Consider the following 144,179-nt stretch of genomic DNA (forward strand, 5'->3'; position numbering starts at 1 on the left):
CTCCTGAGTGGAGTGCATCAGTGAGAAGGGCTTTTGTCCCAAATCCCAAAGGAACGCAACACCCCTTCATCGCATGCCACATGACCCAGTCAGAAACCTTGGGGGTAGCTCAACAGCACGATACTCTGTCTAGGGGCCAAGGAGGCTTGCTTGCTGGCTTCGAAGGCCATGTGCTCAGGACCTCATGTAAAGCAGTCTTTTTCTGGGGGACATGGTACAAGGGGTGCAGCTTCATCATCAGGTGGAGGATGTGCTGATGCCTATACCCCAGGAGCCCCACAAAGCATCATGTCCCCTCTTTTGAAGGTAGGGACCGCAGTACTGGTATCTTCTCTTGCCCAGAATGCCATGGTACGGCCAAGGAATATGATATTCTGGCTGGGGACTTACTGGGGTTGCTGGATCAACCCTGTTCCCACAGAGAAATGACCACTTCATCAGTGCCTGCCTTGCTACCTCCTGCTCGAGTCCCTGTAGCAGCACATTGACTGTGTAGTGGGATTAAGACTCAGTGGGGTCTAACGGTACTCCCTGCAGGTCTCGGGCAATCGTACCATGGCACAAGGTGGGACTGTGGACATATCACCGTGGGTGGGGCAAAAGCTGTACTGCCTACTCTCGCAAGTAAACAGGTCCTGTGACTCCAGGCTCAGGGGTGTTGAGAAGAAGGCAATGTCAAGGACTGCTACCACATACCAAGGCTTCCCCTCCCTATCCCGAGGTCCTCAATACGGGTCACCATATCCGGGACAGCCGCTGTGAGGGGCGGTGCGCCTGTCTATAGATGATGGTCATGTGCCACGTGCCACCATGCCTCCCGCACAAGCTATTGTAGGGTGTTAACTAACTTGATGGGCAGGATCACACAAGGCTCTCACCAGTACCTTTGCCTGGGCCATTCTGAATGTAAAACGATCCCTACTCGTCTGCTGGGACCTATGCCTCAGCACATTCATGCGCAGAATGTACTCAGGAGAGGCCGCCGCCAGGACATTTATGATTCTGTGTTGTCCTGGTCAGGCAGCCAGCTGCAAGGTAGCCTGCCGAGCAGGGAGAAGTGAGCCCCCTAACTTCTCTATGGTAGCCCTGGGACCCTACCAGCTGTCGGGGTTACCCAGAATGATGATGTGCTCGGCACTGATATCCAACAATGCCATCCTTCACTGCACGTTCCCCTTCCCCCAGTGTACTGCGATAGGTATGCAAGGGTTAAGATTCCCGCTGGGAAAGGGCCACTGTCTGGAGCCGGGGCCCCATCCCTACGTGAGTGGGGTGGGAGGGTGCCACCCAGCACCTGATCTCTACTGCCACTGAAAGTCTGCCAGAGCCTTTTGCAGTCTCTAACGAGGAATATAGGGAATGTGCAAAATCCTGCAGAAGACCAAACCCCCTTGCCTCTCTTTGGGAACCTCTTCTCCCTGCTTCCTTGGGAATCTGGATCTGAGCAATGCCAACAACATTTCCTTATGGGTCAAGAGGGCTGCATGGGTTAAGCGGTAGTCTCCACCCACTGGCTGAGTGGGGACTGAGGATACTATCAGTAAGTTAGTTAATTATCTTTTTATAGGACAAGACAGACACTAAACATTCAGTAAACCCTTCAAGTTACACCCAGTTACAAATAAGACCATAAGCTATAGGAGCAGAAGTAGGCCATTCAGCCCATTGAGTCTGCTCCACCATTCAATCATGGGCTGATCCAATTCTTCCAGTCATCTTCACTCCCCTGCCTTCTCCTCAAACTCTTTGGTGCCCTGGCTAATCAAGTACCTATCTATCTCTGCCTTAAATACACCCAATGACTTGGCCTCCACAGCCACTTGTGGTAACAAATTCCACAGATTTGCCACCCTCTGACTAAATACTTACCTAAAATGTGCATTCAGGCCTTCTCTCACTGCAGCACACTCCCACTGCTCCTGAGGCACTGGTTGTGACCTCCAGCCCATCGACTGAGCCCCCTTAAGCAAAAGAGACCATGTGTTTTCCGTGTGCTAGATTTATTCTCTACTGGCACTGTGGTGATAAATGGTAGCCAGTGGAAGGGCTGAAAAGCTTCTTAAATGGGCCAATCCCGAGCTAGCACAGCTTTCAATGAATGGGTAAGATTGGCACCTACTGCAACAGTATTATACATGTCTTATTACTTAGCATAAATGTATCAGTCCCTACTGTTCCCTGATGTTTCCTTTGGCTTCATAAGACTTTGGTATTTTAATAATTATCTATAAATGTTATATTCTCCATGTGAAATACTTGACCTTGCTAAGCAATCTATATACAAATATACTTAATAATTTTCTTCATTTATCAAATCAGGATTTATTTTAGGGCTTACACACCAATGCCCTTGAATGGAAAAGCTTACAAAAAATGGTTCATTTGGCCTAGTCCAACACAGGTAAAGCCCTCCCCACCACTGAGCACATTTAAATAGGGCACTGTCACAGGAAAGCAGATCCATTATTAAGAATCCCCATCATCTAGGCCAGGCTTTCTTCTTTGCTGCTGCCATAAGAGAGAGGGTACAAGAACCTTAAGATCCACGCCACCAAATTCAAGAACATTTATTACCCCTCAACCGTCAGGTACTTGAACCAGAGGGGATAACTTCACTTGCCCCTTCACTGAACTGTTCCCACAACCTTTGGACTCTCTTTTAGGGACTCTTTTTTTCACATTCTTGACATCTATTGCTTATTTATTATTTTTATTCTTGTATTTGCACAGCTTGTTGTCTTTAGCACAATTGCTGTTTGTCCATCCTGCTGGGTGCGTCTTTCATTAATTCATTTGTGTTTCTTGTATTTACGGTGCATGCTTGCAAGAAAATGAATTTCAGGGGTATACATGATGACATATATGTACTTGGGTCATAAATTTACTTGGAATTTTGAACTACTTAAACAAGATGAGATTCAGTCAGGCCATTCCTATTCTCAGTAATCTATTTTATCTTAAGCAATTCTAATTACAAATTATTGTCCAGCATGTATATGAAATAAATAGCTCTAATTAAAAAAAAAACTGATCTTTCTAGATATAAAGGGAGGGAACAGCCTCATCTACTTAAAAAAACCATAATTAATGTCAGTTTTTGCATTTATTTAAAAAACCATGAACAGAAAAGTTGATGATTGCCATGCCACTCTCTCTCCAGCATCTGCAGTCCCTTGTGTGTCCTTAATAATTACCAAAACAGCAACCAGCAAATTTCCTAAACTACTCACATTTTTTAATTGACAGGCATGTGTCAATTAATGTTTGAAATTTTACTTCTGGAGCTATATGGTAAATAATTATCAGAACAGAAAATAAATCACAGGAAGTAAGTGTTTAGTGGACAAAAAGTCACAAAGTTGACATAAATTCTTCCAACGATTTTTCCCGTGTGGGTATCTTGACTCTGATTTCAGTTATATTCTTCTGTTTTTAAGCTTGTAATTGTTGTTTATTGTGGGGAACTAGTCACATTCAGTGTCTACTTCGATTCTGCCTTAATTCTGTCCATACCATACTTCAGCTACTTTTACATAAATAATTTCTACCTCAACTAAACTTATTCTTTTTGTTCTCATGCTGCGTATGCTCAGACTTTGATCTATTCTCCCATGGGTATACACAGATGTTAACCTTTTTTATCCTCTTCCAGCTGCCACTGCCTTCTGCCAGCCCTACGTCTAAATTCAGCATCATCTCCCTCTCTACCTTCCCTCAACCTCCAGCCAAGATCAGCTTCCCCACCCCCATTCCTAGCTCCAGCTTTCTGGCTCCCATTCACTCTTATCAAACTAAGAATCACAGCACAGTAACAGTAACCATATCCATGTTGGCATTAAATCCTATCTATACTAATCCTATTTACCCTCAGTTTCTCAAACTTCCAGTAATGCCTCCTCCCACCCCTTCACCATTTCCCATTCCCTTGTCCATCTCTCATGTTATCTCCTTGCCCACCCATTGCCTCCCTCTGGTATTTCTTCACCCCTCCTCCCTTTTTCTTTCTTCCATGGCCTTCTGGCTCTTTCACCAATCAACTTCCTAGCACTTTGCTTTATCCCCCCCTCCCAAAGTTTCACCTATTGCTGGCGTTTCTCTCTCCCCTCCCCCCACCTTTCAAATCTACTCCTCAGCTTTTTTTTTCTCCAGTCCTGCCTAAGGGTTTTGGCCTGAAACGTCAACTGTACCCTTTTCCATAGATACTGTCTGGCCTGCTGAGTTCCTCCAGCATTTTGTGTGTGTTGCTCAGTGTTCCAGCATCTGCAGATTTTCTCTTGGTCCTATTTACCAGTACTTGGTCCATAGCATATAAATGCCTTGGCATCGCAAGGCTCAAAATAGTCTCGTACCCAGTGATACATGCCAGCATCGGTCATATACTTTTCAGTGATCTATTAAAAAAAGCCCAAGATTTAATCGACAAAAGAAACTGTTGTAAATGTTAACAAAGATTAATAGACATACTCGAGAAGGAAATGCTACAATAAAGGATGAGACCATTAATGAAAGAAAGCAGTACATTTACTTAAAATGATGTTCACAATCATTCCAATCAAATTTATATTATTGAGGCAATGCACAAAATAAAAATACATAACTAAGGCTCTATATGATATGTAAACTAATGAAGTATTATTCTGAATCTAAAATGCATTCTTCTTTTAGGAAGGAAAATCATTCTTTTTTTTCCAGCAACAACATTAGATAATTGTCTCAAATGCTTCAACGTAAAGATGGTAATGATTATGCTTGTACTAACCATGTAGATATAGTGATCAACTTCTATTTGGTAGAAACTGAATCTGAAATACTTGGAAGTTGGACTGATTGGTGCAAAATATACAGGGTTTGTTTGTGCAGGAGATTCAATTCAGAAGCTGGAAATTCAGAATATGCGTGAAATTGCTGTGAGGGCTATCAAATTAAGTTGGCACAGTGGCAACTCTTAGCAATTAGCTTTCCTAAGCTCAGGCTTTAAATGGTAAATTGGTCCAGTGAAAAGCTTGTCTTGTTCATATAGATCAATTCATTACAACAGAATACTGAGGTAGTACAAGGTAATACAATAAATTATAATGTTTTAACAACAATAACAAATGCCGCAGGTACAGTCTGTGAGGAGACCCTAGTAGGTAATGCATTTTTCCAAGCATCTTCCTAGCTTCTGGGGTTTGCCTGAACCTGCCAAACGTGCTGAAGCAAGTCAAGCTTCACCAATAATATAACCATATAACAATTGCAGCATGGAAACAGGCCATCTCGGCCCTTCTAGTCTGTGCCAAACGCTTACTCTCATCTAGTCCCACTGGCCCGCACTCAGCCCATAACCCTCCATTCCTTTCCTGTCCATATACCTATCCAATTTTACTTTAAATGACAATACTGAACCTGCCTCTACCACTTCTACTGGAAGCTCGTTCCACACAGCTACCACTCTCTGAGTAAAGAAATTCCCCCTCGTGTTACCCTTAAACTTTTGCCCCCTCTCAACTCATGTCCTCTTGTTTGAATCTCCCCTACTCTCAATGGAAAAAGCCTATCCACGTCAACTCTATCTATCCCCCTCATAATTTTAAATACCTCTATCAAGTCCCCCCTCAACCTTCTACGCTCCAATGAATAAAGACCTAACTTGTTCAACCTTTCCCTGTAACTTAGGTGCTGAAACCCAGGTAACATTCTAGTAAATCTTCTCTGTACTCTTTCTATTTTGTTGACATCTTTCCTATAATTTGGTGACCAGAACTGTACACAATACTCTAAATTTAGCCTTACCAATGCCTTGTACAATTTTAACATTGCATCCCAACTCCTATACTCAATGCTCTGATTTATAAAGGCCAGCATACCAAAAGCTTTCTTCACCACCCTATCCACATGAGATTCCACCTTCAGGGAACTATGCACCATTATTCCTAGATCATTCTGTTCTACTGCATTCTTCAATTATCTACCATTTACCATGTATGTCCTATTTGGATTATTCCTACTAAAATGTAGCACCTTACACTTACCAGCATTAAACTCCATCTGCCATCGTTCAGCCCACTCTTCTAACTGGCCTAAATCTCTCTGCAAGCTTTGAAAACCTACTTCATTATCCACAATGCCACCTACCTTAGTATCATCTGCATACTTACAAATCCAATTTACCACCCCATCCAATAGGTTCCAATAGAGGAACCTTGAGATGCAAGTCTAAAGCTCCCTGAAAATTGTAGGTACGGTGGTAGAGAAGGTGTATGGTAAATTCATCTTTACTGGTTGGGGCAGTGATTTTAAAAACTGGGCCATCATTTTGCAGCTGTATAAAACTTTGGTTAGGCCGCAATTTGAATATTTCTGGTTGCCATATTTTCAGGAAGGATATAGAGGCTTTGGAGAGAGTGAAAAAGAGGTTCACCAGCACTTAGCCTGGATTAGACAATTTTAGCTATAGGGAGAGTTTGGTCAAATTCTGATTCAATTTTCTCTGGAGTGTCAGAGGCTGAGCAGTGACCTGATAGGGAATATATAATAATTAGGTGCATAAATGGGGTATTTAGTCCACGTTTATTCCAACATGGAAATGGTAAGATACTAGAGGACACAGATTTGAGGTGAGAAGTGGAAAGTTTAACTGAGATTTGTGAGGCAAAGTTTCTCACACAGCGAATGTTATGCAGCAGAAATGCACTTCCATGAAGGATGTATGATAGCAACAAAAAACAGGCATTAACCAGGCACATGAACAGGCAGAGCATTGAGGGAAATTGATCATATGCAGACAGATGGGTTATTTTAACTTGGTGTCATGGTGAGTACAGACATCATGAATTCTGAATGCAACGCATTCCAAATTTCACTCAAAGGAAGTTTCCTCATTTGCATAACAAATTATCCCAAACTATGCTTAACTTACAAGCTATCCATTAAATATTGATTTAACTTTAGAATCTCTAACCTGTAAACTATTATTAGAATTTACTTTTTTTAAAATTTCATATATCTGAGCTTATCAGCATTCAGGAAAGTTGTTGAATGAATTTTACACTAGTGATAAATATTTATCATTTCCAAAGGCTGGCTTTAGAATCAGACATGATGACACCATCTTTATAATTTATGAAATGTATGGTATTTGTTTTTGTGAATCTTTAATGACAGTAACACCAGAGAGATTCAGAGAATATAATTACATTCTACCTGTAGCCCCTCTTGAGTTTATTTAATAGTTTCCTCAGCACTTCCTGTCAGCTCACAGCGGTTTGAAAATTTTGTTGGGAGTCCCCTACTTTCATACAATACACTGGATTAGAGATTTTTGTCAGTTTTTAGTCCACTTGCTGAGGGTTAACTACATGTTAAACTTTATATTTCAATTTTTTAATGGAGATAACTTGTTTCTTGGTAATCTAATATAGTAATTAGTCTGGGAGAGTGACCTCTTCAAATTATAGAGTTTTTCCATCAAGAAGTCTGGCGCTGGTACATTTAGCTTACACTGAGCGTCAGCTCAGTGCCATCTTTCCAGTCCTGTGTGCAATACAGCTCTAACTGCACTGATATAATTTAATACAGTATGCGGATTGGTATGTTTGTTTTATGTTAGTCATCCTTATTCTTAGATATGGATGCTCCCAAATGGCATTCAGTTTAAGAGATTATTTCTGTTCTTTTTACCTGCATTTTTTGCAGTACCACATTATAACAGGGCAGAAAAATTCAGAATGAAATCCTGCCAAATTTTCCTTTTTTGGAGAGACTGTTCTTCTTTGCCAGATCCTGCTTCCTAACAACTCAAATGAGATCATCAATTTGACATTTAAGAAAAGATTGAATGCAATTAGCTGCAGTTGAGTTGCTCAGAATCTGATGCTTTATGCCATCTGGCCACCCTTACTTACTTTAAGTTAACAATTGAAAGCTTCTTTGAAAAAAAACAAAATCCCAAATTAATTGAATTTTTATTCAGTTTCAATGATTGAAATCTATTTAGATATAGAGTCATAGAGAAGTACTGCACAGAAACAGGCCCTTTCACTCATCTCATCTGTGTCAATAGATTTAAACTGCCTACTCCCATCCTCTTGCACCAGGTCCACTGCCTTCCATACCCTTACCATCCCATGTACCTATCCAAACTTTAATGCTGAAATTGAGTTCACATGCACCACTTGGGCTGGCAGCTCGTTCCACACTCTCACCACCCTCTGAGTGAAGAAGTTTCCCTTCATGTTCCTCTTAAAACTTTTCACCTTTCACACTTAACCCATGACCTCTGGTTGTAGTCCCACTCAATGTCGTTGGAAAAAGCTTGCTAGCATTTACTGTATCTATTCCCCTTATAATTTTGTAGACCTCTATCAAATCGCTTCTCAGTCTTCTACATTCCAACAAATAAAGTCTTGGCCTATTCAATCTTTCCCTAAACTTAAACCTCTACACCCAGCAACATCCTTGTAAATTTTCCCTATACTCTTTCAACCTTATTAACATCCTTCCTGTAGACAGATGACCAACACTGCACACAATACTCCAAATCAGGCCTCACCAATGTCTTATACAACTTCAGCATAACATCCCATCTCCTGTACTCAGTATTTTGATTTATAAAGGCCAATATGACAAAGGCCTTCTTTACAACCCTATCTACCCGTGTTGTTGCTTTCAATTATGGATCCACATTCTCAGATCCCTTTGTTCTACCGCACTCATGAGAAATGTAAAGAAAGTGGCACTACAAATGGATAGATAATGAAAGAAGGCATTTGGCTGGGCTGAGGATTTGAGTTACGTCAAAATGCGGTATTGCAAAACATTGATTAGACCGCACATGGGAGTATTACATACAGTTCTGGTCACTGTAGTACAGGAAAGATGTAGTAGCAATAAAGAATACTGGACAGAACGTTGAAGTAATGAGAGATTGGATGGACTGGGTTTATTCTCTGTAAAAAAAATAATAGGCTGGGGGATAACACTACTGAGGTTATAAAATTATGTGGGGCATATATGGGATAGATGATCAGAGACTTTGTCAGCAGAACTTTGACAGACTTTACGGCAGCAGAACTTAGAGCTCAGGACCCAGGTTTAATGTGGGAAGGATGGGCAGCATGGACAGTATTTTTCTATACTACCAATCTAAGATTTTATTTTAGTTTCCAATACTGTAATAGGCCTGATCAATGTTCACACAATTGGTGGTTTTGTTCATCCCTACACAATGCTCATGGGCTGTCTCATGTAGTGGAGTGGTTCATGAGTAGCAACTAATCCTCAGACAGCAGAATTTCTCTTATGAAAATTAAGGTAAAAATATTAATTAAAATGCAGACAAAAAGTCCCATTGAGATTGGCAGTCCCAACCAAGTGTTATGAATAAAACTGTGGGTCTAGAGACAAGGTGCAATTGGGCTGAGCCCAGCAGCCATTGCATTTGAACTCAAGTGCATCTTATATTTGATACTGAAAATGCAGAAATATAAAATGTGCTGAATAATACAGTGGTTATTGCAAACCTGCTACTAAGAGAGAAACACAATTCAGCTAACAGCCTCTGGGTCCAACGTTCAATTCTCCGTAACTTCCGCCACGTCCAACAGGATCCCACCACCAAGCACATCTTTCCTTTCCCCCTTTTCTGCTTTCCGCAGGGATTGCTCCCTACATGACTCCCTTGTCCATTTGTTTCCCCACCCATCCCTTCCCCCTGATCTCCCTCCCAGTACTTATCCTTGTAAGCAGAACAAGTGCTACATCTGCCCTTACACTTCCTCTCTCACCACCATTCAGGGCCCCAGACAGTCCTTCTAGGTGAGGCGACACTTCACTTGTGAGTCAGCTGGTGTGGTATACTGTGTTCGGTGCTCCTGGTGTGGCTTTTTATATATTGGTGAGACCCGACGCAGACTGGGAGACTGTTTCGCTGAACATGTACGCTCTGTCCGCCAGAGAAAGCAGGATCTCCCAGTGTCCACACATTTTAATTCCACGTCCCACTCCCATTCTGATATGTCTATTCATGGCCTCCTCTACTTTCAAAATGAATCCAAACTCTGGTTGGAGGAACAACACCTTATATACCGGCTGGGTAGCCTCCAACCTAATGGCATGAACATTGATTTCTCTAACTTCCGTTAATGCCCCTCCTCCCCTTCTTATTCCATCCCTTATTTATTTATTATTCACCCCTTTTTTTCTCCTTGCCTGTTCTCCATCTCCCTCTGGTACTCCCCTCCCCCTTTCTTTCTCCCTAGGCCTCCCGTCCCATGATCCTTTCCCTCCTCCAGCTGTGTATCCCTTTTGCCAATCAGCTTTCCAGCTCTTAACTTTATCCCTCCCCCTTCTGTCTTCTCCTATATCATTTTGGATTTCCCCCTCCCCCTTCCAAATCTCTTACTATCTCTTCTTTCAGTTAGTCCTGATGAAGGGTCTCAGCCCGAAATGTTGACAGTACTTCTTCCTATAGATGCTGCCTGGCCTGCTGCATTCCATCAGCATTTTGTGTGTGTTGCTTGAATTTCAAGCATCTGCAGATTTCCTCATGTTTACAATTCAGCCTACGTTTGTTTGCAGATTTATGAAACCATAGTTCACTGAAAAGCTCAAAACACCACTGTGGACCAACTATAAATTTGTTGTATTATAGTTTTCCATTCTAAAGAGTAATGAGAAGGAAATAAAATGCAATTAAAAGTTAAAGGATTTATTTAAGTCAGTGTAGTTATATCAGATTTCCAAATTAAGTATTAAACAAGTAACTTTGAAATAATTGCCATACAATGTGTTTTAATTTGTTATTTCTAAATTGTAGTCATTGGAGTATTTTTGCAATGTCAACATTTAATTTGATAATTTATCACTTGATAATGTATCATTTTTCCATATGCCATATTATATAGTAAAGACTGATATTGCATATATTCCTAAATTCTTGATAATCAATTTCTAACAAAACTGAGTGACATTCAGGAACCACTGGAAATCATAAAAATAGTTAATTTAGAAAAAGGAGTTTCAAAAAGTATCAATAGCTGTTGCTGAAGTGTTCATAAATCATTTTATAAAATAATTCAACGATGCAGGTAATTGATGCACCATCAATAACTCACTCTGAGACGTAAAGGCGAGATATCGGCTTTTATTGACTGGAAGAAGGAACAAGCAGTGGTTGACCACCATACTACATCCTGGAGACTGAGAGGCCGGGCTCAGGCCTCAATCACCTTTATACAGGGGTCTGTGGGAGGAGCCACAGGAGCAGTCAGTAGGGGTGTGTCCAGACAGGTATATGTAGTTCACCAACAGTAATGTTATGCAAAGCTATGGGGAGCAATGGGACATCAACTGTAGATCAGTGAAATCAATCTGCAGTGAGTTATTAGTTTGTGGGTTAAATCTCCACCAGATACTTGAGCAAAATTGTTTGGACTAACAATTCTGTATAACACAATGGGAGTGTTCTGTTGGGGATCCAGTCACCTGTTTTAAAGAGGAGCAGTAGAGTAATTCTTCAGTGCCTTGGGCCAATATTTATCAACTAACAGCAGTTGAATAGATTATTTGATCATTATTCTGTTTGCTAGAGTTTGCTAAACAGAAATTAGGTGCTGCCAGAATATTTTTTTAAACTCACTCTCTTATTGGCTGCATTTTTTCTACTGAACATGCTGAAGCAGTGAAAGGTACTCAGTATCACATTTAGATTCCAATCGTGGTTTATTTTTAGAGCTCCCAGCTGTGAACAAATTGGAGTACTGTTTTTTTTAATTAAAACTTTGTTATTCCAAGTGCGTATCTGTGAGATTATTTTCCTAGACATCTTTGTGGTTTCTTCTGTGGTTAACATTATCATAAGCATGGCAAACGATAAACTGTAAATGAAAACAATAAATGCAGATTGAGCAGGAAGAGAAAGAGAATTATTAATATTTCATGTCAAAGACTGTTTGGCAGAAGATTGTCACCAAGTGCTTCAATAATTTTCTGTTTTTATTTCAGATTTCCAGCATCTGCTGGTTTTCAATTACTGAGGTGACTTGCCACAAATCTTGTGATTACTATAATTTATTGTGTCAAATAATGCTGGATATCATTACTTTCCTAAACAAGTCCATTTTGCTGTCAAATCATCACAGCACAGTATATGATTGTATTACATACTTGAAATGTTGCTTTGTTCTGCTGGTTTAGATTTAACGTTTAATTTTAAAATACAGGTGTTGTGGTACAATTACGTAGAATTTTAGAATTACAATGTGTAGTAAATTCTTATCTCTTGCTATCTGACCATAGGGATATTCTGATGAGTGGGTATCTGGTTTACCACGTGATTATTACATTTCCCCATTCACTTACCAAAGCCCCAGATCCTGCATTCCCTGTCCACTTGCTGGGCCACAGCTAACGCGATTTATTCCACTCATTGATTATAATTCCTTAAATAAACAATTCAAAATACAGTTATTTTGTAATTTACACAAGTGACTAGTTCCTGGAAATAATCTGTTAATTTTCTGAATCAAAGATTGGTTGAAGTGCCTATTGGGAATTTTGGTACAACATACACCTTTAGGGAAAGTGAGAAAATTACCTTGGTAAATCAGAAATAGTTACCCTATCAAAGAGATGATGATGTTACGGTGAACATTTTTGTAAATCAAATCTTTACAAATTGAGCGCATCTTTAGATGATTTCAAATATTTTATACATATTTGCCCTTTCACTTTCAACCTCAATTACAGATGTATCTTCTAACTTTTAACTCAGTCTATAAAAGTCTTGAAAATAATAGATACACTTTGTACTTTATGCTTCACAGGTTTAAATTTTCCAAGGCAGTAAATACTAAGAAATACAAAATGTGGCAGGAAAAATACTCTTGTACGTGGATTGCTCTTATCGTGGAAATCAAAGTCAGCTTGACTCTCAATTCCATGCCACAGTGTCTTTCCAAGTATTTGTAGCAGATCTCAGCAATCTTTCTCAATGGTCACAGAATTCACAAAGAAATCAATTTGTATACAGTGGAACTCTGGAAATCTGCTATATTTAGAAATAGCCCTCAGGTGCAGACTGATGCATAGCAGAAGCAAGTGTAGCAGTTTGGCGGGAAATCAATGCAGAATATCACTCGCAGCATTTCCCAACAGAGGAAGGCAGTGACTGCAGTGGTTATAAGTGATAGAGATGTTTTATTGCATTCATCAATCACTACAGTACATTAGGGCTTATTTACAGCAATTAACTGACCACCTAGCACATCGTGTGAAATGGAATAAACACAAAGCAGTTGGAGGAAGCCCATGTGGTCATAGAAAGCATGTGCAATTTGCACCTAGCATCTTGGATTTGTGAGACAGTAGTGCTAAGCACTCTGCCACACAGCACTTTTCTAAAGGAATCTATTAATTATAATTATTCTAATTATAGTCCAGACAAAGTCTCTGCTTTCTAATCCTTAATACATCAGCGTTCCCCAGTAATTGAATGAGTATCCCAGGTGACACTAGTGCTCTGTATCTAACCGATGAGGAATGATGTATCTCTTTAAGTCAGTAACATCATGAAGGATCTCACACACCCTGCTCATGGACTGTTTGTCCCATTCCCATCAGGGAGGAGGCTGCGTAACATCTGCACCAAGACCACTAGACTCAAAAGCACTTTCCCCAAGCAGCAAGACTAATCAACACCTCCACCACTACTTTATTATTTATTCTGGACATATAATCAATCTTATGTATTTATATTTATTGTGAGCTTTTTATAATTATTATTGGTTTTTTTTGGGCTATATTGGATCTGGAGAAACAATTATTCTGTTTTCCTTACACTTGTGTACAGGAAATTATATTAAACAGTCTTAAACTTCAACCTGCAGCTATCCCTATCTAGCTTAAAGCTTTATTCATTTCCATATTTCTAGTACCTTGCTGCACCTTTAAAGGTTGTTGCCCTTCTCAGGTGCACAGAAGCTATGTTCATTATAGTACTTCTGGAATCTACACAAGTACAGTTTTACCACATATTCTAGTTGGTAAACTAATCTAGAATGGTTTATTTTGTCTTTTTAGCAAACCTCAAACTTTTTTTGGGAATCCTGTTAGGCTTTATTACTGCACACAATTAAAACACAAAAAAAGGGTGTCTAAGCATGTGATTTTTGACGTGTTCCCCGGCCATCACTGACTATAGTGATGGTTTCTGAGTAATGATGTCAATTATTTTCCTCTTTAGCTCCTCAGACTAATTTATCATCATACTTAGATGTTAAGAGCCATGGCAATAACGCCAAACATGCAACAAATCATTACAGAAAATATCTCTAGGCTTCTGAAAATCCAAAGATCTAGCAGTCAACAAATCAAGACCATAGAAATATAGCAACTAGGGCACTGTATTATGCACACGTCAGTTTATTGTTTGACATTAAAAGTACAAATAATTCAACACAACAGTTTTATGAAAAAACATTTACAGCTGTTTCAGAAATAATCTAAATTAGCTATGCTAACATTTAAGTCATTCATAATTAGTGAAATTTTACTGCCTGGTCCTAGAAATATTTTAATAAACAAACACATTGTAGAGAAAAATTTACATGCCTTTCCCACTAATGCTTAGTAAATACAGCAAACTCTCTCAGCAATTCAGCTCATTCACAGCAGTTGTAATATAATATAATCCCTGAATACTGTTTGAGGGTTCTGTTAAAATTTTAGTTTAACATTTTTAAAGTAATGCATTATATGCTTGCACACTTGCTCATTGTAAGTCCATCTTCAATGTAAAAGTATTTCCTCTACATGCAATTAGTGGGTTTAGCATTGAAAAATGCACAAAATAAGCACATTAACCATAACAACGATACTAATAAGACAACTTTATTGAAAAGGTTATTAACAAGCCAAAAGCAATAGCAAATTTAACTATCGACTATATTATGCATAGCGAGTTACTTTTCTAGTATCCAGGGAAGAGCATGACCTTTTCACTCTTACAAGCACAACATAACTAAAATTATCAGTGCACTGGACAAAGGAGCGGACTCCCTCAGCCATTTTGTTCCCTTAGCTCTCTGCATAATGGAAAATAAAAGCAATTTGTCCATCCCTAATATTAAAAGATATTCACAACCAACATGACAATATATTAAACAATATTTTGAATTTCTGCACTAGTAAATATTTAGATACTTTAGTTTCACAGTATCATTTGGAACCATTTTGCCATTGTAACAAAACAACCAAGTTTTTATAACCTAGAAATAAAATTAAATCAATCTTTATTTACATAAGAAATAGACACAAATATAGGAAGCATTTTTCTATTAGATATTGTAACCAACTAGCTAAATTTGGTTTGGCAGTATGCATCAGATCAGCAACAAAATAAATAATTGGTAAAATGACACAAATGCTAATCATATGCTGTTTGCCAAAATGGAATACTGAAGGCTAAAATGGAATCAAAGTCATCAACAAATTCAACACAAACAAGTAACATCAATACGAATAAAACAAGAAATATTTTCATTTGGAGTCAAGATATGTAATCTCATTAGCACCTACCTACTGCTTCAAGGAAGTTTTGGCATTTATTTTAGGAAAAAAAACCCAGCAATTTTATGACATTGCCTCTTACTGATGACTTAAAAAAATGTCTAGCAACGAATCTCCTTGCTTTTGGGTTTTGACTGTGGGGAACTGTGTGCCTGGGGAGATTACTCCCTGCTATTTTGTTACGAAAGATATGAACATCATCTGTTTTTTTCCCATTGTTCAGAAAAACAATCTACAGCCCAAATTTAAACATACATCTTGATCCTAAAAAGTATCAGTACAGTATGAATGTGACAAAATTGTTCTTTTCCCCTGTATTAGTCAGTCAAAATATTCATTTTCAAATCCAGATCCTGTAAAAATTCCTTTTTTTATATAAAAATAGATCTTTTGAAACCCATTTTCAGCAAAGAGACCAACTCTTTGGCAACATTGTTTAAGTTATGTCATCAGGTATCCCCCTTTTCCCTTTCCCATCCAGGTAATATTTTACGTTTACATGATACAAAGAAAAGGGAGTAACAAAACATCTGCAAAAGCGCATCAGCAGATCTGTGTCTTTGAATAATGGGGTGGTGGGGGTGCTGTTTTAGTTAATCAATTTAGATGTATTCTGTTTTGAGATTTACTTTTTGTAAAAATGTCAAATTTTCTTCATATTTTAAAATTGTGGATGGATGACTTAAAAAGGTCTACCTTCAAAGAAGGTAGGAAAGGTAGCAGGCTGTGTAAAAATTCCTGCACATGTTATCTATGTATATTTTGAACAACAACAGCTATGAAAGAACATTCAATGCATCAAAGTTTTCTAGCATTATAAAATCATTTCCTGCTTCATCACAGAATATTTTATGTTAATACTCAGGTGACAATGGCTTATTAAGTCCATTTTCAATATAAGCCTTTTAAAGTTCCATTTGTTCTTGATGTGACACTAAATTGGTACTTCAAGATTTGTGGGTTTTGTTGGTTTTAAATGATACTTGCAGAACTCTATCACCCAAGCGGTATCCATTCAGGCTTGCAATTGCCATGGCTGCCTCATCATAGTTTGTCATGGTGACAAACCCAAATCCCTTGCATTTGTTTGTATTAAAATCACGAATGACCTTGACATTGTTTACTGCCCCAAATGGTCCAAAAAGCTGCCAGAGAACACTTTCATCTGAGTCAGGAGAGAGGTTGTAGACGAAGATACACCAACCTGTTCCAGTATGTCCAGGAATATTCATTCCTACAAGACTTGTCATGCCATCGATAGTGATGGGTGAAAATCTGTCAAAATAAATTGTTGCCTTGAGACAAAATAAGACTATATTTGTTGCATTTGTCACATCAGATATATTTTAACATAAAATTTAATCAAGTTTTAACACTTTATGGTTAAGATTCTTTATATTAAATGCTATGACATTTTTATACAGTATTAACCCAATAATCTGCTCAAATTTTCTTGCATCCATTTAGGCTGTTTATAGTTAGTATTTTAATATATATTTGATGTAATTTTTGAGAAAGTTTGTAAAAATTCAGAAATCATTGTGAATATTAAAGCTTGTCGAGGCTTCAAACTCAGTTTTAATACATACAGGTATTTGGGTTGAAGTTCGTGGATAGTGGTTATGTAAATTATTGAAAATATGACAAAATATAGTCTAAATTTGTGTTATATCAATTTGTTACTTCTGTTCCAATACCCCTCTCCCATAATATGTATATATCTTGCTTAAAAATTAAAGTCTCAGTCTCACCTTAAATTCACTATTCTGTGTTTGAAGCTCTCACAAACCAGAATGCAATTTAGTCTTACTGATGAAATAGAAAAAAAACTGGAAAGCACTAAACTGTAAAAACTCCAAACATGGTGATAGAGGTGCATACAGCCTTCATTATTTAATTGAAAAACGAATGAAAATACTAACATTTCCAATAAGAGGTATCTTTGGAAAAAGATAAATACTTTTTAGAAGATTAATGCATGTTTATGGGATCACTGTTTTTCCCCCATTGAGCTCTAAACAGCAGCAGTGGCCAATTTACTTGCTGATCAGTCTTTTCACAGCTGTTGCACCTGAATCAACTAAATCGAACAACCTGCAAATTAAAGAAGTGTGCAAACAAGAGTTATGGATCTTTTTTAAAGAACCAAATGAATTGAACTCTGAAACAAAAGTTTAACATGCTGGTGGAAAGAAATTAAAATGTTAGTCAAAATAAATTAGCAACATCTGTGCCAATATGGACATCTGGCAGTCTGTGGAGTTCTAATTACCTCTTTACACCATAGGCCATATTAAGCAAATTGTCCAGTCTGAAAAGAGAAGGAGTCCTTGGGTTAATGTTTCACAGATGGCAACTCATTCAATGGAACGCCTGCTAAATGGTCCAGTTTAAGCAAGAAATCTAGAACTACTAAAGCACAACCTATTAACCATTTCTGCCCCAGTCAGTTTTTCAATTCTGTGCAGTTGGACCAATTTCTATTTTATAAATAGCACTAAAGCCTAAATACTAGGTACATTTGAAACTTTACAATACAACACTCATGCTTTCATCTAAACTGGATTGTACTTAAATGATCATTGGTTGATACAAAGTGATCTTGTATAAGTATCAGAATGATTTTAATCACATCTATACTTAGAAGTATTGCTGGCAGGTAGTCCTTGATATAGGAAACTAACTACTTAATCACTATTGCCTGAAATTTTAACCGAGGCTTGTCTGAAGCACCTGCTAGACACAGGTGACAATTTCATAAAAACCTGTAAGCCCTAAACTCACAAAGTAGTGAGAACCTCCAAGATGCATAATTTGCAACAGAATTTCCACAATCCAGTTTTCATTGTGATATTCATGTAAGTAAATCTCCCTTCTTTGTCCCATGTTAGATGATAATATTAGTAGTTCTCTCAGGAAAGATGCAAGTCAACTTCTCACAAAATAAAGTCTGTAGTCTATGCCTTTGCAGACTGTTAAAGGAGTTGTAGCACCTCAATTCACATTCAGTTTTCCAGTAACTGCTCACCTAAATACTTCTAGTCAGATTTTTAACTTTGTCGCTCTGTTAAACACTTCTCCTGCACTCCAGTTTGGAAGATTCTTTTCTCTCTCCACAAATGATGTTTGACCTGATGAGCATTTCTAGCAGGTTCAGTTATTTTAGACTTCCACCATCTGCAGTTATTTGATTTTCTTTTGTATTTAGTTTTAAGCATAGAATTATCTGCAATTGATTCTTCCATTGAAAACTTATTTTGAACTATGACATCTCCTAATTGTTCTTGAGATAGTAATGGTGAACTGGCTTCATGATTGTTGCAGGTACTCCTACATCAGTATTAAGTTCCAGGGTGTAGTAATGAATACTTAGACCTTAGTACTCCTGCATGTCCTTTTATGTGATTCACTTTCTAGCTACGGATTATCAAGCTTTCTGGTACAGTATCTGAAACCAAACCAGATTTTTATGTATATATCACTGATGTCACATCCTATTCCAAGATGCCCATTTCCATAGAGTATTGCGCGGTTCTGTCACTTCATCTTACTTGGAGCTATGCCTTTTCCATATTTGTTACCTGTATTCCAGCATTTTGTGTGCATTGCTTTGGATTTCCAGCATCTGCAGACTTTCTCATGTTTATGACCTGTAACCTTAGACACTTTTGGACCAGATTCCCTCATTCCACTTTTCTAAGTACCTTGCAAGCAAATTTTGCAAGATCCCGCTGAGAAGCAAGTTTTTGCTATGTGAAAAGTATTTTATAAATGCAAGTTATTGTTGAACTGTTGGAACAGTACTTCCAGCACCTAAAAAAACTTCTAAAGAAGGCAGCTTGTAGGAGGCATAATCAGCATTCCTGATATGTAAGGAAAGTCTGTTTTCTAGATTACTTGAAACCAAGCCTTTCAGGACCATGATTTGTAAATACTTCTCAAAGTTAATAGGACAGTTTACATTTTGATATTGGCTTTTTTTTTAACAACTAAAGGGAATATTCCCTTTCCTGGAGGATGCAGTCCATTAAGGAGTCTTAGCAAAGAATGTACAAGGTTTACATTCAGCACTACTTGGTGTCCCTTCTCCAGTATGCTTTTGACAGTATTATTGTTTTTTTTAAAAATAGAAAAACGCAAGCAGAATAGGCCATTTAGCCTTTTCAGTCTGCTCCACCATTCAATATAATCATGAGTACCTCGACACCACATTGATACTCTCGCCCTATACACTTGAAAGTGTTTAGTATTTTAAAATCTACCTACCTCCTTAAGTGTATTCTGCAAAGTATATTCAACAAATTGGCTTCCAATACTTTCTATGGCAGAGAATTACATGATCCCAGTTCAACTTTGGAAGATTACAAAGAATACATCCACAGTTTTAATGCCTACCCCTTTTTTACTCTCAAATGCCCTGGGGATCTATTGGCTTTCTATTCCATTACTTTCTTTATCACATTTTATTTAAAATAAATTTCCTTTAATTCCTTTTAATTAGACTCTCGAATCCCCAGTATTTCTAGGAAGTTCTATCCTTTTGAGAGGATGGAATCAATCTCCCAGTATTATGAATGAGTTCCATTTTTAGAAACATCCTGAAGCCATTGTTGCCTGCAAGTCAGAAAATATTCAAAAATAACTCAACATGGTAACCACATCTCCACAGTATTATAATAAATGGCATAAAATTTGTAAGACTGATAAGAAGGAACAATTACAAAACATGAAGAGAAGAGACTAGGTCTGCTGTTCATAAGAATAAATGCATGAACAGCATATATGCCAAAGTTCTGTATTTAGCATTATGAGAGAGTGTTCAAATGTCCCAGTGTCTGTAAGTCCAGGGATGGTCTGCGTTGATTTAGTTGCTCTGCATTTCTTTGTTTCCCATTATAGATTCACCCATTTTTGGCTGCAAGGCACTTACATTTGTTTTCACTAATCTTTTACTTTTTACATACTTGTAGAAGCTTTTACAGTACAGTGAGTAGGAAAAGTGACAACTCAGTTAATATTCAAATAGTTTGTTTTCACAGACAAGGTTCACATATAGTACATACTGCATATGCAACTCAATGCTTATGTCCTATGGCACTCAACTATTCCAATAGATGAACTTTGCAGCAATGTTACATGACAATTGCCAGGAAAGGTAAGCAAGAAAACTGAGCAAGAAATGTAATATCTGTAATCATACTGTAAGACTACTGGTACTGACTTTCAGATGCCTGGAGGCATACTAGCATCATTCCTCCCATCTTGTTTAAAAATAAACACAGAAAACACTTAGTCAGGTTTCATATTAACTATAATGCTGACAATGGAGACTGGAAGCTTTTGTAAAATCAGAGTAAAGACCGAAATGCTAAATTTATTAATAATAAATTTAATTGCCTACACTATTCCATTTACCATTTTCTCAATAAGCAAATGAAGTTTCTTTTCTTATAAGCAAAATTTCCTAGATTGACTGCTTATCTCCAGTATTAAAAGTTTGATTTTGCTCAAGCCTACTTTTCATGTGAAGCTCGTACTGACTTTATGTGGTTGACTCAGAGTCCATCTGAGAAGCACTGCAGCCTGGCTGCTGTTGGTACAGTCTGATTCAGCTGCCGTCAATAGTCCAAGGCAGGTACTGAAGAGGGTGATCGATGAGCAAAGGCTCGCTGCATTCATTATTCACCAGGACAGCAGATTGTAGAGAATATGTGACAACTTTAAAGTCCAATTCCAATCAGTCCACCCGTTAACCTAAAGAAATACCAGATTCCTCAACAGAATCCATAGCCAGAAAGGCAAATGGTTAAGTTTTCAATAATTTTACAGAGGCTGCATATTTTTGTGTCAGCTTGCATTCTGTGTTCCTGGAGTTGTCCAAACCCCAAAAGAAGATGGCAGGCTGGAAGCCCACTCATCAGTTGTTTTACCTCAGCAGGTATTAAGCCAACTGGTATAAGTGCTTTTTTTCCCCAGGCAATCTTTTTTTCTTGCATGTCTAAGACCATCATCTCTGTCCTGTTCAGTGGAACTGAGAAAAACCTTTATGCAAGGGGAATAAACAGTCAACGTTTTGGGCCGAGACCCTTCATCGGGACCGGAAAGAAAGAGAACAGGAGCTAGAATAAAAAGTTTGGGTGGTGGAGGGGGGGGGGTGAGGAGAGGGGAGGGGAAGGGAAGGAGTACAAGCTGATAGGTGATAGGTGAAAACAGGTGAAGGGAAGACAGCCGAATGGAGGAGGGGGAATGAAGTAAGAATCTGGAAGAGTTAGGTGGAAAAGGTAAAGGGTTAAAGAAAAAAGGGATCTAATAGGAGAGGACAGTGGATCATGGAAGGGAAGGTAGGGAAGGAGGAGCAGAACTATAAGGAGTTGATGGCCAGTTGAGGAAACGAGAATGGTTGAGAGGGTAACGGCAATGGGGATGGAAACAGAGAAATGGTAGAGGCATTTAGCATATGATAGAATTCACCCTACAAGTTTGAGAGGGAGAAACTAAAGTCAGATGTATCAGCATTACTTCAGAGTAGAGGGAATTACAGAGGCATAAGAGGTGAGTTGGCCAAAGTTGATTGGAAGGGAACACCAGGAGGGATGGCAGCAGAAGAGCAATAACTGGAGTGTTTCTGGGATCAATTTGGAAAGTGCAGAATAAATACATCCCAAAAATGAAGAAGTACTATATTCTAAAGGGAGGATGACGCAACTGTGGCTAACAAGGAAAGTCAACGACAGCATAAAAGCAAATGAGAGGGAATATAATATAGCAAAAATTGGTGGGAGGCTGGAGGATGGAGAAGCTTTTAAAAATCAACAGAAGGCAACTAACAAGGACATAAGGAGATAAAAGCTGAAATATGAAGGTAAGCTAGCTAATAATATAAAAGAGAGTACCAAAATTTTTTCCCCATATACAAGAACAAAAGAGAGGTGAGAGTGGATATCAGACAGCTGAAAAATGATGCTGGAGAGGTAGTAATAGGTGACAAAGAAATGGTGGATGAATTTAATAAGTATTCTGCATCAGTCTTCACTGTGGAAGACACCAGCAGTAAGCCAGAAATTCAAGAATGCCAGGGGCAGAAATGAGTGTAGTTGCTATTACAAAGGAAAAAATGCTAGGGAAACTGAATGGTTTGAAGATAGACAAGTCACCTGGACCAGACGGACTACACCTCAGGGTTCTAAAAGAGGTAGCTGAAAAGATTGTGGAGGTATTAGCAATGATCTTTCAAGAATCACGAGATTCTGAAATGTTTCTGGAGGACTGAAAAATAGCAAATCTCACTCCACTCTTAAGAGGGGAGGAAGGCAGAAGAAAGGAGATTAAAGGCCATTTAGCTTATCTCTGGTCGGGAAGATGTTGGAGTCCATTATTAAGGTTGAGGTTTCAGGGTACTTGGAGGCACATGATGAAATAGGCCAAAGTCAGCATAGTTTCCTTAAGCGAAATCTTGCCTTACAAATTTCTTGGAATTATTTGAGGAAATACAAGCAGGATAGACAAAGAGAAGCAGTGGATGTTGTGTACTTGGATTTTCTAAAGGCCTTTGACAAGCTGCCACACATAAGGTTGCTGAACAAGCTAAGAACATATGGGTCACAGGAAATATACTAGAATAGATAGACAAATGGCTGACTGGTAAGAGGCAAAGGGTTGGAATAAAGGGAGCCTTTTCTAGTTGGCTGCCGATGACTAGTGAAGTTTCATAGGTGTCAGTGTTGAGACCACTGCTTTCACATTATAGGCCGATGATTTGGATGACAGAATTGTGGCCGAATTTGTGGATGATATGAAAATAGGAGGAGGGGCAGATAGTGTTGAGGACACAGGGAGTCCACAGAAAGACTGAGACAGATGAGGAGAATGGGTAAAGAGGTAGGTCAAATACAGTGTAGGAAAGTGTATAGTCATGCACTCTGGTAGAAGGAATAAAGACATGAACTATTTTCTAAGTGGGGAGAAAACTGAAAAATCAAAACTGCAAAGGGAATTGCAAGAGGACTAGAGTATAAAAGCAAGGATTTAATGCTGAAGGTTTATAAGACATTGACCAGACCACACTTGAGTGTTTTGAACACATTTGGGCTCCCATATCTATCATGTACTAGCATTGGAGAGGGCCCAAAGGAGGTTCATGAGAATGATTCTGGAATGAAAGGGTTAACACATGAAGCATGTTTGATGGCTCTGGGCCTGCACTCACTGTAGTTTAGAAGAATGGGGGGGGGGGGACAGAAATCTCATGGAAACCTATTGAATATTGAAAGGCTTAGATAGACTGGATGTGGAGAGGATGTTTCCTGTAGTGGGGGAGTCTAGCACAGAGGGCACAGCCTCAGAATCCATTTAAAACATAGACGATGGGGAATTTATTGAGCCACAGGGTAGTGAACCTTGAAATTCATTGCCAGAGATAGCTGTAGAGACCAAGTCATTAAGTATATTTAAAGTGGAGGTTGATAGTCTCTTGATTAGTCAGGGCATCAAAGGTTACAAGGGGAAAGCAAGACATTGGGGTTTAAAGGGATAATAATAGAGTCTGCTTCACCATGAAGGAATGGTGGAGAAGACACAATGGGCCGAATGGCCTAATTCTGGTCCCATGCCTTATGCAATTATGAAAAGTTGGAGAATAGTGCAGAATACCACTAGTGCTGTGAAAGGCCCTGTGCTGAAGCATAGCTTCCTGAAACACTATAACTGGAAACAGAAGTATACTCTCTGCAGGCATTCAGTGATCTGGGAACAGTGGAACATCTGCCTTTTGTGTGGAATGTGATCCAAGAAGTTGCTAATTATGCAAGTATTACAATGTGTGTAAATGCTTTGCAAAACCTTAACAATTCCCTGTTCTGCTTACATAGGACTACAGTAGCAAGTATCGCCATGCTGCCAGCAGCAACACAGCATGCCATAACTAAGCTGTAATGTTTTTGGGGATGTGGGAAGAAACTGGAGCACATGGAGGAAACCCATGTGGTCATGGAAGGATGTACAAACTCCTCAGAGAGAGTGGTGGGAACTGAATTCCGTAGAGAAGTATTATGCTAACTGCTATGCTACTGCGCCGCCCACTATATATTTGATCTTATCTTGGGATTGTATCTTAGGATCTAAAGTAATTGTCTATTGTGGGTGCAAAAAATGATTCATAACACCAAAATAAAGGAGTTAAAAACACCAAACGAGCAAATAGCTATGAATAGACCTTAAAAGTTAGACAGAAATATCTTTGCCACAAGGTCCTGGATTGAAGGATATAATTTTTTTTCCTCTCTGGCTTGTTGGACATTTTATTCAATTTTCTTCTGCCAAGTGGCACCATGATAGATCATTTTCATTGAGTGTCTTCAAATCAATACATAAATATACAGTATGTCGCAGTTAAAATTTAAACTACACTCAGATCTGTTACTTCAGAATATCAATAGAATTCACCTCCTAAAGCAAGGCATTTCTGCAGTATACTCTGTAACCTCATACCTGAAACAAAAATATGTTTCTTTTACCCCAGGAAACACTGTAAGTGTAATAAGGTAAAATAAGTACCAAGCTACAGAAAGAAATAGGTGAGAAAAATCTTGATTTGAAAAGTGTGGAAAGGAATTCAAGATCATGGGGTCTAGACACACAGATTTAGAAGTATGGTGTGGTTTGGTGCGAGAATGTGCGTGGAGGAATTGATGAGTTTTTCTTTTCTCACTGTTCTTTTAAGTTTGTGGAGTCTCAATTTCATCTTGGTTATTTAAAGGAGTTGGTCACATAAAAAAATTGGAAGTAAACAGGCTAAGACTGCCTCCAAATTCAAGCAATGTCTTGTTGAATGTGGAAACTTGTGTGTGATCTTTATGGCTATAGGACAAAGCAGCCAACATCCAATAACAAGTACATGATGTGAGATGTGTGCAGGAATTAAGAGCAAAGTGGAACACAGAGGCGTATTCAGCCATGTTATGATGTTCTGTCCTACTTCACTCCACAAAACAGCTTGGCCTTCCTTGTATATGTGTTGAAATTATTTCTAGCTCTTATTCATATTACTATGTATGCACCTACCTTATTCAATGGCACCATCAGCAGATACCTCATTTAACCTAAGTTCAGATAACTGATTGTTTGGTTTCACCCAGTGGATTCTTTTAAGACTGCAAACATCTATAAAGGCAGTTGAAGTGAGGAGCTCCTCCAGTAATAAGTCAGTGAAGGTGATAACCCAGGCTATTGGAATTACAGGTGGGATACACCTTCAACGGAGACAGGCAGATAGAAGCCTCGCCTTTACCTAGTGCACTCAAAGATCACTCTTCTGCATTGGATACCAATAATGAATGAAAAGAGATTTCGTTTAAAATAAAAAGCATTCTCACCTTCAACCTTCTAATTTACATCTGCAATATCTCAATAGGACCTCACCCATCCTGCAAGATACATGCCTTGAGGAGGCTGAAGAATTTCTTCATGGGAAGTCATTTTAAAAATCCACCATTGAGTGATTTACAGTAGGTCTTCTATAAATTAGCACAGATCCACCAGTGAGGCTGATAAAACATTGGGTGGGGCTGCACATGATGTCTCATACATCATAAGGAAGCAGGAGCTGATGGAACAGACTAGAAGAGGGCTTATAAGCACACTGGGGGGAGAGGGGGTACAAGAACTTCCAAGCTTGGTCCAGCTGGAGGCAGGTACTGGGAGATGTTGATGACAACATATTGATGCCACATCTTGGTAGCTATCAAACAATAGGATACTACTGAAGACACAGCCAAAAAAAATTGTAGGTGATGTGCAGCCACACACAATGGCCTCTGCAAAGAGAATGGTAGAGTTCACTTTGACTATGAAGGGCTTTCTCTGCCAATGACTGGCTGTGGAAAGAACAGGCATGACGATGTCTGCGTGTCGGCTTCAGCACAGAATGAAAGCACTGCTCTGTAGCAATCCTTGAACAATTCACTTCTAGCAGCTAAGGGCTTGTTTACTTTGGTTTAAGAACTAAGTTAGTGCAAATACATGCAACTGCAGCATTGTAGCTCTGGTTGTACAGCCCATTAATCGGAGCAATTGTCCTGTAGCTCTGCAGAAGCCAACAGAGTTGTATTACACCTGAGCACTAGGGAGAAGAAGCAAGGAATTCTAGAAACAGTTCAAATTTCTGTTGCGTGTCTCACAATTCCATTGATCATAATTCCATTAGTTTCAAGATAATTATGGAGGGTGGCTCTAGTCCTTGGGTTGTTACTTTAAATTGGCGAAAGGACATTCTTGATGTTATCAGAAAGAGATCAACTTGACAGATCGTGGATTGGGGCAGGTTGTTTTCAGCTTGATAAGTGGGAGGCCTTCGAAGGTGAAACTATGAGAGTAACAGAGTTATATGTTGCTGTCAGAGTAAAAACCAAGACTAACAGGTTAAGGGAATCCTGGTTTTGAGTGATATTGAGGCCTTGGTAAAGAAGAAGGAGGTGCACATCAGGTATAGGCAGCAAGGAACAGATGAGGTACTTGATGAGTACAAGAAATGCAAGAGAATATCAGGAGGCTGAAAGAAGGCATGAGGTTACCATAGAGGACATGATGAAGGAGAATCCCAAGGACTTCAATAGATTAATTAAGAGCAAAATGATTGCAACTTGGTCTTCCTGACAATCAGCGTGGTTGTCTATGCAAGGAAATTGGGGGGGGGGGGTTGTTGCATATGTATTTACTTGCGAGACGGACAGAGTGTATAGGAGTGAGGCAAAACAGCAGCAAGGTCATGGATTGCATACGGATTACAAAGGAGATGCTTCCAGTCTTGAGGCAAATTAGGGTGGATAAGGGATTGATGTTCCCTCAGCTCTTGTGGGAGGCTACTGCAGAAATTGCAGAGGCCCCAGCAGAGATATTTAATGACTCCTTTGCAATGGATGAAGCACCAGAGGATTGGAGGATAAATAATGTTCTTCCGTTGTTTAAGAAAGGTTCCAAAAATAAGTCAGGAAATTACAGGGAGGTGAGCCTGATATTACTAGTGGGCAAGTTACTGGAAGGTATTCTAAAGGACTGGACATATTGCATAAATATTTGGATAAACAGGGACTGATTAGGAATAGTTAACATGGCTTTGTGCACGGTAGGTCCTGTCTAACCAATCTTACAATTTTTCAAACAGGTTATCAGGAAAACTGAAGTCAAAGCACCGGTTATTGTCTACATAGCAAGGCCCCTGATGAGGTCTCACATGAGAGGTTGGTCAAAGTGGTTCATTCGCCTGACATTCAGTTTGAGGTAGTAAATTGACTAAGATATTAGCCACCTGTGGGTTCAGTTTTTAACATTAAAGAGAAGTTTGGATAGGTACATGGATGGGAGGGTATGGAGGGCTATGGTCCCGTTGCAGGTCAATGGACTAGGCAGAATAATAGCCTGACACAGATTCGATGGGTTGAAGCACCTGCTTCTGTGCTGTATTTCTCTGACTGTACAATACATGAAAACCTGCCCATTTTCTAGCCAGAAGAAGTTTTCTGAATGGTCTTTTAAAACGTGGAAAAAGGAGACCATGGATTGACTCTGAACAGTAGGGGATAGACAAAGAACCTAACAATAGTTATTAACTGCTTTGTGTTGACAGAAGGGGTTGAGGTACAAAGCAGTTTCCATCTCAACAAAAGCTGCTGAAATGTTAATAATGTCACGGCTATCAGTGCAGCTCTGCAGTCCATACAACAATGTGCTGCTCCTCTGACCTTGCTGAATCTTTGTTTTGGCAGAACTACTCCTAATCAAACAACTCGTGTCTTCATGTGAATCTGTGACCATCACAGTGCTGCGACGTGTAGAATCCACCAGCACTCTTTACATCCAAGCTGGTGCCCGTTGAAGCAGAGTTCATGGCTCAAAAAAAACATATTCTGCATTCTAAGGGTTTGCTCAACATCTTTAGTGGGAAGATGGGTTTGCATTCTCATAAGCCAGATTTTCAGCTGTTGTTTTACACTACCCCAGAACTCCACACTACTCCCTCAACCATCAAGTATGGAGTAGATTAGGGGGGAGTCTGAAAATAATGGAATCATGTTAGCTGCCAAGATATTTTGCAGACATTTGGAGTAATGTCCCTACATGGTTGCAAATCTATAGCACATTAATTGAACAAAATCCTAATTAGTAAATGCTGCATTCTGGTATGGAGTGCATTGATTATAATAAAATGCATTCTCTTAGGACTTGATTGCAAAGATCAAGTTTAAGCAGCAGACCAGAGACCCTCTTGATCTGTGAACATCAAGTTCACCTGTGGTTAACTCTACTTACCTGGTCGTGTACTGATAGCTGAGAAATCTTGACCTACAGAATCTTAGAATGACCTTGAGGAGTACAACCTGCATTACTTTGACAGCAACAAGCCTTCAGATGTACCAGCTGGCTGTAGGTTTTACTGAAGGAAGTGTAGAGTTCTGCTTCCACGATGGTCACATACACACAAGATACTGCTGATCTATGTTCAAGAACTAAGCTATAGTGAATTTACTACCTGTGCAAAGTAAAGAAGACAGGGAGATACAACCCTCTTTTCAGCCCTCCCTATCTCAAGGCTTCTGTGATTGCCCACCTTGGTTATCTTCTGGGCCCCATTAGTGCACAAGAAGAAACTACTTTCACATCATACGAAGAAACGTTAACTGCAGTTGGGAAATAGACAAAGCTGCTTTCTACTTTCTCCAAAGCTGCTACACCTCATTTTATCCTATGGACTTTGTTCTTGATGCATATTGTATAGTACTTTTATCAAATACTACTTGCATTTCTATAACACAAGAAACCCATTTTCCTCATCAATCCTGCCTGTTACTTCAGCACAGAATTCTGTAGTTTGTTAGAATTAATTTGTTTTTAACAACTTAAATCCAGCTGCCTCTAAACCCACATTAGTGCACAGGATTTCTAATTCTGTCCCTAATCATTGTTTTTATAAATTTTCTAATCACTGAAGTTTTAAGACTTTTGATGTGGTTTATCCCTACATACTTTTTAAAAACTAAATGCATAATATTTGCAGTTTTCCAACCCTCAGAAAGTAATGCCAAATCTACGAATGGCCGAAGCCTCTGCAGTTTCCTCATTTACTATTCTCAACTGTATCAGGTGATTTATTCCTTTTCAGTAAAGTTAACCATTCTGGTCCTTCTTCATGGGAGAACCACAAAATGTGTGGGATTTCAAAGACAAAGGTGTAGTGACAAGTAGGAATGACGTTCCTGCTACAATTGAATATGATAGTGGAAACCACACAAGGGAATTTGACAAAAGCTTGAAGTCTGGTTAATTGGAGAATTAATATTTTCAACCGTGTCAAAGATCTTTGAAAGATTGAGGATTACAAGAATGGTAATGGTCAAGGCCAAAGAGGATCACCACTTAATAATTTAATTGGAGTTGTTTTAGCATCAAAACAGAATTAGGAACACAATTGATAAGATTCAACCTCAAGAGATGCAGGAGAAACATGCATGGTTCAGGTGATGACAGGAATTATACAGCAAAAGGACATTGGAAATGGGCAGCAGTTTACAAGGTTTGAACTCTATTTATTTGTAGTAAGGGTAATAGCAGTACTTTGAAAAAGGGCTATGTTCTGTTCCACTTGATGGCAATAGCATCAAAATGCTGGGATCACAGCCATAGAAAGTGTAAAATCTATGCCTGCAAGTACCACTATTTGGTGTTCTTATAACTTTAGGAGATAAGCTTGTTTCCCAACAAAAACATGAGGTCTGATTAAATCTAATTATCCTAAAATGTTAATTGTTTATTTTCCCAATGATTTTCTGTTTTTGTTTTAGATGTTTGTATCTGTTTGAAACAACAATCCATACACATACAATACGAATTTACAATTCATCAAGAATTCACTATAAATCTGAATTTCATACCCTTAAGCCTTTTGTAACCTAACCAATCATGCCTTGCAATATTCTTATTAGGAAAAAAACACCTTGGAAGAACTTTGGTCCAGGAAATTTGGAAAATGGGTGTATTTGCATGTCTGAAGATAGGACAATGGTCTTAAGGTTGTTATAGAAGACTCTCCAAAAGAAGTGAAGTTCCCTGAAGCCTTTCAGTCTTTTCCACTTTACTGCTTGCGCCCCCCTCATCCCACCCCTTTAATTTGATGAAGAAGATTTTGATGGTTCACCAGCAACGGTGGTATATATGGTGGTATTTATTTTCCCAGAGAACTGAGGACAAAGGTCACCTCTTCAATACCTGCAATGCATAGATTGCACTCAGTGAAGTCTACAGACAGCTTCGCTTCCTAGGACAGCTAAAGAATCCTGCAATGGTCTTTAGGAGTGATATTACATTCAAGAAATAATAATTACTTGTACACTGAGCTGACAAAAGTTGATCTTATTACTAGTATTAAAATTGATTTTGATACTTAAACAAGTAAACACAAAAAAAAATGTTGAATTTTTAAGGATAATATATACTCCTGATTCAGTAGATTAAATAAGGATAAAATGTCATATAAAAATATAATTAGAAAGAATGTTTGTTGAATCTGAAACCAAATCCTTATTCAGTGATCTTCTTTTGATTTTCAAACTTAAGCTGTATAAAAGGCTTTTGAAATTTTCATTTTACTGTTTCCCAACTTGAGGATGGTGTGCACTATGTACGACTCCTCTTCGCACAGCACGTAATTAATCACCCCTAAATGAAAATTAGTAATTACAAAAACATTTGTTATCTTTCTACACTGGATGCTCTATTGTTGCCAGAAAGTTAAATTTTTTTATCATAAATCATTCAATCTTTTACTTTGTATAAATTTTACTTGAATTTGATGACTACACAATTAAACTATTAACTTGGTTTCTTGATTTTTTTTAAAAACAATATTTTTATCTAAAATGCTAGACCCCCTTAATATTAGTTATATTGAGATAGATATTTTCTTATTACCTGAACCTCTGAGCTTGGTGATGAAGTGGCCCAGGATAACGTCTGCTAGGTGACTGATACAGCTGTGAAAGTAATGCTTGGCTTGTTTTCTGGCTGGGATTATTGGCAAATTTCACAGTTATGGGTTCTGTAGCACTGGAAGGTTTCTGCCCGTTCAATCCTTTGATTGCTTCCTCTGCTTCTATCCTTTTGTCAAAACGAATAAACCCAACTCCTCTGGAAACACCTGCAATATAGTTCAGATGAAAAGATCATTCTAAAGCTGTATTTATATTAATAAGCAAGTATTGCTTAAGATGCACAAAAGCATTAAAAAGAACCACCACTGTTTCATGCTGGGTTCCTCTCCCCAGACATCAGAAACTAGGAGCTACTGTACAATTGCTTGTAATTGATTTTAGGAAGTTAAAAGCCCTAATTGCCAAACTACTCTTATATATGAACAGTACAATTAAAAAGACAAGAAAGGTTGAACACAACTTCTTTATTTATAGAGAAAATACAACAGGATGTGCCAGGAAATGTGGACCCAAAACTACTTATTGATTTACTATAGGCTGCTCTATTAAATATCTCCATCAACACACACAAAATGCTGGAGGAACTCAGCAGGCCAGGCAACATCTATGGAAAAGAGTGCAGTTGACATTTTGGGCCGAAACCCTTTATCAGGACTGGAAAAAAGACGAAGAATCAGAGTAAGAAGTTCGGGGTGGGGAGTAAGGACCGCAAGGTGATAGGTGAAACCGGGGTGGGGGGAGGGGTGAAGTAAGGAGCTGGGAAGTTGATTGGTGAAAAGAGATACAGGGCTAGAGAAGGGGGTATCTGATAGGAGAGGACAGGCTGCCATGGAGGAAAGAAAAGGGGAAGGAGCACCAGAGGGAGGTGATAGGCAGGTAAGCAGATAAGGCAAGAGAGAAATGGGAATGGGGAATGGACATCTACAGGAAGTTCAAGAAATCAATGTTCATGCTATCAGGCTGGAGGCTACTAAAATGGAATATAAGGTATTGTTCCTCGAACCTGAGTGTGGAGATGTCCTCCTTCTTCAAAAATAGGGGCTTTCCTACCTCCACCATCAATGCTGCCCTCAACTGCATCTCCTCCATTTTGCAAAAGTCTGCCCTCACCCCATCCTCCCAACACCCCACCAGGGATAGGGCTCCTCTTGTTCTCACCTACCACCCTCCATATCCAGCATCTAATTCTCCGTAACTTCCCTTGCCTGTTCACTGCACCCCACTGATCTCCCTCCTAGCACTTATCCTTGAAAGCAGAACAAGTGCTACACTTGCCCCTACACCTCCTCCCTCACTACCATTTAGGGCCCCAAACAGTCCTTCCAGGTGAGGCGACACTTCTCTTGTGAGTCTGTTGGGGTCACCTATTGCATCCGGTGCTCCCAGTGTGGCCTCTTGTATATTGGTGAAACCCAACGCAGATTCGGAGACCGCTTTGTCAAGCACCTACACTCCATCCATCAGTAAAAACAGTACCTCCCCCAGTGCCACTCATCTTAATTCCACCTCACATTCTCATTCTGACATGTCAGTCTACAGCCTCCTTTACTGTCATGATGAGGCAACACTTAAGTTGGAGGAGCAAAACCTTATATTCTGTCTGGGTAGCCTCCAACCGGATGGCATGAACACTGATTTCTCGAACTTATGGTAATGTCCCCCCTCACCATTCCTTATCCCCATTTCCCTCTCTCACCTTATCTCCTTACCTGCCTATCACCTCTGTCTGGTGCTCCTCCTCTTTTCTTTCTTCCATGGCTTTCTATCCTCTCCTATCCAAATTCTGCCTTCCTCAGCCCTGTCTCGTTCATCAGACAACTTCCCAGCTCTGTACTCCTCCCCAGCCCCCCGCAAACTTCTTAATCTCACTCATCTTTTTTTCCAGTCCTGATGAAGAGTCTCGGCCTGAAATGTTGATTGTACTCTTTTCCATAGCTACTTCCCGGCCTGCTGAGTTCCTCCAGCATTTTGTGTGTGTTGCTTGGATTTCTAGTATCAGCAGAATTTCTCTTGCATGAGGTATCTTTATCATCTGCTTTTCTTCAGGCACAATTAGCTCAACATCTGAAGGACTCACTGATCTAGGAATTAAAGCAATACACTCGAGGAACTGCACAATATTTGTGGAAGGGCATTGTAGTAACATTCTACCATGCATGTTCCAAGGCCATTGACAGCAATGGAACTGATCTTGGGCAATGCAGAAAAGGCTTTGATCAATGAGTTTCAATCACTGTATATGGTTATGGAGTTTATGGAAGAAGCATGTTGTGAATCGTTTGGGGATTAGGGAGAGGACTGGGCAGGAGAAGTGCTAGAGAAATATGCCCAACTCTCTTGTTTGCCCGTTTCAAAGTAACAGTGACTTCAAAGTGAATATTTCACACCATTTGAAATCACTGAATATACCTTGTAAACTCTGTGCAAATGCACAATCTACAGGCAAGTATGAATAACAGATTGAATTGTTTATGGTGAACATACGGCAGCATACACAAGAGATCACATGCAAAAATTTTGTTTGGATCACGGCATGCAGTCCTGTCTCTCAATTCTTTAAACCCAACCCATAATAATAAAAAAATACATAATGATTATCTTTACTGCCAAATGAAACAATGAATGGTTATTTTTTATAACCTGAGAGCAGTGAAATGTTTTCACAGGAAATGTCTCACTTTGACTAGGCAGCTGTGAGAAAACATGGCGTTGGATGATACATTTTGAAATCCTTGCAGACTTGGTGTATACGTCATCATTTAGATAGTAAATGGTTACAATAAAATCTATCTCACATCTTAATGACTTTAGTATCCACAGCTCTCATGGGTTGAGAAATCTGGGGACTGAAATTTCTCCTCAGCTTAGCTTTAAGTTGTTAAATTTGTATCATTAGACTATGCCCCTAAGTTTTAGAATCCCCACCAGAGGAAACAACCTTACAACATCTATCCTGTTGAAATGTTTGAATAACATATGTTATATGTTTCAGTAACATGACCTCTCATTGTTCTTAACTTCAGAAACTTGGGTACATTTAAAGAATAGCTTTATTTATTTGTCACAAATATACTGAAACATATAGTGAAATGTATGTTTGTGTCAATGACCACAGTCCAAGGATGCGTTGGGGTAGCACACAAGTGTCACCATGCTTCTAGCGTCAATACAGTATGCCCACAACTTAATAACCCTAACCCATATACCTTTGGAATGTGGGAAGAAACTCAACACTGTCATGAAGAGAATGTACAAACTCCTTACAACAGTGGGAATTGAACCCCCTAATCTTTCCTGATCTGGCACCCCACATCCCAGCGATCAGTCTCTTGAGCCTTTGCTACAGTTCCTCCAAGGCAAGTACTCGCTTCTTTAAATAATGAGAATAGCACAATGCCCATTATCCCAGCTATCACAGACTACACTACGGCTGTGAACTTGCCAAAGCCCAGAATGGGTGCAATAAGATTTCACTTTTCTTGTTCTCCATTACCCTCATTTTAAAGGCTGAGATTCTGTCTGTCTTCAGAATTGTTTGCTATACCAGCCAGCTAGTTTTCTGTGTTTCTTATACTAGGATATCCAGATCACTTCAAACATCAATACTTAACCCCCTTACTTAATTCACAGCTTCCCCAGTATTTTGTGCCATCTATAATTTAATGTTCAAGGAGGGGTCAGTTATAAAAATGAGTAAAAAGGGCTATGCTTAATTGTTTTTATATATGTTAAAGGCTTTATTTTTAGCAGTTAGCTTTTCCAGAATTTGCTATGCACAAAATTTATGTGAAATCATTTAAGAACTTAATGGCTACAACAGCTAGAATAAAGAATAGGGTCATATTCATTATATCATTACAATATTTGTGAAAGGAAGCTTATAAGACCATAGACAAAGGAGCAGAATTAGGTCAGCTGGCCAATTGAGTCAGTTTCATTTTCTAATACCAAGATGCAAAATTAAAGAAAAAGTCAGGTGCCTAAGAGATGCAAGTCTTAATTTGTTTTTACTTTAAGCGAGGTATGCACGTATCATGTGGTGGTGTGATGACGTATGCCAATCATGTAATTTGGATATAACCAGTAATAAATTATTTAAACACGAGTGCTTAATCAAACATGTATTTACAATATTATTCAAACACTACTGAAATATTAAATACACAACACTCCTCCCTGCTCAGCTTAAAAACTTCAACTCAATAGAGAATGCATCTCAACTATATAAACAGTATTCAATATAATACAACTACATAATAAAGTTTAAATTGTCCCATTCAGGCCTAAAGTTTTAATGGTTCTGGTGTCTTTCTTACTTTTGTGGGATAATGTCTGCTTGGCAGAGACTTATGGTTGTGAAACAATTTCAGGTTCTGGGGCCTTCTCCATGGTTGTAGGGTTGCCTCTGGGGCAGCAGGAAGTGGTTCTGACAGCTTTGGACATCTTTCTTCTCTTTTACTTAGCATTTCTATCTGGATCTATTTCAATCCTTGCTTCTCTTCTGGTCTCAACTTCTTCCTCTCTCTTTATCTTGCTCTTTTTTCTTCTTTCTAGGATGTGCATCTTGATCTTGGGATGGTGCATTTAGTTCACTGAAGTATTCTCTTTTTAATCCTTCTATTGCTCCCTTTATGATCTGATCTCTCCTCCTGGTTTCCACATCAACATCATCTGATGACTCTTGTTTTTGTATCTCCGTTGACTCCTTTCTTTTTGGCCTTCCACTCATCCAGCTGGGCTTTGGTCTTTGCATCCACGGTACTTTAACAAGCAGCTTTTGTCTCCCACTTGAAATTCATGCAATAGCCTTAATGTACACAGAGTAGATTCCAGTTTATATTCACAAAAGCTGAATGCTTGCAATTTTCCTAAAGCTCCTTGAATTCTCTCCCAGCTTAAAACCAAGCCACTTTTCAGAATTAACTGCTGGATTAACATATCAGAAGCTTTCTCAGATATGTTGCCTACAAAACTTTTGTAGTCGGACCACTGCTTATGTCACTTTCCCGATTACTCCTGGCAGCAGGATCCTTACTTGGTCCAATATGCCTTCGACCCAGAGGCACAGAAGTTGGCGCCACACCTGCCTCCCCTCTGTTGAGCAATGGCTCATGGCGTACAGCATGGAGACAGTTGTGTCATCATCCAGTACCTTTTTAAAATTCGCTTTTGGTTGACTCTGTTATAGAGGACGTGGCATGCAAACTGTGGATGGATCTCCAATCAAGTTGTAGCTAGCTGTCTCAGCCACTCAGGAGCCTACAATGCTGGCCTTCTCCAGACAGACCCAATGTGGATTGCTGAGTGTTGTATTTCATTGGCACAATGCCATTCCCACAGGGGTTATCTTTTCTCCAGTATAATTTCTTAGCTGGATATCTGCTGGCTTCAGTTTAGTATCTTTGAAATGCTATTCAAACTCACTTTATGGAATGACGGAATCAGCTAAACTAGTGTCCAATTCCATTTTAATTAATTTGCCATTCACTTCTAGTGTAAGCCATATTGCTTGTCCATTGTTAATTTCACATTTTGAATCTCAAGGCTACCTAGACCTGTGTCACTCTCATCAACAGCATGCAAGTTAGTGCTTTTCTGAAACTGTAACTTGATTTTTCTTTTTTCCTGTGCAATCCCTTTTTGTCTGCTTGACATACTATTTGTACGTGTCCTACTTTGTTTCATTTTCTGCAAGTTTCACCTTTAAATTTGCACTGATATGTTGTACGTAAGCCCCTGCTACAATGGTAACACAAATTGTTTGGCCAGACTGGTTTCTGTTTAGGTTTTGAAAAATTTGTTCACATTTCCATTCTTGACTGCAATTCAATGTTGTCTGTCTGCTGTTTCCATTGCTCTTTGAAATGTAAGTTGTGTTTCAGCTAGCAGCTATTTTTTTGAATGCTTTCTTGTAAGAGTTAACAAACTAAATGATTTTAGTAATGGGCGTCATTAAGCCCATTACTGACAATGGTTAGACAACTTCTTCAATTCAGCCACGTGTGCAGAAATGGACACCCCTCCCTTTGGATTCCATTTATGAAACCTAATGATTCTGCAATCAACAATGGTTTCAGTTTTAAATGTTCCTGCCTTACTTCCATTTTGACTGGTTTGGTTGGAACAGTTAAACTATGAAGCAAACTACATGCCTTTAAAACCAATACACTCATTAAGATTGGTAATCGTTTCTCATAAGCTATTCTATCTGCTTTAAAATACTGTACATGCCATTCAGTATACAAGTCAGCCATTTCTGCTCTTATAATTTATTATCAGCCAGTGCTTATTGTTCACGAACCTATGAATTCTAATGTTTTCTGTCTTTTTTTTGTCTCAATCATCTCTGTATGTGCTGCACTTCAACAGGTTGGTAGCCACCCCGGGTTCGTTTTAAAAATGCCTTGTCACCACAGTAATGTTTTGTAACTTCAAAACATATAATTAATTTTGAAGAAAAATACAGGAGCCCAAGGGATGAAAGTCTTAAGTTTGTTCTTTACTTAAAGCAAGACAAGTATGTATAACATGGTGGCGTGATGACATATGCCACTCACGTAATTTACATATAAACCAGAATGAATTATTTAAATGAACAAGAATGCTTAATCAAGCAATAAATTTATAATATTATTCAAATACTACTGAAGTATTAAATACACAACAGAGTCTGCTCCATCATTCTGTCATGGCTGATTTCTTATCCTCAACTCCATTCTCCTGCCTTTACTCCATAACCCTTGACATACTAACTAATCAAGAACCTATCAACCTCCACTTTAAATACACCCAATAACTAGACCTCCACAGCTGTGGCAATAAATTCCACAAATTCATTATTTTCTCGCTGAAGAAATCCCCCCAATCCCTGTTCTAAATGGATGTCCCTCTATTCTGAGGCTGTGCCCTTCTGGTCACAGATTCACCCACTCTCGTTAACATCCTCCCCACATCCATTCCATCCAGACATTTCAACATTTGATAGTTTTCAATGAGATCCCTCTCATTCTTCTAAACCTCAGCAAGTACAGGCTCAGAGCCACCAAACGCTCCTCATATGTTAACCCTCTAATTCCTGGAATCATTCTCGTAAACCTCCTCGGTACATACGTGGATAGAACGTTGGTTGATTGGCAGGAAACAGAGAGTGGGAATGAAGGGATCCCATTCTGGTTGGCTGCCGATTACCAGTGGTGTTCCACAGGGATCCGTGTTGGGGCCGCTTCTTTTTACGTTGTATATCAATGATTTGGATTATGGAATAGATGGCTTTGTGGCTAAGTTTGCTGATGATACAAAGATAGGTGGAAGGGCCTGTAGTGCTGAGGAAACAGAGTCTGCAGAGAGACTTGGATAGATTGGGGGAATGGGCAAAGAAGTGGCAAATGAATTACAATGTTGGAAAGTGTACGGTCATGCACTTTGGTAGAAGAAAAAAATGGGCAGAATATTATTTAAATGGGGACAGAATTCAGAGTTCTGAGATACAATGGGACTTGGGAGTCCTCGTGCAGGATACCCTTAAAGTTAACCTCCAGGTTGAGTCGGTGGTGAGGAATAGAGTATAGGAGCAGGGATGTGATGTTGAGGCTCTATAAGGCATTGGGAAGACTTCACTTGGAATACTGTGCAGTTTTGGGCTCCTTATTTAAGAAAGGATGTGCTGACATTGGAGAGGGTTCAGAGAAGATTCACTAGAATGATTCTGGGAATGAGAGGGTTAACATATGAGGAACGTTTGACCACTCTTGGACTGTACTCCTTGGAGTTTAGAAGAATGAGGGGGGGGGACCTCATAGAAACATTTTGAATGTTGAAAGGCATGGACAGAGTGGATGTGACAAAGTTGTTTCCCATGGTGGGGAAGTCTATTATGAGAGGACATGACTTGAGGATTGCAGGGCGCCCATTCAGAACAGATGCAAAATTTTTTTTTTTGCCAGAGGGTGGTGAATCTATGGAATTTGTTGCCACGGGCAGCAGTGGAGGCCAAGTCATTGGGTGTATTTAAGGCGGAGATTGATAGGTATCTGAGTAGCATTAAAGGTTATGGTGAGAAGGCGGGGGAATGGGACCAAAGGGGAGATTGGATCAGCTCATGATGAAATGGCAGAGCAGATTCGATGGGCTGAATGGCCGACTTGGGCTCCTTTGTCTTATGGTCTCCAATGCCATCATATCATTTTTTAAGTTTAGAGGCTCAAAGCTGCTCACAATACCCCAAATATGGTCTGACCAATGCCTCAGCAACATATTCTTTCTCTTATATTCCAGTCCTTTCAAAATAAATGATAATATTGCACTTACCTTCCTTACCACTGACTCAACTTTAGAGAATGCTGCACAAGGATTCCCAAGTCCCTTTGCACCTTTTGTTTTTGAATTTTCTCCATGTTTAGAAAATACTCTATGCCTTTATCCTTCTACCAAAGTGCATGAACATATATTTCCCAACACTATATTCCATCTGCTGCTTTTCTGCCCATTCTCCCAACCTGTCTATCTTCTGCAGACTCCCTGCTTCCTCAGCACTACTTGCCCTTTCACCTGTCTTTATACAGTGTGCAAACATGACCACAAAGGCACCAATTTTGTCATCAAAATCACTGATATATGATTCTGTCATGAAAAGGAGCAATCTCACCACTGACCCCTGTGGAATGCCACTAGTCACTGACAGCCAACCAGAAAAAGCCCCCCTTTACCCAATCACAAACAAGAGAAAATCAGCAGATACTAGAAATCCAAAATACACACACAAAATGCTAGGGGCAGCATCTATGGAAAAGAGTAAACAGTCGATGTTTCAGCCGCGTTCCTTCAGCCTGAGTAAGGTACCTTCTTACTCTGACTTCTCATCTTTTTATTCCAGTCCTGATAAAAGGCCTTGGCTCAAAATATCGACTGTTTACCCTTTATGACAAGGTCTTCTGAAACTCCAAGTAAACACCATTCACTAACTCTCCTTTGTCTACCTTGTCTGTTATTTCCTCAATGAATTCCAACAGGTTTGTCAGGCAAGATTTCCCCTCAAGGAAATCATGTTGACTTTGTCCTATTTTATCATGCACCTCTAAGTATCCCGAAACCTCATCCTTAATAACGGACTCCAATATCTTCCCAACCACTGAAGTCTGGCTAACTGGCCTATAATTTCCTTTCTTCTGCCTCCCTCCACCTTAAAGGAGTGGAGTGACATTTGCAATTTTACAGTCTTCCATAAACATTTTAGTGATTCTTGAAAGATCATTACTAATGCCTCCACAATCTCTTCAGCTACCTATTTCAGAACCCTGGAGTGTAGTCCATCTGATCCAGGTGACTTACCTGCCTTCAGACCTTTCAGTTTCCCAAGCATCTTCTCCTTAGTAATAGCAACATCAGTCACTTCTGCCCTGACACTATCAAATTTCTGGCATACTGCTAGTGTCTTCCATGGGAAAGACTGAAGCAAAATACTTATTATGTTCATCCAGCATTACTTTGTCCTCCGTTCCTACCTCTCCAGCGTCATTTTCCAGCAGTCCAATGTCCACTTTTAATACGTTTAAAAAATATTTGCTATCCTCCTTTAAATTATTGGCTATTCCATCTTTTCTCTTTTTCAACCTTTTTTGGTGCCTTCTGTTGGGTTTTAAAATTTCTCAATCCTCCAGCTTCCCACTAATTTTTTCTATATTATATGCTCTCTCTCTTACCAATGTTACCAAAAAGTTACCAAAGGTTAGCCTGACTTTCGTTGTCAGCCACTGTTGCCTCATCCTGCTTTTAGAATACTTATACAAGAAAATTTGAAGATGCTGGAAATCCAAAGCACACACGCAAAATGCTGGTGGAATCAGCAAGCCAGGCAGCATCAATGGAGAAGAGTAAACAGTTGGCATTTTGGTACAAGACCCTTCATCAGGACTAAAACGTCCACTGTTTACTCTTTTCCATAGATGCTGCCTGGCCTGCTGACTTCCTCCAGCATCTTCTGTGTGTAGCTTTAGAATACTTCTTAATTTTTTGGATGTACAATATCTATCTGTGCCTTTTGAAAACGCCCACAGAAACACCAACCATTGATGACCTGCTGTCATTCCTGCTAGTGTCCCCTTCCAATCAACTTTCCAATCAACCTCTCTCATGCATCTGTAATTCCCTTTACTCCACTGTAATACCGATACATCTGTTTTTATCTTCTCCCTCTCAAAATGCAGGCTGATTCTATCCTGTCTTGATAGGAACCTAAGGGTTCCTTTACCTTAAGCCCCCTAATCAAATATGGTTCACTGCACAACACCCAATCCAGAATTGCCTTTCCTCTAGTGTATTCAACCAAAAGCTGCTCTAAAAAGTTATGTCATATGCATTCTACAAATTACCTTTCTTGGGATTTACCAACTTAATTTCTTCAGTTTACCTACTTATTGAAATCCCACTTTTTTCATGCCTTTTCCATCCCATTTTAATTTGTCTCCCACATCGTGACTACTATTTAGAGGCCTGTATATACCTCCTATCAGTGTCTTCTGAGTTTCTTAATTTTACGTATACTGATTTTACACCTTCCGATCCTATGTCACCACTTTATGATGACTTGATTTCATTTACCATCAACAGAGCCACCCAACCCCCTCTATCTACCTGCCTGTCCTTTCGATACAACGTGTATACTTGGATGCAAAGCTCTCAACTATGATCTTCTTTCACGTACGACTCAGTGACACCCACAACGTCTTATCTGCCGATCTCTAAATGCATTACAAGATAATCTTATTCTATATATTGCGTACATTCTAATCTGAGAGCTTCAGTCATGTATTCATCACCCTTTTAGATTTTGCCCCCATGTTACAGTTTAACTTTTCCCATTGACTGTAATTTTGGTCTATCATCTGCCTCTCCTTCCTGACAGTCTCACTATATCTACTTGTATACCCATTGCTCCATCCTCAGCCCTATCATTCCAGTTCACATCCCCCACCAAAGTTGTTTAAACCCTCCCCAACAGCTCTAACAAACTTGCCCACAAAGATATTGGTCCCCTTTGAGTTCAGGTATAACTCCTCCTTTTTGTACAGGTTATACCTTCTCCAGAGGAGACTTCAATGATCCAGAGATATCTAAAATCCTGTCCCCTGCATCAATTCCTCATTTATCTGCCAAATCATCCTATTTTTTCTCTCACTGATGTGTAGCACAGGCAGCAATCCAGAGATTACTACCCTGGATTGTGAAGAGTAGATGGAACTTGATACCAGAGAAGTCAACAAGTTTTTGGTACACTGAACCAATCAGTGAGTTGATGTCAACCAACTGAAAATAACCTTGTTAGACATGTTAATATGGTTAGAAGTTGGTATTTGTGCTGCTTAATTCCATTTACATTTCCTTACAAAATGAATCAATCCATGCCAGTGTGCAGCAGACCTGCATAAGATTTAGTCAATAAACCATCATTAACAAGCCACACAAAACCCAGATTCTAACAGGAGAGTTTATTCACCAATATTTTTTTTTACTATTCAACAGTATTCTGACATTCTGCACATCATCAATGGCTAGAAACTTAACAGGGTCAGATACTAAGACCACAAGAACAGAAAGACTGGAAATCTTACATCAAGTGACTCACTTCCTGGTTTCCAAAACCCATTCATCAGTTACTGGAGTGTGAAGTATATCTTTTACTTCCTTTAGTTTGCTTTCGTTTATGAATGGACTGCATAGCCTTCAACCTGATGGCATGAACATTAATTTCTCCAATGTCCAGTAACTTCACACTGCTCCCCCTACTTTCCTTTTCCATTCCCCATTCGGGCTGCCCCTTCTCCTCTCCACATCATCTCCCTCTGGTTCTCCATCTCCTTCACTTTCTCCCATGGTCCACTCTCCACTCATACTACATTCCTTCTTCTTCCTGAGCCCTTCTTTATCTTTTTCACTTGTCACATCCCAGCTTCTCACTTCATCTTCCCTCGCCCACTGACCTAACTTCCCCATCACCTTCCAAGTTGTACTCATTCCCCTCCCTCAGCTTCTTATTCTGACCCTTTTCTTTTGAGCCCTGATGAAGGGCCTTGGCTTGAAACATCAACTTTTTATAACTCTTATAAAAGTTTTTTTTAATATAACTTTTCATAGATTCTGCCTGCCCTGCTGAGTTCTTCCAGTAATTTGCATGTGTTACTCTGGATTTCCAGTACCTGCAGAACGTCAAGGTTAGCAAAAGGACTGGGGAGAAGAAATGCTATCAAAACTACCAAAGCTGGCCTTCAACCCTCCACTAATTGCCATTTCATGGGCACAGTGACATCAAATTGAATGTTTCACATCATTTGAAATCACGGAAACATGTCCAGTGACCTCAGTGTGTTTTTCTGAACACTGCTTTCCTAAGAACTGATTGCAATTGCTTTTGGAAAGCTAGTTTTTAAACAATGAAAACTATAAGAAAGTCTTGAACCTAATGCTGCAGGGGTAAATGCCATAAGTGGAATCTCCTAATTTGCAGTTTTTTCTCCTGACTTTGTGTGAGGTCAACAATTCTGGGGTAAAGTTTTAGTAATTAAAGAAGGGGAAGGAAAATGTGTAGTGAGATCAGATCTTAAATACCTATTATTTAGATTACAACAATTAAAATCACTTCCAGTAATTTCAGTCCACCTGTTGTACGTGACTGACTACATTGGACAACAAAGATTTTGCTTTCTGAATACTTCTGGGTGTAACTTATGGATTTTGGGCTGCTGATCATGAAAATCACCATGAAATTTCCCTGTCGTGCACCATCTTTTTGAAGTCGTCTAATTTTGTTATTTCAATTCATAATTCAAGTCAGAGTAACTGATGCAAAAATTAAGGAAGGCATTTTTGTTGGTCTACAAATCAAACAGGCAATTTGAGGAATTTCTAGTGAGACTGGAGAAAAAGGCACGGAAGGTATTAAAGGATGTTGCTGAAAATTTTCCTGGCAACTACAGAACACCAAACTACATGCAGCTGGTTGACAAATTGTCTCAAACATACAAAACCATGAAGTACAACATGCCACTAAAGATTCATTTCCTGCATTCCCATTTAGACTTCTTCCCTGCAAGTCTTGGTGGAGTCAGTGACTAGCATGGCGAAAGGTTTTACCAGGACATTGTGGTCATGGAGAAATGGAATCAGGGCAACTGGAATCCATCAATGCTGGCTGATTATTGTTGGACCCAAGTGAGAAGCCTCAGACACTGAGGACAAACAAAAATCATCACCAAAACATGTTTAACTTAGATGAACTATTGCAAAGTGTCAACAATGATATGCAGTTAAACACATTATATTCAATAAAAGTTAATCTGTTTCTCCAAATTCCTACATGACACAAGTAGTCTGAAATTATATTTGTTTTCAGCTTTAAGCAGTCTATCATAATCTAAAATTAATAGTTATGAAGAAGCAATACTTTTGAAAAAAATACCAAACATTGGAGGAACTCAGCAAGCCAGGCAGCATATGTGGAAAAGAGTAACCTGTCAAAGTTTCAGACTGAGACCCATTAAGATAGTCCTGATGAAGGGTCTCAGCCTGAAACGTCAACTGTTTACTTTTTTCCAAAGATGCCTGGCCTGCCGAGTTCCTCTAGCATTTTATGCGTGTTGCTTGGATTTCCAGCATTTGCAGATTTTCTTATCCTTGTTGTCCAGTGTAATGAATCCTACTGGCCTAAACAAATGTTGAAGTTTGGGATTAAAAAAAGCATAATTTCTACCTGTTCTGTTTGTCAAATACACAGAACACTGAACCATGGACAATGCTCTAGACTTGCAAGCTTTTTTTTTGTTGATAATTAATTGGACCTACAGTAGGGCTTGCATTTCATGAAAACACAAAGAGACTGCAAATGCTAGAATCTACAGCAACCAATAAACTGCTAGCGAAATACAGCATATCAATTAGCATCTGGGGGAGGAAAGAAATTAGAGTCATAGACAAATACAATAAGTCCATGCTAACGAAAAACATGGCTTTTGATCATAATGCAGTTTCAAACTGAACCACTGACAATTCCTTTCTTCCTACAGATGCTGATCAACCTACTATTTTCCTCAATCAGATTGTGTGTTACTAGCATTTTACATATGTCAAAAATGTGTATTTACTTACTGAGTGGTGGGGCAGAATATGTACTGTAAATAAGTCCAGTCATACTTAGAACATACTACATAGACTCAAACTGTAAAAAAAATTATCAATTTAAACTCGCCATTTTTTCATTCTGAATGGAGGATACTGACATCCTGTACAGGTTCCCCACAAGAGTGTGTAGAGTCTTGAGTACCAGGAAGTTGGGGGTGGGTTGGCTTCTGAGATCAGAAAGGGCATTTCTAATATTATGATGATCTCAAAGACCAAGAGTGGTCAGATAAATGCATGTCACTTTGGTGATTAGATACCTCTTCTCCCTCATCCACTTGGAAGCACGTCTCAATAAAAATGGCAAGGAGGAATGACTTAGCTGTAATGTTTAATTTTTTTCTGATGAGATTTGACATACTGAATAGTCAGCTATGCTGATTAACAGGACCTAACCAAATATGACCCTCACTGAAAAAGTAAGAATGAATTCAAAACAACCAGCAAAGCATAACAAATGATACATCATGCCATTTTTGATGGATATACTGAAATTTTATGATAAAAGATTGCAGATGCTGGGGCTGGAGCTAGAAAAAAGCTGCTGGAGGAACTCTGTGGGTCAGGCAGCATGTGTGGACGAAAATAGAATCAGACATAAATCCTGACGTAAACTCTCCACCTGAAACACTGACTGTCTCTTTGCCTTCACTGATACTACCTGAGTCTCTGAGTTCTCCCAGCAACTTGTTTTTTTGCTGCAGTAAAATATAAAAACTTCTGTTGCACTCAAAACACAATTGAAACTTTCACCACTTGAAATGTTTGCATGGTTAAAAAGATCGTGATTCTCATTTGAAAATAAAGTAGGATCATTGGCACTTACCAGTGACTTGGTCAACTAAAATTCTGGAAGTGATGATTCGGCCGTATTGTGAAAACATCTGCTCTAATTCTTTTTGAGTCATGGATTTAGGAAGGCCACTAACATACAGATTAGCATCACGGATTGATGCAGAGCTTGGACGAGCATAGGAAACCTAGAGAAAAGACAAAAGCAATAAATTTCGATCTGCCATAAAAAACTGGATGCACTGATTCAAAAGTAGTTCCATCATATTAATTTGTATCATTTTTGTGGGCTAACATATCTATCCACTTACAAAAATAGTAAATTCATAATGTCAATCTTACTTAGGACTCCATACATATGTTTTATAACTAATATCAAAAATAAAAAAATAAAACTTGCTTTTTGAAAGCAGAAATAGTTTTAAATTATATTTAAAGTGAGCTCTATATAAAAGTAAAAAGGTAAAATTTTTTGTTTAGGTGATATTTTTTAGGCTACAGCAACCCCTTAAACTTCAAATGGAAGGCTTGGCTCAGTACTTAATTTGTCTGAGGTGTAGCAAATCATCATTAAACATTTGATATACATTGGAGAAACCTGCAGCAAAGGCACAAATCAACTTTGGCCTCTGGTACATTTAATGCATATAAAAAAGATATGGTTATCTCTAAACAGGATTTCATCTACTTTCGGTGTACTGTATTTTGCCTTCATATCCATCAGGTGCTAAACCAAAACAAAATTCACAAATTAGGACATGTACCTGCTTTAAAATAAATAATAATTCTGATTTTCTCCACTTAAGAAACATCAAAATCTAATCTGAGCAATTAAAGATACAGCTCACGTAACCCTCAGAAAATGACTTGTGGGATATGCTTTTAAAGCTAACGCTCTATGACAGTCGCAGATGGGAGATGATGGAAAATGAAGAGTAGTGAATCACAGATATCAAGATAGCACTTCCCTTAAGGATGACTGGGTCCCATCCTTTGGCCAATAGCAGATTTGGGGTTATAAATCCTGGTATTTGTAATATTTCAATTTGTGCTTTGGACTGATGATAATCAAATTTTCATACCTTTCCATTGTACCATCATATAAAAAGGGGTCCCGTCTATGCTTTCTTATAAATTTAAATATGATAATCAGGTCTCCCCTTCGCCTCCTATGCTCTAGGGAGAACACCACAAGTTTTTCCAAATCTTCCTTGTAGCTCAAACTCTCTAATCCAGGCAGCATCCTGGTAAATCTCTTCTGCACCTATCCACAGTCTTCACAACCTTCCTATAATGGGGTGAGTAGAACTGCATGCAATACTCCAAGTTTGTTTTGACTGAAGTTTTGCATAACTGCAATGTGATTTCCTTACACTCCTACTCAATATCCCTACCATTGAAGGCAAGCATGCCATAAGCCTCAAACATTAAAACATAGAAAACCTACATCACAATACAGGCCTTTCAGCCCACAAAGCTGTGCCGAACATGTACTTACTTTAGAAATTGCCTCAGGTTACCAATAGCCCTCTATTTTTCTAAGTTCCATGTACCTATCCAGGAGCATCTTAAAAGACCCTATCATATCCATCTCCACCACAGTCACCGGCAGCCCATTCCATGCACTCACCATTCTCTGTGTAAAAAAACTTACCCGACATCCCCTCTGTACCTACTTAGAACTTAAAACTGCGCCCTCTCATGTTAGCCATTTGAGCCCTGGGAAAAAGCCTCTGACTATCCACATGATCAATACCTCTCATTATCTTATACACCTCTATTGGGTCACCTCTCATCCTCCGCAGCTCCAAGGAGAAAAGGCCAAGTTCACTCAACCTATTCTCATAAGGCATGCTCCACAATCCAAGCAACTTCCTTGTAAATCCCTCTGCATCCTTTCTATAGTTTACACATCCTTTCTGTACAGAGGCGACTAAAACTGAACACAGTACTCCAAGTGGGGTCTGACCAGGGTCTTATACAGCTGTAACATTACCTCTAGGTTCTTGAACTCAATCCCTTGGTTGATGAAGGCCAATGCACCGTATGCCTTCTTAACCACACAGTCAACCTGCGCAGCAGCTTTGAGGGTCCTATGGACTCAGACCCCAAGATTCCTTTGAACTTCCACACTGTCTAGAGTCTTACCATTAATACTATACTCTGCCATCATATTTGACCTAACAAATTGAAGCACCTCATACATATCTGGGTTGAACTCCATAAAAAGAACTCCTTCTTTACCATCTTATTCACTTGGGCAATCACTTTCAGTAAATTATGAACTTTCTACCTCAATGTTATAAAGGGGTCCACCTTTAAATGCATACTATTCTCCTTCATTTGATCTCCTGAAAAGCAACACCTCACATTTGCCTAGATTAAATTCCATCTGCCATTTAATGTCCATATCTGTAGGTGACCTATATCCCATGGTTTTCTTTGGTAGTCCTTTACACTGTCCACAACTCCACCAGTTTTGGTGTCATCCACAAACTTGATAACCTACCCATCTACATTTTCATCCAAATCATTGTTATATATCACAAACAGAGGTTCCAGCATGAATCTCTGCAGAAGACCTCCAGGCAGCATAACAACCTTGGCTCCTTGTCTTTCTTGGGTAAGTCAGTTCTGAATGTAAACTCTGAATTCACCTTAAACTCCATGCATCTTTATCATCTGAGGAGTGTTATCAAATGCCATAAAGACTACATAGATAATGTCCACTGCTTTACCCTCAAAACATTTCTTTCTCACTTGCTCATCAAACTTGTTTGTAAAGCATAACCTGTTTGCACAAAGCCAAGCTAACCGTTCCTAAGTAGGCCAGGCTTTTCGAAATATACATGAGTCCTCTCCCCCACTGTCCTCTCCAATTGTTTTCCTAACATTAAGGTGGATTATCCCTATTTGCTATTTTGAACAAAGGCATAACATTTGCTACTTACCAGGCCTCACCTGTTGCTAGTCAAGATCTATGCCAAAGCCCCAGCAATCATCTTACTTCCTTCTTTCAACATTCTGGGAATATAGGCCAACAGAGCATGGGGACCTATCCACCTTAATGCTTTTCAGAAGGCAGCACTACTTCCCCCTTAATCTCAAACTGGCCCAATACATTAACATTCCCGCCAAATCAGTCTCCTTGGTAAATACTGAAATAAAATACTTATTTAATACCTCAGCCACTTGTTCTGACTCCAAGCACAAATTCCCTCCTTTATCCTTGAGTGGAACTACCTGCTCTTTAGTTATTCTCATTTTCTTAATACAAGACCATAAAGTATAGGAGCAGAATTAGGCTATTTGGCCCACTGAGTCTGCTCACCAATTTCGTCATGGCTGGTCCATTTTCTTCTCTGAGCCCTAATCTTCTGCCTTCTCCTCATATCCCTTCATGCCCTGACTAATCAAGAATCTATCAACCTCACCTTAAATACACCCAATGACGTGACCTCCACAGCTGCATATGGCAATGAATTCCAGATTCACCATTCTCTGGCGAAAGAAATTCCTCCTCATCTCCATTCTAAAAGGACCCCCCCCCCCCCCATTCTGAAGCTGTGCCCTCTGGTCTTGGACCCTCCCACCATAGAAAATATCCTCTCCACATCCACTCTATCAAAGGCTTTCATCATTCGATAGGTTTCAATGAGGATACCCCTCATTCTTCTGAATTCTAGTCACTACAGGCCCAGAGTAATCAAACACAATGTATTGTGTAACGATTTGATCTGTATGAATAGCATGCAAATCAGAATTTTTACTGTATCTTGGTGTACGACGAGAAGACATTGGAGCAGAATTAGGCCATTTGGCCCATGGAGCCTGTTCCTCCATTTCATCATGGATTATCCAATTTTTCCCTCAGCCCCAATTTCCTGTCTTCTCCCCTATCCCTTCATGCCTTGGCCAGTCAGGAATCTGTCAATCTCACCTTAAACATACACAACGACTTGACCCCCACAGCGGCACATCTCTGGTGAAAGAAATTCCTCCTCATTTCCCTTCTAAAAGGGCACCCTCTATTCTGAGGCGGTGTCCTCTGATCCCTCACCATAGGAAACACCTTCTTCACATCCACTCTATCGAGGCTTTTCAACATTCGATAAGTTTCAATGAGTTCACTCCTCATTCTTCTGAATTCTGGTGAGCAGAAGCCCAGAGCCATCAAAAGCTTCTTGTATGACAAGCCTTTCAATCCCAGTATCAGTTTCATGAACGTCCTTTGAACCCTCTCCAATGTCAGCACATTCTTTCTTAGATAAGTAGTCAAAGTTGCTCACAACACTCTGTGAGATCTCACCAATGCTTTATAAAGCTTCATCATTATATCCTTGTTTGTCTTGGGATTTACCTTGATCCTGGGATTTTCATGGCCACTTTGGTCTTCCTGGTCGCCTGGTTGAGAACTTACCTGCGAAGACTAAGTCTAATTTTACCTATGTAACTTTACGTATGCTTCCTTTATTTTCTGGCTGAATTTTGAATCTTTGAGGTCATCAAGCATTCTGACTGGCAGCATCATTGTCTGGTATGGGGGGGGGGGTTGCTATTGCACAGGATTAAAGTAAGTTGCAGAGAATTGTAAAATCAGTCAGCTCCATCATTGGTACTAGCCTCCATGGTATGCAAGAAATCTTCAAGGAATGGTGCGGCAGAAAAGCAACTTCCATCATCAAGGACCCCCACCACCCAGGGCATGCCCTCTTCTCATTGTTATCATCAGGAAGGAGGTATAGAAGGTTGAACATACTCAGGGATTCAGAAACTGCTTCTTCCCCTGTCATCCGATTTCTAAATGGACATCAAACCCATGAACATCACCTCACTACTTTAAAATTTGTTTTTGCACTACTTACCTTAACTGTTTAATATACAAATATATACTTATTGTAATACAGTTTTTTCCTATATTTATCATGTATTGCATTGTATTGCTGCTGCAAAGTTAACAAATATCTCAACATATGCCAGTGATATTAAACCCGATTCTGATCAGCTGGTCTTTAATTAATTCCCACTGGAAATTAAAGTTCTCCACTATGACAACCCTGTTATTTCTGCACCTTCCCATAATGTGTCTACAGATCTATTCCTCTATACTATAATCCTATCAGTGTAATTGCACCTAACTTGTTTTAAGATCCACCCTAAATTGCCTCTGTGAATGAGCCCTTTTTGTATCTTCTGAGCACTGCTGTGACATTCTCCACTATCATAGAGCTACCACTCCACCTCCTTTATCCCTCTCTCTATCACATCTAAAACAACAAAACCCAGGAACATTGAGCTACCAGGTCTCTCGAATGGTGCTAAGATCTTATCATAATGAGCAACACACACAAAATGCCAGAGGAACTCAACAAGTCAGGCAGTATCTAAGGAGGGGAATGAATAGTTGATGGTTCTCTCCTCCTTCCCTTTCCTCCATGGTACCTCCCACTGGTTCCCAACCTCCTTCCCTTTCTTCCATGATACTTCCTACTGGTTCTCAACTTCCTTTCCTTTCTTTCATGGTCCACTGACCTCTCCTATTATATTCCTTCTGCTTCAGCCCTTTACCTCTTCCACTTATCCCTTCGCAGCTTACTTCATCACCCGCCTGCTTGAAGGTATTCTTCCACGCCCTCCCCACTTCCACTTTCTGTTCCTTTCATTTCTAGTCTTGATGTCATGTTTCTCCCCTTCATAAATGTTGCCTGAGTTGACGAGTTCCTCCAGCATTTTGTGTGTATGTTGCTCAATTTTTTCAGCATATGGAGAATCTCTTGTGTTCTTTGTAGCATAATGTTCTAATGAATGGTCTTAATTGTTAACTGGTTCTCCCTCTCGTTTCAGATACTGCCTGATCTGCTGAGTAATGGAAATCTCAATCTCCGATCCCTCAATTTGACTATTGACCTGTCATTTCTAAACTCAAATCCCCACTAGACTGGCCATATTCTAGTTCAATTCTATCCGTCCTTCCTTGGGCACTAAACAGGCCTAATTGGGAAAATGGAGGATAGTCGCAGATGGATCTCAAGATGGAGACAACTTCAGGGAGTGTGTTTGGATTTCTAACCATAAGCTGAAGAAAATCACTGAGCAAAGATCAGATAGTGAAAATTTTTTAAGTAGATGCATTTTTTAACTAAGCAGATATTAATTTAAAAAACAGACTGGAGACTGCATTGCTCAAATCAATTGTATCAGGCAATAAAAAAAGCCTGAGGTTAAGAAATCTGAAGAACAGCTGCCTGTGCACACCACTTGCTGTAGGAGTTTCTGACCTTAGATGACAGCATTATGTGGGTGGTATTGAATTCAGTTGCCTGTTATACATTACTTACAACTTTTATTTCTACTGAGGTGTATAATATGAGCTGAATCAATACCAACCATTTCATTTTGCAACCTCAAGTTAAAATCATCCTGTGTGATTTGATATTAGGCAAGGCATGCTTTTCTTTTGCTTAATCAAAAATGTACTTGAAAAATCAATGGTTAGAAAACTTGCTTCTTACCTTTATGGTTTTGGTCTGAAGTCTAAGTCCATTTAAAGTGTTAATTGCTTTTTCTGCATCCTTTGGATCGACATAGTTCACGAAACCATATCCTAAACTTTGTCCTATTTAAGAGGAATTGTAGATGGCCGAGCATTAGTTTCTGAAAAATTAAGTATTAAAACACTGCAATTCATCAAGAACAAATTTTGCTCTCTGAAAGGAGTGAAACATTAAAATAATGTGCTTCCTACCATCATCCTGAACCCTAACTATGAACCTCCTGTTAACTGTGATCAGATCAGGACCAACTTTGTACTGACTGACAAAACTAATGTAAAAGTCAAAGGACCTAAGAATTGCTTTATAGTTATGAATATTATTTCATGGAATCAAAACTCAAATTGTATCAAAATATCCAATACATCAATAGTATTAAGATAAAGTTAAAGACTAAAACTCTTTAAAAGTCAAAACATATAGAAATCCTTAGATCATCAAATAATAATTTGGTTTATTGATAATTTTAGAACAGATACATCATGTTTGTACCATAAGAAACAGGAATAGAAAAGTTAACAGATTGGATTTTAACAGGCTGTTAAAATTTAAATGGGTGATACTAATCCTGAAGTTGCTGGGTTTACTGGCCTACTCAACTTCTTATTTGCACATCCTGAGCAGTATCATTTTGTACATGGACATAAGATTGCTATGGTATGAGTAGGACCACAATGCATATTATTGGTGTGTTTGCTTCTTGCAGTATTAGACAAAGCTCAAATAAAAGCACAGAGGAGCTGGCACAGCTTGAAGTCTGACTGATATTGAACCGGCTTAAGAGCCAGAGGGTAGAAGTGGAACACTGAGGTATGCATCCCACTGACAATACAATGATATCTACAATTCAAAACTCATGGTTTCATTTCATTATAGGTGGCTGAACACCCTGCAAGTAAAATCATTAAATTATATTGCATCAAAGAAGACTCAGTGTCTAATCATGACTGTGATGTTATAACAGAGCTAATGACTTGGACATGCTACCTGGCTCTTTTTCCATCAATCTTCCTGCACAAGTAAATATATAATAGTCTTCTGAAATTAGAATTTAATGCATTACATAAAAAATCTTTTCCTTTGTTCTTTTGGAAGTTCTCTTAAATTAAACTGACCCTGTTATCATATTCAGCTTATTAACATAAAGCTGTATAGTAATATTGTTTCGTCCTGCAATGCACAAAACTGTGCTCTCTATTCACATACTTCTGGCTAAATCAACCCTAAATCAACTTCTAACAAGTTTTTAAGGTTTTCAAAGCCCTGTGGTAATACAAACATTTAGATTTTAACATATATGAAAAAGCTTTTGTATCATGCTTAAAAAACCCAAGTACTGAGAAATCATAAATTAAATATTGAAGAAGCATTTTGGATAGCTGTAAACTGGAACTAATTTCTAATTTGTTATTTAGCATCCTATATATAAAGTGCCATATTTTGAGTGACGTTTGATATAAAAGTTTGCAGCTATATAGGACCCTGGTCAGAACCCACTTGAAGTACCGTGCTCAGTTCTGGTTGCCTCACTACAGGAAGGATGTGGAAACCATAGAAAGGGTGCAGAGGAGATTTACAAGGATGCTGCCTGGACTGGGGAGCATGCCTTATGAGAATAGGTTGAGTGAACTCGGCCTTTTCGCTTTGGAGTGATGGAGGATGAGAGGTGACCTGATAGAGGTATATAAGATGACGAGAAGCATTGATCTTATGGATAGCTAGAGGCTTTTCCCCAGAGCTGAAGTAGCTAGCACAAGAGGGCACTGTTTTTAGGTGTTTGGAAGTAGGTACAGAGGAGGTGTCAGGGGTAATTTTTTTTTAAAATGCAGAGAGTGGTGAGTGCGTGGAATGGGCTGTCAGTGACAGTGGTAGAGGCGGATACAATAGGGTCTTTTAAGAGGGTCCTGGATAGGTATATGGAGCTTAGAAAAATAGAGGGCTATGGGTAACCCTAGGTAATTTCTAAGGTAAGGACATGTTCGGCACAGCTTTGTGGGCCCAAGGGCCTGCACTGTGCTGTAGGTTTTCTATGTTTCTATTCTAAAATACCACTGGATTACTATAGGTACAAGCCATCTATAAGTTTTGCTCCGAATTCAATATTTTATGCACACTAAATTATTAAGATTGTTTCATGTCTTATCAGATGACTGATGAATTATGACACTATGCATGGTAAAGGACTCATGCAAAGAAAATAGCCAAATCCTAGTTGCCATTTATAATTGTAATACTGGATTTATTAATTCAGTACTAACAAAAATTGTTGCAAGATTTTTCAACAAATCAATTTTAGTTATTTATAGTGAAATGTTATGTCAAACATATTATGGTTATAGTGAATAGACAGTAATTGAATAATTATGTAGTATTTAGAATTCCAAAAACAGTTTTGAAATACATTTTCCAAACCTACCAGCTCTTTTTGTATCATCTGTAGTCAGTACCAATGAAATGCATGGAGACAGAAACAGGAAGTAAAACAGAGCAGATTTACTCGTAACAACTGTCTGTAAGTTTTTAAAGAATGAAGGTTCAGACGTTACCTAATATTGAGCTTTTCAACACTATTAATATGTTAGAGAAATTCTTTGTGAATAATTTCCAAAACATGTACAGATATTAAAACCTAATTTTACTTCTGTCTTGTCAGAAGCGAACATGCTGATATAGCATGCAATTAGGAAGACAAATATTATGTTGGCCTTTACTACAAGAGTATGTGAGCAGATGAGATAATTATTCCAGCTTTATAGGGCTATGACTCAAACTATGTATGGGATATTGTGAAGTATTCTAGTCTCCCTACCTAAAGAAGGGCAATCTTGCAATTGATGGTGCAGTGAAGATTCACCTGATAGCTTTCTGGGATGGTAGATGTATCATATGAACACATGTTAAACAGACTGGGTCTCTATTGAGCTTAAAACATTAAATACATGCTTATATTGAAACATTTATTCATCATCTTTGCTTTATACATGCAGTGCATTCTTAAAATAGTGCGGGAGATTTTGAAGCTTTTTTTATGCATAATGTGACATTTTCTCCTTGTATGTTGCAAAGGCAGATTCAAGTTGTCAAAAAAAAAACTCCATGTACAGTGGTAAAATGTAAAAAAAGTCATTAGTGGGGATAATTGGGTAGCTCTTAAATTGTTAACATAGCCATATTAGACTACATGATCTCTGTTTGCTGTATGATTTCACGTCCACTAACGTCCGGTGGTTGCAGTGTGTATTTAAAAGCTACAGGAAGTACTGCAGCTATGTAATGCTATGTAAATTTTCCACTTCAAGGTTCTATCACCAGAATGAAAATTTAACTAATAGTGAACTTATAAATGTACATGCATTTCCATTATGGTGAACATATGTCTAGTGATAGGGCAATATACAAAACCCACGTAGAAAAAAAGGGCATACAATTCAATACCACTAAGAAATAAACAAACCATTAAAATTGGAAACTTTGAGCACAGGTCCATGCTTTAAAGTAAGCATTTTACAAGAGTTATTTCATAGTTTCATATAGCATGGTAAATTTATATGCTGTACGTATTATGTAGCAAAACTGTTCAAGATTAAAACACATTAAATTGGTGCAGGTAAGCGTTTAAAGGAAATAATAGGGTGTAATAACATGCGCTTCTTATTTTCACATTTTACAGAGAAGGATAGGAAAAGAAATAGGAGCAGGAGTAGACCATCCAGCTCGCCAAGCCTACTGTCAATCAATATGATCATGGACTCGGCTCTATCTACCTGCCTTTTCCCTGTAACCTTTAATTCATCTGCTATGCAAAAATATTTCTAGCTGTGTCTTAAATATATATTTGATGAGGTAGCACCTACTGTTTCCCTGGGCAGAGAATCCCCGGGAAGATTTACTTCTCTCTGGGAAAAACAGGTTCTCCTCATTCCGTTCCTAAATCTATTCCCCCGAATCTTGAGGCATTATCCCCAGTTCTAGTATCACAAATGAGTAATGACAATCAATATTTTAAGTTGTTATTAAATAGAATAATCTTACATCTAATGATTTTAGGAGAAACAAAAACTGATAAATATTCAAATCAATTTTATTAACCCTTGAGAATGAAATGATTAAAACAATGAACAAGGATTATCTTCAAAAATTAAATGCTTTGATCAGTATTTAACTCTAGTACTTACCAACAAAATAGACAAAAATGGTGAACTTCTTCTAAGGTTAATGCAACATTTTTATTTTCCATTTAGCTACATTTCAAAAATATGCAATATAGAATCATCAAGCTACATATTATTGTAATGAAAGTATGCTAAAATCATACTGTGCAGTATACAACAAATGCTTTGGGACTTTTGCCATGGCTATAAACTAATAACATCTGACTTTCAAATTCACACATAAAACCCAAACTCATCCACACGATTAAAGAGTATGACATCCCACCATCGCCGGAGCTCTTAAATTCCAAATTTCAACTGAAACTATTGCTAGATATAATGGGCTCACCCGTTCTGAAGGGTACTAGAACCACCTCACCTTACTTGACATTGTTGAGATAGAGTTGGGAGGGAGAAATAGCCCTGCCAGAAGGAGCCCAAAGAAAAAATGCTGAGGAAGCTGGCACAGTGTGGCATCAGGCCTGAATTCATTGTTGTTTTCGTAAGTGGACAGTTGAACAATGGAGCAGAGAAGGTTTATACTTTTAAGGGGCGATTGAATAGCATCTTTCCTTCTGTTTAGGGCATGCTTCCTTGGGCATGCCTGCACTGTTTCCTGATTTTGTATCTGAGGCACGACAGCTGCAGTGATGTTAAACATCTGTCATCCATGTGCAGGTGTGTCACTTGCATCTGCAGTACAATTCACTACCACTTGAGCTAAAGCTGACTGCATTCAATGTCTGACTGTATATTTTAATTGAGTATATAAAGTGCTTGGCAATTGAATTCTAGGTTGATTCACAACAAAATTTTCAGACATAATTCACACTAACGTTTTATGCTAAAGTTTGTGCTATAAGAAAGCAGCAGGATGACTGTGCTGACCTAGATAGCATGTATAAAGTAACACATACAAAATGCTGGAGGAACTCAGCAGGTCAGGTAGCATGTATGGAAATGAATAAGAAGTCAAAGTTTTGAATCCAGAGCAAACCTTTCTCACAATACAGATGGAAATAAAACTGAGTACTGACCTCATCAAGAATAATATTGGTGGTAACTAGGGAAGTTAATAGCATGTTGTATTTTTTTTTAAACACAAGGATTTGAGTGCAAGAGTTGGGACTTGTTCCAATTATATAGGGCTCTGGTGTGACTACACTTGGAACATTGAATCTATTTACTCAAGGAAGAATCTATTTGTGATTGAGGGAGTCCAATGAGGCTTCAACAAATTGATACCTAGGTTAGCAGGTGTTTCATACAAGGAGAGATAAAGCAGATTGGACTTTGATGAAGGAATAGAGTATTAGTGCAGCAAAATGACATCAGGATAAAAGATCAGCCCCAATCTTAACATTTGGTAAAGCAGGCAGAATGGGCTGAATGACCTTCTCCTGCTTCTGTATCTTGTGTCAGTAAACTCTAAAAAGTTTACCTGACTTTTAACATTTTTAGGTGACTTCTATCTTGTCAGTTAATTGTGTTACCTGTCTACACTTCTTGCTGCCTTGGTAAAGCAGTCAACATAATCAAAGACTCATCCCACCCTGAACATCATTGCTTCACCACCTTCCCATCACACAGAAGATACAAAAGCCTGAAAGTATGTAGTACCATGTTCAAGGACAGGTTTTATCCCATTGGTATAAGACTACTGGGCGGACCTTATGTACGATACGATGGACTCCTGACTCACACTCTACCTTGTCCTGGCCTTGCATATTACTGTCTACCTGCTCTGCATTTTCTCTGCAACTGCAGCACTTTATTCTGCATTCTCGCGTTGTTTTTCCGATACTACTTTTGTTCCTTAAGGTTGTCTTAGCCGGTGGTGGGGGGGGGGGGGGAAAGGGGGTGGATAGGCTCCCACTCCCTATTAAATGCTCCCAATCTTCACATGTGGCTGAGCTGTGGAACCGTTTCTACTGACAGAAGAAAGGGCAAAGATGGGTCATTGTCGCCTTAAAACCAGTCACTCCAGGCAGATGGGGCTCACTAGCCATGGTTGGCAGTTTACCTAGAAGAAAAATTCTGATCTCAATCTTCCACTGTCTTGTGGCTATACCATTCATGGGGAAGGACCTGGAGTAAAGTCCGAGGAAAAATCTGGAGCTAGAGTCCCTATGGCAGTCCAACGTTGAGTTCAATGATGACTGGAACTCTTGTGACGTGTTAGTGCCAAACTGTATGTTCTCTGTCGTTCCTTTAGATTTATCAGCTGCATGAAGAGTGGGAGCCTGCTGCATAAGAAACAGACTGTTCTCCATATCGTACCACCCTGGTTTGCGGTATAAAACATAAGACAGCTATAAAGAACATCCATGATCAACCCTGATCAATGGAGTGCCTCCCTGTAACCTACTTTCCTTAAGCTGCTTAGTGAAGTGATCTGTAGAAGTGGCATGCAAAGCAAAGATTTTCACTGTACCTCCAGTACATGCGATAAATATAAACCGATTTACCAGTTTATCCTGTTTCCATGGATAATCTCATCAATCTTCAATATAATTGCTACTCTACCAATTCAGTAATTGATCACATATTGCTCACTTTGCACATTTCTTTATAGCTAAGCGTTCTCTGGTGCATCCATCAATTCTTCACATAACTAATTTTAGAGGCCTGCTTGAGTCCTCTCAGTCTTTAAATTGGATTGGGTTTTGCCTCTTCTTATTATAGAAATATTAAAACAGTTTCATCTTGTTAAGATGAGCACTAAAGACCAAGCACACACTTAGCCCATCATACTCTTGGCAGCCATAAATGGACTTTTTAGGTTAATCCTGCTTCCCAGCTCTTGGTCCATAGCTGCATTGGTTATGGCAACACAGAAGCTCCTCCAGCAGCTTTCTAAGAACACAAGTAAATCTGTTGTCAGAAATCTGATTCACTTTTAAAGTTCAAAGTAATTTTGTTAGCATATACAACCCTGAGCTTTATTTAAATCTTTGCTTGTGAAGTCTTCAGTGCTTCTACACAGATCTTAAAATCTTATACAAAATGGAGAACTCAAATACACTGCACTGAAAACAGACAACACAATCATACAAGGGTTCAGTTTATGTGGTTAGTGGTCAGCAAATGCCTTGAGTTTGGATTATTGTTCTTCATATAGTTGATCTTCAGAAGTGTTTCCAGTGTCATGTGTTGTAAAGATACTGATAAGAGATGCCAATGATCCACTCTTGTTAGTATAAACTAATAGTTGGTTAACAATTCAGGATGATGCATTCGAAGTTTGTAGATGTGGTAAAGATGTGGTGACGAATAACTCTTTGGATCTGAGGAATTCTTAAATATCTTCTGAAATGTAACAATACAGACTTCCCTTCAGATCTTGGGTAAACAATCTGACCCCAAGCAGGTACTGAATACTTTCAGCAGTCAGTCCTTTTTATAATTGTTCCAGTAACAGGCATTTGTTACTGTAGTGCAATAAGAAACACCCATGGGAAATGCATTACAAACACAAGAGGTTCTGCAGATGCTGGAAATCCAGAGTAATACACATAAACTGGTGAAGGAACTCAGCAGATCAGTCAAATTCTTCACTCTAACCCCCTTCTTACCTCTTCTCACCCTGGCTTCGCCTCCTTCTCTTTGTTCCGGGGCCACTCTCCTCTCCTACCAGATTCCTTCTTCTCCAGCCCTTTACCTTTGCTAGCTATCAACTCCCAGCTTTTCACTTCATCCCGCACCCTCCTCACCTACCTGGCTTTATCTATCACCTTCTTTCCCTCCCTCTATCTTCTTATTCTGGCATCATTCTTGTTGTGATGAAGGGTCTCGGCCCAAAATGTCATCTGTTTATTCATTTCCATAGACCGTGCCTGACCTGCTGAGTTCCTCCAGCATTTTGTGTATACTGCTCTGGTAAATATGTTATTAAGGATCGTTTGTGCTAAGAGGCCAATTTCTATTCTACATTCCTATTTGTCGTTGAGTTTAAATGAGGAGTTCGCAACTACTAATTAATAACCATGACACGGAAGCTCTGGCAATGTTGCTTTGGGATGAATGAGTCAGTACACAGGAATGGAAAAATATTAAGATTGTGTATAATCAGAGATCATCTTACATGTTTAATAGTATGGCTGACAGCTGCTCTTGCTCTTCTGAGCCAGTAAGCATCGTATTAGCAAAATGGCCCCTTTCTATGCCTTAATGAAGCTACAATTCAAGAGAACAGGCCCAATAACTATCATAGCTCTATAAATTCCGAGACAGTCCTTTTACTGAAAACATAACACAAATCTCAAATGAAGAGCAGAGTAATATCTTTGATGCTGATTCAATTAACCAATCATTGTTATTTTCTGAGCAGCGCTGGAACTGGAAATATTTCTTAAATCAAGAAACAGTGTCACAGATTGATGTTTCCTTGAGGGAAACATTTCCCTTAGCAGTCGCTCACCTTGTTTGGCAACCTAGGCACAAACTGATGTTATTTTATTTTATACTTTGAAGAAAGGAATATTGAATATCAATTATGAACTTAAATTATTAGAAAATCTGAAGCCAGTTACAGAAGTCTCCTTCTAATCTTCAATGAAATAAGTTAGCACAGACTGGGAGTTAAACTTCGCAAAATTTGTTCTGAGTAACTCAAGTTCAAGCTGGTCTTCACCGAATTAACTTAGAATTGCAAACAATGACCTGAAATAGCAGGAAGCAAATGATATGCCAGAGCTTATTAAGAGTTATTCCGTAAAGAAATTTTCAAAGTTATCTAACCAGTACTTTGCAGTAGCTGCAAAATACTCAGAACTATGGTTCCTGGAAGATTCAACTGTATTTAATGATGTATCAAAGTGCTATGGTGCAAAGGAGAATATTCACCATTCTAAGTCAACACTCCCTTCTTTGGAAGCATTCCTGCCCTTCATCCTTCCCCTTTACAGGGATGGGAAATTCCAAATGTTATAGTGTAATTATTTCCTTTAGACCAGTGGTCCCCAAACACTGGTCCACGACCCAGTGGTTGCGGACCACTGCTTTAGACTATCAAAGAATAAAATCAAAATTTTCTACAGATATAGCTAATAAACCGAGAGAGAAAAAAAAGGCACTTAGACCAGATGTTTAAAAGTTAATTTCTTAAAAACTCTTCCGAAGACACCTACGTAAATATGGGATTTTGCCCTTTTTGGTGAATTAAATAGGCTGCTTTTCATATTAGCGCCCAACTGGTTCTCATGCAGAAATGAGCACTAAATAGAATTATGGTAGTGCAAAAGTTGTCATTTCTACTTGACATCATTGTCCATTCCCTCATAAACAACATCCCGGAAATCATACTGGCTATCAACTGACATGGATCTGATGGATGTTTATTGTAGTAATCACATACTTTAGAGCAGATCTCAACATTCAACTACATAGAGAATATCTACTAGGCCTAAGAGGATGTGAGAGAAGTTCAGTATAAGTGACATTTAGAGGTATTCTCTATTTATCTGTAGATCCAAAGAGATCAAACCTTCACTCAATCTACTCAAAGGACACAACCACATTGGTACCTCCACAAACTATCCTAAAGTTTGCTGTGTGACATTAGCATTTTAATGGACAATGGCTGCATCTCTTGATTTGGATGGAAAAAGCTTGATGGCTGGTTCTTGGTTACATCAAAGGCTCCCATATTAACAATATATATTTTGCCTATCGCGCTCAACCTCTAAAAGTTTTGAAATAGGTGAGTCTGTGTTAGTGTTTAATGGAACAGACAATATTTACTATACTGTGGTATAAGAAAGTTCATATTCAAATACAGAAAGCAGAGCTTTTGAAGAGTCACAAGCTGTGATCTGAATATCACTGATCTGCATTGTATTATTTCATATTCCCTGCTGTAGTAAATTTCATCTGCCATGTGTTCCCATTCTGCAGACCCTATATTTTCCCGCACATAAGAATTTAATCTTGACCTTCCACAAATTACAATTTGTTGTAATCAATATTTTTAATTTTTTTAGTACTGAACATCCATATTTAATTCATTATAATAAGTTGTCATAACAAAGACAGAGAGCACTATCTTCCATAAACCTCTAAGAAAATAAACAATTACAGCTGAACTCGTGCTATAGTTGTTCGGGTTAAGGAAATTCACTCTTAAAGTATTTGCAAATCAGTACTAAAAAACTTGAGATACAGAACAAAATATAATCTCCCACAGTATTTATGTGAAAGAAAGTAATTAAATTGACACAGAACGTACAGTGTTTCTTGACATGATTTATGTTATGGAGAATTGCGATACTGCCCATTTTCTAAGAAAGCAACATGCACCAGCCTCCCACTGTAATGTCTATATTACAGTGGTTCTGTTTTCTGTACTTAAGCTAATCCTTTTACTGACTTTTATGTTTCACAATGCTAATTTTTGATAACCAGCCATTTTTTGTGGAGTGCCTCTGAAAATTGATGTTTTAGATGTCATATACTGCATTCCCTACATCAGACTTCTTTTCGTCATTAAATATTCAAGCAGAATTTGTTTTAAAAATTCAAAATGGTTCTCCTTTACTAACTCAAATACCTTCAGATACCTAATATTTTTTCTCCTAATCATGAACAAAGCAGATGAGCTTAGGGCATGGATCAGTACTTGGAGCTATGATGTTGTGGCCATTACAGAGACTTGATGGTGCAGGGGCAAGAATCGCTATTTCAATTGCCAGGCTTTAAGTGTTTCAGAAAGGACAGAAAGGGAGGCAAAAGAGTTGGGGCATGGCAATGCTGATCAGAGATAGTGTCACGGCTGTAGAAAAGGAGCAAGTCATGGAGGATTGTCTACTGAGTCTCTGTGGGTGGAAGTTAGGAACAGGAAGAGGTCAATAACTCGACTGGGTGTTTTTTACAGACCGCCCAATAATAACAGGGATAATGAGGAGCAAATAAGGAGACAGATTTTGGAGAGGTGTAATAAAAACAGGGTTGTCATGGTGGGAAATTTAAATTTCCCCAATATTGATTGGCATCTCCCTACAGCAAGGGGTTTAGATGGGGTGGAGTTTATTAGGTGTGTTCAGGAAGGTTTCCTGACACAATATATAGATAAGCCTACAAGAGGAGAGACTGTACTTGATCTGGTATTGGGAAATGAACGTGGTCAGGTGTCAGATCTCTCAGTGGGAGAGCATTTTGGAGATAGTGATCACAATTCTATCTCCTTTTACCATAGCATTGGAGAGGGACGGTAACAGACAAGTTAGGAAAGTGTTTAATTGGAGTAAGGGAAATAAGCTATCAGGCAGGAACTTGGAAGCATAAATTGGGAACAGATGTTCTCGGGAAAATGTATGGCAGAAATGTGGCAAATGTTCAGGGAATATTTGCATGGCATTTTGCATAGGTACGTTTCAATGAGACAGGGAAGGGATGGTAGGGTACAGGAACCGTGGTGTACAAAGGCTGTTGAAAATCTAGTCAAGAAGAAAAGCTTATGAAAGGTTCAAAAAACCAGGTAATGATAGACATCTAGAAGATTATAAAGCTAGCAGGAAGGAGCTTAAGAATTAAATTAGGAGAGCCAGAAGGGGCCACGTGAAGGTCTTGGCAGACAGGATTAAAGAAAACCCCAATGCATTCTACAAGTATGTGAAGAGCAGGAGGATAAGGTGTGAGAGAATAGGACCAATCAAGTGTGACAGTGGAGAAGTGTCTATGGAACCAGAGGAGATAGCAGAGGTAATTAATGAACACTTTACTTCAGTATTCGCTAAAGAAAAGGACCTTGGTGATTGTAGCGATGGCACAGCAAAATGAAAAGCTTAAGCATTTAGTCATTATGAAAGAGGATGTGCTGGAGCTTTTGGAAAGCATCAAGTTGTAAAGGTCTCTGGGACCAAATGAGATGTACCCCAGGCTACTGTGAGAGGTGAGAGAGGAGGTCGCTGAGCCTCTGGCAATTATCTTTACATCATCATCAATGGGAGAGCTTCCAGAGTATTGGAGGGTTGCAGATGTTGCTTCCTTATTCAAAAAAGGGAGTAGAGATAGCCCAGGAAATTACAGACCAGTGGGTCTTACTTCAGTGGTTGGTAAGTTGATGGAAAATCCTGAGCGGCAGGATTTATGAACATTTGGAGAGGTATAATATGATTAGGAATAGTCAGCAATGGCTTTGTCAAAGGCAGGTCATGCCTTACAAGCCTGATTGAATTTTTTGAGGATATGACTGAACATGTTGATGAAGGTAGAGCAGTAGATGTAGTGTCTATGGATTTCAGCAAGGCATTTAATAAGGTAGTCCATACAAGGCTTATTGAGAAAGTAAGGTGGCATGGGATCCAAGGGGACATTATGTGGATCCAGAATTGGCTTTCCCACAGAAGGCAAAGAGTGGTTGAGAACAGGTCATATTTTGTATGGAGGTTGGCGACCAGTGGTGTGCCTCAGGGATCTGTTCTGGGACCCCTTCTCTTTGTGATTTTTATAAATGACCTGGATGAGGAAGTGGAAGGATAGGTTAGTAAATTTGCTGATGACACGAAGATTGGGGGTGTTGTGGATATTGTGGAGGGCTGTCAGAGGTTACAGCAGTACATCAACAGGATGCAAAACTGGGTTGAGAAGTGGCAGATGGAGTTCAACCCAGATAAGTGTGAGGTGTTCATTTTGGTAGGTCAAATATGATGGCAGAATATAATATTAATGGTAAGACTCTTGGCAGTGTGGAGGATTAGCGGGATCTTGGGGTTTGAGTTCACAGTACACTCTTAGCTGCAACACAGGTTGACTGTGTGGTTATGAGGGCATACGGTGTATTGGCCTTCATCAACTGTGTGAATGAGTTCAAGGGCCAAGTTGCAGCTGTATAGGACCTTGGTCAGACCCCACTTGGGGAGTACTGTGTTTAGTTCTGGTGGTCTCACTACAGGAAGGATGTGGAAACTATAGAAAGTGTGCAGTGGAGATTTACAAGGATGTTGCGTGGACTGGGGAGCATGCCTTATGAAAATAGGCTTAGTGAACTCAGCCTTTTCTCCCTGGAGTGGTGGAGGATGAGAGGTGACCTGATAGAGGTGTATAAGTTAATGAGAGGCATTGATTGTGTGCATTGTCAGAGGTTTTTTCCCCAAGGCTGAAATGGCTAGCACAAGAAGGCACAGTTTTATGGTGCCTGGAAGTAGGTACAGAGGAGATGTCAGGGGTCAGGGGTAAGTGTTCTTTTTTTAAACACACAGCGAGTGCTGAGTGCATGGAATAGACTGTTGGTGACGGTGGTGGAGGTGGATACAATAGGGTCTTTTAATAGACTCCTGGATACCCTAGGTAATTTCTATAGTAAGTACATGTCCGACACAGCTTTGCGGGCCAAAGGGCCTGTATTGTGCTGTAGGTTTTCTATGTTTCTAATCATCACCAGAGTTAAAATGACTGATCTGTAGTTGTTAGTATTGATTTGGTACTCATTTTTGATAAAGCATGCCTATTTGTCACTTTCCATTCCTATTGACAGCCTCGGGTATCTTTAGAGGAGAGGCTGCCCTCTGGCAATCTCTACCCCCACTCTACCAATACCTTGGGATATAATCAATCTGACCAAGTGACTTACTCATTTTAAACACCACTAATCTTTCTAATAACTCTTAATAATAAATTTTCATCAATCCTATGAATCTACAACCTTAATTTCTGCTGAGTTTTTGACATCATCCTTTATATTAATTGCTGCAGCCTTGTTTTCCACCAGTATACAAAGACTAGTCACTAATCAGACCCGTCTCTTTTCTTACTATTTACAATTCTTTGTAAGATCCAAGTTCCCCTTTTAGTAAACTGCCATTCTCCTCTTTGTATTTTGGCATTGGGAGTCGTCTGTTAGGGAATGCTGTAAACTGGCACTCTACAGGCTGTAGAAGTATGTGCTGAGGGATGCACTGCAGCTTGGTGCAACCAATGCAAATTCTAACAGAGCTCTGTGGGGAAGGGGCACTTAGCAGGGATGTTCTGCTACAGGGAGGGGCTGAGTCTGATGGTGCAGCCCCTTAAACAATAAAACCGTGTATTGCTCCTAGGGCACACATGCATAGCAATGATGCCATGTTCAAAAACAAATGTTAACACTACTGAATGTATTGACCAAATGGCACTGAGAATGCAAAGAGTTCTGCAGTTTTTCTTTTGTATTTTATGATGAATAAAGTTTAGCTTTGAAATAAAAATAATCTTATTCTCATTTGTGCAGCATATTTGCCTTATTGCCTCCGGTCTCGGTGTACTATACTCAGTCTCAATTATTTAGATGATTGCCAGTCTTTGGTTTCAATTCGCCTTGGTCAGAACATCCTTCATCTCATCGATTTTTAGCCCTCTCCTAATTAAGGTGTTTTACTTCATACAAAAATAAAAAGTGCTGCAATTGCACAAGGTAGGCAGCGCCCATGGAGAGATATAGAGTCAACATTTCTGGTTATTGCCTCTTCATCAAAGCACTGTAATGAATACACATCGCCCCTGTTGTTCTCTACACAGGTGCTGTCTGACTTGCAGAGTATTTTCTGCACAACTGTCGAGTATCTATCATTTTTTGCTCGTCATCCTACTTTAGACTTTTTTGTCTTTCTCCATTACCAATCTAAAGATTAGTACACAGAACATAGAACAATACCCTTTGGCCCATAATGCTGTGCTCAACCAAATCGTCCCTAACACATCTACATCTACTACCTACCCAGGCAGCGCATTCCAGGCACCCACCACTCTGAGTAAAAATCTTGCCCTGAACCTTAAATGCCTGCCAGACCCTCAGATAGATTAAGTCCCTTCGACCATTACCTCTGTGGACAAGCCAGTTCTGAACCCAAGCAGACAACTTACCATGGATTTCGTGCATCTTGATCTTCTAGATGAGCCTTGGAGATGTGGAAAAATTTCTTTAGCCAGAGGGTGGGGAATTTGTGGAATTTGTTACCACAGGCAGTTGTGGAAGACAGGTCATTATGTGCATTTAAGGTGGAGATTGATATATCCTTGATTTGCCATGGCATCAAATGTTATGGGGAGAAGGGTTATTGACTTTGGAGAAGGTTCAGAAAAGATTCACAAGAATGATTCCAGGAATGAAAGGGTTGCTGTATGAGGAACGTCTGGCAACTCTTGGGCTGTATTCCCTGGAGTTCAGAAGAATGAGGGGGGATCTCAAAGAAACATTTCAAATGTTAAAAGGCCTGAACAGATTAGATATGGCAAAGTTATTTCCCATGGTAAGGGCTTCTAGGACAAGTGGGCATGACTTCAGGATTGAAGGACGTCCTTTTAGAATGGAGAAATTACTTTAGTCAGAGGATGGTAAATCTGTAGAATTTGTTGCCATGAGTGGCTGTGGAGGCCAAGTCATTGGGTATATTTAAGGCAGAGATAGATAGATTCTTGATTAGCCAGGGCATCAAAGGGTATGGAGTGAAAGCAGGGGAGTGGGGATGATTGGAAGAATTGGATCAGCCCATGATTGAATGGAGGAGCAAACTCGGTGGGCTGAATGGCCTACTTCTGCTCCTATATCTTATGGTCTATAAGGCTGTGGAGTGGGGCTGAGGAGGGAAAAAACAGAATCAGCCATGATTGAATGACAGAGCAGACTCAATAGGTCAAAAGGCCTAATTCTGCTCCTATGTCTTATGGTCTCCCTTGAGGGACCTCGTCAAACACCTTACTAAAATCCAAGTAGACATCATCTATAGCTCTGCCTTTATCAATCACCTTGTAAACTCATCAAAAAACTCTTTATCAAGTTAGTAAACATGACTTGCCCTGCACAGTGCCACATGCTGGTTCTCCCTAATTAGGCCATGGTTTTCTGAATGCTCAAAAATCATGTCTCTAAGAATTCACTCCAATAACTTGCCTACCACTGACATGAGACTCACCTATCTAAAATTTCCAGGATTATCTCTGGATCTCTTCTTGAATAATGGAACATTAGCTCTTCGCTAGTCTGCCGGGACTGTGCTTGTGTCACCAAAATACTGGCCAAGGCCCCGGCAATCTCTCCACTTGTGTCTCTCAACAATCTACAGTACATCTCATCAGGCCCTGGAGACTTATCCACTTTAATGTTGTTTAAGAGACACAATACTATCTCCTTTACTGTGAAATGCCCTAATATATTAATATTCTCGGCCACCCTGATTGCTTTGACAGCTTGCACTAAATAAAGTGACAGTCACTGTTCATGAATGTTTCAGATTAAAATCTATCAAAGTTGATTGAAAGACTATTAAAAGAAAATGTAAAACAAAATTGAATACATTAATCTAATTAAATGCTATACAGTAAAATAAATAACATTTACAACTATACCTTAGTAATTAAGTCTGTATTGCTATCTGTGCTTTCCTTTTCACTCAAGTGTGGAATGACTGCCCTTAAAATGAATGGGCCTTAAGGTGACTTCAGAGAGCACAGTAATCTGGCATGATCAGTTGTTACTGGTTTTAGCTTTGATAACCATTCCTCAATTTAGGATTAGCCAACAAAAAAATGGAACTAACCAGCAATAACCATCCCTCTAAGGCTGTGTTTTTGTTTTGAACAAGGTAATTTGTGACACCAAACGTTGGGCATGACGTCACAGATCAGACAGCCATGTACACGGCAACACTGCAAGCCTGGTTTTTCCAAGTTAATACTTCAGGCAAAGGTCAACGAAGTGTAAAGGAAGAAAGCTGTCGTTTTTGCAAGGTTTTGAGAATTGGTGTGTTTATGAAGGGACCTTTAGGCTTATTGTTAAGTGTCAATGAGAGGACTGTGCAACGCAAACCAATGACAGAGTCTAACTCTGGATCTGGTGCACTTATACAGGTATATATAAATAATGAATGGTCATATTTAGTAATGCTCTTCATCTTTTTCTCCAAATGCAAAATTACTGTCATCCACTCCTCAATGCAGTGAACTCCCATCATTCACCCAACACTAAAATAATTCATTGACCTTTATATGTTCCCGATTGCTCTCACACGTTAACCACCCAATGTGGAAAATAGCCAAAATGACTCCTTGTTCAAAAATGAAGATAGATGGGGTGACTACAGGGCAGTTAATATAGCACTGATTGCTCGAAAGATTTTAGTTAATAATCAAAGAGAAAATAACTTGTCATTCAGGAAAGTTGGGTGTAATCAAAAGTTGACAACAAGGAGGAATACAGGAGAAAGCTAGAGAACAAGCTTGAGCAGGGTAACACACGGGAGGTGTGGAGAGGCATGACGAACATCACTGGTTTCAATTGCCTGGCTGTAGAGCCTTGGAATGCAGCGTGAATGGGCTAATCAGTTAAACCAATTTCTCAATGTTTGAAAACTGCCTTCCTGAGACACCTAATGCTCCCTCAGCACCAACACCTCCGCTCCTCCTTCCTGCAGTTCAATGTGTGGACGAACAACTCAGGCTATCACTGTCTACACCCCTTCCTTCCCCTGCACCTACCATCCACACCTCAACATATGAACTGCTATTGTCCTGATCTTCACCTCCCGGAGATCCCATCTGCCACCAACTCCCCAGACTTTGTGGACTCATCTTCATAATTGAGCAGGTGAGAAGGGCTCGGGGGAAACTCAAACATGGCAAAGCATTGGGACTGGATAGTCTGAACTGCAAGAAGCCAGAAGCAGCATGCTGAGTAGTTGTGTGGAGTTCTCCTGCACACTTTCAATTCAAGTCTCAGCCTGGAAGGGGTCCCGTGTGGGAAATATCACGTGGTCGCAGTATTCAAGAAGGGCCAGCCAAAAGTCTTGAATGACTATCATCCAGTGGCCCTGACCTCACACATCATGAAGACCCTTCAGAGGCTAATCCTGGCTCATCTTTGACCTCTGCAGTTTACCTACCAAGAGCACACTGGAGTCAAAGATGGTATCATCTACCTGCTGACCAGAGCCTACTCACATTTGTATAGGCAGGGAAGCACTGATAGAGTTGTGTTTTTTTAAATTTTTCTGGTGCCTTTAATATGATACAACCCTCTCTGCTGGGGAAAAGTTCTGTTCAATACAGGTTGGCACTTCCAGTGTATCCTGGATAATGGACCACCTGACTAGCATACCACAGTCTGTGTAGCTTCAGAGCTGTGTGCAAGCCAGGGCTATACGCAGCCACTGGGCACCATATTGTCTCTCTTCCTGCTTACTCTGTGTACCTCAGATTTTACCCATACCTCAGATATGGAGTCATTTCATATGGAGAAATTCCCTTGTGACTCAGTAACAGTTGGGTATATAACGGGAGGACAGGAGGATGAATACAGGGCCCTGGTGGAGGACTTTATCGAATGGTACAAACTGAATCACCTGCAGCTCAACAACAGTAAGACAAAGGAAATGTTGATGGACTTTAGGAAGACCAAGCCTGCACTGGTCCCTGTTACTATTGATGGTGAGGACGTGGATGTGGTGAAGACCTACAAGTACCTGGGGGTGAACCTGGATGACAGGCTTGTGTGAAGCACCAACAGAGGCTGTGTACAAGAAGAGGCAGAGTCGCCTCTACTTCCTGAGGAGACTGAGGCCCTTTGCATGCAGGGCTCTCTTTCACACGTTCTACCAGTCTGTTGTTGCCAGTACAATGCTCTATGCAGTGGTGTGCTGGGTAATAGCATCAATACAGGTGATGCCAACAGGCTCAATAAACTGATTAGAAAGGCTGGCTCCATTATAGGGGTCAAACTGGACATACTGGAGGCTGTGGTCGAACAAAGGACACTCTGGAAAATCCTGGCAATCTGGACAATGTTTCTCACCCTCTGCATGCCACCTTGGCTGAACAGAGGAGCACTTTTAGTAACAGACTAAACCAACTGTGCTGTTCCAAAGAGCCCTATATGAGGTCATTCTTACCCTCGGCCATTAGGCTCTATAATGAGTCAACCTATAGCCGGGGAAGTGATGACCCCGTCCTGTTAGACTGTTATTAACCTTTGTTTGCCACACTCTGCTGTTGCGGACCCCCTGTGCAACACTACCATCACTTCTTATCTGGATGGTGTGAATGTGCACCCATTACTGTATAATATTACAGTAATTCCTCCACTACCATCTTATCAATATGAACGTAAATCTTGTACATCTTATTTTTAATATTTTTATTCTTTCTTAGTTCTCTTCTAATATTTGTATATCTGTGCACTTGTAATGCTACTGTGACACTGTAAATTCCTTTGAGATCAATAAAGTATCTATCTATGGTTTTAGACAAGGTAAGTGATTTTTGACAAATTTGCTCAATTCTTTGATGATGTTAACAGTTAACAGAGGGGAGCTTGTGGATTTAGCAAGCTTTTCAAATGTACAGTATATAACTAATAAATAAAATTAGAGGCCAAAGTATTGAAGGATTTGTGGACTGAAAATGACCTTTCACATTAAAAGCAAAGGCTTGGAATAAAATCATGCACTAAAACACCTAGTTTCCTTTGATCTTACTCATTTGCAGTTTCCTTCTATTAAGATAATAATGTCTTTTGATTGCTGAACAGATCTAACCTGTGGTGTAACCCCAGGGTTCATGACTCTGAACTGTTTACTATTCATATAAATGGTCTAGAAAAGGAAACAAAATTTAAGATTTACAACTTCAATGATTTGATAAAAAGGTGGAGGGGCATATAATTCTGAGGACATTATGATTTTGCAATGGAATACAAATAGCTTGACTGGGCAAAAACTTGACAACTGGAATTAATGTAAGGAAAGTGTGAGGTTAAAGAATTTTGGTATGAAGAATCAAAACGTATATTGTTAGTATAATGGAAAGAAACTGCAAATGAATAAAGTTCAAAGGGATTTAGGTGTTCAATGTATGAATCATAAAATGTTAGCAAGCAGCTCTACAAGCAGTACAGAAGGCATATGGCACATTGGTCACTTGTACAAGGGAATTAATATTTCAAAATTGGGAGATTTTGATACAGTTGCACAGGGCATTGGTAAGGCCACACCTGGAAAATTGTGCACAGTTTTGGAACCATAATGTAACAAGGAAAATATTGAAGGCAGTTCAAAGATAGCACTCACATTCACTGTGATGAGATGATTTGAGAGATTAGTCATGGCTGCAATTAACATCAGCCTGACCAAGGACTTGGACCTACAGCTCGGTGTTCAACACCATCATCTCCACATTGCTAATCAACAAGCTTCAAAACCTGGGCCTTGGTACCTCCCTCTGAAATTGGATCCTAGAGTTGCTCATTGGGAGATCACAGTCAGTGTGGGTTATTAATAACATCTCCTCATTGACAATCAACATTGCCACATCTCAAGAATATGTCTAGCCCACTGCTCTAAGCTCCCTACACTCATGACCGTGTGGCTAGACACAACTCAAACACAACCTATAAATTTGCCAATGTCATCACTATTGTTGCCAGAATCTCAGATGGCAACAAGGAGGTATAAAGGAATGAGGTAGATTGGCTGGTTGAGTCATGTCTCAGTAACAACTTCACACTCAATGTCAGCAAGACAAAGGACCTTACTGAGAACTTCAGCAAGAGGAAGAAGTCAGGAAAGCATATAACCAGTACTCAGTGAGAGGTTAATAGTGGAAAGGGTGAGTAGCATCAAGCATTTGTGTGTCAACATCTCAGAGGATCTATCCGGGGCCCAATACATTGCTGCAATCACAAGGAAGGCACACTGGTGGCTTTATCCTGTTAGGAGTTTGAAGTGATTTGGTACAGAAGTGAAATACAGTGAAGAGCATTTTGATTGGCTCCTTCACTGCCTGGTAAGGAGACTATGATGTACAGGATTGAAAGAGGCTGCAGAGACTCCATCATGAGCACAAGCTTCTCCTCTGTTGAAGACATCTTCAAGAGATGGTGCTTCAAGAAGGCAGCCAGCTCCATCATGGACACTAGCCTCCTCACCATAGAGAGATCTTTAAAAAGTGATGCCTCAAGAAAACGGGATCCATCATTGAGGATTTACACCATCCGGTACATGCCATCTTCTTATTACTACCATTGAGGAGGTGGTACAGGAACATGAAGACCCTCACTCAACATTTTAGGAACAACTTTTTATGCTGTGCCATCAGAATTTTGAATGGTCAATGAACTTCACCTCATTATTCCTCTCTTGCATGAGCAATCAATTTATTTTGTAATTTATAGAAAGTCTTGCACTGTACTCTGCTGCAAAACAACACATTTCACAACATCTATCAGTGATGATAAACCTGATTGCAAAAATCACTAGGCTCATTCCTGGGGACAGAGGGTTGTTACATCAAAAAGCTTCAAAGGTTTGGGCCTGTATTACATATTTACTAAAATATAAAATTCTAAAGGGCACTTGACAAAAGCAGATGTTGAGAGGTTTTCACAAGTGAAGAGTCATGAACAAAGAGCACCTGACTTACAAAATAAGGAGGCCATCATTTAAAACTGAGCTGGAAATAAATTTCTTCTCTCATAATGTAAGGAATCTCTGAAATTCTCTGCTCCTAAGGTTGAAGGAGGTCAGATCTTAGAGAAGTATTAAGGATGAGATTTAAAAGATTAAGGAATTGAGCATTACGGGGAACTGGGACAGAACAGTTAAAGAGGCCAGCATCAATTGGCCATGATCAGACCGATGACAGTGTAGGCTTGAGGGGACTTACTCTCGCTCCTATTTTCTTGCTTTCAGACTCATGCTCACAAGATTTCTAAAAAACTATAAACATTCATCTGTAGCAGGCAGATCTCACTTGAGGTATTTTTTGACTCCTTTTCTCCTGCAGTTCACAATCACCGTAACTACAACAAACGAGAAGGGTTGTATCACATCTCAGGAACTCACTACTCTGGAAGAAAGAATGCTAGCATAACTAACAAAGCCAGATGATACCATGGTCAATGAAGATGGTCATAGATTTATGATGAATCCTCCTCGCCACAATCCAGTTCCCCTTTATCTAATAATCACTATCTCTTCTTCTGACTTACATATGGTCAAAGAACCATTTCCACCTTTCTCAACCAACCTTCCCAACTTTGTTCTCAAAATATTTTTACCATAAACCTGCCTTTATTCATTTCTCTTTAGGCACCTTGCTAGTTAATCTAATTTATGCAGTTATAATTTTTAAATAATGGCATTCAATTTTCCATAGGTTAACAGCAGTTTTGCTGCAACAAGCTAGGACAAAGACAACAACGGAGATATCTTAGCAGTAAGATTATGTATGCACAATGAAAAGCAAGGCACTCTGAAAGCCTGAGAGCAATGACAGGGAGCAGGCGGATGCCCAGGTTCAATTTTGCAAATGTCTTTGCAGAGAACTAACACTATCCTGTCCAGCCAGTTCCATTTCAACATAGGCCAATCCAATCATCAACTGCATCTGATGGTCAGTGTCTCAATATCCACCGTAGTACAAGGTAAAGCTACTGAATGTTGGAATGTTGCAATTGAAGTTTAAACTACTACTCATGCTTTGGGTGGTGGGGTGGAGGTATGGCTCTACCAAAGGAGGTATAAGGCTCTCCTTCCTCCATTCAACTGCAAGTCATCTGAGGGCAAGGAATAGCACTTGTTTGGACACCCCACCACCCACCCACAATCAGGATCACACGAAACCATAGGTGCAAATGATGGATAGTCATATGCACAGCGGGTGCATATTGTAAGTACTCATTATGCAATCAGTGACGCCAGGCAGGCAATTTGTGAAGAATATTGCCAAGAATTCATGGTCATGGAAGGACCATGATCGCCCATGTCAAAATGACAGGGCACATAACAAACAAACTACTCATAGTTGAAAGCTGCCTTCCAGTCTTTGGGCTGCAGGAGGTTGTCTGAAAGGTGATCCACTGAAATTCATCCAGCAAAAGGAAAAAGCACAATGTGATTAGTGATGTTGCAAGAGCTGATGGATATGTTTCAATGAATGGAAGTATAAATATGGTTCAGAATGTACCCCGTGTGATATGTTTTAGATCAAAATGATGAGCTGCAGTGAATGGTTAAAACAAATATTGATCTATGGAGAATCTTCATTAGATCTTGACTGCCTGGCCAGAATTGGGTTGTCTCCTTCACCTTCCATCTTCAATTTATCCTCCTCTCTCATTACTGCTCCTCTTATTGCCCAGCAACCAGCAGTAACTCAACTTAAATTAATGCATTAGATGACAAACTGTGACACAGTCCTCAGGACTTCATTATACAGAATCCCCATTTAAATGTTAAGGAGTGCAAGCCTTGCTTCAGGACACACTTGTAGGAGGTGCACCTTTGATCCATGCACTATAGGCATGTTATAATAATAATAATGCTTTTGGAAATCCTTTGCATTTAATCAAAGGTGCCACGTTTTGAAGCCAAAGTTTAATAAACTGATTGTAATAGTGCATTTAGAACCATCGAGGCCATTTTCAAAAGGTGATGCTTCAAGGTAGCAGTATCCATCATGAAGGATCTTCACCATCTAGACATGCCCTCTTCTCATTACTACCATCATTGAGGACACACAGGAGCCTGAAGATGCACACTCAACGTTTAAGGAACAGCTTCTTCCCCTCCACCATCACATTTCAAAATAGTTAATGAACCCATGAAAACTACCTTGCTATTTTTCTCTCTTTTTGTATTATTTATCTTTTAAAATATATTCTTATTGTAATTTATAGCAATTTTAATATATTGCTCTGTACAGTTGTTGCAAAAGAACAAATTTCATAGTAAATGTCAGTGATTATATACCTGAATCTGAACTGATTACAATAAGTTTTGTGCAATTATGCAATTGTGCGATAAGTTATGTGATCAACAATATGCAATGTTACTGCACATCGCTTTTATGATTACTTATTTCTGGTATTGGAATAATGCAGCTGTGATGGTAATCAGTTCATTAGAGTTTAGCCTCATCACAAAGCTGCCACCTGCTTGTTTGGTGAGATAGAGGAAAAAAATGTAGGCACAAAACAGGGTAAAAATGTTATAACTGTTTCCTTCGTACCTTGAATTTACCAGGATATTCAGACCAGTCACAGATTAGTTGCATTCCTTAGAGTGATGTCAATGTTTGTGTGATACAGTACCCTCAAGTGGGTCGAGTGCAATGGATTGCTCCCCAGATCATAAGGAAGTCTGCGATTCCAGCAAGGTCCCACACATGCTGTTTCAAAGTATATATACTATATACAACCTTGAGATTCATCCGTTTACTGGCAGCCACAAAACAAAGAAATCCAACACTGTCAAACGCCCAGTCAGCAGAAAAGAAACAAATTATTCAAACAGTAGAAGTAAGGAAGTAACATTCAGAACTTGTTTCCTCAAATGAGTTCATGACTAAAGCCAGTTGCACCTAATCCAGAACACTGTTAATTGCAGGCCACAGTGTCAATGGAGTGCAGATATGGCTAACCCTCGTGAACACTGGCTCTGACATCGTGACCTTTTCAATCTGCCCGGTGCTTAAATAGGCAAACAGCATAGTGTTCCTCTCGGGCCCAGGCCCTACTGCTTCAATTTGGTCCATACCCAAACTTTCTAATCTGGCCCAGCGTTTCAATCGGTCAAATATTGGCTTGTTCCTCACTCTCGGGCTCAACCCAGGCCCCACTGCCTCGACGTTGCCTCACTTCAGATTTGCTGTTTCAATTCACCTCCAAGTCTGCTTCAGCAGCCAAATATTGGTTTGCTCCCCGCTCCCAGTCCTGGGCCCATACATGCCACAACAACTGCTCTGCACCTTCAAGACCACAAAAATGCCAGGTTTTACAGGTGATTCAAAAGCTCATTTCTGAAAGGGAAGTTTGCTGCCAGCAAGTTGTTGCTGTGCTTCACCGGTGCTATCTTACACCAGAACTCTTGGAAAAGTGCATGGCTCCCCTGCAGTAAAAAGCTTCCACAACTTCCCTAATTTTGGATGTCCACAAATGCAACCTTTGAAGAGCTTATGGTAAGAGAATTCAGGAATATTATAAATTTAACCACTATTGGCAAAGAGGTTCTAGTTTTTCTCAATAGGATCTCACTGAAGTGGGCCAACTTTCTTTATGAATCATTATTTTTAAGACATTGGTTCTCAGTCAGGAACATGGAGGAGAACTTCTTAAATAGGATGTCTTGCCAAGGACTCACATATCCCTATGACTTTTTCTTTAGATTGCCATCTGCAGCATGCCCTCTCCTCATTTTCTTGAGCTCTTCATCTTCGACCCTTTACATTGTTTCAACAAAGCCCAAAATAAAGTTGAAGAGCAACTTGGTAGCCTGCCTCAATGACTATCATCCAATTACACTCACGTCCACTGTGATTAAACAGTTTGAAAGGTTGGTGATGAAACATAACAACTCCTGCCTGAGAAACAAGTTGGATCCGCTCCATTTTGCCTACTGGCACAACAGATCCATGGCAGATACCATTTCATTTGCCCTTCACTCAACTCTGGAACAGCTGGTCAGCAAAGATGCTTACATTAGGATGCTCTTTATCAACTACAGCTTGGCATTCGATAATATCACCCCTTCACAACTAATCAATAGGCTTCAAGATCTCAGCTTCAATACTACCTTGTGCAATTGGATCCTTAATTTCCTCACTTGCAGATTGCAGTCAGTTTGGATTGGCAACATTTCCTCCACAACCTCCATCAGCTCAGACTGTGTGCTTATATCTCTGTTCCACTTGTTTTATACTTATGACTGGGAGGCTAAGCACAGCTAATTATTGATTTCAGGAGGGGGAAACCAGAGGTCCATAAGCCAGTCCTCATCAGGGGATAGGAGGTGGAGAGGATCAGCAACTTTAAATTCCTTGATGCTATCATTTCAGAGGACTTGTCCTGGGTCCAGCGTGCAAGTGCAATTACTAAGAAAGCACTGCAGTGCCTCGACTTCCTTAGATGTTTGCAAAGATTTGGCATGACATCTGAAACGTTGACAAACTTCTATAGATGTGTGGTGTAGAGTATATTGACTGGTTGCATCATAGCCTGGTATGGACACACCAATGCCCTTGAATGGAAAATCCTACAAAAAGTAGTGGATACAGCCTAGTCCACTGTGGGTAAAGCAACCATTGAGCATATCTACATGGAGAGCTGTCACAGCAAAGCAGCATCCATCATCAGGGACTCCACCAACCAGGTCATGTTCTCTTCTTGCTGCAGCCATCAGGAAGAAGGTGCAGAAACCTCCAGGACTCACACCACCAGGTTCACAAACAGTTAGTACCCCTCATCCATCTGGTTCTTGAAACAATGGGATAACTTCATTCAACCTTACTATTATTTTATTTATATTATTTTTCTTTACTATTTGCAGTTTGTTGTCTTTGGTTGCTTGCCCATCCCACTGGGTGTGGTCCTCCATTGATTTTATTATGGCTCTTGGATTTACTGAATAAACTTGCAAGAAAAGGAATCTCAGGATTGCATATAGTAACATACATATATGTACTGTGAGAACAAATTTACTTTGAACATCTCAAGTTCTATTTAGTTATGATACAACCATCAGGAATCTTTAATCTCACATAATCAGTATTCAAAGTTCAAAGTAAATTTAGCTTCCATAATGTGCCAAAATTAACCTGCAAAATTAACTCAGTTTTACTCTCACTACAGATGATCATTTCAGATTTCAAGCAACTGCTATGTTCAGATTCTCCAAGTTTCAATTTTTCCCCTCTCTCCACTGTTCTCATTTAGCTCATTCCACTTACATGTCTTCCAAGCAAATCAGTGCAACACTTCATCACACACTCTGTTTACAGTAATAGTCCTCACACTATTGTGCAAGATCCCCTGTTCTCTCCAACCATCCAAATTCACAAAACTTAAAACTTACTTGCTTATTGTCTTTTCCTAATTTGATGAAACACTAACTCTGTTTCCTGCTCTACAGATGCTGCCTGATGATTTGAAAATTTCCATTTCAGATAATAATGCCAAATGCTACAATGCCACGGAATGAAGAATCTAAAATTCTTACAGAAATTAGTTGAATTGTGGTTCTTTCTCAAAATTAAAATCAAATAATATGTATTGTTTATGAAATTTCTCTTCAAAATATTCAGATTTAAAACTGTAATATTTTAGCAATAGTATATGATGTTAAATATCTGTCAAATGTATTAGAAGGCCACAGCAGTTGATGCATTTGTTTAAACAAAAGGTAGTACATACAATGCAACTTCATTGGCTCAATAACTTATACATTTATCCAGAAAGATTATGGATAACTCTACAGCAATGCTCTGGCTTCTTCCCACAATTCAAAGACATACCAGCTAGTAGGATAATTGGTCATTGTATATTGCTCCATGATTAGGCCAAGGTTAAATTGGGAGTGTTGCTGGGCGGTACAGCTCAAGGACTGAAATGGTCTGTTCTGTGCTGTATCTCTAAACAAAATAAAATCTGCCTGGACTGCTAACACAGAAGTAGCAAGCAAACACTTGCTGCAGGATAATTAGGACATTCCTATTTAGAAGTAAAACATATAAAATCATTTAATTTTCTAGTACACTGAACTAAATTTGACAAATTGAAAAATGTTGCTTGGACCTTTCTCAAGAGAAACGCAGTGGCACTGTATGCTTATGGCCCAAACTAACCTGTTATTTTATCCCGAACAAGTTTGCATGATTCAATTTCACCAATGCTCCCAAACAAACTTCTGAATTCTTCTTGTGTCATATTTTGAGGAAGATAGTTGACTATGAGGTTGGTTTTGCTGTCATCTGTTGGAGCCCCTGTCTGCATCGGTGAAGAGCAGTTCCTACTGTTGCTTGATGGACCATTGGGTGTGTTGGATGTAGGGCCATTTGACACCTGAGGTTCCATGGTGCTAATTATCTAAGATAAGATATGAAGTAAATATCTATGAGCAAAAATATTCAAAACTCAATTCAACTGTTTTAAACATCACAAAGAACAGTAAATATAAAAATAATACTGTTGCATTCTAGCACTGTATTCAATTACATACTTGACTCAGTCTGCTCTGTGACTACTTTTGTTAGGTTCAGACAGGTTCTTAGAATCCTTGATGTAATTTAAATATATAGCGCCTTAAGAAATGTAGAGACTTATCAAAGATAGTTGATATGCATTTGTTAATGGCGAGCTCTGTTTAACATACTTGAGGTTTGAGGAAAATTTGGATGAAATGGAGCAGGAACTTGGTATAGGGATTCTCAGAGGGTTTCAACATGGTGTCTTCAATTTAGGCACGTAATACAAGAAAGGTAGTTGGGAAATAGGAAAAGCATTCAGTACAAGAATGTTTCTTGGACTGGAGGAACTACAGAATTGTTCCTAAGGGTCAATGTTTACTCCAGTTTCGCTCCTTGTATTTAAGGATAACTGAAACCTGGACTTGGGGATTAGCTTTCTAAATTTTTGAAGCCAGTAAGGTTAGAGTCATAGAATCATACAGCAATACAACACTGATATCGGTCCTTCAGCCTAACCTGTCCAAACTGATCATGGTGCCCATTCAGCCGGTCCCAATTTTCAGCATTCAGTCCATTTCCCTCTAAGCCCGACTCCTCCAGGTATCTAACCAAATGTTTCTTAAATGAAACTATTGTACCCATCTCAAATGCTTCCTCTGCGAGCTCATTGTATATATGCACCACACCGAGTGAAGAAGTTATCTCGCAGAACCACTCTCAATCTTTCTCTTCTCACCTTCAATCCAAGCCCTCTAGTTTTGCTCCGACCTACTCTACAAAAAAGACTGCTACCATCCACCGTATGCCTCACATACTTGTAAACATTTCCATAAGGTCTCCTTACAGTCCATCTTATATGGGCACCAAGGTAGAGTAGCGGTTAGTAAAGGAACAACATAAACCATCTTCCAGTCTACAGGAACATCACCAGTGATGAATGATGAAGCAAATATCTTTGCAATGCCCTCCACAATTTCTTCACCAACCTCCCACAAAGTCCAAGGATGCACAGGGCCTGGCAATTTATCCACCTTAATGTGCTGTAAAGCTCCAAATACTTCCTCTCTGGTAATATGAATATACTCCAAAGTTCTCCACTTGTTTCCCTTATCTTTTGAGTGACCATAGTTTCTCTGCAGAAGACACCCAGGAGAAATATTTATTAAAAAATTCCACCCATCTCCTGAGGCACAAGTCATAGGTAGGTAGCCCTTCAGAACTCTAAGGAGCAAAAATTCTCCCCCCAGCCACCCTTTTACTCTTAATACAGCTGGAGAATCTCCTGGAACTTTGCCTGACTATCATATCTTCACTTGGCCCTCCTGATTTCTCTCTTAGGAGAATTCATTGTCCTTTTATAGCTATCAAGGGATTTGCTCAATCCCAACCTTCCTAATCAAATGTATATTTTCTTCTTTTCCTTGACCAGAGCCTCAATATTTTACATCAGTCAAGGTTCCCTAAACCTGATGAAGGGTCTCAGCCCCAAACTTTGACTGATCATTTCCATCCATAGATGCTGCCTGATCTGCTGAGCTCCTCCAGCACATTGTGTATATTGCTCTAGAGTTCCAACATCTGTCAGTACCTCTTGTATCTATTTTCTCTAAACCAGCCTGGCTAAATTTCCTAAATGAGCAATTTTCTTAAATCTTTACTGGTTAGTCAAATGGGCAGAAAGCTGTGAGGTGCAATGTAGCAGGGCCACAAACAGTCCTTCCAGGTGAGGTGACACTTCACCTGTGAGTCTTTGGGGTCATCTCTGTATCCGGTGCTCCAGGTGTGGCCTCCTGTATATTGGTGAGATCCAACGCAAATTGGGAGACCGCTTTGCTGAGTCCACCAGAAAAAGCGGGATCTCCCAGTAGTCACCTATTTTAATTCCAGTTCCCATTCCCATATGAGAGTCCGTGGCCTCCTCAACTATTGTGATGAGACCACACTCCGGTTGGAGGAACAACACCTTATATTCCCTCTTGCTAGCCTCCTGCCTGATGGTATGAACATTGATATCTCAAACTTCCAGTAATGTCTCATGCCTCCCTTCACCATTCCTATTTCCCTCTTTCACCTTATCACATCCCTCTGGTGCTCCTCCCCCTTTTCTTTCGTCCATGGCCTTCTGTCCTCTCCTATAAGATAGCCCTTTCTCCAACCCTGTATCACTTTTACCTATGAACTCTGAACTCTTTACTTCATCCCTCTCCCTTTCCTGTTTCACCAATCACCTTGTGGTTCCTTCTCCCTCACCCCCTCCCATTTTCTCAGTCTGACTCATCTTTTTTTTTCCAGTCCTGATGAAGGGTCTCGGCCCAAAAGGTCGACTGTACTCTTTTTCCATAGATGCTGCCTGGCCTGCTGAGTTCCTCCAGCATTTTGTGTGTGTTGCTTGGATTTCCAGCATCTGCAGATTTTCTCTTGAATGTGATATGTTTAACTACCAAGTTGCACATTTTGCAGAGGAACAGTGAGAATTAAAGAGGAGGTTGTAGTCAGTGGGAAGTCAACGAAGGGTGTAGAAATATTCCATTATGTATGTGAGGAACTTTCTCAGGGTTCTGCCGTTCAGCAGTGGAAATTCTGAAATTCTAGATGCATGTATAAATGGCGTTTCTGTTAATTTTCACTAAATTTCCAGCAGCTTATGTGAATGCAGAATTATTATCTATGTTATTTTCATGCATGAGTGAATGCAAGGAGTTAACATCAAAAGTGACATCATAAATGATGAGTAATAAACCAGCTTGTATAAATAATAAAAGATCCACATAAAATTTCTGTTGGACTAAAGCTGAAGCATTTTACCAAAACTGGGGCATCCCATAAATAAAAATACATTTAGGATTATTAAGACAGTCCAGATTATATTCATTCTGATATTACCAGGGTGGGAAAAATCAAACTACTTAGGTGACTTGAGAAACCAATACTATTGTTGCTTTACAAAGATGGCCAAGAAGCAATGATCAGATTAAAAAAAAAGAGTAAAATTGGCAAATTAGTTTATTATTGTCACATGTATTGAAGTACAGTGAAAAAATGTTTTGCATGCCATCTATACAGATCATTTCATCACATCAGTGCATTAAAATATATAAAAAAATTAATAACAATGCAGAATGAAGTATTACAGTGTAATGTAGGCAGTCAATAAGGTACAAGACCATAAAGAGGTGAATTGTGAGGTCAGGAGCCCCTCTTGATGTACTAGAGGACTGGTCAATTGTGTTACAATGTAAAAGGGTAAAAGAAGTCTGGTCATATGTACTTTCAGGCTTCTGTGCCTTTTGTCTGATGGAGGATTGAATAGAATGACTCGGTGGGTGGGATCTTTGATTATGTTTGCTGCTTTGACTGCAAGTAGTGGAGAGAGAGTATGCAAGACTTTCATAAAATTCTTTCCACTAGTCTTGAAGTTACTCATTAATAAAGAAAGCGCGCCACTCCTTCAGGATCAGGATTTAAATTCCAGCGCTTAAAATGTTAATGTTCTCAGAAAGGATTAGTAAGAATGTAAAATAAATGTCCTTGTGTCAGAACTCATGGAGCACAGCTGTTTCTGGTTAGTGGATTTGATGATGGAACATTCAGTGATGGACTAACAAACAACACAAAAGAGCACAATATATCCTAAGTGTTACAAACCTTAAACATTTTAAAAAATATCATGCATTGGCAGTAATTTTAACATTGAGCATTTGGGTCTGTCATAAATCATAGAAAGGAAACTTTCAGGTTGAATCACGGATGATCAATCTGCTATCTCAATGAACCAAAGTGACCAGTGCTGACGTTTCTTATTGTAGATACCTTGTCAAATATCAATGTAAAATTAAAACAAAAATCTCCACAGGTTAATGCTGTCATAACGAAAGATGAAATTCACCCTGAACAGAATCTCAGAAAGGTTACAGCATTGTTCATGGAGTCTGTGCCAGCTCTAGAAGTGAGAAATTCAGTTTGTTTTCCACCCTCTCTAGAAAACTCTGCAATATTTTTCCACAAAGCACTTATCCAATTCCCCTTTGAGTGCTGCAACTGAACATCCACTCCAGATTCTAAACACTTATTGAAAAAACAAGTTTTCCTTATGTCACTTCTGACTCTTTTGCCAATCATCCTCATTCAGCAATCTCTGGTTCATAACTTTCTTTCAATGGGTATAGTTTCTCTTTATCTGCTGTGTCTAGACTCATCATGATTTTACATATATTCTCAATCCTCCTTCAATCTCCTCCATTCTCAGCCTTTCTACACGATTCACATAACTAATCATACTCAGTCCTACTGTCACATAGTTCACCATTAAGATATTTTTTACACTCTTATTTCCCACATAACTATCGACACTTGGAGAAACAGATAGCATTGTGAATTGATTTATGTATCAATAACTAAACAGGGATTAGGTACTTAGATGTATAGTAAAATGTGATGCATTTAGTCATACAAAATGAAGAGCAATATAAATGTCAAAAATAATGCTACTTTTTTTAAAATGTTAAAACCAGCAAAGATTTCAATCCTCCTTTAATTATTCTTGTTTTTAGATACCTATTTATGCAAGTTCACAATTTAAATTTCCTTGAAACTGATGGTTAGATGCACCAGACATTACACAGCTGTGTTATCAGTAGAATTCATAGCAAGGCTTGTGTTTAATCACAAGCACAGCAAAAAAGAGGCTCTTTTTTAACGTGATAACTGGTGAAGTCGGCATGATTCACTAAACCGGCACTTAGTTTGTGGATCCTCCACTAGCACTGCCGGATTTTATACCAAAAAAATTTAAATTTCTGAATAAAATGCATCTTCCCTGGCATTTTTGCCCTTTTATGCTGACCAGAATCTGTCTTAAAAGAAAATATCAATTCCATGTACTTCATTGATTTTGTTCCTTTGCCCAATTATTTTGAGACAGCATGGAACACTAATGGCCCCTTTAGATATTCTTATAGAATCATGTATGATTCAACATATAGATATCACAAAATAGATTAATTATAAACAACTAGAAATAATGTTAATCATCTGTTTTTACTTATTATCTGTGGCATTTAATGTCATATTTTCTGAGTTTTAGAAATGTCAGCCTAATCAAACTTGCTAAAGATTCAAAGTACATTTATTATCAAAGAAATTAGGGAATGTTATTTCAACACATGGTGACATATTATTATCTAAATTAGAAAATGTCATTACATTATTTTAAAAATACTTCAAAGTGTAAAAAAAGTGCCATTGCAGAATCAAAAGCAATCATTAATTACATCCTGAAAAGTGTGAGAAAAAAGCACCATGACTGATATGTTCAAAAATATGGTATTTAAATATTTTCCTTCCTAACTTTCCAACCACAAGTAATGGAAAGTAGATTTGGAAGGAAGAAAACCATGATGTACATTTATTATGAAGAACGCCGTATTCACTAATACTCTGAATAATTTGTTGTGCAATGTAATTTCCCTTCCACATTGCATTGCTGGTAATACTTCATACTCAAAATCCCACTGGCCTGGGAAACAAAATCATCTTATTTTGGTGAAAAAGGAGAATGTCATGCAATAATTAATGGCATGACAGATCAAAAGGACATCAGTTTGCATTTCCGATTACAGCTTGCATTTTTAAAAAAAGTTGTATTGCTACCACTATCATTTAGATTGGAGCTTTTAAATGTGATTTACTGTTTAAGCAGCACTGGATATGTTAAACTGCTAATATTTAATAGTTTCTGATCAAATCACCATAATGGATACCAAAATATCATAATTTGTATGATTCTTTACTGTACTCTACGAAGCCACTGACTTAAAGAAAGAGATAAATAAGGTCTAAGAAATCCAGTTGAATTAGTAACAAAGATAAAGTTCAGCATTAACTGAAACTGCAGACTTGAGGTAGCTGATAGAAGGCTACAACTGTTTGACTTATGTTTATGTTTGCTGGAGATTAGGTTCTGTACTACTTCTCACATTCATTAGCTAAAATATGATTATTAGATTATCAAGTATAAACTGTAAATATTTGTAATTTTTGGACCAATTATGTCTGAATCACACTTCATTTCTGTCATGCTTTTATGTTTTCATGCAGTAAGCTACACTTTTAAATGCCATTTTAATTTTTTTAGCTGTTACTGATTTGTCGTCATAAATGCTAAAGGATTAAAATAATGAAATAGCTGCAAAATTATGATGTTTGCTTTGTCAAGTAGTGGTTTTCCAAATGTACTTAATGACTTTTATATTTAACTTACATCTAAACCTTTACAATTTAAAATCAATCTTCACGAATGTCTTTTTATGCAATATTCGTAACTTAAACAATTTATTAATATGCTGTAAAATTGCTTTAGTTAAAATGACACTTGAAAAATTTCCAGATTGTAGATTTATTTAGCATCATATTAGAAACATATTATTGAATTGTTTAGTATGAAGTGGATAATTTTCAGATATTCCGATAACATGTTACATCATAGGAAACAATTATATTGAATAGGTATAGAAATAAATATCTTACAATACGTTGTATAAATGTGTTACCCAGAACACATATTTTCATTTAACTTTGTATCTTCAAATAATATTCTGCACAGTGAAAATTTGTTGTGCAATGTACTTCCTAAGACACAGGCCCTATTAATGCTTTTCATGACCTTACATTATTTTGTACTATGATCTTTTCAGGTCATCAAACTAGTTCTTCTTTTAAGCTAACGTCTTAATTCATAAAGGATAAAATTTAACACATCCCATAATTTGAAGATGCCAAGTATTATTCTGCTTAATTTCCATGAGCTCAAATTGGGAACATTTATACTAGAGGTTTAGTCAGGCATCTGTGCTCTCCCCAGTTCTGCAAATGGAGTGAATCATTGTTTTTGATTTCAATTCAGGAATTAATTAATTAATTTTTGCTAAGACACATTTACTGTATTATAATTGGGTTAACTATTGCAATCCTCAACAAATTCAAATTATTGTATTGGTAGACCATGCAGAATATTCTGGTACAAAATTTAAGCAGCCATCATCAGTGTAGTCTCATTGGAGCTCAGTGATTCACTGGTTTAGATTTTATATACCAAATTTAATTTACTCATTTGCTCATATAATTTCTGTTCCTTTGACAAGTAGGTTTCTACAGAAAGAAAACCTAATAAAATGTTATTTACTTTTAAAGCACAGATGTCTAATAATAGCTTGAACTGAGGTAGCCTCCAACTGAAATATAATTAACACCTTTTGAAACAATTAAAGTTGTGGCTCTTGTAGAATGGTGGAGACAATCACAGTGCCTTTCTACTGTTTGCTTCATGGTATTCCCATATGACTGCCACCTGCTCTCAGTTCAGCTTCCTTTAGCTTGTTTCCCTGGCAACCTTTCATAGGCTTTTCCTTCTAGCTATCACTTTCAGTTCAGCTGTTCAATCTAATCTTATTTATATTACACCCATCAAAACAAGTAGCTGATGAAAAAAAGCCTGCAGAACACTATGAATAGTAAAGAAATGAATAATTCTATTTACCCCTTAAAATAGTCACATAGAATATAAGCTTGATATTCACAGATCTCAAAAATATGGTTAAAAAGCCAAATGTCATTCCTCTACAAAGACAAAGGGCCTATGTTTTCAAACATTATAATAAACAAAGACATGTTACTGGTACCAAGGAAAACAGCACATATTATAGAGACCTACCATTTTTAAACCACCCCACTCCATTTTTGATTAGCAAGAAATTTCTGGTCTTCAGTGAATCAAAACCAAAAGGGCGTTACGTAGAAGCAGGCATGCCCTCTCTACAACATTCACATAATCAAGTGACAACAATTCAACATATACTACATAGAACAGCAGAGAAGCCTCCTCCTCTCCGATGAGGTCACGATGGCAAACTCTTTGAAATACAATGTACAGTTGTACGGGTGCTCACATAAATCACATTCTTTAATCATTGTAACCATTTTAGGGTACTTTCGGCCCCTCACTCACAAGCCTGATGTTAAAAAAGATTTTTAGATTTAGTTATTTTCTTACAAATGGATAGTCATTACTGCATAAATAATAAAATACACAATAAAATGAACCATTCTGGTATATTTCCAAGCAGAATAAAATCAAACCAAACCCTAGTACCTACCATAACCATTCTCACTGCAAAGGATTAGGTCTTTTTGAACTTGAAATCTTCAGAAGACTCTTGATATTGCAATTCCTTTGTTAAGATCCAAAAGAAACAGTGGAAGTATTTACACAAAATAAAATCATAAAGCAATAATGAATCTAAGTTGCCGGAGACAACAAACCAGTACAGAGAATTGGCTGGCTGCTTTACCCTTTTACTCCCATTTATGGGACCATCTGTCACTACTGTTCATATCCGATTGGCTAGAAAAATAAAAGGCTGTCATGACATCAGCTCCTATAGAAATTAGCTTTTTACAAGATTGACAATGTTAATGATGCAGTGACCTCTATTCATAACAGAGAAAAGCTTTTGAACTGCAACATGTCCCTGGTAATTAGGCCAGAATTAAGAAACCCAACACACACACACACACACACAAATACCAAATTTTGCTTACTATAAATTTGCAAGTCACATCAATAATCTGCAATCTGCAGAAGTCAAGATGTTATATTTCGACCAAGCTTCTACGCCTGCATCTCATATCTATTGTCAGGCAAACCAAGCTTTTAAAATTCTTCCATCTTATCTATTCTGACAGTTGCTTCTCAAGATGTGCATAATTAATGCAAAATCTTCAGCTTGCAGACTATTTTGTGTGTGTATGTATGTATTATATATAAAAATTACACAGAAACTGACATTTATTTTAGGAATCAGTGCCTTCAATTGATTTCTTCCCCTTAAACAATTATTTTGTATTGTTTATTATCCAAAATGAAAATGCTCCGACATATTATTTTCTCAGGACTATTCCAATAAGGATGCACTGGCATTGTGTTTAACTTGAAACAAATTTTTATTCTATAATTTTTTTCAAGTGCTATTGTTTCAAGTTAAATTGGCTTTTAACCATGTGGATTACAAATGGATCCTTCCAAACACTAGCCATCAACGGTTAACAAAAATCCTCAATAGAACTCACATAAAAATGATGTGAAGCAGTAGCTGCAGATTTTAAGGCATTATTTATAAGAGTAAAATAGAGCAGGCATTTAACTTATCTTAATACGAACAGTTGAATGAACACAACTTATAAACACAAATCCACTTCTGAGAAAAAAAAGTAGCATAGCATATCTTTACGAAATCTAAAAGATACGTTTTCAGCCCATTAATTAAGAAATAAGCTCTGATAAATTTATGACCCTGCTTGAGTTTGGCTTGTAAACCACACTAGAATGCCATATTTCAAGTAGTCAAGCCAATGAAATGTTTCCAGAAGTGAAACCCAAACATGCTTTGGCAACAGTATAAACGATATAAGGCAGTTTCAATTTGTGTCAAACGAAAACTTTGTCTTGGTACCCTACCTTAGACGGTGGAATATAGATTTGCCATTAAAACCTTTTCCCTGAATTTAAAGAACAATCACTTCCACTTATTAAGTTGATGCAGACCACCTCCTATGAAAAATGATCAGGTAATGATAAACTTAGAGGCCTTCATGACAGTTATCTACATTCACCAAGATCACCTACTAGTCTCTGATTAACAAGCAGTTCATCCCTAAGGTTATAAGTACCTTAGGATCAGTAGCTGTCAAGCTCCTGATAGACCACATTCCAACCACTTTAGCTTTCATCAGCATCTGTTCCTCTGCATTTTGACGCAATAAACTCAATCATTCTTCAGGCTTCAAAATAGACCATAAATGAATCTACTGAATAAAGATTTTATGCATCACATTAATGTATGACTTTTTAAATATATTACCCAGACACTATTTTATTTATGTCAAAGTAGCTATGCTCTAAATGTGGAAACATTTATCAAAAAACAAGCATACCATACCTCCTTACTCAATAAAGCAGCATTTAGCGTCCTGCCAATTTCAAACATTTCACTGACAGTTCAGTTTTACACAATCAGAAGATTTCTTTTGAAGCACATTTAACTAAAACATTTACATAAGAGTTTTTCTTGTTTTCAAGAGATTTTACTATGCGATGTTATGGTTATTTCTTCTTTGGTCTTACTCTGCACTAACCTAACAGACAGCAGTACAAATTCTCCCCTTAACTAATTCACATTAAGACGGTGTTAGACGTATTGCTCAGTCAGATTATGTTACTCCAACATGGCTGTTGAGCAAATATTCCTCTCCAGTTACAGTTCTCTGAATTACCACAAGGTGAGCAGTGTGCACAAACCAAAGATTTTTATATTTTGCTACATTTTTTAAAGTATACTTCTTTTCAGTTACATGTATTTAGGTATATATTGCAAAAGCAAAAAAAAACACTATTTAAAATTAAGAATTCATGAACTTATTTGTCACATGCAACACCAACACCTTAACAAAAAAACTTGAAAATCATGAGAAAAATAATTCACTGATGTTATTGATCCCATAATTAAACCCAATTCATTTAGAAATATGTGAAAAAAACAGTAAAATCAGCTAATATCATAAACCACTTTATAAAATTATCTTTCAAACCCATTTCTTTGGTCAGCAGTCTTCACCCACAAACTGTGGACGTTTCTCCTGTCTTCAGAATTCCTATTTCTTTGAACCAGTACATTCTCTAGATCACTTCATTATCAACTGTCATCATGACAATAATTACTTCATCCTTTTCTACAGACCTTACTTAGCCTAACCTTTCTCCCTCTGAACCTACGGCATTCCATGCATTAAAGGACCAAAAGAACATTCTTTATCAAACCTCCTGAGAAGGACAGTGTGGTTATCGTTTGGCAAAAGGAGCCCTAAGGTGAAGATTATCAGCTTTCTGACAACTCTTCTATAATAGGACCCACCACTTAACATTGGACCATTATCTCCCAGTCTCAAGAAATCTGTTTTACAATACTGCACAAGACAATACACCCCTCTCCTTTGTGATTGTTATCTAATTTTTCTCAGTTCTAGAAAACAGCCATTAGCATGAAGCACTAACTCTGTTTCAACAAACACAAAATACTGGAGGAACTCAGCAGGTCAGGCAGCATCTATGGAAAATAGTAAACAGTCGACATTGCAGGCTGAGACCCAAGAAGGGTTGCAGCCTGAAAAGTTGACTGTTCACTCTTTTCCATTGATGCTACCTGGCCTGTTGAGTTCCCCCAGCATTTTCTGTGTGTTGCTCTGGATTTCCAGCATCTGCAGATTTTCTCATGTTTGTCATTAACTCTGTTCCTTCTTCCTGACTTGAGTGTTTCCAGCATTTTGTGCATTTATTCTATTTTTCAGCACCTGCCACTCAATTATAGGTAAAACAGGGAATTTAAGGTACAAATTTAATTTCAATCCTACAGTTTTTTTTACTCCAGTCAAGTCTGGAACTCTCAAAAAGTGGCTAAAGAAAATCTAAATTAAGCTTTAATTTATTCTTAGATCAGAATTCAAAATAATTATATTTTTTGCCAAATTAACTCAAAAGTAGTATTTTTGTGCAGACTGTATCTAGGTCTGCAAGGATCTTATTTCTCTGCTTGTACAATCATGCACAATGTATCATATTTATTAGACAACTTTGTTGAATATTTTTCAAAAACAATTCACAAGGTGAAATGCTGGAGCAATAAAAAACATAAATTAACTGTAATTGACTAATTCTGAGAATAATCTAACAAGGTATATCTTCCTACAATGAGCAAGCTTCTGATAACTTGCCCTTGAGGGTACAGACAAACCTGAGTTATTGCAGTTTGGGAAACAGGAATTCGCCCTTATGGAATTCACAAATTACTTCCAAAAAAATTCTGGTACAGTAATAAAAAATTTACTCACAAGAAATTCATCTGAAAAACAGTAATGAAATAAACATTACATTTATATTTCTTCTACTTGCATTTCTCAATGCAAGTGCAGATAACGTGGATGTCCATTATGGAACACTACCTGCTCCCCTGTAACAGGGATCACCAGTTTATAGTGTTTTTTGTAAGCCTCCTTAAATAGCCCCAAACAGGGAATCCATGCACTCTCATCACCAATAACAATACAATTTGGTTCCAATGCCCCTGTTAAGCAGATAATGGTGAGAGGCAGGCAGGCAGGCAAGCTCACCGTTTTATATTCAATGCACATGAAGATATTCTGAGGTCAACCAGGTAGTTAGAGCAGAACTTAGAAACATTGCAGCAGCTTTGTGATTCTTGAGAAGGCACTGTTGCCCTATTACAATTCAGGTTTCATTAACTTTTCCCAACTTGCATCCAGAATTGCAAAACAGAATTTATTTTCTGACTGCTCCACAGAGGCTGCACATCTCTGGGTTATAAATTCTTGTAATAGGGTGGCAATTTCATATTATAATTTCAACATTTATACTCTGAGGAATAAGTAACAGAACAATTCAGTCATTGGTTAAGGAATATCAATGCAGCATATTTGTACAATTTATTAAATTTATGATTGTTTCTTATACAGACAAGACTGGTCTTTAAATTAGTGTACTATCTATATAAAATTGTTTTGGTGAAAGGCACAAACCAAAGAACAAATACAAGAGATTTGTAAGCCATTAATGAGAGAGAAAATAAAAATTAAAAAATTGCTATTGGAATTAATTATTTCTTAGAATTCAATCACAGCCTTTTATTTTTGCTTGAACTGGAGACTGTAAAGAAATTTAAAAACAACTTAAAATGGTGCTGTCCTAAGGCAAATATATCCAATCAATACTGACTTATTGATGTGCCACCATCTGTGGTACTGCTTAGCAGTGCTTATTACAGTATAATAAACAGTAGTGGCTGTGTCATTTTCAGTCTATTAGCGAATCACTAGAGCTTTCATGTGCAAGAGTATTATGAAACCCCTCAAAAACAGACCTTATACTGGTTTCTTGATGGCTGCACCTGTGTTTCATTTCCTATTTCATGCTCAGCAAAGCAAGCAAACCTATTGGGAAGAAAGTGCCCAATAGTTTTAGCTTTATTGTTCTTTAATCATGAAAACCAATTAACACAAGCTCTTCAGAGTACGTCCTCTGGAAATGCAGACCAAGAGCCCTTACATTCTGAAAGTACAGGGAAGGTATAAAGCTAAAGCAAGTACTGGAGGTCTATAAGTGATCAACTGGTTTTCAGCCAAATGTAAATCCAACTCAAAGCCTCTCAGAAGTGAGGAAGGGTGTCGGTGCACCTGAGAAGTGGACAGTTATATAACTGATTAATTTAAGAGGGTGTCTACAGTCTATTCTTATGCCACTTTTGTCCCAGCATTAAAAGGGGAAAATATGGAACATCAGGTTCCTTGTATAAATATTCAGCTTTAAAAAGGTTCAGCCTCCAAATATCGGTCCTCATTAAAAGCCATGTTGTCCTTTCTTAGAAAAGACATGTTCTTATACAATGAAAACTCTACTGGTTCTCCAACAGACAAGTGATAACACTACTGCTATTATTTATTCTTGCTCATCCATTCCTGCATTCATTGTCTATCCCTAACCAATCTGGCTGTTATGAATCAATGCCATTTATGGTATTTGCAGTAACGACACTCTGAAAAAAATACTGCAAGCTTAGTTTTGTATTCATTACTTTGGATTTTAAAATCAATATTTTGGTCATCTTTTGATTTTACTCAAAAAATCTGCTCCCAATACTCAATGATGACAAAAAAAATCACAATCAGAAATAAATTAAGGATATGCAGTTTGTTTCAAGAACTTGATGGTTGTAGGAAAATAGTTTCTTTTTATATCTAAATGAACTTCATTCATAATAAAAATATTTACAAGAATAAACTGCGATGTCTTTTCATCCACACATTTATAGTCAAGTCTTTGTGTTCTATCACATTCCTTAAAACCAAGAGGGCTGTTGTCACTCATGTGGGCCCCAGGAGTGATACACTACTACAATAAATGAGGGTCTTCCTTATTCACCCTGACTCCTCTGTGCAGTAGAAAAGAACCCAATACTATGGCCTTTCCCCACTAAGCATCAGCACATGCTCCTGCAGCTTGGAATGTGCCAGTCTGTAGCATTTCTCTCCGGGTGTTTTGATGTGCTGGCTCGCCTGGGAAAATAGTTGTTCCTGAACCTGGGCCCGGTGGTGTGGGACTTCAGGCTTCCATGCTTCCTAGCTGATGGCAGCAATTATTCATTGACTGATCCCACTTTTTTTATATTGTTCTAGGAAGCTGTTTCGAACTCATCCTTTGAGCTAGCAATTCAAACTCATTTTTCACGAGTGCCACTAATTCTACAATCTTGTTGTGAATACTAATTGCATTGCGATAAAGTACTTCTGTCTCTGACCTTCTACCATTTTTCTCTGCTTTGTCCATTTATGCTGACACATTGTTATTACTAAATTCTTTGTCCATCCTAAAATAATCTGGTTGGCTTTCCCTAAATCTATCACAGCACTATGATTTTACCATGATATTTTTTTTATTAAGCGTCCACTTATCCAGAACCTACCCCAGCCATGGCCTCTCTTTAATTTAAAGCTCATTCTACAGGTTTAGATATTTGCATTCTGTGACACCTCACACTTACTGTATCTCCATCACCAGTTCTTGATCATATATTTAACTCTCTGAACCCAATATTCCCATTCTATTTTCTGTATAACTTAGATAACAAGAATCAGAAACGTGTTGTAACATCAAAACATTGTTTATATCTATCCTGCAATACACAGCAGTGGAGTCTCCACAGTACTCTTGGGGAGAGAATGGCAAAAAAAAAATCACTACCCTCTGGGTAGATAAATCTCTTTTCACTTCTGAATGGCTAAGCACTTATTTTGAGGCTGTGATCCCCAATTATAGTGACCCCCAGCTAGGGAAGACATCGGCTTTGCATCTACCTGTCAGTTGTTATAAGAATGTTCAATGAGATCATTTTTCTTCTAAACTCAAGAGAGTATAGGCTCTGTGTGCTTAATCCTACCATTGTCAGAATCAATTGGTGAAATTTTGCTGCATTTTTAAATCATGTATATCCTGCTAGATAGGGAGTCTATGGAAGGGATACCATTCTAGTTGACATTGCATTAAGTGAAATTTTGCAAAACAAAAAGCGAGGTGAAATACTTTCAGAAATTCCAGTATGGTGTATTCCTACATGCACCAATGCCACACTATTTGTTAAAGTGAGAAATAATTTTGCACATCAAAGACATGAAAATCTCATAAACTGGATGCTCGCAAACTGATGAAGGGTCTCTCAGTCTAAAATGTCGTCACTTTATTCTTTGTCATAAATGCTGCCTGATCTGCCAAGGTCCTCCAGCATTTTGTGTGTGTTACACTGGACTTCCAGCATCTGCAGAATCTCTTGTGCTTGTAATTATTAAATGCAGATGTCATTTCACCAGTGATCTAAATAATTGAGCATTATGTCCCTACTAGTGCAGAAAAGCTTCAAGATTCTGCTTTCTTATTTGATTCCCAGATCATCACTCTTTCATTTTTAGTTCAATTTTCATCACAAGTTTCTTTACAGACTACGTTCCTTCCCTCCCACTTCATGTTCTTTTTCATTTCTGAGAATACGGCTTTAAGCCTGGCACAAGGCATTGACTGGGTCCCTGATCATACTGCAGTCAGGAACCAATCCCTTTCACTGTTCTCTCTGCTACAGTCTTTAAACTCCTCCCACTTTATGGCCTCATAGAGCTTAGGGCAGTTCGGCACAGGCACAGATCCTTTGGCCTACAACATTTGTGCTAACGATGATGTCAAATTAAACTAATTTCATCTGCCTGCATATCCCTCCATTCCCTGCTTGTTCATATGCCCGCTAAATGCCTCTTAAATGTTGGCATTGTATCTACTTCCACTAGCAGTGTGCTCCTGGCATTTACTTGTCTGAGTAAAAAAAAAGCCTCTCCCTTAAATATCCCCCCCCTCACCTAAAGCCATGTCCAGTAGTATTCAACATTTCCAGCCAAGAGAAAGACTGACTATCTCCCCTTTCTATGCCTTGAGGGGCTGGGGGGGGGGGGGGTGGAGAAGAAGAGGAGAATCAGGTTGCCCCCTCAACCTCCATAGAAAACAACTGAAGTTTGTCCAACCCTTCCTTATAGCTAATCTGTAATCTAGGCAACATTCTGGCGAACCACTTCTGCACCCTTTTCAAAGCCTCCTTATCATTCCTGTAATGTTGCTACCAAAACTAAACACAATACTTCAAAGGAGGCCAAACTAGAGCTTTATACAGCTGCAGTATGACTTCCTGATGTGTATACTCAACATCTTGACTGGTGAAGGCAAGTACGCTGAATGTTTTCTTTACTAACCTATCTACTTACAGTATATTGTCACTTTCAGGGAGTGTTGGACTTACACCCTCTGTACATCAAAGGATCTTGCCATTTACTGTAAAAGTCCTGTCATATACAGTTAATTCTTCAGGCAATCTTTGTTTTCATGCATTCAAGCAGCAGTTACCTCAGAGATGAAGAGATTCCACAGTACCATTCTCTAGTCTGCTCATCCCTTCCCACTCACTACTCTGCCTTAATCCTGCAATCACAGGAAGTGCAACACTGGTTCTTACACCTCCTCCCTCATCACTTTCTGGTGTCCTTAACAGTCTTTTCAGGTGAGGCAAAGATTCACTTGCACCTGTTACAACCTTATTAATGCATTCTATGCTTCCAACACGGCCTCCTCCATATCAACAAGACCAATTGTAGAGTTGCCAACCAAATTACAGTGTACCTGCACTGGTCATTCCAAAGCTTCCAGCTGCATGCCATTTCAATTTTTTCCCCCATTCCCACACTTGTTAATCCTCGGCCTTCTCCACTAACAGCTTGAGGCCCAAATAAAACTGAAGGAATAACAACTCATACTTGGGTAGTCTACAGCCCAATCCTACAACTTCAAAACCTTACAAATCCTACAACTTTGGGTAACCACACCTTTGGCATGTTCTGTCCATCCTTTCTTTCCAATCCAACTCCAGTCATCCCATTTTTGTCCACTTTCCCTATAACCTTCCTTTAGCCCCACCTTACACATCCTTGTCCCTATCTCCCAGTTCCATGGATGCATTTCCTACAGATCTCTCACACAGATGGTTCTGGTTCCATCTGTTCTTCATCTCTTTTCTAATAGTTCCCATTATTATTTTCATTACATCAGATTCCAGCACTGGTAATCTTCATGTTCTGTCTTATCATCCTCCTAACCACCTCTACCTTCATTTTCCCCTCCTCCCACTTAGGTCCACCTGCTTCAATACACACAAATTGCAGAAGGAACTCAGCAAGTCAAGCAGAATCTAGGAAGCATAATGAACAGGTGATATTTCATGCTAAGAGCCTTCATCAAGGGTAGAAACTATGAGGGCAGATATCAATAAAAAGTTAGTGGGAGGATTACAAATTGGCAGATAATAGGTGAGTCAAGGTGAGGGGGGCGAGTAAATGGTTGGAGGAGGGCTGCTGAAAAGGATTGAAGCCAAGAGGTAATGAAAATGGCAAAGGGCTGAAGAAGAAAATATTCTGATAGGAGAGGCCAGTGGAATAAGGTGAAGGAGGTGACAGCGGGTTGTAAGGACGAGGAAGGGGTGTGGAGGCCGCATGACTGAGAGCAAACAAAAGGGGAGGGGAAGGGAAGGGAAGAAAGGAACTCAGAGGGAAGTGGTTACTGTAAGTTAGAGAAATCAAAGTTGGTGCCATCTGGTTGAGGACTACCAAGATGGAATATCTCCTCCACCTGTGTCTGTTGAGTAGAGATGGCCATGGACTCTCTACAGCTGTTCCTTGTTTTTGTCTGCTTGCATCTATTATCCATGTGACTCTGTCTTCCATCTCCTTCCTCTCCCTATTTGGCTTGATCTGCCCATCATCTTTCACCCACTTCCCCCCTCAATCCACTAACCACTATTAGCCATTATCTTACTACTCCTTCTATCCTCTATATGCTAGCTATTTTCTCTTTAAGTCCTGAGGTAGAATTTTGACTGGAAACATTGACAATTCCATAAGCCACAGGAACAGAATAGACCACTTGGCCCATTAAAGTCTACTCCGCCATTTCATCATGGCTGATCCATTTCCCTCTCAACTCTATCCTCTGTCTTCTACCCCTAACCTTTCACACCCTAATAAAGAACCTATCAACCTCTGCTTTAAATACACCCATTGACCTGGCCTCCCCAGCTGCCTGAGGCAATAAATTCCACAGATTCATCACCCTCTGGCTAAAGAGATTCTTCCTCATCTTCATTCTAAATGGATGTCCCTTTACAACTTGGATTTTTAAATTTTTTCCCTGTTTAACATTAGCCTATGCTTTTATTCTTTCTACCAGTGCATGACCATATACTTCCCGACACTGTATTCCACCTACCAATTCTTTGCCCATTCTCCTAATCTGTCTACGTCCTTCTATAGCCTTGCTGCTTCCTCAACACTACCTGCCCCTTTACTTACCTTCTTATTGTTTGCAATCTTAGCCACAAAGTCATCAATTCCATTATCCAAATCATTAAAATACAGTGCCAAAAGAAGCAATCCCAACACCGACCCTTGCAGAACACCACTAGCAACTGACAGCCAATCAGAAAAGGTTTCCTTTATTCCCACTGTTTGCCTCCAGCCAATCAGCCAATGCTTTATCTATGCTAGTGTTTTTCATAAGACCATAAGATACAAGAACAGAATTAGGCCATTTGGCCCATCAAGTCAGCTCTGCCATTTCATCATAGCTGATCCATTTCCCTCTCAGCCCCACTTTTGTCTTCATTCCCTGACTAATTAAACACTGCCTTAAATATACCCAGTGACTTGGCCTCCACAGCCACCTGTGGCAATAGATTCACCACTCTCTTCCTGCTCATCTCTGTTCTAAATGGATATCCCTCTCATCTGAGGCTGTGTCCACTGGTCTTAGACTCCACTACCATAGACAACATTCTCTCCACATCCTTTCTACTGAGTCCTTTCAACATTCAATAGGTTTCAATGAGATCCCCCTCATTTATCTGAATTCAATGAGTACAGGCTCAGAGCCATCAAAAGCTTCTCATAAGATAAGGTTTTCAAACCCAGAATCATTTTCATGAATCACCACAAAACCACCAATTCCGTCATCCAAATCACTGACATATAGCATGAAAAGAGGTGGGCCCAATTTTCTGTAATACTACAGGCATTTATCATGCCAAGCTGTCTCATTTGTGGCACCTTGTCAAAGGCCTTCTGAAAACCCAAGTACATAACACCCACTGAACGTCCTTTGTCTATCCTGCTTGATATTTCCTCAAAGAATTGGAAAAGGGAGGAGGTCCTGAAAAAAAGAATTTAGAGAGCTAGGTAGAAAGCTGAAAAGCAGAACGTCAATGATAGCAATCTCTGGATAGTTGCCTGTGCCACTCACCAGTGAGGGTGACAGGCTCCTACCCAATTAAGCAGCTCAGTGTCCCACATAAACTAAGGGAATCACAGCTATTTTCTCGATTTAGTTTTTGTTTTTTAAGAGTTGTCCCAAATAAACAGCTTCCCCAATAAACCAATTACTAGAAAGATGAGAAAATCCAAGCAACACACACAAAATGCTGGAGGAACTCAGCAGGCCAGGGAGCATCAATGGACTTATCAGAATACTTTCAGTCATTTGTTTAAAGAAAATAAATAGAGTCTGGAATAAGCCAAATATATAAAGCATTTTATTTTCCCTGGCTGATGAAATACTGGGTTTTATAGTAAATAAAGCTTATATATTACCTGATGACTGACAGTCACACCCCGCATTTGACTACTGACTAATTTCAAAAGTTTAACGCAAGGGGTCAAACTGTCAACTGACATAAATACTCATCCTTCCTGATATCTTCACTTCAGATATTTGCTCAACAGCTCCAAGCTAAACTTCATCACACAACTAAAATTCAAAAATACAAATGCTGAACATTTGTATTAAAAACAGAAAGTGCTGAAAACACTGAATAAGTCAGATAGCATCCAGAGATGTTGCCTGACATTCTGAGTGCTTCTAGTGTTTTCTGTTACCGTTATACGAATGATGGTAGCAGAACGTTCCACATAAGTGGTGATAACTCACCAGTTCTGTTACCCTGAAAGAAATTATTACATTTATTCTTTTGAACTTTTATTCACTTGATAATTAGTTTAATTATTAAACTATTTAGTTTATCTTCTGGAAATAAATCTGTATTTTTTTATATATCTTACAGCCTAGTTTGGTCTTTATTTGAAAAGAAAACCTTAAACTAGTAATAAGAACACAAAACAATTTTTTCATACAACGACCTGATGTTTACACCACCCGCAACATCTGAGGCACAACACAGTACTTCATCCCATTATGCACTGGATTACCATACTGGCCAAATTCCAATGGCAGAACTTTGGCCTTAGATTACTTCATTTATTAATTTTGTCTCACCATATCCACTGCTCAGTTAAAATCACCAATTACTGAAGAGGACTCTTGTTTCATTATTTAACTATTCAACCCACAGATTCCGACACTATCTAAATCTCAATTATATAATACTCAAATCCAAGGTAAGCCTTATCCATCGTCAAGCACCTCCACCATCCAGGCCATGCTCTCTTCTCACTGCTGCCATCAGGAAGAAGGTAATACAGGAGCCTCGGGACTCACACCACCAGGTTCAGCAACAATCATTACGCCTCAACCATCAGGCTCTGGTGCCAAAGGGGATAACTTCACTTGCTTCATCACTGAACTGTTCTCACAACCAATGGACTCACTTTCAAGGACTCTTCATCTCATGTTCTCAGCATTTGTTTATTTATTATTATTATTTCTCTTTTTCTGTATTTGCACAAATTGTTGTCTTTTGTATACTGGTTGAATGTTCAAATTGGTGGGGTCTTTCATAGATTCTATTAGGGTTATCTTTTTACGGATTTATTGAGTATGCCTTCAAGAAAATGAATCTCAGGGTTATATATGGTGAGATATATGCATTTTGAAATAAACTTACTTTGAACTTTTCCAGCTCCTTTACAGTATGGGAGACCCAGTCAATGCAAGGAAAGTTAAAATCACTTACTTATTGTTCCTGGAACAGTCTCAATCTCTACAAATTCACTTCCCTAAATCCCTTTGACTACTGGGTGCTCTAGAGTATCCAGTTGTGATATATTTCCTAACTAATAACGCCACCCCTCCCACTCTATCTAGTCTAAAGCAGTGGAACCTTGGAATACTGAGTTGCATGTCCTGCCCCTCCAGTTACCAAATCTCAGTAATACTACGATGTCATAATTCCATGTGCTTATCCATGCCCTAAGCTCATCCTCAATTCCTACAATACTCCTTGCATTGAAATGTACACAATTCAGAACATCGATCCCAGCATGCTCGACCTTTCTATTCCCAACATTGTATTTAGGCTGAATATCTTTCCCCACAATCCCTTCACTACATGCTTGGGCACCATCCCCCTGCAACTCTCGTTTAAACCCCTGTATGCAACAACAGTAATCTTTCAGATATTAGATCCCCTCCAGTTCCGGTGCAAATCGATCCATGGGCACAGGTCTCATGTTTCTTGAAGGAATGCCAAATGATCCAAAAATCTGAAGTTCTTCCACCTGTACCATCGCCTTAGCCATTTGTTAAACTGTATTATCTTTCTATTTCTGGCCCCACTAGCAAAGTGGCAGGTTAGCAATCCTGAAATCACAACCCTTGAGGTCCTATACTGAGCCCCCTGAACTCACTCTGCAGGATCTCGCCACTCTTCCTACCTATGACATTGGTACTGAAATGGACCACGATCCCTGGTTGCTTACCTCTCATATCCAAGATGTCCCTCACTCTAGCGCCTGGGCGGCAACATATGAAGGGTAATTGATATGTTCGTGGCCTAAGGTAGAAAGAGTCAATTTTAGAAAACCTAGCACATTTATTTATCAACATAGTCCCCTCCTACATTTACACACTTAGTCCAGTGATTCTGGAGCATACGGATGTTGCAACTCCAGAAACTGTCCACGGATGAGTTATACAGCTCTCGTTACATGCACTTGCAGGTCAATTCTTTTGAGTGATTATGCAGAAAGTTTGAAATTAATAACTCATCTTCTACCTTTGGCCACAAACTTATCAATCACCCAATGAGTTATTAACATGAGTTATAAATAAAAATATCAGAAATAAATGTGCCAGGTTTTCTAAAATTGACTCCTTCTACCTTAGGCCATGAACTTATCAATCACCCCTCGTACCATCTGGGAATCTTGTTCTCTTTTACAGAATCTCCTGTCTCTTTCTCTAACTATTGAATCACCTATCACCATAGCCCACCTCTTCTCCCCTTCCCTTCAGAGCCATAGAACCAGACCCAGTGCCAGAGACCTGAATGCTCTGGCTTTCCTCTGGTCGGTCATCCTCTTCAACAAATATGCAAACCTGTTATCGAAGGGAAGCAACCACAGGGTTACTCTACAATGATTGTGTATCCCCTTTCCCCCTTCTGATGGTCATTCAGTTATCTGCGTCTTGCACCTTCGGTGTAACTACCTCCCTAAATCACCTGTCAATCAACCCCTCAGCATTCCAAATGATCCAGAGTTCATCCAGCTCCAGTGCTTAACATATTTAATCTATAAAAATCTGCAGCTTCTTGTAGGTGTAGGTGCAGTAGCCACGGACATTGGAAGTCTCCCTGCCTTCTCACATAACACAAGAGACGCATTCCCCTAACCTGCCTGGCATTTCCACTGCTCTGTGCAATAAGAAATAAAGAGAGTTACCCGAAATCTACCTACAGTTTACACCTCTCCTTGCTGAAGATTCTCTGAGCTAGAGCCTCAACTCCCCTCTCTAAAAGTGGCCCACTCAAACAATGGTCACTCTGACAATGGCCGCTCCACTTAAAACTAATGTCTTTTTATTAGCTTGTGCCAAGTGCCTAATTATTAGGTGATCTGTGGTATGCAAAATGTTTTAATTATCCTTGCTCGTTTCTTTTCAAATTTCTCTCCTGCTACCCACAACCCAACGTCTCCCAGTGATCTGTGCTGCATATCTGTATGTTTTAAAATGGATAAAACTAAAGATTTTAATAACAATTTTTACATTTGTTTCTGAATATTGTTGATCATTATCCTCTATCCTATGACTCAATTCCTAACAACATAAATGTCATAATCCTTTACCTTCATTTTACTCTTGACATCCTAAAATTCTAATGAGATGCAATTTATCTTATTTGTTTATCAAATAATATTGATTTGGAACAGGATCAAACATTACCTATTCAACATTTGTTAACGTGAATTAAAATGGAAGATGGCAAGGATAATGCTGTTTTACTTAGAAATAGTTTCTAATAAAGCTGATTTTTTAAGCAAGCCTTAATGACCAGTAGATACTTATCTACAATTACGTATCTGAAATGCCAGTGAGTTAGCAATATTAGAGCATGGGTTGATACAATCAATTTGACATGGACAGTGATTTCTTTTCTGTAGTCGGTTTAGATTACTGGAACTATTTATTTTTTCTTAGGCTTTTCTGTGGGCCTGATATATTGCGAGCCGTTGCTTGTTTGAAGTGAGTGAGCAGGAATTTTAAAACATGAGCTTTTATATTTCTGAGCTTTTCTGCAAGCTTGAGATATTGTAGTTTATTAGGCACTTGCCAAAGGCTATAAAAAGAAGTGAGTTTCAAGTGAGGCAACCATTGTGGGAATGGTCAGGGTTATACTCCACCCCCATAACGGCTCCACTGCAGTTGGCTGAATCAAAGGTGGTGATGAATCAGCCCAGAAGGGAGATTGAAAATCTTGCTGAGTGATGTCAAAACAACAAACTCTCACTCAATATCAAGAAGACCAAGGAGCTGATAATTGTTTCCAGAAGGAGAGAATCAGAGGTCCATGAGCCAATCCTCATCAGTGGATTAGAGGTGGGTAGAATCTACAATTTTAAATTCCTCAGTGTTATCATTTCAGAGGATCTGTTCTGGGCTCAGCCTACAGTGCAATTACAAAGAAAGCAGGGCAGTGCTTCTACCTCCTTAGATGTTTGCGAAGATTCAGCCTGACATCTAAAACACTGACAAACTTCTACAGATGCATGGTGGACTGGCCCCATCACAGCCTGGCATGGAAATTCCAATGCCCTTGTATGGAAAAAACTACAAAAAGTAGTGGATATGGTCTAGTCCATCACGGGTAAAGCACTCCCCACCACTATATGGAGTGCTGTCGCAGAAAAGCAGCATCAGTCATCAGGGACCCCAGCCAACTAGGTCATGCTCTCTTTTTGCTGCTGCGATTAAGAAGGCACAGGAGCCTCAGGACTCACACCATCAGTTTCAGGGACACTTATTTCCCCTCAACCATCAGGCTCTTGAACCAATGGGGATAACTTCACTCAATGTCATTTTCCCCATCACCGAATGCTCCCCAACCCATGGGCTCACTTTCAAGGACTCTTCACCTCATGTTCTCAATATTTATTGCTTACTTATTATTATTTTTTTTTCTTTTGTACTTGCATAGTTTGTTGCCTTTTTCACACTGGTTGCCTGTCCATCCTATTGAGTGTGGTCTCCCACTGATTCTATTATCTCAGGGTTGTATATAGTGACATACAGTATACGCACAGTACTTTAATCATAAGTTTACTTTGAACTATCGTGGAGAGCTTGAGGTTTTGGCTCAAGAGGCTTGAATAGGTAGAGGTGGAGGCTAGGAGGCTAAAGTTCATTTCTGTAAAGTTTATTTCTATCTTTGTCTCTAACGCCTAGTTACGATTAATGGGAATAAACTCAGGTTAAGGGTGTGGTCTGATGTGGGAAATCTGAGAGACTTCCAGTCTCCCTGATAACTAAATTTGTGTGAAGTGCATCAGCTGCAACTCCCTACGGACTGTTAGGGAACAAGAGCTGCAGCTGGATAACCTATGCCTTATTTGAGAGAATCAGGAGATGATTGATAAAAAGTTACAGGGAAGTAGTCACCACTAGGCTGCAGGAGACAGGTAGCTGAGTGACTGTCAGGAGAGTGAAAGGGAAAAGCACAGAGTACTCTTGTGGCCATTCACCTCAAGAATATGTACTCTGCTTTGGATACTGTTTGGGGAGGGGGGGGGGGCAGGGGAAAGCCACAGCAACCAGGTCTCTAGAACTGTGTTCGACTCTGTGATGCCAAAGAGAAGGGGAGTACATTGTGATAAGAGATTCAATGATTAGGGGAGCAGAGAAGAGGTTCTATAGATGGTATGCTTGTTGCCTCTCAAGTGCCAGGGTCAGGGATGTCTCAGATTGAGTACTCAGCATTCTTGATTCTGAAGCTGAGCAGCCAGAAGCCGTGATACATATTGGTACTAACAACAGAGGTAGGAAAAGGGGATGACGCTCTGATGAGAGATTATAGAAAGCTAGGATAGTCCAGTGTAGGTAAGAATAGAATGATTCGTCAGATGAATGTGTGGCTAAGGCACTGGTGCAGCAGGCAGGGTTTCAGATTTCTAGATCATTAGAATATCTTCAGGGGACGATATGACCTCTACAACAAGGACAGGTTACAGCTGAACTTAAGGGGACCAAAATCCTTGTTGTCAGGTTTGCTCGAGCTGTTGAGGAGGGTTTAAGTTAGTTTGGCAGGGTGATTGTATCATGTGTTAGGTCAGGGGATGGGGCAGTTTGTATAACAGGAAGACACAGCATGTAGAAAAACTGTGAGGAAGGTTAGGCCTTTGAAGGGGCAGAATTGCATTCAGTGTGATGAGTTGAAATGTGTCTATTTTAATCAGGAACAAGGAAAATGAACTTTGAGCATGGGTCAGTACATGGAACTATGACATTGTGGCCATTATGGAGATTCAGCTATCACAAGGGCAGGAATGGATGTTGGATGTTCTGGTGTTTAGATGTTTCAAAAGTGACAGGGAGGGAGGTAAAAGAGGTAGGGGAGATACATTGCTAATCAGGTACAGTATCACAGCTACTGAAAGGGAGGACATCAAGGAGGGATTGTCTACTAAGTCAGTGTTGGTGCAACAGGAAACAGGAGGGGAACAATCACTATTGGGAAAATTCCATTAACCCCTCAATAACAGAGACACTGAGGAACAGTATCAGGAGGCAGATTTTGGAAAGGTATAAAAATATCAGGGTAGATGTCAAGGGGGACTTTAACTTTCCTAATAATGACTGGCACCTCTTTAGTGCAAATGATTAAGATGGGGCATAATTCAGGAAAGAGTCCTGAAATACTATATAGCCCAGACCAGAGAAGTCAGCTGGATCTGGTGCTGGGCAATGGACCAGGTCAGCTGTCAGATCTCTTTGTGGGTGAGCGTTTTGGAGATAGTGAGTACAATCCCTGCCTGACATCAGAGAGGGATCTGAACGGATGGCATGGTAAAGGATTTAATTGGCGAGTGGAAATTCTGATGCTATTAATCAGGAACAAGGGAGCATAAATTGGGAATGGATGTACTCAGGAAATTGCACAACAGAAAGGGGGAGGTTGTTTAGGGAGCACTTGCTTAGGGTTCTGGATAGGTTTGTACATTGACACAGAGAAAGGATAGCAGGATAGAGGAACCATGGTTGACAAGAGATGTGGACCATCTAGTCAAGGGGAAGTAATAAACTTTCTTAAGGTTTAGGAAGCAAGGATCAGGCAGGGCTCTAGAAGCTAGCCTTGAAAGGAGCTGAAGGATAGACTTAGGAGAGCAAGGGGGCATAAGAAGGCCTTGGCAAATACCAAAGGAGTTCAATGCATATGTGAAGAACAGGAGGATGTCTAGGGTGAGGGTAGGACCAATCAGGGATAGAAGAGGAAACATGTGCCTGGAGTCAGAGGAGGTAGGGTTGGTCCTTCCAACTCCTTTGCTTCAGTATTCACCAGTGAGAGGGACCTTGACATTTGCAAGGACAGAGTAAAACAGGCTGATATGCTAGAATATGTTGAAGTTAAGAAAGAGGATGTGCTGGAAATTTTTAAAAACATTAGGATAGATAAGTCCCTGTAGCCCGATGGAATATACCCCAGGTTGCTGCAGTAAGTGAGGAAACAGATTGCTGCACCTTTGGTGATGTTCTTCGTGCTCTCATTTGCCACAGGAATTGACTTGATGATTGCTGGCATATCTTATTTCTTTGTTCAAGCAAGGGTGTAGGAATAACCCTAGGAATTATAGACCAATGTGTTCCTTCAGCAGTGGGCAAATTATTCGAGAAGATTCTTAGAGACAGGATTTACCAGTATTTGGGGAGGCACAGTTTAATTAAAGATTGTCAGAATGGTTTTGTGAGGTGCAGGTCATGCCTTATGAGCCTGCATGAATTTTTTGAGGACATGACAAAAGCACATTGATGAAGGTAGAGCACTGGATGTGGTGTATATGGATCTTAGTAAAGCGTTTTACATCGTTCCCCATGGCAAGCTCATTCAGAAAGTTGCACAGGATCCAGGGAAACTTAGCTGTGTGGCTTCAGAAGTGGTTGTAAATGGAGTACATTCCGCCTGGAAGTTGGTGACCAGTAGTGTTCCACTGGGATATGTTATAGCTAATCTGAGGGGGCATAATTTTAAGGTGACTTAAGGAAAGTATGTGGGGTGGGAGGTATGTTTTACACAGAGCGTGGTAGGTGCATGTAATACCCTGCCAGGGTTGGTGGTAGAGGCAGATAAATTAAGGACATTTAAAAAACACTTAGACAGGTACAAGATATTAGAAAAAATGGATGTTTATGTAGGAAAAAAGGATTAATTAATCTTTGAGTAGATTAAAAGTTCAACACAATATTGCAAGCTGTATAGCCTGTACTGTGCTGTTGTGTTCTTTATTCTAGTCAGTTCTTCATATCATTTTAGTCATTTAATGTAATGGTACATGAACAAAATTGTTCATCGAAATAGCTATCAATTAATTGGTTTGAAAAACTCAACAGTACAGAACACAGTGGCAGTACTCTGATGCTCAATGTCTGGTTTATCTATAGAGCCAAAAATGGGCAATACTCAAACACAGTGTGGAGCTGAAGATTGATAACAGAACATGTCACTTGGACAGAAACTTGCAAAATCAGGTGATGCATTATGATGAGCTATTAAGTTAAGCATTTTCAATAAGCATGTTACAAACCTTAAAAGTTGCTTACATATTTTGATTGTTAGGCAGAAATCTATTTTAACCTTACCAAATTGAATGATTGTTCAAATGTTAATTATTATGTAAAGTTACTACGTAATTATCTGGGTTTTTCAGGTAGATTTTTTGTTGAATTATTTTCAAGTTGCTTGAAATCGTGTTCGCTTGTCAAGGTAGAGTTTGGTTCAGCAGAACAGCACCTCCAGTATGTTCTTCTGAATTCTGAGCCCTGTAGTATTATCAATATTTCTCCATGGTTGCTTCAAGTTTTTGAGACTTTGCTGAAATCACTTGTCCTTTAATGAAGTTCTGAAGATTATAACAATTTCAACAACTGAGTATATTGATTTTCTTGCATTCAGGTGTTCCTCATAAAATATATGTTTCAAGAGATAAATTTTGTTATTTTGGAAATTGATTTGAAATAATAATTCTATCTGAAAGAAGTATGACATAGTTGACTTTTTATTGGACTTTTTGCAAAGCAACTTATGCACATTAGAATAAATGGTGGAATATTTTGGAATTAGGTGAATTCAAGTTGTGTCTAAATTTATCATGGTGAAATAGGATGCTAAATTGATTGAACTGTTGCTTTCGTATGGCAAAAATGTCATTATTTCGGAAAGCTACTTAAAAGGCATAAACACCATCAAGGCAGATTATAGCAAAACAGCTAATCCAGCACCCTTGATGGTTATGCTGAACTAGCAAACTTTTCCCCAGACTATTAGCTGTTACTCTGTAAAATGCTTTTACTTAACTTTTATTACGTGCTATACAGTAATATAAACAATTTACTGATGAGAGGGAGTAGAAAATGTCATATAATTCCAGATTGCTGCACCAGCCACAAACCTCATCCCTGGTGCAAACCTAGAACCAGCCATACAGTTGGCCCATAATCTGGATTTCTGGCTCTAGTCTCACATTCTGCTTGCACTTCAGACACTGGGTCACCTTTGGAGTGAAGACCAGCCCAGTTGCCAAACTATCAGGATCCTTAAACTGTACTGGGTTACTGACGATTACACAGATTGCACTGAAGATAAATAAGGATCACTTGAGTATCACACAAAGTGAATTGACTGAAAGATCAAGGTGAAGAAAATGATCCATGCACTGTTTTGGAGGAATTATATTAAAGAAAATTTAAGTGCAAAGAACCAGCACTGCTACATTTCAAACAAAAGGCTCTGAGATTACAGATACACTGCATAAAATGAAACAAGCATCAGTTTAGGGTAATAATTTATCTCAGGAAATGTTGGACCAAGGTATGAAGTGCTTGGCTGTAGATATTAGACAGAATAATGCAGAAGAAGTAATTACAAGGAAGTAAATATAGGGAGAACTGGTATGATGGATTTTGTAACCAAGTAATGGATGCAGATATTTGGAAGGTAAGTAAAGATGTAGTAGAAAAAAAATCAAAGAGCAGAAGCTAAGCAAAACTGTGAGCATGAAAAGCTGCTCCAAGAACTGAGTGTAAGGATAAAGCACAGATTCAGAGGGGAGTCAAATGAAAGCCAAAGACTTTTAGTAGAAAGACTGAATCCAGACATGTGAAGCCAGGAACACAAACAGTCTGTGAACAGAGGAGTAGGAGCACAAAGAGTAGGAGGAAGGAATTCAGGTTCTTGGCTAACTAGGACATGTTTTGGGCAGTTTAAAAAAAACATGAATAGCATTTTGGGGGCAAAGCCAATATAGATCACCAACAAAAAATTGTATTGTTTCATTCATCAAATATCATGTTTAACATTCAACAATCATATCTTCCCTTCTCATATCCCTTTCTACTTTCTGCAGAGATCACACTTGCCATTGCTTTCCCGGTCACTTAATCCTTCCTGCCCACCTTACTTTGTTCCTGGGCACGATAAGCAGTGTCACCACTAAGACAGTCACTGAATATTTCACAGGCTAAATGCAGGAAAAAATAATATTCTCATTTGGTTAAACACACTCTGGGAACTTTTTGGAAAATGTTTGAACATCTTGAAATCAGTTTTCAAGCTATACTGTCAGATCTTCCAAATGTCAATACTGTGTCCCTTTAAGACACAAATGTCACAAAATTACACCAGTTGTACTGACAGCATTTCACAGATGTCATCGATTGCAGCCAAAAGCTCTAATTTATGCCAACAAAGGAGTGAGTATACCTAGATGCACAAATAATGATATTTTTGCAAACACAGTTAATGCTGGAAAAACAAAAATGATTGCTAGCTTGATCTACATGTGGAAATTTGCTTCAGTGCAGAACAAATGTGGTCACTAATAAATTCAATTAGAATGCAACCAGCCTAAGATTTTCAAGTGTATTGATAATAAAAGATTATTGCTTCTAAAAAGTGGATTCCGGTTAATTGGGGCAGCAATTTATTTGAACCAACTCTTAAAGAACAAAAACTAAATCGAGAAAATAGTCAGGATTCCCTTTGTTTATTTGGAACACTATACCACTTAATTGGGGCAGGAAATTGTTGCCAAACAGTTTCTAACTAGCGCCAGTTGCATGCACTTGCATGGCCATTAGACACTACACTGTGCTTAGAGCAATCAATGTGTAAATAGCATCAGTTGTATGTGTTCAAAAGCCAGTGATTTTTGTCACTGATAGTTGGCAAGGAATAAGCAGCAAGACAATTATGAAATGTTTTGCTCGCCATAGTCAGGCTCGGAGATGCCAGAAACAGCCAGGAGAGAACATAAAAACGTCAGAAATAGGAGCAGGAATAGGCCATCTGGCCAGTACAGCCTGCTCTGCCATTCAATAAGATTATGCCCGATTTGACAATGGACTTACCTCCACCTACCCACCTTTTCCCCATAACCCTAAATTCTCCTGCTACATAAATATCTATCCAACCTTGTTTTAAATATATTTACTGAGGTAGCCTCCACTGCTTCATTGGGCAGAGAATTCCAGATTCACCACTCTTTTGGAAAAACAGGTTCTTGTCATCTCCATCCTAAATGCACTCCCCCGAATCTTGAGTCCCTAGTTCTACCAGTGGAAACAACTTTCCTGCCTCTGTTTTATCTACCCTTTTCATAATTTTACATGTTTCTATAAGATCTCCTCTCTTTCTTCTGAATTCCAGTGAGTACAGTCCCAGGCAATTCAATCTCTCCTCAGAGTCTAACCCCCTCATGTCTGGAATCAACCTGGTGAACCTCCTCTGCACCACCTCCAGAGCCAGTATATTCTTTCCTCAAACCAGAACTGAGACCAGAACTCAAACCAGAGATCAGAACTGCACAGAGTACTCCAGATACCCTGTACAGTTACAGTATGTCCCTGCTCTTAAATTTAATCCCTCTAGCAATGAAGACCCACATTCCATTTGCCCTCTTGATAGCCTACTGCAACTGCAAACCAACTTTTTGCGATTCATGCACAAGCACTCCCAAGTCCTTCTGCAATATTTTACCATTTAAATAATAATCTTCCATATTTCCTTTCAAAGTGGATGACCTCACATTTACCAAAGTTGTACTCCAGACCCTTGTCCACTCACTTAACCTGTCTACATCTCTCTGTAGATTCTCCATATCCTCTGCACAATTTGCTTTCTATTCAATTTAGTGTCATCACAAATGTGAAAATGAAGTGATTTCACTTTTTCAACAAGTTTGGAATTACGAAGATATTGACAATCATCCTGAATACTACAATGAAAATGAAGATTTGGATGCAATCATGATTGTATGAAGGTAGGCCGTTATCAGCATTTGGTGCTTGCGCCAATTTTATTTAGTCAAAAGAACATGACACACGAATTCCTCTGTTGATAACTATCAAGAGTTAATAGTTTTATAGTACTGTAGAATTGGTAGTATTCTAATTTGTTTCATATTTCATTTAAATAACACAAATTATTACTCAACTGAATGATAGTTTGTCTTTGTTATACCTTTTAACTATTTCCATCAAACTTCAGCTAATTGTGCCAAAGTGTATTGTTCCCAGTTAACAAGAATCCACTGTAATTGGTAAAAGTGCAAGAGGGGAATTGAGTAGATTGACTTCTAAAGATCGGGCTATCATTGAAGGAAAACAAGAGGACAGACAAAAACAAATTGTACTTAAGAGGGGAAGAGCTTGTTGCCCATGGATTGCAATTTGGAATCAAAAAGGTACTTGAGAGTTTCATCAGCAAATGGGATGAGGCAAGACGCAGGTGATTCTCATGACTTGCAATCACTTTACAGAAGGTAAAAGATGGCAAAATTCATGGTAATAAAGGTCACTAGAAAATCTGATGCTAAAAGGTTTGGCAGCAAAAGATTGAAAAAATGGAAATCAGGAAATGAAAAGAAGCAACACACACAAAATGCTGGTGGAGCACAGCAGACCAGGCAGCATCTATAAGGAGAAGCACTGTCAACGTTTCGGGCCGAGACCCTTCGTCAGGATGAATGGAGAAATTCCAAAAAACAATCACCAGGAATTATAAAACATAATTCAATATTTTTTTAAGTTGTGTGGCTGAAAAATGGCCAGGTTAGAATGGATTTCAGTCTGGAGTCTTAAAAGTGGATAGCAAGATAATCAATATTTTGGTGTTAATTTTTTAACATTCTCTAGATTCAACATACTCATTATTTTGGAAATATTATGTTACCTCTTTAGATTAGAAAAAGTAAAAAGCAGAAACCCATAGGTCAATCAGTTTAATACTTTTTTCAGCAGTAAAAGAAGAAAGGATATTTCCTCTTATGGTATAATATAGAACTGGTGGTCATGGTTCAGATAGAAATGATTGCCCTTTTAAGGCAGGAAGGAAGCAAAATTTATTTCTCTTAGTGTAATAAGTTTTTGGCATTCTCTTCCTTAACAGACTGTTGAAGTGAGCCTTTGAATATTTTAAAACCAGGGGCAGAAAGCTACTTCTGTAGTGTAATTTTATGTTAGAAAGGAATGCGGTTTAAGCTAACAATGACCTAACCATGATTTTATTCAGTGATGCATTTTAGCTCAGGAGCTTTATTCCTGCATTTGTATAATTTGTATGTACTATTGAGGAAGATAATAACACCAGTCAATAAAATTATTGATTAGAAATGGCCATTGTATTTAAAGGGGCAAGAACTTAAAAGAAAGATACGGAATAAGAACTTATCAAAGAAATACCAATTTTAGTGGTGATAAAACATTTCCAAAACTTTGAGAGAAAAGGTTGCTATTGAGACAACAAAATACAAAAACAGGCTATATTTTGTGACTATAAATGAATAGGTTGATGTGTCCAGCGGAAAACAGAATAGCACTCTTAAGATTTTAACCTACCACTAAACTTCTAATCACAATTACACAAAGCCATATTTAAAGGAATAAAGACATTGTTAACGCAAAGTAACATGCAACAACTTGAGATTCCTGACGTGAACAATTACCATATCCAAAATTCTTATTGCTACGTTCCCCATCAAGGCGATTTCGTCCCGTTTCCGTGTTTTCTCAGATTTGGCGCCAAATCTCAGGAATTTTGGCGGTTGTATAGTAATTTACGGGTAAGCATTGACAAAAAAAAACACGAGCTTATTAGGATGGGATTTCTATCCGTTCAAATTCATAGGTCTGAAAGTAATTGGGGGATCATACATATATGATGTGGGTGCGTATGGTATTTTACATTGAATCATATTGCCCCACTTAGTGAAAAAGTTTGCACACGTTTTCCCGAAAGAACCAACTTCATTTTGTACAAAGGGAAGCTAATTATTCTTGTTAGACTATTTCCACGCACATTCATAAATAACTGATAAAAACTAGCTGAACTGAGCTAAGATACTCCTTTAAATAAATGCACCTCAAAACTCTTTATCTACACTTAGTTCTAATAAAACACAACTTTAAAAGCTAATAAAAGTGGTTAAATTTACTTTTCAATTGCCACTCAGGTCTTCAACAATTTTGATAGAATATAAACAGATTACCATCCCACACACCGAACGTAGCTGACAGGTGCAAACCAAGAGTCGATTTAGACTCAAAGTCTCATTGAATTTTAATGTTTTCTTTGTAAGAATCGATACTTCGAAGTACCTACAATTAATATAAACGTCTCTTTAAAGCATGGATGCGATGTAGCTGCAGGTCTTGAATTAAACCGTCTCAAACTTTTAGCACATATCTAAAATTACTTTTGCTATGCTTTGCTTCAAAGGTACACGTAAAGGCGTCAAAAATAAGAATATTAATCATTTAAATTTACCTGACTTTTTAAACGCATCCTTCTCACTACCTTTGCATGGCTTTAGTTTCAAGCAGCGGGGAACTAAGCGAAATTAAATGTAACAAAAATTTGCTCGAGCCTTCGCACATCAGGTGCCCCACCCCATCAATCGTTTACACTGCAATGCTAATTGCAACCACGCGGATGCAGAAGAAAAGAACAAGGCACTGGCATGCTCTCATCCACTCTTTACATACATATATATCTCAAACATTCAAAAAGTGGATTTTCAAAAGCAATTTGCAGAAATGTGATTCCCAGGGTTATGGAACTGAGCATTGTGTTGCTTGCTCCTGAGCTGGGAGAGGAGCTTCGGCCCAGCGGGCAGGCGCGGGTGCGCTGTAACGGTCGCCTTAGGCCAAACAACACGAACTAATTCCTTCCCCGCCGCCGCCGCCGCCGTAACCAGGGTAACCAACTCAGCGTTCTGGAGGCTAAATCGGGGAATTCTTGAGGTTGAAATGGCGGACACGAGAAATGACTCCGGTCTGTAAATTTCGCTTATCTCCATTTGTTAATTCTCGGGGCGGGGCATCTGATCTGTATTCCTGCGCTTTTCCCGCAAAAATTTTGGGAACAGCAGCCGATTTGGTTGTTTGACTCTGCTATAGAGATTTAAAAAAAATAGTTTGTTAGCACAATATACATGTGAAAACATATTCAACAGTTCAGTCTGGTAACATTTTCCAATTAAAGAAATGACAAGCATTGTAAACAAAAAAAGTTCACTTGTTATTATAATGAGATATCAGTGTTCCTAGAGTGAAAAGATGTTTATCCACATACCAGCGTGTTTCTCATGTTCGTGCATATTCAATCTAACAGCTTATTCTGTTCAGTTTGTCATGATCTTGGTATTAGTGTGCATTGTTTTTAAATACATGAAATTAGCCTTCTTTAAATGAACCTAAGATTGACAGTGCATCGGTTTTCTGTGCTGGTACAGTATGTATATTTTGAATAGAATAGTACAGCACAGTGCTGGCCCTTCAGCCCACAATGTTGTGCTGACCCTTAATATAACCCCCCCCCACCTTAAATTCCTCCATATACCTGCCTAGTAGTCTCTTAAATTTCACTAGTGTATCTTCTTCCACCACTGATTCAGGCAGTGCATTCCACACACCAACTACTCTCTGAGTAAAAAACCTTCCTTGAACTATCCCCCTTGAACTTCCCACCCCTTACCTTAAAGCCAGGTGCTCTTGTATTTTGGCTGATATAAGTTTATGTGCCATTTTCACTTAACATAAAACATTTAAACAGCTAAGGACCAGGCTCTTCAGCCTACAGTGTTGTGCCAAACTAAATAGTAATCAAAAGCCGAACTAAGTTAATCCCTTCTGTCTGCACAATGTCCATATACTTCCATTTTCCATCAATGAGGCTCTTGAACACCTCTGTTGTACCTACCTCCACCACTGACATCCACCAGGCAATGTATTCCAGAATCCACCATTGTGTGTGTGTGTGTGTGGGGGGGGGGGGGGGACTTGCCCCTCACATCTCCTTTAAACATACCCCTACTCACCTAAAAAACATGCCCTCTGTTATTAGATATTCTAAATCCGGGAAAAATACACTGGTTGTCTACTCTATCTATGCCTCTCATTATCAAACTTTGATCAGATCTCCCCTCAGTTTCTGCCACTCTAGAGAAAACAATACAGGTTTGTTTAACTTCTCCTTACATGTTCTTGAATTCAAGCAGGATCCTGACGAACCTCTTTTGCCTTGATATTCTTTCTATAACGTGATGGCCAGAACTGAATGCAATACTCCAGATGCACCTTAACTAGAGTTTTATAAAGTTTCTTTATAACTTACTAATTCTTGAATTCAGTTCCTCGACTAATAAAGGAAAGCATGTCATATGCCTCCTTTATTGTATAATCAAGCTATAGATTTTGACCCCAGTATCTGTCTCCACATCAACACTGTTATGGGTCTTGGTGTTATCCATAGAAAACTCTATCCTTTGGCCTTTGATACTATCCATAGCACCAGTAATTTCCATATCATTTGTAAACTTACTAACCCACCTATCCAGGTCATTTATATATATCACTAACTGCAGAGTGCTAGTATGGATCACTGTGGAATACCAATAGTCACAGATCTCCAGCCAAAGTAAGTCCCATTGACTACTGCTCTCTGCTCATTCTGAATCCAAACAGACAATTCACTCTAGATCCCATGAATCTTATTTTTCTTGATGAGCTTCCCATGAGGAACTTTGTTAAATTCCTTAATAAAATCCATGTAGACAACATTCATCACTCTATCTTTATCAATTATCTTCATTGCCCCAATGAAGTATTGAATTAAGTTAGTAAGCCACAACTTGCGCTGCACAAAGCTATGCTGTCCCTAATTGGACCATGCTTTTCCAAACACTCATAACTTCTACACCTGTCCCTACACCTCATCTCTTACCACCATTCAGGGCCACAAACTGTCCTTCACCTGTGAGTCTGTTGGGGTAATCTATTGCATCCAGTGTTCCCAGTGCTGCCTCCTCTACATTGGTGAGACCCGACGCAGATTGGGGGACTGCTTCGTCCGCCACAACAGACAGGATCTCCCGGTTGCCACTCACTTCAACTCTCCTTCACATTCCCATTCGGATATGTCCATACATGGCTTCCTCTACTGCCATGATGAGGCCAAACTTCGGTTGGAGGAAGAACATCTCATATATCATCTGGGTAGTCTCCAGCCCCTTGGTATGAACATCGAATTCTCCAACTTCTGGTAATTCCCTCCCTTTCCCTTCCCCCATCTCACCTTCACTCTGTCTCCTCTTCTAGCTGCCTATCACCTCTCATGACTCTGCCTTCTTCTACTACCCATGGTGCTTTCCCCTAACATTCCTTCCTCACCTCTCCTGCCTATCCCCTCCCTGCTTCCCCTCCCCCACCCCTTGATCTTCCTCTGATTGGTTTTCCATCCTCGCCCCACCTTCTTTATAGGGCCCCTGCCCCTTCCTTCTTTAGTCCTGATGAAGGGTCTCGACCCGAAACATTGACGGCTTCTTTCAACGGATGCTGCCCAACCTGCTGAGTTCATTCAGCTTTTTTGTACGTCTTGATTTGACCATAGCATCTGCAGTGTACTTTGTGTTTATTCGTAACTTCTATCCTGAAGATTTCTGTCCAGTAACTTCCCTACCATTGACATGAGACTAGACTTACTAGTCTAGTTTCCTGAATTATCCCTATCTGACTTCTCGAATAATGGATCAACATTAGCTACTCTCCAGTTGTTTGGAATCTTTCCTGTGCCTAGAGTGGACACAAATGTATTGGTCAAGGTCCCAGCAGTCTCATCCCTTGCCTCTCTCAATAATCTGGGATACATCCCATCAGGCTTTGTGGAATTGTCAACTTAATGTTCTTTAGGAGACCCAATGCTACCTCCTTCTTTATTTCAAAAAGCACTAGCAAATTAGCACACTTCATGCTGATGTCCCTATCCCCAATTACATTTTTGGAAAATACTGATGCAGTGTTCTTATTTAGGACCCCTCCCATATCTTCTGCTCCCAAGTACATGTTCCCTCCTTAATCCTTTGTTATTGTTTAGCTAGGATTTTTCAGTCTTAGACTTGGAAAAGCATCACCCTTGTGCAATTTATCTTCCTGTTTAAAAAAAGCTGAAAAAAATCAGGCTCCAACCATATGGTGTTCTGTATTATAAATTTCTCTATTAAAGTACCATACGTTATACTTAAAACAACATGGAAGGAAGCTATTTGGTCCATTGGGAATAAAGCTATTTGTTTCATTTGTTGCCTCCTTATTTTTCTGTACCTTTGAAACTTATTCTCTCCTACACATGCTCATCAACTCTCTGTTGATTCCTTTGACCATTAATTTACACTAAGATATAATTTATAGTAGTTTATTAACCTAACAGCATATCGCTGGGATATAGAGGAAAACCGGAGCACCCGGAGGAAACCCCTTTGTCATGGAGATGCCGGTAGCACTGGAGATCAGGACCATTACTGGGTTAGAGCTCATTTTCAATGTGCATTAAATTATTGCTGATGTCCATAATAGTTGAGGCCAAGTAGCTGAGATAATAGGAAACTTTATAATGCAGAGCACTGTATAGTTTGGGCTTGAATTTTTCTGCCTTTTTTTGTTTTTTTGTTTGTAGTTGTTAATGTCTTTTGGTAAAGTTGAGTGCTTTTTGATTTTATAAAAAATTATGCAAAACAACAAACACAAAATGCTGAAGGAAATCTTCAGGTTAGGCAGCATCCATGGAAATGAATAAACAGTCAATGTTTTGGGTTGAGACCCTTCTTTAGGTCTCAGAAGGGGGAAAGATGTCAGAATTAAAAAAATAGGGGAAGGGAAGAAGGATAGCTAGGTGGTGATAGGTAAAGTCAGGTGGGTGGGAAAGGTAAAGGGCTAGATATTAAGGAATTTAATAGAGAGGAGAGGACAAAGGGAAGGAGGAAGATGCAGCTGAGAGGAGGTAAGTCAGAGTGGGAATAGAAGAAAAGGGAAGGGGGAAGAATTTTTTTTTACCAGAAGGGGAAATTGTTTATGCAAAACATTTGTTTTTGTTTGCTCTAAGATATTGCATTTAAATTGGAAATAATAAACAATACAACTCATTCATTGCTGCCCATATTTTTACTAATTGTCCCTCAGTTACTAAGTCATATAACATAAACTAAGAAGCTAGCATTTTTAACTGTACACAACAGATGTTATTTTTGAATAGTCTGTTTAATATCTCCATTTTAAAAGTTGCAGAGTTAAATGAAAATGTGTTATTGAGATTATTAAATATATTGCCATCATACACTTCTATCAGTATTCAAATGTCCTCAAACTCCTTAAATTGGATTTTGCAATTTTTTAAATTATGAGTTTGTCGAATGTGATCCAGAAAGTTTCCTCCACCAATATATAGAGGTCCCAACTAGAGAGAGTATGATATTGTATCTTCTGTTTGAGACAGGGCATGTGACTGAAGTGTGTGTTGGGGGACACTTTGAATCCAGTGACCTGGATGCCATCAGTTTCAAGATAATTATAGAGAAGGATAGGTCTGGTCCTCAAGTTGAGACTTGAAATTGGGGAAAGACCAATTTTGATGCAATCAGAAAGGATCTAGCATATGTGTATTGGGATGGTTGTTCTTTATCAAAGGCATTCTTTGTAAGTGGGAGTTCTTCAAAAGGGTAATTTTGAGAGTACAGAGTTTGTATGTTACTGTCAGAATTAAAGGCAAGGGTAACAGGTTTAGGAAACCTTGGTTTTTGAGAGATATTGAGGCCCTGGTTAAGAAGAAGGAGCTGCATAGCAGGTACAGGCAGGAAGGAACAAATGAGGTACTTGAGTATAAGAAATGCAAGAGAACAGTGAAGAAGGAAATCAGCATGGCTAAAAGAAGGTATGAGGATGCTCTAGCAGACAACATTGAAGGAGAATCCGAAGGGCTTCTACAGATATATTAAGAGAAAAAGAATAGCTCAAGACAAAATTACTCTTCTTGGTATCAGAATGTTCATCTATGCATGGAGCAAAAAGAGATAGGGTATTTTTTGCATGTGTATTTACACAATAGATGGACACAGAGACTATAGAAGTATGGCAATACAGCATGGACTATATACAGATTCCAGAGGAGGAGGTGCTTGCAATCTTGAGACAAATCAGGGTAGATAAATCCAAGGGCTTGATAAGGCGTACCCTCGGACTTTCTGTGATGCTAGTGCAGAAATTGCAGGGACTCTAGCAGAGGTATTTAAAATGTCCTTATCCACAGGTGAGGTGTCTGAGGATTGGAGGATATCTAATGTTGTTTAAGAAAGTCTCTAAGTCTGAGCCAGGAAATAATAGACTGGTGAGACTGACGTCAGTGGTAGGTGAGTTATTGGATGGTATTCTAAGGGACTGATTAGGGATAGTCAACATGGCTTCTTGCATGGTAGGCTGTGTCAAACCAGTCTTGTATAGAGAATTTGAGGAAGATACCAGGAAAGTCGATGAAGAAAGGTAGTGGATGTTGTCTACATGAACCTTAGCAAAGCCTTTAACATGATCCTGCATGGGAGGTTGGGCAAGGAGCTTAAGTTGCTTGGCATTCAGAATGAGGTAGTAGATGGACTGCTGCAGAGATCGGTGCTAGTCCATTGTTGTTCGAATGGTTCCATTTATTATAAGAGAATGTATCTGGTATACAACCTGAAACACTTAGTCCTTGCAGATATGCATGAAAAACATAAGAACCCCAAAGAAATGAATGGCAGAAAAATGTTAAAACTCCAAAGCCCTATCTCCCCGCTCCCCCACACAAGCAGCAGCAAGAACCAACATTTCAACCTGCTTCCTCCTCCTTCACATGTATCACAAAAAGTGTCAGTGCCCACCACCTACCAAGTAATAGCAACACACCCAAAGAGAGACCATGATCTACGGTCAACAAAAACCATTGTTTACTTGATAATCTGACATGCTACAGGCTCTCTCTGACTAACAAGGGACAGAGAGATGTCACCCATTTCACAGTGAAATGGGAGACTAACAGTTGCTGTTCCGATGTTACAGTTTGCTACATCACTATTTATTCTGAGATTCTCCGACTCAAGAGAATGAGTAACAAACTCCCCCCAGCATTGAGAGAGAGAGAGTGCGATCACTTGCCTACAGAGACCTTTGTCTGTACATCTGCCACGGCAAAATCCTGATGTTCCTTCTCCTCAGTCACCAACACCAGCCTGGAATGGTCATCGACAGGGTTGCACTCCTGAGGCACCATTTGTCAAGCCATGCCTGGAGAATGTTGGAAAACAGGCAGCTGGCAAGTTCCAGGAGCAGGAACTCATCCACCATAAAATAATTGAAGTTTGGGTGCTGTTGCAGATCAAGACCTCGATAGAATCCCAGCCATTTTGAAAAAGGAAAAAAGTCTTTAAAGAGAGGATTTTAAGCTGTTTCCGCTTAGCGCCATCTTAACTCCGCCTACTATATCAACGATCTGGATGATGATGTAAACTGGATCAGCAAAGTTGCAGATAAGACCTAGATTGGGGGCATAGTGGACAGCTAGGAAACTTGTAGAGGGATCTGGATTGGCTGAAAAATGGCAGATGGCATTTATTGCAGACAAGTATAAAGTGTTGCACTTTGGGAGAACGAACCAAGGTAGGTCTTACATGGAGAGTGTTAGGGCACTAAGGAGTATGGTAGAACAGAGAGATCTGGGAAAGTGATGTCATGGGTGGGTAGGCTCATAAAGGAGCTTTTGGCATGCTGGCCTTCATAAATCAAAATATTAAATACAGTAGTTGGGATGTTATGTTGAAGTTGTATAAGATGTTGGTAATGCCTAATTTGGAGTATTGTGTGTAGTTCTGGACACCGACCTATGGGAAAGATATCAAGAAGATTGAAAGTGTTGAGAAAACTGACAAGGATGTTGCTGGAAACCTGAGGACCTGAGTTATAAGAAAAGGTTGAATAGGTTAGGCTTAATTTTCTGGAGCGTAGGAGAATGAGGGAAGATTTTACAGAAGTCTAAAAAAATTTTGAGGTATATGGTATGGATAAGGTAAATGAAAGCAGGCTTTTTCCACGGAAGTTGAGTGAGACTAGAACTAGGGTAGAGGGTAAAGGGTGGAAAGTTTAAGGAGAATGTTAGAGGGAACTTCTTCACTTAGAAGGTGATGAGAGTGTGGAATGAGCTGCCAGTGGATGTGGTGGATTTGTGTTTGATTTCAATATTTAAGAGAAATTTGGATAGGTACATGGATGGGAGGACTATGGTCTAGGTTCAGGTTGATGGGACTAGGCAGCACAATAGATTGGCATGGATTAGATGGGCTGAAGAGCCTGTTTCTGTGCTGTAGTTTTCTATGAGTCTATGATTCTGAGTTAAAAATGAAATAAAATATATTATTTACTACTGTAAGTTATCAAAATAAATGAGCAAATAAAAACAGTAATAAAAGCAGCAGTGAATAAAAGCTGTAATTATCTAAATTAATTTTAGGGAATTACTCTGAATTGACATAATTAACTTTACATTCAAAATTAAACCATGGAATGGAAACATGAAAAGTCACTGTACTGGAGAATAATTGCCATAAGATTTCTTTTGTGAGCTCGTATAGTTCTAGGATTATGAAACTATTCCTTTCCAAAGGTGTAGTTCCTTAATTGGGGATATTTTAGCAAATGATGAGTACTGTATTAACCATTTCATGTTCTATATCTTTCTAATATTCTGCATTGGAACTATTACACCATGTAGATCAGAATAGCTTAGGCCCCACTAAGGAATATTTCTGAGTTCCATACATTTACTCGCCTTGAGTTTTATTGCAGAACTTTTTTTTGTTCTCTTCCTCTACTACAGAAATGGGTAGGTTTTACTCATTCAATGATGTTGGGTTAATTTTATTTCTTAAACTTGTTTGAACTCTTCCAATATTCAATGCTAATATAGTCTGAATAAATTAGGCCAAGATATTGGAGAAGGAGGTCTGAGGAACCTGGTAGTCAATTAGGATGATTGTTGTGGTAAACCATGTATACCTGTCTGGACACACCCCGAGTGCTGACTGCTCCTATGGTTCCTCCCACAGAACCCTGTATAAGATGATTGGGGCACTGCTCCTCCCACATTCTTCAACATGGTCGTGCTCCATTTTCGCTGTTAATAAAAGCCTATCGTTCACTTCCAGTCTCCTAGAGTTATTGATAGTGCATCAATTGTACAGATTCTAAAGAAAAGGCATATCATCTAAAACTGTGACAGACTTTTATTGACGCACTGTAGAGATTATCCTAGCTGGTTGTATCACGGCCTTGTATGGAAACACCAATGTCCAGGAACAGAAAAGTCTACAGAAAGTGGTGGCTGCAGCCCAGTCTGTCACAGGCAAAGCCACATTGAGCGTATCTACAAAGAGCACTGCCACAAGGAAGTAGCATCACCAAACCATGAGATCACAAGATATAGAAGCAGAATTAGACCATTTGGCCCATCGAGTCTGCTCCGTCATTCATCTATGGCTGATCCTTTATTCCCCCCTCAGCCCCATTCCCTAGCCTTCTCCCTGTAATCTTTGATGCCATGGCCAATCAAGAACCTATCAATCTCCACCTTAAATACACCAAATGACATGGCCTTCAGAGTTGCCTGTGGTAACAAATTCACCACCCTCTAGCTAAAGAAATTTCTCTGCATCTTTGTTTTAAATGGATGCCCCTCTATCATGATGCTGTGCCCTCTTGTCCTAGACCTCCCCACCAGGGGAAACATACTTTCCACATCTACTCTATCTAGGCCTTTCAACATTCAAAAGGTTTCAATGAGATCCTCATTGTTCTAAATTCTGGCGAGTACAGGCCCAGAAACATCAAATGTTCCTCAGATAACCCTTTCTTTCCTGGAATCATCCTTGTGAACCTCCTCTGAATCCTCTCAAATGCCAAAAAATCTAATCTTTTCTTAGATAAGGAGCCCAAAACTGTTAAGAATACTCTAGCTGAGGCCTCACTGGTGCTTATAAAGTCTCGGCATTACGTCCCTGCTTTTAGATTCTAGACCTCTTGAAACGAATGCTAACATTGCATTTCCCTTTTTCACCACAGATTCACCCTGCAAGTTAACCTTCAGGGTATTCTGCACAAGGATTCCCAGGTCCCTTTGTATCTCAGATATTTGGATTTTCTCCCTGTTTAGAAAATAGTCTGCACATTTATTCTTCTACCAAAGTACATGACCATGGATTTTTCAACATTGTATTTCATTTGCCACTTTCTTGCTCATTCACCTAATCTGTCTAAGTCCTGCAGTCTGCCTGTTTCCTTAACACTACCTGCCCCTCCACCAATCTTGTTATTATCTGCAAATTGGACAACAAAGCCATCTATTCAATCATCTAAATCATTGATATACAGCATAAAAAGAAGCAGTCCCAACACTAACCCCTGAGGAACACCACTGCTCACTGGCAGCCAACCAGATAAGGATCCTTTTATTCCCACTCACTCCACCGACCAATCAGCAAATGCTCTAACCACTAACCATGGCAGTAACATTTCTGTAATACCATGGGCTCTTAACTTGGTAAGCTACCTCGTGTGGTACATTGTCAAAGGACTTCTGAAAATCCAAATATACAATATCCATTGCATCCTCTTTACCTATCCTACTTGTCATTTCCTCAGAGTTTCAACAGGTTTGTCAGGCAAGATTTTCCCTTAAGGTAACCATGCTGTCTTTGTACTAACTTGTCCTGTGTCACCAAGTAATCTATAACCTCATCCTTAACAAGTGATTCCAACATCTTCCCAACCACTGAGGCCAAGCTAACTGGTCTATAATTTCCTTTCTGCCATCTCTCTCCGTTCTTAAAGAATGGAGTGAGTAGCAATTTTCCAGTCTGTGGGAACCATGCCAGAGTCCAATGAATCTTGAAAGAGCAGTACTAATGCCCCACAATCATCACGGACCTTGACCATTCAGACCATGCTCTGTTCTCGTTACTGCCATTGGGCAGAAGGTCGCACGCTACTAAGTTCAGGAACAGTCATTCCTACAACCATCAGGCTCCTGGACCAGTGTGGGTAACTTCATTCATCTAAACTTGGAACTAATTCCATAACCTATAGACTCACTTTGAAAGATTCCCCATGTCTTTGGTATTATTTATTTATTTATTTTTAATTTTCATAATTTATATTCTTTTGCACATTTGTTGTCAGTTTTGCTTATAATTAGTTTTTCATAATTCTATTTCTTTATTTTCCTGTAAGTTCAAGAAAATGATTCTCAAGTTTGTGTATGGTGACATATGCATACTTTGACAATAAATTTACTTTGTGTACTCTGAGAAAGAATAATTAGCTTTCATCTTTCTAAGGTTATATCTTGACTCATTCTGTGAAAATTTTAATATTTTTTCTTCATGTTGCTAATAATCCACACCTTCCACAGTCCTCCTAAAGTTAGGTCTACTTAGGGCTTTCTCTGTGAGGAACAGCACCACGTAAGCTAAGAAAACATTTAAGGTATGCTTGTGATCAGATATACACTAAAGTACATCTGAGATCTATTCCAGTAAGAGTTAATGGAGTAATCTTTCTAAGGTAGTTATACAGACACTCATTGCCCTGAATATATAGGGCACATGGTCATTTCGGTCAGCAATGTGAGACCTATGTAATATTAGATAAAGTGCAATGTGAACACATTTATTAACTCAAATCAAGCTTTACATTATTTGCCCAGAATTTGGATCTTGTGTAACTTCCTTTTCAAGTGATATGATTGAAAATTTGATCGAGGCACAACTACACATCAGTGAGTTAGACTGGCAGCAAGAATTTAAAAAGAAGACAGCTTTATAAAGCGGGCTGTAGAATAGAGAGAGTCAGAGTAGAAGGGCATTGGCTCAATGGGGCTTTGGCAATAACGGGACAAGGCGAGGTACATGTGAAGAAAGGAACTATGTCTGCGAGGCCAGTGTTCTGAATTGGGTGTCGGATGTGCGATGTCCAGGAGACTCCCAGCCTCTTGGATGGCTACATTGGCGCCAGGTATGTAGAGCTGCAGCTCCTTAGGGACCAGGTTAGGGAACTGGAGATGCAGCTCGATGATTTTCATCTGGTCAGGGAAAGTGAGGAGGTGATAGATAGGAGCTATTGGCAAGTAGTCACACTGGGGCCTTGGGAGACAGAAAAGTGGATAACTGTCGAGATGGAAGGGCAAGAGTCAGATACTAGAGAGTACTCGTGTAGGTGTCCCCCTTAACAAGAAGTACTCCTGTTTGAGTACTGATGGGGGGTACAACCTACCTGGGGGAAGCAACAATGGCTGCATCTCTGGCACAGAGTCTGGCCACATGGCTTAGAAGGGTAGCAAAAGGAAGAGGATGGCAGCAGTGATAGAGGATTCTATAGTTAGTTGGGTCAGACAGGTGTTTCTGTGGATGCAGGAAAGAAATACGGATGCTAGTTTGCCTCCCAGGTGCTAGGGCCTGGGATGTTTCTGATTGCATCCATGATATCCTGAAGTGAGCAGGTGAACAGCTAGAGGTCATTCTACATACTGGTACCAGTGACACAATGACGTAGGTAGGAAAAGGGAGGAGGTCCTGAAAACAGACTACAGGGAGTTAAGAAAGAAGCTGAGAGCAGGACCACAAGGGTAGTAATCTCGGGATTACTGCCTGTGCCACATGACAGTGAATATAGGAATAGAGTGAAGTGGAGGATAAATGCGTGGCTGAGATATTGGAGCAGGGGGCAGGGATTCAGATTTTTGGATCATTGGGACCTCTTTTGGGGTAGGCGTGACCTGTACAATAAGGATGGGTTGCACTTAAATCCAAGGGGGAACAATATCCTGGCAGGAAGGTTTGCTAAGGCTATTGGGGAGAGTTTAAACTAGAATTGCTGGGGGGTGGGAACCAAACTGGAGGAAGCGGCAGTTGGATCACTAATAGAGAAAGCTTGTAGGCAGTGAGAGGGAGGATAGGCAGGTGATAGAGAAGGGATGCACTTAGACTGATGGTTTGAGATATGTCTATTTTAATGCAAGGAGTATCATGAACAAAGCGGATGAGCTTAGTGTGTGGATCAATACTTGGAGCTATGATGCTCTGGTCATTATAGACACTTGGATGGCTCAGGGGCAGGAATAGAGTGCCAGGCTATAGATGTTTCAGAAAGGACAGGAAGAGAGGCAAAAGAGGTGGGGCATGGCACTGGTGATCAGAGATAGTGTCCCGGCTGCAAAAAAGGAGGAAGTAATGGAGGGATTATCTACTGAGTCTCTATGGGTGGAAGTTAGAAACAGGAAGGGATCAATAACTCTACTGGGTGTTTTTTATAGACCACCCAATAATAACAGGGACATTGAAGAGTAGAAAGGGAGACGGATTCTGGAAAGGAGTAATAATAACAGGGTTGTTGTGGTGGGAGATATTAATTTCCCAAATATTGATTGGCATCTCCCTAGAGTGAGGGGTTTAGATGGGGTAGAGTTCATTGGGTGTGCTCAGGAAGGTTTCCTGACACAATAAGGAGATAAGCCTACAAGAGGAAAAGCTATACGTGATCTGGTGTTGGGAAATGAACATGGTCAGGTGTCAGGTCTCTCAGTGGGAGAGCATTTTGGAGATGGTGATCACAATTCTATCTCCTTTACTGTTGCATTGGAGAGGAATAGGAACAGACAAGTTAGGAAAACGTTTAATTGGAGTAAAGGGAAATATGAAGCTATCAGACAGGAACTTGGAAGCATAAGTTGAGAGCAGATGTTCTCAGGGAAAATTACGGAAGAAATGTGGCAAATATTCAGGGGATGTTTGTGTAGAGTTCTGTATAGGTACATTCCAATGAGACAGGGAAAGGATGATAGGGTACAGGAATCATGGTGTACAAAGTCTGTTGAAAATCTAGTCAAGAAGAAAAGCTTATGAAAGGTTAAAAAAACTAGGTAATGATAGAGATCCAGAAGATTATAAGGTTAGCAGGAAGGAGCTTAAGAATTAAATTAGGAGACCCAGAAGCCATGAGTAGGCCTTGGTGAGCAGGATTAAGAAAAATCCCTAGGCGTACTACAAGTATGCAAGTATGTGAAGAGCAAGAGGATAAGACATGAGAGAATAGGACCAATCAAGTGTGACAGTGGAAAAGTCTGTATGGAACCAGAGGAGGTACTTAATGAATATGTTATTTTAGAATTTACTACAGAAATGGACCTTGGCGATTGCAGGGATGACTTACATCGGATTGAAAAGCTTGAGCGTATAGACATTAAGAAAGAGGATGTGCTGGAGCTTTTGAAAAGCATCAAGTTGGACAAGTCACTGGGACCAGACAAGATATACCCCAGGCTACTGTGGGAGGTGAGGGAGGAGATTGCTGAGTCTCTGGCAATGATCTTTGCATCATCAGTGAGGATTGGAGATGTTGTTCCCTTATTCAAGAAAGGGAGTAGAGGTAGCCGAGGAAATTATGGACTAGTGAATCTTACTTCAGTGGTTGGTAAGTTGATGGAGAAGCTCCTGAGAGGCAGGATTTATGAACATTTGGAGAAGCATAATATGATTAGGAATAGTCAGCATGGCTTTGTGAAAGGCAGGTCGTGCTTTATGAGCCTGATTGAATTTTTTGAGGATGTGACTAAACACATTGATGAAGGTAGAGCAGTAGATGTAGTGTATATGAATTTCAGCAAGGCATCTGGTAAGTTACCCCATGCAAAACTTTTGAGAAAGTAAGCAGGCATGGGATCCAAAGGGATCTTGCTTTGTGGATCCAGAATTGGCTTGCCCACAGAAGGCAAAGAGTGGTTGTAGATGGTTATATTCTGCATGGAGGTCGTTGACCAGTGGTGTGCCTCAAGGATCTGTTTTTTTACGTAGAGTGTGGTGAGTGCATGGAATGGGTTGCTGGCAACTGTGGTGGAGGTGGATACAGTAGGGTCTTTTAGGAGACTCTTGGATAAGTACATGGAGCTTAGAAAAATAGAGTGCTATGGGTGACCCTAGGTAATTTCTAAAGTAAGTTCATGTTTGGTACAGCATTGTGGACTGAAAGGCCTGTATTGTGCTGTCGGGTTCCAAGTTTCTATGTTTGCAAAGTAAAGTTAATCCAGACATCTGGATTGGTTCATGCCAATCAAGAAGTTTGACTAAATGGATCTTATTCTGAAACTTATTTAAGATCTCAACACAATTTCCAAGTTAAGTATGTAGTCAATGATGCCATTACGCAAATAACCCTCTTTTTGAAGCATTGTTAAAGACCTGGGTCCTCATTGTTCTGTTTTTTTTTGTAACTTTGTCAGTACATTCACAACATGGTCTTAAAAGTCCATGGCCAGAGTGGACTTATAAGACCCTTTTTTTTGTCCCCGCAGGCTTCAAGGAGGCTTCCATCGTCCCTGTGCCTAAGAAGGTAATGGTAACCTGCCTCACCGACTACTGTACAGTGTCTCTGACCTCAACAATAATGAATTGCTTTGAGTGGCTGGTTATGCACTGCATGAAATCCCATCTTCCTGCTATATTGGACCCCTTCCAGTTCATGTATTGTTTAAGTTGGTTCACTGATGATACCATTGCCTTTGCCCTCCGCTCCATCCTGTCCCACCTGGAAGATGAAGCCAGGATGCTGTTTATTGACTTCAGCTTGGTGTTTAATATTTTCATCCCTCAGAAGCTGGGGGGCAAATTGTCCTCATTGCTCTCAGCACCTCTCTCTGTAACTGGATATTGACCTTCTTGACAAAATGACGTTAGCCTATGTTGGCAGCAACATCGCTGGCTCCATTATGCTGAGCATCATTGCCCCCAGGGCTATGTGCTCAGCCTATTGCTTTTCACACTGCTGACGCTTGAATGTGCTGCTAGATCACGCTCAAATCAAACTATCAAGTTCGTTGATGACACAACAGTGTTTGACATCAACAACGACAAGATGGTGTTCAGAGAGGAGATAGAGCAACCTGTAGAATGGTGCGAGCACAACAACTTGACTCTCAGTGTGGACAAGACAAATGAGCTTATTGTGGACTTTAGGAGAATACAGGCTGACCACTCCTTTCCACATATAAACAGCTCCTCTGTGGAGATTTAGGAGCACCACGTTTCTGGGAGTGCGCATACTGGACGATCTCACCTGGCCTTACAGCATTTCCTCTTTAATCAGGAAAGCATAACGGCATCTCCACTTCCCAAGGCGATTGAGGCGAGCGAGGCTTCCTCCCACTTTTCATATTCTAGCCAAATTTTCAGGGGCCCCATTACAAGCTGCATCATTGTCTGGTATGGGAATTGCAAGGCATCTGACCTGCAAAACCCTACAAAGGATTGAGAGGATCATTGGCATCTTTCCTCCACCCATTTGAGATATTTATCAGGAGCGCTGCATGCGCAGGACCCTTAGCATTGTCAAGGATACCTCTGATCTGTTCCAGAATCTCATTAACCCCCTAGCATCAGGCAGAAGGGACTGTGGTGACCCACTTTCTGTGCAGGCGAACCGGCTCACAAATAGCCAGCGCGCGGGGAGAGACTTTGGTAATGCATCTCTGACATCATTTCCTCCCGGAGAGGGCGGGCGCTAGGGATTTAAATACCAGCAATGCGAAGTTTGAATAAACTAGTCTCGAAATGACTTACCGACTGCGTGTTGTTATTTCAGCGCTGTGTGTAGCACATCGCTACATTGGTAACCCCGACGGTCCAAACAGATTTGGACCAAAGATGACCGACTCTTCATCTGTTCAAGCAGTTTCACTACAACTGCCGACTTTCTGGACGCTGCGACCACACGTGTGGTTTAGCCAAGCAGAAGCCCAGTTCCAGATTTGGCAGATATCCTCTGATTCCACGTGTTATTACCATGTGGTGAGCGCCCTTGACCAGGAGACGGCCGCCCAGGTTGTGGATTTCATACAAATATGAAGCAAATATGAAGCATTCAAGGCACTGCTCATTGGGACCTTTGGCCTCTCCTGGTGTGAGCGGGGTGCCTGCCTGCTTCACCTGGACAGTTTGGGAGACAGACTGCCATCAGCATTGATGAACGAGATGCTGTCCCTGGCTGACGGACACAAGCCCTGCCTCATTTTCGAGCAAGCGTTCCTGGAGCAACTGCCCAAGGACATACATCTGCTGCTGGCCAACGCAGATTTCAGCGACCCCCCCCCCCCCCCCCCCCCCCCCGGAAATTGGTGGCCTGGGCAGATGTGCTGTGGAAAGCCAAGAGGGAGAGTGTGGCGTCTGTTGGTCAGATTACCAGGCCATGCGCCCAACAGCAGACCAGACCAGGCCTGGCAGGAGAGCGCACACAACACAGAGGCATGAGTGAGGAGGCCAGTGAACAGTGGTGTTTCTACCACCAGCAGTGGGGCACAAAAGCCTGCCGTTGTCGCCCGTCCTGCCAGGGCCAGCTGCCGCTAATGACTATGGTGGCTGGCCACCAGGACAGCCTCTTGTACATCTGGGACAAACAGTTGGGATGCCACTTCTTGGTTGACACCGGAACTGAGATCAGCATCTTGCCCTCGACGGGGTATGACACCTGCAACAGGAAGCCAGGACCCACCCTGAGGGCTGCAAATGGCAGCACGATACAGACCTACGGTCCCCGTACAGTGCAGCTGCAGTTCGGCACCAGCCGGTTCACGTGGGACTTCACACTGGCCGCCGTGGCCCAACCACTCCTGGGGGCGGACTTCTTGCGAGCTCACAGCCTGCTGATCGACTTGCAAGGGAAAAGACTGGTACATGCCAAGACTTTCCAGACATTCTCCCTGGGTGAAGCCAAGTTGCCAGCCCCACACCTGGACTCCATCATGCTGTCGGACAACGAATTCACCAGACTCCTAGCGGGCTTCCCATCGATTCTGACACCGCAGTTCACGGCAGCCATGCCCAGACGTGGGGTTCAGCACCACATTCCGACCCAGGGACCACCCCTCCACGCCCGCGCACAAAGGCTCCCCCCGGAAAAGCTCCGCCTGGCGAAGGAGGAATTCAAGCGGATGGAGGAATTGGGGATCATACGGAGCTTCGACAGCTTATGGGCCTCCCCCCTGCACATGGTGCCCAAAGCAACAGGGTGCTGGAGACCATGCGGCGACTACTGCAGGCTGAACGAGGCTACGACACTGGACCGCTACCCTGTGCCACACATTCAGGATTTTAGACAATAGACAATAGACAATAGGTGCAGAAGTAGACCATTCGGCCCCTCGAGTCTGCACCGCCATTCTGAGATCATGGCTGATCATTCACTATCAATACCCAGTCCCTGCCTTGTCCCCATATCCCTTGATTCCCCTATCCATCAGATATCTATCCAGCTCCTTCTTGAAAGCATCCAGAGAATTGGCCTCCACCATCTTCCGAGGCAGTGCATTCCACACCTCCACAACTCTCTGGGAGAAGAAGCTCTTCCTCAACTCTGTTTTAAATAACTGACCTCTTATTCTCAATCCATGCCCTCTGGTACTGGACTCTCCCAACATCTGGAACATATTTCCTGCCTCAATCCTATCAAATCCTTTAATTATCTTAAACGTTTCAATCAGATCCCCTCTCAATCTCCTCAATTCCAGCGTGTACAAGCCCAATCTCTCCAATCTCTCTGCGTTAGACAGCCCTGCCATCCCAGGAATCAACCTAGTGAATCTACGCTGCACTTCCTCAATTGCCAGAATGTCCTTCCTTAAACCTGGAGACCAAAACTGTACACAATATTCCAGGCGTGGTCTCACCAGGGCCCTGTACAAATGCAAAAGAACATCCTTGCTCTTGTATTCAATTCCCCTTGTAACAAAGGCCAACATTCCATTTGCCCTCTTCACTGCCTGTTGCACTTGCTCATTCACCTTCATTGACTGGTGAACTAGGACTCCTAGGTCTCTTTGCATTTCTCCCTTACCTAACTCGACACCGTTCAGACAATACTCTGCCCTCTTGTTCCTGCTTCCAAAGTGGATAACTTCACATTTATTCACATTGAATGACATCTGCCAAGTATCTGCCCACTCACTCAGCCTATCCAAGTCTCCCTGTATTCTCCTAATGTCCTCTTCGCATGTCACACTGCCACCCAGTTTAGTATCGTCAGCAAACTTGCTGATATAGTTTTCAATGCCCTCATCTAAATCATTGACATAAATCGTAAAGAGCTGTGGTCCCAATACAGAGCCCTGTGGTACCCCACTAGTCACCTCCAGCCAGTCTGAGAAACACCCATTCACTGCTACCCTTTGCTTTCTATCTGCCAACCAGTTTTCTATCCATGTTGAAACCCTGCCCCCAATGCCATGAGCTCTGATTTTACTCACCAATCTCCTATGTGGCACCTTATCGAATGCCTTCTGAAAATCTAGGTACACAACATCTACTGGCTTACCCTCATCTAACATCCTTGTTACACCCTCAAAAAACTCCAACAGATTAGTCAAGCATGATTTGCCCTTGGTAAATCCATGCTGGCTCGGCCTAATCCTATTTCTGCCATCTAGATGTGCCACTATTTCGTCCTTAATAATGGACTCAAGCATCTTCCCCATGACTGACGTCAGGCTAACAGGGCGAAAGTTCTCCGTTTTCTCCTTCCCTCCCTTCTTGAAAAGTGGGACAACATTAGCCACTCTCCAATCTTCAGGAACTGATCCTGAATCTAAGGAACATTGGAAAATGATTACCAATGCATCCGCAATTTCCTGAGCCACCTCTTTTAGAACCCTCGGATGCAGACCATCTAGACCCGGGGATTTATTAGCCTTTTTGCAGCAAACCTGCACGGCGCACGGATCTTCTCCAAGGTAGACCTCGTCCGAGGATACCATCAAATCCCGATGCATCCGGACGACGTCCCCAAAATGGCACTCATCACCCTTTTCGGCCTTTTTGACTTCCTCCGCATGCCGTTCAGCCTGAAGAATGCCACACAGACATTTCAGCGGTTAATGGACGCGGTGGGATGAGACCTGGACTTCGCTTTCACCCATTTGGATGACATCCTCATAGCCAGCAGCAGTCATCAGGAGCATCTGTCCCACCTCCATCAACTCTACGCCTTCAGGAATTCGTGGGTATGGTAAACTTCTACCACTGCTTCCTCCCTTCAGCTGCCCGAATCATGTGCCCCCTATTCGTCCTATTGTCGGGTCCGGGCAAGGACATTACCTGGGCCGAGGAGTCCGCTGCCGCTTTCATTAAAATGAAAGAAGCCTTGGCAAATGCCGCGATGCTAGTGCACCCCAGAATGGACGTCCCTACCGCCCTCACAGTGGACGCATCTAACATGGCAATCGGTGGGGTGCTGGAACAACTCATCGAGGGTCGCTGGCAACCCCTGGCGTTTTTCAGCAAACACCTGCGACCACCCGAGCTCAAATACAGTGCTTTCGACCGGGAACTGTTGGCACTATACCTGGCAATCCGGTATTTCAGGTACTTCTTAGAAGGCAGGCCAATCGCCATATTCACGGACCACAAACCGTTGACCTTCGCGTTCATGAAGGTGTCCGATTCCTGGTTGGCTCGCCAGCAGCGACATCTGTCCTACATCTCGGAGTACATGACAGACATCCAGCACGTCTCGGGAAAGGACAATGTCGTGGCGGACGCACTCTCCAGACCAGCTGTCCAGGCCCTGTCCCTGGGGGTGGACTATGCAGTACTGGCGGAGGCGCAGCAGGCAGATGACGAGATGCCCAGCTACAGGACCACAGTCTCAGGTTTGCAGCTGCAGGACTTGCTTGTAGGCCCAGGTGATAGGACCCTCCTGTGCGACGTGGCTGCCGGCCAACCTCGCCCCATCGTCCCGGCAGCCTGGAGGCGGCGGGTTTTTGACTCCATACACAGTTTGGCGCACCCATCTATCAGGACAACCGTCCGGCTGGTCTCCAGCAAGTTGGTGTGGCACGGACTTCGCAAGCAGGTCAGTGAATGGGCCAGAACGTGCACGCAGTGCCAAACAGCCGAGGTACAGCGGCACACTAAAGCCCTGCCGCAGCAGTTCGAACCCACCCACCAGAGGTTCGACCACATTCACATGGATATCGTGGGCCCCCTACCAGTGTCCCAAGGAGGCGGTACCTCCTAACGATGGTAGACCGGTTCACGAGGTGGCCAGGGGAGGTCCCACTCACCGACACATCTGCCGATTCCTGTGCCCAAGCACTGCTCGCAACCTGGGTAGCACGCTTCGGGGTACCGGCCCACATTACCTCCGACAGAGGTGCCCAGTTCACCTCCAGCCTGTGGTCAGCTGTGGCCAGCCTTTTGGGAATGCAGCTACACCACTCTACTGCCTACCACCCACAGTCGAATGGACTGGTGGAACACTTCCACTGTCACTTGAAGTCAGCTGTCATGGCCCGCCTGAGAGGACCTAACTGGGTGGATGAGCTTCCCTGGGTCCTGCTTGGAATTCGTACAGCGCCCAAAGAGGATCTGCACACCTCGTCGGCCGAGTTGGTGTACGGCGCGGCCCTGGCCGTCCCGGGAGAGTTCATACCAGCCCCAAGGGGGCAAGAGGAAGAACCCGCAGCAGTCCTGGACAGGCTACGCGAAAGGCTCGGCAACCTGGCCTCCATACTGACTTCATAGCACGGACTGACCCCGACCCATGTACCCAAACTGCAGAACTGTAAGTTTGTGTTTGTACGAAGGGGTGGACACCGGGCGCCACTACAGCGGTTGTATGAGGGGCTGTTCAGGGTGATCAACAACAACGGGTCCACGTACGTTCTGGACATTGGGGGGAAAGAGGAGGTTTTCACAATGGACTGACTCAAACCAGCCCATGTGAACTTGGCACAGCCGGTCACAGTTCAGGCACTGCGGCTCAGAGGCAGACCTCCCAAACAGAGTCGGACCCAGACTGAGGACATTGGGGGGTGTATCGCCGGTTCTGGGGGGGGGGGAGGGTTATGTGGTGACCCACTTTCTGCGCAGGCAAATCGACACACAAATAGCCAGCGCACGGGGAGAGACTTTGGTAATGCAACTTTGACGTTATTTCCACCTGGAGAGGGTGGGTGCTAGGGATTTAAATACCAGCACCGCGAAGTTTGAATAAACTAGTCTCGAAACGACTTACCAACTGCGTGTCGTTATTTCAGCGCTGTGTGTAGCACATCACTACAGGACCATAGCATTAAAGCAAGGACTGTTAGCATGGGAAACCGGTTTATCCCCCAAGCTGTGAGACTATTGAACTCCCTGCCATTGCCTAGGTCTCATCACTTAAGATGAGCCAGTAGGATTATACTGATAATTTTTTGACTTGCATTATAAATGCACCTTATGCTAAATGTCAATCACCTAGAATATATTCTGTTATTTGTTAATTTATTTGTGGTAATATTACTTTACATGTGGTGTGTGAGTTAAATGTACTGTGTTGCATACCTTGGTTTGGTGCTACATATGCATTTGGTTGAATAACAATAAACTTGAACTTGAAGCTTAAAACTTCAAACTCAAGTGAGCAGGATACCCTAACCACATACTAATTCCCCTTCTCCTTCTCAACGCTCAGTGCTTTCTATAAAGTGATAGGTGAAGCTTTAAGGTGGTAGGTGGAAAAGGTAAAGGACTGGAGAAGAAAGAATCTAATAGGAAGAGAATGAACCATGGAGGAATGGCAGAAGGAGAAACTCTAGGAAGAGGTGAGGTGAAACAGAGAGGTAACAGGGGAATGGGGAATTGAAGAAGAGGGAAGTGGGGGAGAAATTCCTAGAAGTTAGGCATGCTGCCTATTCTGTTTGATGAGCTTCTACAATTAACAAAATGGCAACTTTATGTTGGTTGTCTGTTGTATCCAACAATGACAGGAGACCTGTGCAGGAGAGTTTTTAAAGGGGAAAAGCTTTTCTGGGACAGTTCCACATTCTTGACTTGGAAGTCCAGGTCAAGTGGTACAAGTAGTCATCAGAAATTGGAGTCTTCCTTGATTGCAATGGATGACTATAACTTCTTCTGTGCCTTATCGTGCCCTTCACTCTGCATGAAGTGTTGCAGAACTGCCTTCCTGACCATTGTATCTCACTGTTGATCTTGTCTGCCCAGTCCACTGGAGATGACTTCACATGTTAGGAGAGGCATGCCCTTATCTTACTGTGATATAAGGCCCGCCAGCTACCTCACCTGGTTTAGCCTGCCTGTCAAAGCAGTGCACTGGGTTACTACTTGGAGCCACAAGTGACATTGTTGAGATGTATAGTGGCATTTGAGAGTCTGGTGGGGCCCAAAAGTGAGTGAGCTGGCTCAGAATGGACAAGAGAAGCCCCTTCACCAGAGGTGTTACCCCCTCCCTGGACACCCCATATACCCTGGAAACTATGTGTACAATCCCCTACCCTGTGGAAACAAACCTATGACCGATTTTATCTGTGTCACTCATGATTTTATAAATTTCAATAAAGTCACCTCCTCAACCTTCTTCACTGCAGGATAAACAGTTCCAACCTATTCACTCTCTCCACATAACTTCAGCCCACAGTTCCCAGGAACGTCTTTGTGAAGTCTTTTCTGCATGTTCTCCAGCTTGTACAACAGTATCATGATGCTCAACTCTTGAACTAAATGTCCTCTCCAATGAAAGCAAGCATGTTATAAACAACCTTCACTACTATTTACCTGTGTTTCAGGGGACCACGTGTTGTACTTGTACCTGAAGATCTTTGTTCTACAATGTTTCCTCGGAGCTGTGTAACTTACTATGTATGCCTTACCTTGGTTTACTTTCAATAAAACTTGTCAGAGTTAAGTTCCATCTGCCATTCCTTTTCTATGTCTTTTCAATATTACTATGCGAATTCCCTACAAAAACTGTATTTATGAATTCTGGAATCAATAACCAAAAATTATTGAAAGTACTTTCCCATTTCTAAGCACTCTTGACCTTTAAAGTCCTCGGTGCTCCCAAAAAATGTATTACTGGGTAGGCTATCAAAGCCTACCTGATATGTACAGAAAAGTTTAGAAAATGAGCACAAGCAATAGAAAGATAAACATTGGAAGTTATGGTGGGCCATTCCGTATCTCATGCCATCTCCACCATTCAATAAGATCATGAATGATATTTTACCAGATCACCTCTAACTAACCACATCTCCTGATTTCCTTGGCAGTTTGTCATGCCACCCTTCCACATTCAGCAAATCTTTTTTAGAGCAGTTTAGATTTTTTTTTCAGAGTTTTGAGCTTATTTATCAATCTGGACTACTTAGGATTATTGACCTGATGACATTCATACTGTACTTGGCTATGCCTATTTTATATAATATTGCCTGAACCAGGGCTAAAAAACAGAAGTAAAGCTAGGAAACAAGCTGAACTAAAGGTTTTGGGAAAATGAGTAGTATTTCAAACAAGCAAAATAGGTCCATAATCTTGTTTGGAAAGTAAGCAGTATTTTGAAAGCATATAATTTTACAGGAATATATATATTTAAAAGCTTAAGAGAAACCCGACTGCAAACTAGACAGAAATGGAATGTGAATACATCATTATATGGATATTATACAGGTTGTATAGTGGCATTATTGATAAGAGAGACTAGATTTAGACAAGGAAGGTATTGAGGTGGAATTAAAATAATTGCAGCTCAATTTTAACTGATTGTCACATGTGAAAAAGGTGCCATAAGTATGCATTTGTCTGTCTCAAATCCCATTATAATCAGTTCCACATGGCTTTTGAAAACTATGTACACTGCTGCCTATGAATGTGGTGTTTCTGGGTGGGGGTGGGATTTTGTACAAGATTTTGGTGAGTGGATGCAGACTAAGTGTCAGAAAATTTGTCTGATAGAAAAAGAAACAATAACATAGAAAAGAAACAAGAAGGAAATGGCTAGGTTCAGAAATAATTCAAATCAACAATTCAGTGCTTTATAGTGTGCTGGTATGACCTCAGCAGAAGTATTGTGTTCAATTCTGGTTTCATCTTTATAGAAATAATTTGTAAGCAGTGAAGAAGATTGTGTTTTGCGATGCTAGAACAGTTTTGAGAAGAGAAGGTAAGGGCTGATATGAGAGAAGTATATACGTTGTTGAAAGGTGTGGTAAAGGGAGAGTCTTCATTCATGGAGGGGTTGAGGTCTAGAAGTCACAGCTGTAGATTAAGGAGGAAGAGAATTAATAAGAAATTAGAACACAAAACATTACTGGAAAACAATTATTTTGCAGTGTGGTTAGAAACTGCTGAGCTTAATAGATCACATGGGTGTAAACGAGCGGTGCAGGCTTGTTGGGCCAGCAGGGCCTGTTGGGCCAGCAGGGCCTGTTACCATGATATATCTCTAAATTCAAAATTCAAGATTGTTTAATGTAATTTCCAGTACACAACTGTAAAGGAGAATGAAATAATTGTTACTCCAGATCTGATGCAGCACAAAATAACACAATAAGATAAAGACTACAATAATTAAAAAACATGATAAATATAAATACATATGGTACCTCATTGATTATATGTACATAAAGTGATGCTAGCTGCAGGGGTGTCTATAAAAAGGTGACTGAAAGGAAATGCTGAAGTAGTGATGGTGGGGTGGGTTAGTGGGTAGAAGTGTTGATCAGTTTTATTGCTTCAGGTAAACTAACGTTTTGAGTCTGGTGGTCCTGGAGTGGATGCTGCTTAGGCTCCTCCCTAATGGGAGTGGGACGAACAATCCATGAACAGGGTGAGTGGGATCCTTCATGATATTGCTAGACTCTGTCTGGCACCTTTCTGTATTTTTGTCCATGATGGTGGTTAAGGCTGGTGCTGGTGATGCATTTGGCAGTCTTGACTACCCATTGTAGAACTTTCCTGTCCACCGCAGTGTAGTTTCTGTATCATGCAATAATGCAGCATGTTTGGATGTTCTCTACTGCACATGTGTAGAAAGTTGTGAATATTGAAGTGCTTTGTTCAGGTCTCTTCAGCCTCCTCATGAAGTAGAGGCTTTGATGAGCTTTCTTGATTGTATATAAGATATGCTGTAGAACCATGAAAGGTTGTGTGAGATGTGAACTCCCAGGAGTCTGAAATTGCTTGCAGTTTCACTTCTGTTCTGCCAATGTAAAGAGTGGTGTGAATTCTCCTGAAGTTGATAACCATCTCCTTTGTCTTGTTGACATTGAAGAAGAGGTTAATTGCCTGGGACCAGGCCACAAGCTCTTTCACTTTCTCTAATCCATCTCTTTGTTGTTGGTGATGAGCCCCAACACTGTCATGTTGTCAGCAAACTTGACATTGTGATTACTTGGGTGTTCGGCCATGTAGTCATGTGGGAGAAGAGTATATAGCTCACAGCCATGGGCCACCAGTGTCGAAGATGATCGGAATGGGGAGCAGTTGTGCATCCTGACTGTTTGGGGTCTAAATTTAAATCTAAAAGCTGTGGTGGTGACAGGTTCAATAGGAATTGGATGTGGTGAGGAAAATTTTGCAGGGTTCTGAAGAAGGGGCATTAGTGGAGATGGAGAGGGGGTGGGTTACAGTGATGGTAGTGTATTACTCTGATAAGAGGTAGTGCATGCATATGGGCAAAATGACTTTTTTCCATTGTAACATGTGACAGGCTATGTGGTGGCAATAATCTTCCTGTTCAGTGCCTTTAAAATTATGATGAAACATTTCTCAGCATTCATTTTGTATGGGTAACTTTGAACCTCTTATTAATGATTAGATGATATTCAAAGCAGTTACTGTTTCTGCAAAATGGCATGTGTCTGTTATTGGTACAATACTTTTAAATGACCATATATTTTTAAAGTTGATAAAACAACTTTATGTGCCCATGTAACCTGATGTAATCAGGAAGAAAATCTTTCTATTGATAGAGTGATTAATTTATTAATTTGATTTTAAAAGCTCTGGTTTGTATTTGGAGGGTTGTTGAAATACTTTTAACTGTATTTTTGATGCTTGTGACAAAATTATAGATTGAAAATCTTGATATAGTGCAGAATTAAATATTTATTTTGTATTTTAACTGAAGGCTTTTTCACCTCTGAAGGTAATGAAAATGGGGGTGAAGATAGAGTTGCTGGAGATGTCAGTAAATTTATCATATTGTAAGCTTCCTAAGGAGGATCACTTAATGTTTGATGCATGTTTTAAAAGCGGTAAATCTAAACTTATGAAAGTCATTCCTCTTCAAATCCATAGCTTGCTAGGACAATGTTGCATTGGTGTTCAGTACTAGCAGTGTCTGGTATCTACTGTATTTTAGGTGTAGACTATAGAAAGGTGTTGGCTTACTAATTATAAAAGTATGTTAATTTGAGTGAAGTCATTTTAATAATAACATTTAAACCATATATCATACTAAAGGTTACAAAATCTCTGATTTAATGCAAAGATAGCAATGTTGTTTCACCAGTTTATCATCCATGTTTTCCAGCACTGTCTGATTTAAGTTTTCTGTAATGGAAGTATTTTACTTCTTGTAAATTTTTATTCCACGCTCTGATAATCTAATATTGCAAGGGAATTGAGATCTCATTGTCTTAGGGTCTCCTGTCTCTGGACTCTCCAAGACAACCAAGTACTATGACTGCAGTATTAACTAGTTAAGTGAAAAACTTAGCCCTTAAATCCTCTCCCCTCAGTTCTAAATGTATTCCTGAGATTCTGTCCAATTGGCTCCTCATTGTCTATAAATTGAATCATTAAATATAGGCTGGAGGAATAGTGGGGGATTTATGAGTATTTTACATTTCCTTTGGTTAAATGCCAAACAAATGCTTTACATTGAGAAATTTGAGCTGGGAAACAGAAATGAGTACACTAGCTGGAACCATTAATTGCCTCACTGCTTTACTGGTAAAAGTTGAGTCTTCTTGAAATACAAGAACTGCAATGCATTGGTAAGCTACATTTCTCATGTCAAATGGTGGCAGAAAGACTGCAGCTTATCAGAAGGTGACTTGCTCCCTTTTGGGCCTGGTCGCTTCACATTAACTGTGGCTATCAAGGAGACCACCACCTTCAATTCTTTCTTGCTTCTGGATCTTTAAGTTCCTGTCAGAATATCTAATATCTCAGAGAACCACAAATTCAGAAGAACAAGTCTGATGGCTTGTTTGCCAGAGCTGGAAATTATATTGGAGTAGACAATGTCAGACTGGTCAGGTTTTGGCTCAACAAGCTTAGGCCAGAAGAGATGGAAGATCTAAGTAAGTTTCCAGTAAATGTTTTTTACTCTCTTTCTTTGTCTGTTAGTACATAGTTAGTATAGTGAGAATTGCTCCAGGGTTAATGGTGTACTGTTTGCGTGAGATGTGGGATCTCTGGGAGACTTCCATTCTCCTTGATTAACTACATCTACACAATGCATTGAATTGCAGCTCCTTTGAGACAGTGTTAACAAGCTGGAGCTCAATGATCTTTGGCTCTTACGAGAGGATGAGGTGATAGATAGGAGTTAAAGAGAGGTAGTCACCCCTGTGTTGCGGGAGGAAGCTACCTGAGTGACTATCAGGAGAAGGATTGGTTTGGGGAGGGGCGGGGGGGGGGGGGTAGCTGGCTTACCAGGCGTCTGGATCTCTGGCACTGAGTTTGGCTCTGTGTCTCAGAAGGGAAAGGGTAGAAGAGGAGTGCTGTGGTGGTAATGAATTCCATAATTAGAGGAGCAAATGGGAGATTCTGTGGATTTGAAAGAGACACTGAAAAGGTATTTTGCCTCCCAGGTGCCAGGGTCGGGATATCTCAGAGCAGGTCCACAGTGTTCTAAAGGGGGCGAATGAGCAATCAGAAGTTGTGGTACATATTGGTACCAATGACATGGGTAGGAAGAGGTAGGAAGATCTGAAGAGATAATGTAAGAAGTTAGCTGAAAAGCAAGATGTCCAGGGTAGTACCCTCTGGATTGCTGCCTGCGTCAATTGCCAGTGAGGGTAAGAATAGGATGATTTGGCAGATAAATGAGAGACTGAGGATTGGTGCAAGGGGCAGGATTTTGGATTTCTGGATTATTGGGATCCCTTCTCGGGAAGGCAAGCCCTGTTTAAAAAGACAGTTACACCCGACCCAAGGGAGTGGGATTGTGTTGTTGGTAAAAAATGAAGTCAAATCCTTAAAGA

General features: G+C 39.8%; 1 protein-coding gene across 5 annotated transcripts; it reads right to left on the reverse strand.

The window, feature by feature from the left end:
• Positions 1-16,496: 16,496 nt before the first annotated feature.
• elavl4 (ELAV like neuron-specific RNA binding protein 4) lies at positions 16,497-89,264 on the reverse strand. 5 transcript variants are annotated; one of them, XM_059983586.1, is made up of 8 exons: positions 88,814-88,837; positions 80,764-81,004; positions 52,997-53,100; positions 46,519-46,672; positions 42,156-42,164; positions 31,507-31,732; positions 17,822-17,860; positions 16,497-16,824 (listed from the first exon to the last, which is right to left on the reverse strand). In XM_059983586.1, exons 1-8 carry the CDS (start codon positions 88,835-88,837, stop codon positions 16,497-16,499), a joined length of 1,125 nt encoding a protein of 374 aa, XP_059839569.1. The 5 variants fall into 5 exon arrangements, with proteins under 5 accessions (XP_059839569.1, XP_059839570.1, XP_059839568.1 ...); XM_059983587.1 differs by lacking the exons at positions 42,156-42,164; positions 88,814-88,837 and adding an exon at positions 89,256-89,264; XM_059983585.1 differs by lacking the exon at positions 42,156-42,164.
• Between the last annotated feature and the right edge of the window lie 54,915 nt (positions 89,265-144,179).

The sequence above is a fragment of the Hypanus sabinus genome, chromosome 11, assembly GCF_030144855.1.
Source record: "Hypanus sabinus isolate sHypSab1 chromosome 11, sHypSab1.hap1, whole genome shotgun sequence".
NCBI lineage: Eukaryota > Metazoa > Chordata > Chondrichthyes > Myliobatiformes > Dasyatidae > Hypanus > Hypanus sabinus.

What these genes read in the sequence shown, in the direction of transcription:
- elavl4 (XM_059983586.1), bottom strand. Translation starts at nt 88,837, where the DNA reads ATGGAGTGGGGTGGTTTAAAAATG. An exon ending in TGTTCGGGATAAAATAACAG is followed by an intron (nt 53,101 to 80,763) that starts GTTAGTTTGGGC and finishes CCTCTTAAATAG; the next exon opens with GACAAAGTTTAGGATATGGT. An exon ending in CACCAAGCTCAGAGGTTCAG is followed by an intron (nt 17,861 to 31,506) that starts GTAATAAGAAAA and finishes TTCTCTTTTCAG; the next exon opens with ACTGGACAATTTGCTTAATA.